At 37.9% G+C, this 144179-nt stretch overlaps 1 protein-coding gene across 1 annotated transcript; it reads left to right on the top strand.

The window, feature by feature from the left end:
- The first annotated feature begins 49626 nt into the window (after positions 1–49626).
- On the top strand, positions 49627–51545 carry LOC133801357 (monolignol oxidoreductase AtBBE-like 15). Its single transcript, XM_062239546.1, has one exon. It carries the CDS (start codon positions 49809–49811, stop codon positions 51408–51410), a length of 1602 nt encoding a protein of 533 aa, XP_062095530.1. The 5' UTR covers positions 49627–49808; the 3' UTR covers positions 51411–51545.
- The last annotated feature ends 92634 nt before the right edge of the window (positions 51546–144179 follow it).

Genomic DNA, 144179 nt, shown 5'->3' with positions numbered 1-144179 from the left:
GTACCAAATTCTTCACTAAATCTTGTTTTGTACGAGTTTTTTTTTTTGTAAAAGTGATATAGAATATTTATAAATTCTAGTCGCTTGGGGGGCATACACCCTTAGTTTAGTCATTGAAAAATTCTGCAACTTAGAATTTTGAAATTTTGTGGCTTTATAAAGCTCAAGTTTTCAAGAGAATTCTAGATATGAACTAAGTTAAGAAAATTCAAAGCAAAGGAAAAACTCTGAACTAGACTAGGTATGAGGCCAGAATACTAACAATGACATGCATCTGGGATATTAAAATCCTGGATATAACCAGGTCTATGACCTGAAGAACAATTGGCCAACTATCAAGCATATTCTTCAATCTAAAGTAGTCCATATAACTATGTTGGTGTATAAAAACTTAAGAGTTTTAAAAACACAATAACAATAAATAGAAGGGGAAATGCATAAAGATTGTGGTCAATTACATATAAAACGAGGATAAATAACCTCGAACAGAGCCCTAAGGAAAATTGTCTTGACCTATAAGGCCTAATTACAATGGATAAAAAATATCCCCAAGAAAAAGGAAAAACATATAAAGCATAAACGAACGAGGCCTTCAATTCTAAGCTCCAGAAACTTGCGCATGAGAAGAAATCCCATCCTTCCCTTCATTTCCTCCAACCCCCAATGTTGTGTCCACTGTCTCGGTTGGTTCTTTCGCCAGCTGATCCTAAAATTTGACGAGATATCGCCCTCACATTCCTGGTTAAAGCACCAGACTTTTTAGAACATTTGTTCCAGGGACTCTGCCAGCTCTGCATCAAATCCCTTAACCTTCAGTTGGAGCTCCTCTACTTATGCATCAGCTTTCTTGACCTTCAACTAGAGCTCCTTGATTTCCCTTGAAGCTGGTCGCGACTTTGGATCACTTCCATGGTCTGCAACTTGACGTTCTTCTCCTTGTTCCGGGAGGTTTCCAGATTCGCCTCAAGCTACTGAGTCTTTTTGCGAGCTTGCTCTAGTTCCTTAGAGGTTGCATCCTTGATTTTCTTGCACCTATCCTTGAACTAGTCTAACTCCTTCACAAATTGTTGTCGCAACAAGGGAGGAACAAATCATTTTTCCCGCCCTCATATGGGCAAGACATGACAGCATTGAAATATAAATGAAGAGTGAGACTATTTTAAATATGGGATAATTTTTTAGAAAGAAGCAATGAAACTCATGGTCAGACACATCCCCAGGATAGAGTTTAGAATGGATGGGGTGACCTCTCCCTCAATCGCTTCCATTTCCTTAACGGAGAGTTGATTGAGATGTGTGACCACTTCGCTGGTATGGCCATGGAATGGAGCTCGGAGATGGCTGGGAAACTTTCCCACCTTTCTAAGATAAGTTGGTATGGCAACAGGAGGAGTTGCCTGGATAATAAGTTACCCAGGGAGCTGGGGGAGAAGTATCCTTGATCGTTATTGTTGAAGCTTTAACCCCATAGGTGGCCTTCTTTGAGACCTGCTACCTCTTAACGACCAGATCAGAACATGTAAAGGCACTTTTGAGGTCCATGTCATCCTCTGTAAAATGATCAAAAGAGGGTTAGATAAATTCTAATTAAACAAAAAACTACAGGTAAAAGAAGAAGAGTCCTACCCTTCGAACTAGAGGAGGAAAGCATGATAATTAGTTCTGGATTGGGGGTCGAGCTAGCTACTTGGGAACCTCTAACTTCTGAATAATGGGAGGTGGAGGATATTCTAAGGAAACTACATCGAGCACCCGTTCTGACTCGAGCTCTTCATCCAAACTCGGTTCATACTCAGGCTGCCTGGTAACTGGGAAAAAGTTGCCTAAATCTAAAGAATACTCAGGTCGCAGGTTGGTTCCATACTGTTCAAAAAGATTGATGCCTAATATGTAACGTAGTATCTACAACTATAGTCATTTTGGGAAAGCTAAAGTCATGGCGAAGGACCAAGAGATCGACACATTGTTGCATAGTGACGTCCTTGTTTGGGTTCTCGTGATGCCTAGTCACAACCTTCCTTGGATCATAGGGAGCTAGCAAAAAGTTGGTAGAATCTCAGTTAATATCATTTTTATTGATACCTTGGCTAGAGGTGTCGGCTGCTGCCCCAAACTCCGTCCAACCTAGATTATTATCTTGGTTGCCTCGAGTACCCCATCTACGCACCAAGGGCATGACCTCTTCCTCGAACTCGTCTATGGTGGCTAGGGGCCTCTTCCTGGGAGGACAACAAGGTTTTAGAGCCAAAGATTGGCCCTTCTTTATCAGACCTCATGCCAACATGTTGGCATCTATTATCATTGCTCGGTATTCCTTATTAGCAGCGGGAGCAGAGGCAAAGGTCTTGAATTGGTTCAAACATACCTGGGAAGTTGCAGACCTCTTATAAATGGCTGCACAAGAAAGTAAAATGATCAGAATAAGAAAATATTGAAACAGAAACTTTAATAAGGCTAAGGCGAAAACACTTACGAGGTCATCTGAAATAACGGAAGTCGCAGGTCCGGAACCTGTTCGACATGAAGGACTAGTCCTTATAGTCGTTTGGATGGTTGAGGAGGTCGATGATGTTGTCTATTTTTTGAAATGTGGTAAGTTAGTAGAAACCATCACCACTGATTCTAGTGTTTGGATTGGCCTTAAGGAAAAATAAATATAATATATCTTCAAGAGTGGGGTCCTCCCACTCCTTCTTAAGAAATAAATACTTAAGCCCCACGAGGAGGCGATAAGTGTTGGGAGGAAGCTGAAACGGAGCTAGCTCCACAAAATTTAAGAACTCTTTAAAATACGAACGCAATGAGAGGAATGCGCCTGCCTTCAGGTGCTCATCGCTCCATGCCCCAAAGTCATCCTCCATGGGAGTACAGCTCTGCTCACCTTCAAGCGAAGGTTGCGCATAAAATTTAGAATCTATCTCGATCCTGTGGCTCCTCAATATTTTATTCACTTGGGGCATCGAAATTATTCGAGAGACTACCCTCTCGTCCTCATAAAAACTATTGCTATTAACCTTGATCTCTTTCTCTGTAGATTCCAATAGCTTTACTTAGCTAGTTAGATAGTAGTAGCAATAGTAATAATTGTAGTATTTTTATGACTGTGGATTTTGGTTCAGGCCGGGATTTAATTGGACACTCGTAGTATGTAATGCCCCAAATTTCCTAATAAGGTTTAGGACCTTGATTAGGAGGCCGGGAGGGCCATAATTGATTTATTATGATATTTAATGATCATATGCGTGTTAATGTGAATTATATTATTATATGATGATAGATGCATGCATATGGGTGTGTTTTTAATGATAAGGGCATTTTGGTAATTTGGCCTGCTGAGGGCATATTTGTAAATTGGGTGCATATTGTAATTTGTGAATGAGATTTAATTATTGTGGAGATATATTCGAGCTATTTTACATGAGACGGTCGTATATAATGGATTAGTGGTTTTATCATAACGGGGTCAATTTCGGGGTAATAGAAATGTCTATTTGGAGATAGATTGGGAGTATCTGAGATCAGGATGGAATTCTGGAAGTTTTGACTATAGTATCCCCAGGGGTGTTTTCGAGACCCCGAGCACTAGGTTTTATTTGAGGATACTTAAGCTTGAAGTAGCATGTCAGATAAGAACGTACGTTAGAAACCTCTCGTTCTCTCTCAAAACAGTCTGTTTTACCGTTTGAGCGTTTTCGAGGATCTCTTGAGTTCTGGGAGTCGGAATCAAGCGAGGGTCGAGGAATAGCGATCCTAGGAAAGAATAGAAGCTTCTTAACTGAAGGATTTGACGGAAAACAACCCAATAAAAGGTAATTGAAGTTTAAGTTTTGAGTTATTCCGAGTTTCTAAGCTTTGAATTGATTTTGTGAATCGTTGAGTTTTCGGTTTGTTTGAACCTTGGGTTTTGAGGGTTTTGAGGTATTGGGAAGCTTGGGAACTTTGTTTTGATGATTGGGGAATGTTTAGGTGTGTTTTTGGGGACTTTGAAGTGTTGAAAACACGTTGGAGAATGGTTCTGGGTTGGGCGCCGCGGCCCTAGCTCGAGTTAGCAGGTGGCCTTTCTGTTTCGTTGGGCGCCGCGGCCCTTGTGTGGGGCACCGCGGCGCTTGCCTCTGGAAATTCTGGGGGGCCTGGCCCAAGGTGTTAGGGTCGTAGCCCTTGCCCTGTTTTCACCCCGTTTGCTCATTTTGACCCCGGGAACTTAGCTATGGGCCTCGGGAGTGTCCCTACTACTTGGATTAGTTGGGATTGATCTCTTGGAGGTTAGATATTGGTTTGGAAACCTTTGGTTATCATGTTATTGATGGTGTTCCATTTTTGGTTATGATTAGGTGATCACTAAGGGCTTAAAGGTTGACCGTTCTCAAGGGTCGTTCTTATATTGGTTCTAACTCGGATTTGAGGTAAGAAAACTGCACCCTGTGTATATGAGACATGCATGGTTATTATGATGCATGTTGGTTGATTAATGGGTATGACACGCGTGGTTATTATTGATGCTTGACGGTTGATTATTATGTATGACATGCATGGCTATTCTTGATGCATGTTAGTTTATTATTAAACGTGACATGCATGGCTGTTATTGGGGCATGTTAGATTGCTGGATGTATTGCATATGATGCATGAGAAACAGGTGATTAGGACATGCTTTGTATACTGGGTATGATATTGTTCAGAGCTTGAGCCTCTGTGTTAATGCATAGTCCTAATTGTACTGGTATCTGTTAGTAAGCATGCTAAATACCTTGTTTATGGACATTGGACATGTGATATATGTTTGGTGGCATGGCTTACCTGTGTATGGTGCTGACTTATTAGTCAGAATCGACAATGGTGTCAGATCCGTCTGTGAAGCTGTGACTTATCAGTTAAGTTCACCACGGGCTGTGCACTGGTCGCGTTTTACCGACCGAAGGGTCAGAAGTGGCAGTGCGTTATGAACGCTGGACCGATTAAAGATTGGATCTAATCGAGGTCGGCATTGAATGACTCATATGGGGTATTAATGCTAGACCGACCGGAAGGTCAATGAGAATTATAAGCACTTGCCTGGTCTACGACCAGATGACTATAGCCAAGGTATATGACCCCGGTGACCGTTTGTCACATGGCTAAGGGACGTTGTCCATAGTTTCGACTCTAGAGTCGTGAGGAAGGTTATGTTCGTGACTAATCACCATGCACCTATCTTAACCAATCTTATGAAAGAAACACTTATTAGTTGAGCCATGGTGACCCTATCGTCACGTGGCTAGAGGGAGCGATGCTCATTATTGTGACTTTTGGCTATTGTCACCTATCTGGATGGACCATTGGTTCTAGTTGATATTATATCATGTTATATTATGTTTTCTTGCTGGGCTTCGGCTCACGGGTGCTACGTGGTGCAGGTAAAGGAAAGAGGAAGCTGGACCATCCTTGAGTTGGAGAGCTTAGGTGATGACGTGTACATATGTAGCTGCTCGTCCGCCACGGCCGAGGTTTAAAGTGGAACTAGGGTTGAACCCTGTTTTGCCGCTTAGAACGACCTGTTGTAAATATTTTCTTTAATAAACTCTGAAATTATATTTTCGGGATCCCAATGTATATATTAAACGTTCTAGTGAAACGTTACATCCTAACCAAAGTTTTTAATCCCTAAACCGCTAATCATACTTAGTTCACGATTTTGGCCAAATGCCTCGATTAGCGAGTTTAGCACTGTTTACAAGGCACATCGTAACGGTCCCAGGAGTTGGGGCGTTACAACTTGGTATCAGAGCGAGCCAAGGTTTATGGTATCAGAGCGAGCCAACTTAGTCAAGGTTGTTTACTCAATTCAAATTAGGCTGAAATATGCCATTTCGTGTTTAAATATTTAGCGTATGCCGATATATCACAGCTATAGGGGGCGATATATCGTAGTACGAGGATACGAAAAACACGTAACTTCGCACGACCAACTCGACGAGCCTTGGGCATATTAGCCCAGGCGATATATCGCCTACTAGGGGCGATATATCGGCTCCTTTGATGGATTTTTGAATGTATTTGAAATCGTTCTCATTTTAATCTTTAACCTCTTGATAAGTCCAGCATCTTTCTGACCGAGTCTTCAGCATCTGCTGAACGATAATTCAAATATTTTTCAATTAAAAAGCCATTATTTTATTCAAGTTAAATGAAGATCTTTTCATTCTTGAACTCTATAAATAAGTCCTAGTGCCCAGCCATTTATTCATTCATCAAGCTAAGTTTAGAGGCTGCAAGCTGCTAGGTTATTTTTGAGAGTATAAACACTTGGGTTGGGGATTATAAGCTTAATCATTATAAGCTTAACAAACACTTGGGAAGTAAGGTTTATAGCACATTTCGGTTCGAGGTTTAGATCGGTCATAGAAGCATTCAAGGTATTCCAAAACTCTAGTTCATTTTGGTATTGTTTTCCTTAAGTTCTTATAGTTTTCTACTCATCACCCTAACTTTATTCTTTATTTTTGGATAGGAAATCTAAGATCTTGAACATAAGGTTTTTGGTAAGTATATTCTTGATGGTATAGTTCATCCATTCTTTTCATTCCTTTTTCTTCAGTATACTCACCCTTTCATTGATGGTTTTTTAGGAGTGTTCCAAAGTCCCAAACATGTTCTCATATCCCGGTACTTTTGGTAAGGAAAATAGGATAGGATATTATATGTTATGCTATATGTTATCTTATGATTTATGTGTTATGTTAACTTATGATTTATGTGTTATGTTATGTATGTTGTAGACTTGGGCATATGACTTGTATAACTAACAAGCCCCAATAAATTTATGGGCATATGAGTTGCTTAGTCAGCAAGCCCCACAAATCTAATGGGCATATGACTTGTTTAGTTTACGAGTCCCAAGTAATAATGGCCATTATAGTATGTGTGACATATGTTTATGATATGTTTTATTATATGTTGCGTTATGAATTTTATGTATATGGTTTACGTGTTAGGTTTTCCTTGCTGGGCATTAGGCTCACTCCTTTATGTTTATATGTACAGGAAAATAGCTTTGGTGGCAGGAAAGGTTCTTGGAAGCTTGGGAATGTGTATTGAGGCGGGATGGAATCGATGGACTGAGAGTTTGATTCGAGGATGAAGTCTCTTTAATTATGGTTTTCTATGTATTTTTCCGCAATTGGTTGTAATAAGTTTTAATTAAGTTTTCATTATGTCAAAGTTATGTTTTGTTTCAAACAATGGGATCCCAATGTCCTACTTATGAATTTTATATAGTTTTGAACATTTACCTTACAGTTCTGAAATAAAGATATGTTATTTCAAATGTATGTAATAGTAAGATTAGTATAGAAGTTAGTAATGGTCCAAAGTCTAGAGTAGTTTGGTCATTACAGTTAGTATCAGAGCAACGGTTCATTCGCATGAAGTTCTCCTCGATACACACACTCAAATCTCTGAATCTGACCGCCAAGTAAGTATTTAAGTTATAGTTATTATGCTTATATGTATAGCTAACAATTTTAGAATTTATGTTTTCCGTTAAGTATGAACGGAGCATTAACCTATGAGGATATCCGAGCCATTAAGGCCTTAAAGAGAATAAGAGAACCGAGAAAGACCATAGGAACACTAGAGAGAATCACTCGGAGACTGCTTTTGTTCCACAGAGAAATAGGTCACCTTCAAGAGTCTAAGAAAATCATGATGAGAGCAACGGAACAATACGTTTTAGTAATTAGACTATTTAGAGATTTTCATCCCGTAATTGCAGCCTTAGAGGAAATATGGGAAACAATGGATGATGAAGATGAACTGCCAGCAACAATGCGATATTACTTTCTTTTAATTAGGTTCACTTCAAAATCAGAATTTCAGTTTACAAATGAGCAAAAGCATAGGATTTTTACGAACCTTCCTCGAGGACATTTTGAGGCACATGATAATGAAGATTATGAAGAGCTAGATGATGATATGCTAGATGAAGGATCGAATGTAGAAGATCCTGATTTTTAGAATAGTTAGTTTCATTGTTTGTTTTATTTATTGTTTGTTTTATGGTTGTAATAAGTGAAAACTCTTTTCCAAATTAATATCATGTTATTTTGTTATCATGTATGAGTTTGATTTTTATTTTCGCAATCATAATGAATAATAAATAAAATAAATAATGACTAAGTTCGGTGAGGGTGGATACAAATCTATGAACCAAGTTTCTATATTGAGAGTTAGGGGGCCATAGTAGTGGGAACGATTTTACTAATCCCAGCCCTCCCTCAATATGGTTAACTTTGGAACAAATATGAGTTTTGAGCCTGAGAATTAAGTCATATAGGATGATAGAAATAGACTTAGAAAATAAAGATGGCTTGTTTTTCTAAGTATAGAAACCCACTTTAATAATAAAGAAAACTTATATAATTTTTCATAAGAAGTCATAATCAATAGGTCTGAGATATGTTTGTTTTAGAATAAGTTTTGCCTTAGAGCCTATTAGGTAAAGTTCTAACATGTTTCTTTCAACTGTTAGAACTCTGCTACGATGTCGCTCCGAAGATCTGCATGCACCAACGGAAATGCCTCCAACGTTGTTCCAGTGAACAATGAAGCCCCTCCAGTTCGCAGAAAAGGAGTGCGTGCTACTGCCAGCCGCAACGCGCCGGCACTGCCAGCTGACAACATTGCGGAGATCGCCAGACTGCGACAACAAGTCGATGAACTTTTGCAGCAACAACAGAAACAAGCTCATCCCCAGACTTAGCCTCAGCCTCCACCGCAGCCGCAGCCACAGCAAATGGCCTCAGTACCCCAACAAGTTGGCCCATATGGGGGATGGCCAGTGGCGAATTACGTGTCGTATCCAGTACAGCACATGGAGCCAGTTTATGAGAGGTTTCGCAAGCAGCACGCTCCAAACTTCGAAGGGACTACAGACCTCTTTGAGGCAGAAGAGTGGCTAAGGAATGTGGAGCCAATTCTGATGCACATGAATCTCAGTAATGCAAATCGTATATCCTGTGTCTCATCATTGCTCAAGAAGAATGCCAGGATATGGTGGGACTTGGTCCAGCAATCGCATGATGTTGCTACCATGACTTGGACTCGATTTGTGGAGCTGTTCCACAAGAAGTATTATAATTCGGATGTACTCGCTTCGAGAGTTGAGGAGTTCGCCAACTTGAAGCAAGGTAGTTTATTAGTGGCAGAGTATGCTCGTCAGTTCGACCGCCTAGCTAAGTTCGCATCTGAGATGGTTCCAACCGATTTTCTGAGGGTGAACAAATTCGTTAGAGGACTTCGACCAAATATCAAGCTGGGGGTTAAGCTAGCAAGCCCAGGAAATACTACGTATGCCGACGTTCTAGAGACGGAAATAGAAGTAGAGAGGTTGTAGGCTAATGTAAGTAAAGAGGAAGCCAGTAAGTCTGAGCCTAGACAGCAGGGTCAACCTCAGATCAGTCAGAACAATAACCATAATAGCAACAATCAGTCCGGCAACAACAGTAACGGTCATAAGAGAAGGCATCCTGATAACAAGCAATATGACAGCGATAAGAGGGCACGGACAAATAATGGGGGAAATAGGCTGGGTTATGTGGAATACCCACCATGTGCTAAGTGTCAGAAGAAACATCCTGGAGAATGCTGCACAAACACCAAGGAATGTTTTAACTATGGTCAGGAAGGACACCGGAAAAGAGATTGTCCTCAGCGCAAGCCAGAAGGGAAGAAGGACGACAAGATGGTTCCTGCTAGGGTTTTTGCCTTAACCCAAGGAGAGGCTGATGCTAGCAATAAGGTAGTAACAGGTTAGGTTTCTATCCTCTATAGCATATGCTCTGTATTATTTGATTCGGGAGCCACTCATTCGTATATCTCGTTAGGAATGATAGAAAAACTAGACAAACCCTGTGAAAGATTTAGAACTAGGTTTGTAACCGACTTTCCTTCGAGCAAAGTAGTTCTTTCATCGTGGATATTACGAGGCGTAACGATCAAGATTGAGGACACAGAACTAGAAGGAGACCTGATAGAATTGGTGATCAAGGACTTTGACATAATACTAGGGATGGACTGGCTAGCAATGGGATGGCGCAACCATCGATTGTAAACGCAAGAAGGTGATGTTCGAGACTCCTGACGACCAGAAACTATGCTTCATGGGACATGCTTTAGGATTACACACTCTGTTAGTATCATCTCTCAAAGCTCAAAGAATGATGGAAAAAGGATGTCAAGCGTTCTTAGCCAGCATCACAGATGTGGTAAAGGAGACACCACTTAAGGTTGGAGATGTCCATATTGTAAGAGAATTCCCAAAGGTATTTCCCAATGACTTGCCAGGATTGCCGCCGACTCGGGAAATTGACTTCACGATAGAATTAGTATCGGGCATCGAGCCTATCTCCAAGGCACCGTATCAGATGGCACCTATAGAACTCAAGGAGTTAAAGACGTAACTACAAGAACTCCTAGACTTGGGTTTTATTAGGTCGAGCCATTCGCCATGGGGAGCGCCGGTGCTATTCTTGAAGAAAAAGGACGGAAGCATGCGGATGTGTATAGACTATCATGAGCTGAACAAGGTAACGATTAAGAATAAGTACCCGCTACCCCGGATCGACGATTTGTTTGATCAACTCCGAGGTGCGACTGTATTTTCAAAGATTGATTTACGGTCCGGGTATCATCAGCTCAAAGTAAAGGGAGAAGATATTCCTAAAACAACCTTTAGAACTCGTTATGGACATTACGAGTTCTTAGTGATGTCTTTTTGTCTTACCAACGCACCAGCCGCGTTTATGGACTTGATGAATAGAGTCTTCAAGGATTACTTAGATAAATTCGTCGTAGTGTTCATTGACGACATCTTAGTATACTCTAAGGATGAAGTAGAGCACGGGGAATATTTAAAGTTGATTTTGTCACGACTGAAGGAGCATCAACTCTACGCCAAGTTCAAGAAATGCAAGTTTTGGCTTTCGCAAGTGGCGTTCCTTGGGCACATTATATCAAAGGACGGAGTAGCAGTAGACCCATCAAAGGTAGAGGCTATGAAGGATTGGCCAAGACCAAAGAACGCATCTGAAGTAAGGAGCTTTCTAGGGTTAGCAGATTATTATAGAAGGTTCGTAGAGGGATTTTCTAAGATAGCCACTCCGCTCACCAACCTGACCCGGAAACAACAAAGATTCAACTGGAATGATAAATGTGAAGAAAGCTTCCAGTTGCTTAAAGATAAGCTTTGCTTAGCACCAGTACTCTGTGTACCGACACCCAGCGATAAGTTCATAGTCTACTGCGATGCGTCAAAGCAAGGGTTGGGTTGCGTGCTGATGCAAAATGATACGGTGATAGCCTACGACTCACGACAGTTGAAGGAATACGAGCAGTGCTATCCAACTCATGATATGGAGTTGGCAGCGGTGGTCTTTGCGTTGAAAATCTGGCACCATTATCTTTATGGAGAACGGTGCGAGATTTATATGGACCACAAAAGTTTAAAGTACTTCTTTACTCAGAAAGAGCTCAACATGAGGCAGCGCAAGTGGTTAGAATTAGTGAAGGATTACGATTGCAAAATCCTATACCACTCGGGGAAAGCAAACGTAGTTGCCGATGCGCTTAGTAGAAAAAGTTATGGAAGTTTAGCATCTTTAGCCGGAATAGAAAAGCCGCTACAGCAGGAGCTGATTAGTGCCGGAATAGAAGTAGTTGTCGGAAAACTAGCTAATTTGTCTATCAAGTCAAATCTGTTAGAAGATATACGGATTAGTCAGGGACATGAAGACACACTAGCAGCACATATGGATGCAGTCAGAAAAGGAAAGCTTAGTCTCTGATTTATAGGTCCTTTTGAGATATTGGACAAAGTGGGAGCAGTTGCGTATAGACTAGCCCTACCGCCAGCACTAGCAGATAGTCACAATGTGTTCCACATCTCGATGCTATGCAAGTATGTGTCAGACCCATCTCACGTCCTCAAGTACAATACGATAGCACTCCAGAAAGACTTGAGTTATGAGGAATGACTGGTTAGCATCCTGGATAGGGGGTGAAGCAGTTATGGTCCAAGAGCATTCCTATAGTCAAAGTCCTATGGAGTAATAATTCTGAACGAGAGGCAACATGGGAGTTGGAGGAGTACATGCAAGGCCAGTATCTGGAGTTATTTGGTAAATAAACTTCGAGGACGAAATTCTTTTTAGTAGGGGAGAATTGTAGAGTCCAAGAACTTTACTTAGCTAGTTAGATAGTAGTAGCAATAGTAATAATTGTAGTTTTTTATGACTGTGGATTTTGGTTCAGACCGGGATTTAATTGGACACTCATAGTAACACTTGTAGATTTTCTAAGTTTAACCTATAGTTTAAGAATATTAATTCTAACCTAAGGTTTGATTAATATGACTGATATTGATGGTGATATTTATTATATTATAAGGTTTATATAGACCCAATAATATAGTAACACTTGTCATGTGTAGGTTTAATGATAATTAAGTATTTTTGAAGAATAAGTTTATTAAAATCAATATTTGAATATCCTAGGGTCTGTCAACAGCCTTGAAATCGTTAAAGGACTTAGTCAAGGCTGTTTACTCAATTCAAATTAGGCTGAAAATATGCAATTTCGTGTTTAAATATTCAACGTATGTCGATATATCGCAGCTATAGGGGGTGATATATTGCAGTACGGGGATACAAAAAACACGTAACTTCGCACGACCAACTAGACGAGCCTCGAGCATATTAGCCCAGGCGATATCTCGCCTACTAGGGGCGATATATCGGCTCCTTTGATGGATTTTTGAATGTTTTTGAAATCGTTCTCATTTTAATCTTTAACCTCTTGATAAGTCCAGCATCTTTCTGACCGAGTTTTCAGCCTTTGCTGAACGATAATTCAAATATTTTTCAATTAAAAAGCCATTATTTTATTCAAGTTAAATGAAGATCTTTTCATTCTTGAACTCTATAAATAAGACCTAGTACCCAGCTATTTATTCATTCATCAAGCTAAGTTCAAAGGCTGCAAGCTGCTAGGTTATTTTTGAGAGTGTAAACACTTGGGTTGAGGATTATAAGCTTACCAAACACTTGGGAAGTAAGGTTTATAGCACATTTCAGTTCGAGGTTTAGATCGGTCATAGAAGCATTCAAGGTATTCCAAAACTCTAGTTCATTTTGGTATTGTTTTCCTTAAGTTCTTATAGTTTTCTACTCAGCACCCTAACTTTATTCTTTATTTTTGGATAGGAAATCTAAGATCTTGAACATAAGGTTTTTGGTAAGTATATTCTTGATGGTATAGTTCGTCCATTCTTTTCATTCCTTTTTCTTCAGTATACTCACCCTTTCATTGATGGTTTTTTAGGAGTGTTCCAAAGTCCCAAACCTGTTCTCATATCCCGATACTTTTGGTAAGGAAAATAGGATAGGATATTATATGTTATGCTATATGTTATCTTATGATTTATGTGTTATGTTATGTATGTTGTAGACTTGGGCATATGACTTGTATAACTAACAAGCCCCAATAAATTTATGGGCATATGAGTTGCTTAGTCAGCAAGCCCCACAAATCTAATGGGCATATGACTTGTTTAGTTTACGAGTCCCAAGTAATAATGGCCATTATAGTATGTGTGACATATGTTTATGATATGTTTTATTATATGTTGCGTTATGAATTTTATGTATATGGTTTACGTGTTAGGTTTTCCTTGCTGGGCATTAGGCTCACTCCTTTATGTTTATATGTACAGGAAAATAGCTTTGGTGGCAGGAAAGGTTCTTGGAAGCTTGGGAATGTGTATTGAGGCGGGATGGAATCGATGGACTGAGAGTTTGATTCGAGGATGAAGTCTCTTTAATTATGGTTTTCTATGTATTTTTCCGCAATTGGTTGTAATAAGTTTTAATTAAGTTTTCATTATGTCAAAGTTATGTTTTGTTTCAAACAATGGGATCCCAATGTCCTACTTATGAATTTTATATAGTTTTGAACCTTTACCTTACAGTTCTAAAATAAAGATATGTTATTTCAAATGTATGTTTTTGTAAGATTAGTATAGAAGTTAGTAATGGTCCAAAGTCTAGAGTAGTTGGGTCATTACATTCTCCACCACTGGTCCGAAATGGGGGTTGGGGGTTTCAGTGACCTGATGGCCTTGGGAGAAGGAGCGTGCTATACCTTTGCCTTTTTGCTTATTTTGTTGGTATTAAAAGAGCAAATCCAAAATACGCAGCGGGGATTGGGCCCATTTTAATAATTATTAGTACCAGCCAAGATTATACACACACACACACACACACATATATATATATTAAATCACATACAATCAAATTAGAGATTACCTCGTGTATCCTATCAAGTGTCTTCAAATCTTTTTGTATAAAATCAATGATCTTCCTATCCAAGTTCTGAAAGCTCACACCTTGATCTTCCAGACCAATCCTCAAACACACAAGGACGTGTGTGGACACGTAGGATTCAAAAGGTTGATTTATGACTCTCTAGATGTACTCAACACATAAGATCTAGAGCAGTTTGATTGAGAGAAGAAGAACTGAATAGTTTTTCGATTTAGGAAAACTATCGCTTTTGGCTCAGAGAGAGTCTATTTTTAATCACAATGAAAACATTATTTTTTTAAATATCGCTCTATGAATTTTTATAAAGATAATTAATCTAATTATTAATTCATCTTTATTTTATTAAGATAGAATTTAAATTAAAACTGAGCTGTTATTATTATTTAATTATTTAATTTAATTCATATTCAAAAAAGGAATAATCAAATAACTCATTAAACAAATAATTTAAAATTCAAAATTCAAATCCTAGGGATTGGAGAATCTCTGTGTGTGGCGCCACAATCACTTCACAGTGAGTGTATTGCCCTACTTATTAGGGTTTTTCCTAATTTTCTCATTTGTTTGTTTAATCAACTTTTAACACAATATATTTATCCCAACATAAATATTACTTAATTTAAAATTAATTTTATCTTAAAATAGTAGTTTTAAATAAATAAATATGTTATTCTAAATAAGATAATTATTAATCTCTCTTTATATATTAATCCAAACAAGATTAATATTTATTTTAACTTATAGTTTTTCAAAATAAAAAATATAGTTAAATATTTAATTAATTCATAATTTATCAATTGTCTTAATGATCACATAATTATTTCCTTGCATTGAAAAATTAATTCTTTTGCAATTAAGTTCACTACTACAAAACTGTACTTAGGCAACACACGAGAGACAACAATTTTTGTAGAACTGTTGTCTGGTGTCAAAAATAGACATGGCACAACAGTAGCTCTTGAATTGTCATGCCATGCAAATTAAAACTTACATGAGACAACAGTTCTAGTAACACTATCGTAACATGTTTACTTTTAACACGAGACGACATTTCTACGAAAACTGATGTCTCATCCAATACAATTTTTATTAATCAAGTAGGGATAAAATTTTATTTTGTATTATAATTTAATATATTATATAAATATATTCATAAAAAAATTATAAATTAATAATATGCAACATATAATAACTATTAGTTAAAAAATGAGTTTTTTTTTTAAATAATTATTCAAATAATTGTATAATTTTATAATAATTTGTAATATTAATTGTTAATTCAATTAGTTAATATATATTAAATAAAATAAGCTTTTTTAAATAAAAACTCACAAATGCTACTTATTGTGATGTTATATAACTAGTTTTCTTTTTCTCCTTTTAAACTAATAACAACTATTTAAAAAAATGAACAGAAAAATTAATTAATATTGAAATAAAATTTGTCAAAGTAGTAACTAATAATTTGTAATACTATTTTTTTTTAGTTAAAATAGGTTATATAAATTCATTTATCCAAATTTTTAATGTTTTTTTTAAATAAATTAGTTTAATTAAATTTGTATCTTCTTATATAATTTAATAAATATAAGTGTTAGTTGAAAATGAGTTATTTAAATCATTAAAAAAATTAATATTAATTAGTTGTTAAATTTTTATAATATTATACTTTTAATAAATTATATATATTATATTAATAATATTTATTAAGATAAAAAGTTAACTAAAAATCATAATCTGTTGACAAAGACTTTCTCTCTCTTTGATTCCTCTCAGGGGTCTTCGCTGGACTATGGCAAAGGGGCAAAAGAAGCAGGGGAAAGCCAGGAAGAAGGTGGAGATTTCGCCGGCGGTGAAGGCGACGAGAAAACGAGGACCAACCTCTTCGGACATGGTTCTCAAAACTAAATCGGTGGATGCAATTTTGGGAGTCAATGCCCTCAATGTCTCAACTGATGAAGAAGAAGAACGAGATAATAATGTTTCTTTATTTTCAATGGAGAATAATGGTGAGTTTCGACGACAAAAGATTTGAATGCGACTCGACCATCGTCGATGGGGGCTCTAACTTTCAATGGGGTCGGCGAAGTTGGGTTCGTGCAACGAAATGATGGGTAAGTCACTTTTTGTTTTGTTTTTGGGATCAATCAAAGTGTGTAGAAGGGTTTGAAGGGTATGAGCTGCATATAAGGGGTTCAAGATTGAGTTTCTTTTTGGTATTTTTGTTTCTGGTTGAACAAAACCTATGTTACCTATATCTCTGTGATATTAATTCTGGATCATCTTTGTTGAGGAAATATCATTTCTAATTATAAGTTAGATCATATATAAGCTTTGAGATACTCAAGTGTATATTGTACCATTTCCTATTGTCTCACACTCTTTTCTCTTGTAGAGATATCACTATGATGATTTCATTATATATTTATATATATTATTATTGTACTTCTTATACGTTCCCGATTGGGAGTACCAGATTCTAACCAACAAGACAACTCTCTATTTGCACTAAAACGTTCTTGGTGAGCTCTCGCATATTCTTTCCTATTATTTTATATAAAAATTAAGTTCAAATGGTAGAATGAGTTAAATTTATGTTTGTACTCATTTGGAAGGTTAAATATGGTGTAAGATACCCAATCATTGGGCATATATATGCAAGACCAATCTATGCACAAACAAAGTTCTTTTTTTTTTAAGAATTTTTTTGTTTTATTATAGAAATCGGTGCCGAAAACGGTGATCCTTGTGACTATGGCGTCGATTTGAATCTTACCAACTTTGATTCTGTCTTTAAGGATACCCCGGCTACCTATGCCATCATTGAATATTTTGCTCACTCGTGAGCTATTCTTTTTTCTATATTGAATGTTTTCCTCTTCAATTGTCCATTGTTTATGCCAAACTTTGTACGTGTTTTTACTTATGTGGGTATGTGTTTCAACGAATAACAATATGATTTACCTTGCATTATGGATCTATATTGAGGAACTCAATAATTTATATATTTGATGTTTGAATTTATGACCATGAGCTAGCTAACCCTGTTTAAAGTGGTCCCTTTTTAATGAGTTGTAATTTGGATTTGTTTAGACTTGTACTTAAGGCCTTAATTGCATATTGTCTCTTTTAAAGGTTCCATCTTTCATGCCGTATGCAAATGAAATTCTTATTCAATTACTGGTTCTAGTGGTAGACTGGTATTGAATTCAATGAGATTGATTCATGTTGGCACTTTTGTTTCTTGTGTAAATTTAAGTTCAGTATTATGATTTTGTGCACAAGATGGTCAATTTTAAGATCAAAGTATATTGGACTAGAAAGTAACTTGAACTGGTGAACGATTTCAAGAGATGATTGATACACTTTCAGTAGTTGCCTAGTTGGTATGTGATTTGTTGTGTGTAGAAAGCATTTTCTTGAATTTGCAATCATAAATTCTAGAAATACAATAGACCCAACATCATTCACTTAATTATTGTTATTATTATTAATTTTATTTCAGTTTGGTTTTAAATTGAATTTGTTTTAAGTTCAATGAAAGAAAGCACTTTTCTTGCATGACGTTTTTTATGGATAAACCAACATGTTACTCTCTCTCGATCATCATTTGAAACTAGTTTGCAATTATAAAGGTGTGCGTTATGTGAAGTTTAATCTTCTGTTTTCTTGCTAGCTTGGCAAGTGTCCTGCTTGCAAAAATTATAAGGTATACATCCATAAATCTTTTTAAATATTGTTGATGCATCACTGTCTTGATTATTGGTTGCTGACTAAAATTAAATTTGCAGCCCCATTATGAAAAAGTAGCAAAGCTTTTTAATGGGCCAGATGCGATTCATCTAGGGATGGTATTGATGACTAGGGTAAATTGTGCATCTAATGTATTTATAATGTTTTTTTTTCCCTTATACTATTAAACATGTCACTTGACATGCATTTTTCTAAAACTCCCAGAACATTTGTCCATTATTTCCATGTGTGAATAGCTGCCTGATTATAATGTCTAGTTGAGGCAAAACTCTTAAAATGTTTTCTCAACAGTTTTGAGAACTAGCAAAACTCAAATTAATTAAGACAACCTTTCTTAACACAAGTTTTAGTGGCACGGTTCTTTGCTTCATTTGGTTCAATTTAATGTCTTTGTTTTCTCATTACAATAAAATTCAAGTGATTGGTAGATATAGTTATTTTGGAAAAAGGCTACTTTGCAATGTATCCTTTATAATATTATATTTTTCTTTGGTCACCGATTTTGTATTTATCTATTGTTGCCCCCCGTATTTCTGGAGTTTTTCTGTTTCCTTTCTTGATTGTTAATGTTTGTTATGTATATTTTGTATTCTATCTATTAAAAGTATGTATTAATAATTAGAACATTCGTTTGCTTATTTGGCAGCACAGATAAATACTAAACTCTGTGATAGAATCTCTGTGAGTCATTATCCTATGCTCTTCTGGGAACCTCCTTCTAAATTTGTTGGTGGTAGTTAGGAACCTAAGAAGGAGAAAAGTGAAATACTTGTAATTGATGATGGGTGTACAGTTGATCGGTTACTTAATTGGATCAATAAGCAATTGGGTAGGTATGAGGTATCTATGTTTTTCACTTTTTTAAATTAAGTTTTTTTGAAAACCCCCCCTTGCTTTCATTATTTCTCTAATGTGTACTCTTTTATATAAAGTTTTTAGAAAATCCCCCCTTGCTTTCATTATTACTCTAACGTGTATTCAGAATTGGTGACTGTCCTTTGTCTTATTTTGTTATTTTTCTTCTTTAAGATGTGATGGGAGAGAAGTCTTGGTTCTCTTGAAATGTTATGCTTACTCGTGTCACTGAGAAAGAAATATTAAAATCAATTATTGGAAGTTTTGATTGATAAACAAGGGCATTTGTCTTCCTTAATGTTGTATTTAGTTCATTACTTATGAAAATTCACTTGAGTTTGATTTTGTTTCTATATGACAATTAAGATTATGGTGTTTGATGGAAAGTATCATGGTAGAATGTGTGTTGATATTCTTACGATCTTGCTGCAATATGGGTTTTTTGTTTGAGATCAATGGAAATGTCTCTCCTTGTTAAGGTGAGTAAAAGTTTTATTTTTAATTTCCATTAGTTTCATCTTGGCTGCGAGCAAAGCTAAAATGTATATAAATAAACTTAATAGGTTTGTGTAGGATGTGTATGTGTGCTCTGTTTTCAATTCAAATCCACTTGGTTTCACTTAAGTAATGTGTTCATTGTAATCAATAATTCACAAAAGATGTTCAAGAAAATTCCTCAAAGAAACACAATTGTTTTAATGGTTCTTTTTGCTGAATGAATTTTGGGATGTTGTTGATGTTTTGGGTTTTGGCTGGACCATGATGTCTTTTTTCTCTTCTCATTTTTTTTAGCTTTTACTTGGATCTTTAGTGGTTTTTGTTTTGTTTTAATATTTGTGTTGGTGTGTACGTGTGAATTTTGCTATGTTTGGCTATATGGAGACCTTTCAAGGACGTTATTGGCTCCCAGAGTTGGAAAATGATAGACAATCATGACCTAGCAATTACATAGTAAAATATTTATATATAGAGAGACAGGGAGACATGGAGAAAGATATTTAGTAAAATATGTTTAGTAAAATAGTTAATTTCCCTCGTCAAACATCGTCATTAAAGTGCGGCATTTATATTATAAGGATGATGAATGGCTATTGATTGAATAAGACACTCATGTGATGGCTAAATAGTAATTTAAGTGTATTTATAATTATTGAACTACAATTCTATTGAATTTAATTTCTGACTTAGTTTTTTATTTTGTGTTTTGTAGTGTGGTGGGAAGAATACATATACACTTGGCGAAATTAATAAAACTCGAAATGAATGGGCGGCCAAGCTTCTTGAGCGGATGAGTCATAGCTAGAGTAACTTTTGAAATCATAATTAAAAAGTATACTAATTGTAGTTTTTAGTTTGCACTTGCATAGTTATTGCAAATATATATTTTGATATTGTAATTTTTAGATTTGGAACATACTGAGTTCTATTGATTTTGTCTGCCTGTTGATTTTGCTATGTTGTAATTACACAAGAAATTATGAATGAATATAGTGGTTGAAAATAGAGAAATGAAAAAAAAATTCATATTCTACATGGGATGTCGGTCTCCAAAAAATCGTCATCTTATGCATTGCAGGGACGATGCTTGTACATAAATTGTCATCTCATGTACTGCAGGAGGACGACGCTTGGGTAGGAACTATCATCTCATTTACTACAATGGATGACGCTTGCACAGAAACTGTTATCTCATGTGTCACAAGAGACAACATTTGTATAGGAACCACCGTCTCATGTACAACAGGAGATGACGCTTTTAATTAAACCGTCGTTTCATGTTTTACATGGCATGACATTGCATGGGACGACGGTATTAGAACCGACGTACGAGAGTCCATACGACGGTTTAAAACCATCGTCCCATGCCAATTTTGTAGTAGTAGCATTCTCTACAAATCTTTCTTTTTGACATCCTTATCCTTGATAGTGTAGGACAAAGGTGATCTGTGGACCATGAACCTATAACACGAAGCTCCAACAAACCATATTATTAATTAAACTCTTTAATCCAATAATCGTATTTATTAATTCCATGATTGCTCCATTATAAATATGGAATTGCACTCTAAGTATTTATAGAATTAAATTTACATAGTTTTCTCTTGCAGTCCATTGATATAACCAATAAATGTAGTTTTGTCCTCCATTTATTGGTTCGCTAATTAAAGCTGGTCAAGATTACTGTTTTACCCTTCTAATTACCTCTTAATCCTTAAGTACCATTAATTCACTAGCGAATAATTAATCTATAATTAGATTATAGATTTGAACTCAATAACTATTCAATTCCAAAATTAACCCTTAAGGGAACTAATATTCGATCTAATAGGAAAATATGTATTCCATTATTGTAATTTATGTTCCCAGCCATTCATGATATTGAATCTCCAAAACAAAAGTCCTTAGCGTCATTATACTAAGAAACATTAATGAGTGAATCAAAAGATCCAATAAACACAAATAGAAGTTCATGAATACTCAGGACTTAGAGTGATCTACAAATGATCATAAATTATGATAAAAATCGAATCTTTATGTCAAATAGAAAATTTATAAAGATAATTAATTATTATCGATCCTATCATATATAGATATCTATTCACATCAGTAATCTGAATCTAGATCACTTGCATCATGTATGCTTAGTAAACCGCACTAGCAACCATTCATTAACAATTATGTACTCTAATATGTTACTGACTAGTTTCTTCATTATATATGATCTTATTTCTCTCGTACTAATACAAGATCATATGATCATGAATGAATAAGGAATTTTCTTGGTATTATCATATAATTAATTCAAAAAATAATTATAATATTCAAATATAATAAAAAAATTCTTTTATTTAATTAAATAAAATGTCTTTACATGCTTTTAGGGCATTAATCCTAACACATTTTACAATGGTTAAGTTTGCATGGGTACAAAACAGGGCTAACTATTAGAGGTGACCTAGGGATGTAACCTAGGACAAGGATCATGGGAGAACTCGATATAAAGACTGAAAGTAACATTCCTCAATTTAAAGCTTCTACGGGCTAAAGCGTGATTAAGGCCCTTTTACGTGTATCCATGTGTGCCCCTAAATCACACGTGTTAGAACCCTAGTTTTATGAGGTGGTTTTAATAAAAAAACCATCCAGGAAATGTGACTCTTAAGCTACCCAATTTCAAGACCAGAATCCTGCATTTTTTCCTACATTCTTATCCGAACAACCCTTAAACCCCATAAAATGCCTAAAAAGCCTACTTATTTTTGCCACTCTTTCAAACATTTGAGTTCTATAAAAGGGATCCTATCTATTTTGGTACACAAACACAACTAGAGCCACTTACTGAATCATAAGAAAAAAAGAAACTTCACAAATACTTATAGAAACGTGTAAAAGAAGTTTAAGAAAGAGAAAATAGGAACTTAGATTTTTCGATCGAAGGAATCTAGGAAGATTGTGCAGGTTGAAAATGCGAGGGAGAAATCTAGAGAAAAAAATCGCCAAAGAGAAGTTTGAGGGTTTTAGAAAAAAGAAGAAGAAGAAAAAGAAGAGAAACTTTGAAATGCAAAGGTAGTGAAAATAAGTTTCTGTACCCCTATATATACGCAATACTCAAGAAAGAATCAGAGCCACACAATCAAGGCAGTTCAAGATCGAAAGGCTATGAATAAATGAACCAAACAACAGCAAAAAGTTGACTAGACAATTGTCACTGTACTTGAAACCCGAACAGACGCTTGTAAAAAAAAACAGACACGTGTCCCACGCTTGAGTAAGTAGGTGGGCATGTTCTGCATAAACAAAAGTAGAAAAGTCCCTACTATGCGTGGGACTTGGGGGAAAATGTTGTACCTTAAAAATATGAGCTCAATCGTCTCGTTCGAGGTACCACTAGCAAGCAATAAATAAAGATTACTAAGCCTTGGGGATGTTATACTAGCTCCAGGATGAATAGATCGAGTATATGTCAACCGAGGTTATCAAGAGGCTCCCCAGATCGCACTAGATAGGTGTAAGGGAGGTCAAATGGAATTATTCCCATATATCCCTCATCGGGCTACAAGCATCTTTCACGTCAAATCACTGTAACGTACACTTCCAGTTCGAGAAATGCATTCAGATCGCGGTAGTCTCATAAAGCACACAAGCTTGAAAGCCAATTGACTCGGAGACTTTATATACGTAATTAATGTATTGCAATACTTACCTGATAAATGTGCAGTGTCAGACGATCCATGTATTTAATGAATTTATTTATGATTGGGAAGTTACCCATTCTTGTAAGTTGACAAATATTGAACGAGTACCCAAAATTTTCCATCGAATCCAAATTAAAAAAAGGGGGAATGGACAGTAAAAAGGAGAGGAATTTTTTATGCAAAAACTCTGTGGAAATTGTCTTAAAAAATTTCTCCAGGGAGCCTAAACAGAATAACATAGCCTCGTGGACAATGTAAATTTAATCACTGAACCACGTAAAACTTCTTGTGTTCTTTATTTATGGTTTCATAAAAGCCTAATTATCTATTTTTAGATTTCTTAATCTACTGTTGGCGAAAAATTGTGTCAACAAAACTCTTTAAATAATATAAGAACCCTCTTTATACTCAACCAATGAGATTAGAGCATTTTAATTTGAATTTTATAGCGAAAAATATGTCATTGTACGGTCTCGTATGGATCGTCCAGGAAACGTGCCGCAAGCACTTAGGCGATGTGTCGCCTATGTAGTTCATTCAAAGGACCAGCGACATGTCACCTTTTAGAGGTGACGCAACGTTGATTCCTCTACTTGGCGTTCCAAAACTTGTCTCAAAACATCCCCAAATGCTCTCAAATTTTTTGAGAATTCTTATATATTCCAAAGAAATACTTTGGACCAAAAAATATGATTTATAAATGTCTATACCGAAAGTCAACTCTCACATGTTGACTTTAGTGAAACCGTTATGGTTTTTGCTCCACTCTGTGCCAAACTAATTTCACCATATATTTAACCAATCATAACAGGGAAAAATACTTATTGTATTATGAGCAATCAGGACTCTCTAATCTAGATTAAATAGGAGTGAGTATTGAATCTTGACCACAATTCTACATTCCACATAGTTCATCTCAATCTTAATTACCTTGTCGCAAGTAAAGTTCTTTGGTCACAAAAGTTGTCTGACAGTCCCAATAGTTCCTCATGTCGCATAATGCTAATTCGTGTGATGTGGAAAAAAAATTCTAGTTCTCTTAAAATTATTCGAGTCCGCTGGATGCAATCCCAACTTGCAGTATAATGAAGGAGCGCAGACAGATCCCTTGGGATTCGGGATTTACTTTTCCAAAAAGGAAAGATATGATTTCATGTATCAAATGTAATCAATTAGCTATTAAGAGATTATATGGTAAATATGGGTAGTTACCCAAATTTATGTGTTGCCCAAACCCCGTTTACCTCGCAATATAAATAGAGAGGGAATGAGCAGGGAAAGTGATGACTAACTTTTACATACCAAAACTCTGGAGAAATTGTCTCAGATAATTTTCTAAAGAGCATTCCGAAATAATATTGACTTGTGGACTAGGTTGATTTAACCACTGAACCATGTAAAATTTGTAGTGTGTTTTCTTGTATTCGATTACAGTTTATCCAAGGTTGAAACACCTTTCCTTTCATTTATATTTCTCAATTGAAGAAAAACTGCATCAACAAACTCAAATTTATAATATGATTATAAATTAATTGTTCACTAGTGAATTTATGGTACTTACAGTACAAAAGGTAATTAGAAGGGTAAAACGGTAATTTTGATCAGCTCTAATTAACGAACCAATAATTAGATGATAGAACTACATGAATTGATTTTATCAATAAATTGTACAAGATAATTATGTAAATATAATTCTATAATTCCTAAGAGTGCAATTATATATCCATAGTGAAGTAATAATGGAACTAATAAAACAGATTAATTAGTAAAATTAATAATTTGATTCATTGCAGCTTAGTATTATAGATTCATGGTCCCAAGTCACCTTAATACAACATTGTATAGGGTGTGAATGTTATTGATAAGATAAATAAAGAAAGGACTAAATTAGAAGGGAATTAATTTTTCTTGATAAGATAATGATATTAACTTATTATATGATAACAATTTTTAATAGGTTTTATAAGATAAAATTAATTTTAAATAAATTATATTTATGTTATTTTAAATAGGGAATTTACCCCAAATACGTTAGTATTCAGTTTTTTTTTTTTTTTTTGCAAATTTACTCTCTTAATTATTTCATTTGATTTATTTATTGTGTATTATTTCATTATTACGATTTTTTTTTATTTTAAATTTTAGTTTTACGATTTAGTTTATTATGTACTGATTTTCTTTCATTTCTCAGTGTGTGTGCACTGCAGGTGGAGACAAAAATTTGTTATCAGGTATCTCATTTCCTTTAGTCTTTCGTTTCTTTTAATAAATATATATTTATACACACACCTATACAACAATAATTTGTGATATATTACTATTTGGTTCTACTTCTTCAAACAAAGATGAATATATAGATCCACTCATGGTTTTATAGAGTTTAAAGGAGTAAAAAGTTGTTTAGATTGTTTTTAGCTCAGTTGAGTCCTTTGCTTGTTGTTGGCTAGCTCTTGTATGCTTTCTTTCTTGTTTTGTCTTTAGCCTAATGATAGTTTCTTTATTTTAAAAAAATAATAATAAAGTAATGGAAAGAGGAGTGATAGCATAGACTACAATCTCTGGTGAGCATGCATTGGTTTGGGAGTAAGGCTCCCAACAATTTATTTGCACATGTCTAACGAGTGTGAAATACCTTGATTAAGGGAAGTTAATCATGAACAAGTTGTCAACTCAAACTAATAAGCATGAGTCATTATTTCATTCCTTCAGCACAAAACAAGTATGTAACAATGAGATTTTGACATTATTATCCTTTTATGAATCATTATAGCTATCATCATATAATAATAAAGCTATTTTGATAAATCAATCATTTTATGGAAATATGTTAATATTTTTTTATATAATTTTTCAATAATTTAATGTCTTTCTTTGATCATTTCTAAATTAAAATGTAAAAACAACTTATAAATCCAATTTAAACAGCCAAGTCAATTTGAAAAAGCAACCAAATCAATCTTAAAACCCATAAACAACCCATAAATTAACCTAATAAGCAATCCATAAATTTCATAAGCAACACATAAAACAACATGTTAAACAATTCAATCTATATAGTAACTTGTGCAACCCCTTAAACTCCTTAAGCAACTCATAAGGAAACATGTTAAGTAAAGTAAGTCTTTAAACTCCAAAACAACCCATAAAAGCACCATGTTATGCAACCTTTGAAATTCCAAAACAACTCATAAAACAACTTGTTAAGAAACCATTGAAACTCCTTAAACAACCTATAAAGAACCTTAATAAACAACTCATAAAATAGCATGTTAAGGAATCCTTGAAACTCCAAAGCAATCCATAATCCTCATAAGCAACAAATAAACCAACTTGTGAAGCAATCTTTGAAACTTCTAAGCATCCCATAAACAAACATGTTAAACAACACTTGAAACTCTAAATCAACCCATGTAGCAACTTATTAAGCAACATACATAGTCCTCATAAGCAATATGTTAAGAAACTCATAGAACATGTTAAGCAACTCATAATCCTTACAGATAACCCTTCAAACTCCTGTAAAGCAACCTATTAAGGAATTCTTCAAAGTTCTTAAGCAATCCATAAAGCAACTTGATAAACAACCCATAAAGCAACTTGTTATGCAATAGTTGAAACTCTTAAGCAACCTATAATCCTCATAACCAACCTATAAAGCAACATGTTAAGCAAAACTATATAGCAACCTCTTAATCAACGCATAATCCTCATAAACAACATATAAAACACCATTTCAAACTCTTTAAGCAACCTATTACGAAACCCTTCAAACTTCTTAAGCAATCCATAAAGCAACTTGATAAACAACCTATAAAGCAACTTGTTATACTACCCATAGAACTCTTAAGCAACTCATAATCCTCATAAGCAACATATAAAGCAACTTGTTAAGCAACCATTGAAATTTTTAAGCAACTTTATATAGCAACATCTTAAGTAACTCATTACCCTCATAACCCTACAAACTCTTTAAACAACTCGTAAATCAACCCTTGAAATTTCTAAGCAACCCATAGAACAATTTGTTATGCAACCCTTGAAACTCTTAAGCAACCTATAATCCTCATAAGCAATATATAAAACAACATGTCAAGAAACCCTTGAAATTTCTAACTCATAAAGCAACTTGTTATGCAACCCTTGGAACTCTTAAGCAACATATAATCCTTATAAGCAACATATAAAGCAACATGTGTAAGCAACCATTGAAATTTATAAGAAACTTTATATAGAAATATTTTAAGCAACTCATATTCCTCATAAGAAACACAAAAACAACTCTTCAAACTCTTTAATCAATGCTTAAAGCAACCTATTAAGCAACCCACAAAAATTTTAAGCAACACATAAAACAACATGTTATGCAATCATTGAAACTCTTAAGCAACCTATAATCCTCATAAGCAACATACAAAGCGACATGGTAAGCAATTTTTGAAATTTCTAAGCAAATGTATATAGCAACCTCTTAAGCAACCCATAATTTTCATAAACAACATATAGAACAACCCATCAAACTCTTTAAGCAACCTATTAAGAAACTCTTCAAACTTCTTAAGCAATCCACAAAGCAACTTGATAAATGTAACAACCTAAATTTTGACTATAATTGTAGAAATAAAGATGTTGAAAAATAAAAGTAATAATTCGTAAAAAAGTGTTGCCTTCTTTATTGATAATTTAAAATAAACATAACCCGGGTTTAAGAAAAAAAATAATAGTCTTTACAATAAAATAAAAATTAAAACTAGGCAACATTTAATCATAAAGTTCATAATTTTCCAAGAAAAATAACACGCGGCTATACGGCCCCCACATATTCACACCAATCTTGCTATTGGGAATCCGCTCACCACCGGTCATCTAAGGTTTCCTTAATCTACAAAAATAAAATAAAAGAATGAGCTTCTAAGCCCAGTAAGGAAAATACACAATAAATCATACATAAATAAATTATAATCTCATAACAAATACGCAATTCTAGAATCATAATAGAATTTAAAATCACAATCTATCTTATATCACAGTCATACCAAAAATCACACACAGATGTAGGTCATAAATTATATCTTGTAATCATAACATTAGTCATAAACACACATATAACAAATCAAGACATTCAAAGAAACAAATAAGAGCTATAAAGGTTGGACATCTCCACAGTCCATTATACCACAATGCGTCCATGGCCTAAAACAGAGCGCTAGTGCTCCACCCTTACCGTTTCCATGTACCTGAAATGTTAGCCATATAAAATAATAGATCTAACATCTACACTACCTAATTTTCCTTACCTTGAGTGTGGTGCATAGAAACTATACTTGAGTCTATATGCTAATCCCTCTTAAAACCTCATTTCATAAACATAATAATATTATTAAAACATAAACTAATAAATCTAAAAGTCAAACACAATCAAAACTTAACTTATACCTTAACCTTGATCTTGAAGAAAAACCTAGATCCTTAAATGCTTGCTTGTAGGGTTTTGACAATAAGAAAGATAACCTTAGTCACGGAGAGAGAGCATGAGGGTCTCAAGAGGAGAATGAGTGAATGAAAAAAAATGAGAAGGAATAAGCTCTATTTATAGGATCTCAAAAGAAAATCCTAATTCAATTCTAACTATAATCCAAATTTAAATTTAAATAAAATAGAATCCTAACTTCTATAGAAAATATTTCACATTATCTTATTAATATTTTTATTAAATAATTGAGGAATAATCTAACATTAAACTACCTACGAAAAAAAATATCTCAACCTCTAACTTCCTAAATCTCGTAACTCTAAACTCACCTATAGTAAAATCAACATAACTAGAGCTGTAGGGGTCCGATTTAGATAATCTTTATACCGTTAGAAAGATAATTCAATTATCTACAACTTTCTAGAAATACTATTTGTCCAAAATTATAATATAACTGGGTCAAAAATGGGTCAGAAGTTATAGTATCCTAAAGTTACGAAAACTCTATTTAATTATCTAAATAACAACATAATCCACAAATATCTTGACTAACCATAAAATAACAAACTCCAATTCTCTAGCCTGATTTCGAATTTAGTAAGCCCAAAATCTTATTGGGCTTTAGGGCTTTATGTAGACTCGATCCATAACACTTTTTAATAATATCATAATTAATTTATTCTTATGCAATCACCCACTTTCCACAAACAATGCTACTAATATCATAAAACTATACTATACTATAATAATCATAACTACTAAATATTTAAGAAAAAATTAAACCTTATTCTATAACCATAACTCAGGCTAAATCTATTCTATAAAAATAAGACAACCTATAGTCACAAAAATAAAGAGGTCTAAGAGAAAGGTAACCTCATATACTACAATAAACAACCCATAAAACAACTTGTTATGCAACTCTTCAAACTCTTAAGCAACCCATAATCATCATAAGAAACATATAAAATAATTTGTTAAGTAATTCTTGAAATTTCTAAGCAACTTTAGATAGCAACCTCTTAAGCAACTCATAATGCTCATAAGCAACATATTAAATAACTTTTGAAACTTCTACGCAGGCCATAAAGCAACTTGTTAAGCATTGAGTTTAAGTTAAGTTGCATTAAGTTGTTGTAGGCTGCTTGAGTTACTGTAAATTAGATCTCATTTACCTATCAATTGCATGATTTGTATGAATTAACTGTCATTGTCAATATATTCTTATTTTTATGTTAGTTTTTTAGGAGTATTATCTTAATTAATTGTGTTATTATTATCATAGCATTATAATCAAATTATTTAATAGAGAAACTCTTCTTAGTACATGTGTGATATAGCTAGGTTTTTTGTAGGTTAATTAAAGACTTTGCAATAGCATCATCTAACATCTAATGAGTTATTTTTCCAAACCCAATCACATTATCTTCTTCCTTCGGCTAGACATAAATATGTTTGATAAAAAGAAGAAAAAAAACAAGACATAAATGTGCACTTGTTCTTCTTACATAATATATTGGAAAATAAAACGGAAAAAAGAAAAATATAAGAGTTGGTTTTAAAATTCAATTTATTAGTTTCCTTACCCCTTAAGGTGATCATTATCATCATCGTCGTCATTAGATCTAACAGATCACAAGGCTATCTCTTAATTCCTCACGTGAAAATGATAAGAAAGAATCTTAGTAAGTCATATTTCTATCTATTTATATATATTTATATACCATACTATATATAAATATTAATATATGAGCTTTTAACATGTAAATATCTTTTTCTTTAATGGTCACACACACGATTTTGGAATTTCCAAACTAAATTTCCTTAAAATGTGGATAAGGAACCTGGTTTCGCTAGTATAAAACATATTTTTGTAAGAAACACTTTTGTATTATATATAAATGAAAGAATTGTTTAAAGAACTTAAAAACGATTTAAAAGGTTTTTATAAATGTATTAATAAAAAAAAACCCTTTTAAATATATAAATATTGTCTAATTTAGTTGAATAATAATTTTTTTTTTAAAATAGAGAGTGCTACAAGCCATTGAGTTAGTGTGACTCGCGCAAGTCATGCTTTCAAATCTCAAATATAAATCATTAAAATGTTTACTTATAAGTTTGAGTTATTTTTCATTTATTTATTAAATAATTTTAAAATTATTTTGATTTATTACAATATTTTCTTAAATAAAAGATAATATATAGAAAACATATTTTGAAATTTTCGAGATTATGAAGAAAAAAACACAAAGAAGCTTGAAAAAATAATCAACATACTTTATGACTGGTATTTTTTTCAGCTGCAGTCCTCATTCTTTATACTTTATAATACTTGAGTCCCGAAAGTTGATTTTGTATCAATTAGGTCCCCAACATTTTCAAATCGTATTTTTTAGTCCCATAAATACTATTTTTATTTCTTTTTTCTTTCAAAATATATAAATAAAATATAAAAAAAAATGGTGAATCAATCTTGCAAAAATTGGACCACTTAATTTAAAAAAATACAAACATGACATTGAAAAAATATATTTTCATGGAATTTTAAAAAATATCTAATGGTATTATAAAGTAAATTAATTTTTCATTAAAAAAATATCTTACCTATAAATTTTTAATATTAATAACTGAACTATCACGAGATTATCAATGTTTATAATGTACATATTTATTTTGTAAAATTTTTCTATAATGTAACTTATAACTAATCATATAAATATATATATGTATGCACATAAATAATTTTATATACATTATTATTAAATTTTTTAAAAAATGTATAAAATACAAAGGCATAAACATAATAAAAATTGATAATATCAAGATAATCGAAATAATATGTTATTAATATTAATTATAAAACAACAATGTAGGTAAGAATATTTTTTTTAATACAACATTAATTTGATTTATAAAACTATTAAATATTTTTAAAAATAACATGAAAATATTTTTTTCTCATGTCATGTTTGTTATTGCAATAAATTAAATTTCCAAATATTTTAAGAATAATTCACCATCTATTTTGTATTTTTATTTATGTATTTTCATAGAAAAAAAAAGAAACGAAAATAGCATTTAGGGACCTAAATGATACGATTTGAAAAGGTTGGGGACCTAACTGATACAAAATCAACTTTTGGGACCTAAGAGTTAGAAAGTGTAAAGAATGGGGAACGCAACTGAAAAAACCCTTTATTATTTCTATAATGCCCCAAAATCCCTAATGAGGTATAATGGTTGAATTAGTAGGTCGGGAGGGCCATAATTGATTTATTATGTCATTAAATGATTATGTGCATGTTTATGTGAATTATATTATTATATGATGATAAATGCATGTATGTGGGTCCACATTTCATTATAAGAGCATTTTGGTAATTTGGCACGTTGATAGCATAATTGTATATTTTCATGCATGTTGGTGAATTATTGATAAGGTCACATTATAATGTGGATTTGTTCGAGCTATTCGGTATGAGACGATCTTTTAATGCAAGTTAGTGGTTTGGTCATAACGGGGTTGATTTTGGGGCTCGGGGTGAGTCTCGGGGTAATTTGATGGTTAGAACATTACCGAAAATAAAAGGGTAATGGGATGATTTATTAGCATTTGAGAATATTGGAAATAATGGGAATTGGAGAGCGTTAATTATAATTAGCGAGATAGGCGGGAAATGACGAATTTGCCCTTTGTGGCTGTTAAGGGTTTTATTTAAGCCTAGGGATATTTTTGTCTTTTGACCTAAGGATTATATCAGCCATAGAAAGCTGTAGAAACTTCCAAAAAGAGTGCATAGTTTCCTTCTTCTCCCGACCAGTTTTTCTTCTTCTTTTTCTTTGGAATTTTTTAGCTCTATTTGAGGAATCAAGCTAGGGTGTTAAGCTTTGATGGTCTAGGGTTGTGTTCCACCAGTGAAGACGGTTCCATACTGAGCTTGAGGTAAGTTTTTAACCATTGAAACTCTGGTTCTTGCTCTGTTTTCTTTTTGGTTTTCAGTTGGGATTTTGAGTTGGATAGTGAGAATTGATGGGAGTTTTTGGCAAAGGTTGATTGGGTTATGATGCCTAGGACTTGTAGGTTTGGTTTTTGGGTTCTTTTGTGAGTTTGGTTGAGGTTTGTGATCAATTCTTGAAGGTTGAAAGTGGAGAAATTGAAGGAGGGAAAAACCAAGGCAGCTCAGCCTGGTTCTAGCGCTACAGCGCCCGGGGGAGGGTGCTACAGCGCTAGCCAGGGCAAAGCTTCCCTACTTGTAGCGCTATGGCGCTAGGGGGGCAACGCTACCTTGTTCTTCCTGGTTCCTAATTTGGGAACTTTAGAGGGTTTTTGGCTCGGGGTTTCAATTCCTAAGGCTTAGGATCGAATCTACTAACCGTTTGGGTATGATTCGAGGTCTTGGGAGTGAGGTTTAGGTCAAGAACCTTTTATTGTTGATTTTCATTGATGGAAGTTATATTGGGTTATGACTAGGTGACTGCTAAGGAATCCAAGGATCGATCATTCTCAAGGGTCGCTCTTTTAACTTGTTTCATGCTCGGACCAAAGGTAAGAAAACTGCACCCAATATGTGACACGCATGGTTATTAATGAGGCATATTGAGTGTTACATATGTGGACATTGATTTCATATTAAATGCTTAAAAATCTTGCTTATCTGTGAATGGCACTGACATATGAGTCAGGAATTGGCAATGGTGTCAATATTGACTGTGAAGTTGTGACATACTAGTCAAGTTCGGCAGTAGTACTGAGCACTGGTCGTATAGTATTGGCTTATGAGTCAAGAACAGTATTAGCGTGTATAACGCAAGCCAAAAAGATTAGATCTAATCGACATAAGCATTATCGTCATAAGCATGAAATGCTTGACCAACCTTAAGTTCGATGAAAACAAAAGCGCTTGTCTAGTCTAATGACTAGTTACTTAGAGTGAGGGCCACAAGGCCCAGGTGACTGCATAAGGGTGCGAAGCCCAAGTTGGTGACTCACTCATCAGTCACTCATCTGGTTTAAGTTAGTGACTTACTCATCAGTCACTCATCTGATTTAAGTTAGTGACTTACTCATCAGTCACTCATTTGATTTAAGTTAGTGACTCACTCATATGATTAAGGCTATACGCCCCAGCATGATTATTAGAATCTCGATACCATCTGATTAGGGCTAAGAGCCCCAACATGATTATTATAATCTCGATATTATCTGATTAGGGCTACAAGCCCCAGCATTGTTACTAGAATCTTGAAGTAATATTCACTTATCTGTTTAGGGCCATAAGCTCTGTATGATTATCATGATCATCATTTGATATTGTATACATGCAGTAATGAGTTTTCTTGCTGAGCCTTGGCTCATGGGTGCTATGTGGTGCAGGTAAAGGGAAAGAAAATCTCACCCAACCTTGATTGGAGAGCTTAGGTGGCGATGTGTACATATGCGACAGCTTGACCACAACGGCCAAGGTGTTTCTCAGAGGAACTAGGGGTTAACCCTATATTTTGTCGCTTCGGTCGGCGGGTTGTAATTTTACACTGTAATGACCGTTTTGGATTGTAAATAACTTGTAAACAGTATCGAAAATAATGTTAAAAAATGTTATTTTTCACTCGCATAAAAAAAAAGTCACACGTGCAACAAACTATTTGAACATTGTTTTCGTCACTGTAAATTATTTAGAATTTTCTGAAAAATTTGCAGGATGTTCTAAATAAATACAATATACATAATTATAAAAAATAAATTCACAGAAAATACTTTACGAGTCAAAAACACAAAGGAGTGCACTGGTGTGATTACCTGTCATGTTTATTTGTCTATTTATATATATATAATCCATATAATTACATGTCATGTTTTTATTACATGTCACTAGTCTACACTGTAACTAAGGAGTTCCTTGATCAATGGTCAATGGTCAACAAATTACCCCCACCCGTGAGGACAAATTCCCTTCCCTCCGAGTAGAAGTGCCCTCTATATTTATATATATATATATATAAAAGCAGAATGACTTCGGCTCCTTCAATTTATTATATGCCAATTGTTTTATTGTAAAAGTGTTGGGAAGGTGATATCTTCAAGTACACTTATGTGTACTATTCTGACAATTGATTTATAGGGTGAAGACCTACTTTTTATTTTAATATACAATTTTTACTCATGACAACTAGTTTTGGTTGCCGTTTGGATTTTTTTATAATAAAAAATTAGTTAAATAGAGATATAAATGTTTTTCTATACCATGTATATCTTTCCATATAAAAATAGCTATTTGCACATTATTTACAAATGTTAGCACAGAGATTTAATAAAAGGTACACAGCTGATGTTATAGGATGAACATTTATATTATAATTTTTTTTTGTTGATAGAACTCATGGCCTTCAATATTTATATTAATTTTTTTAACTTGAAAGATGATTATCTACTATTTATTTATCTTTTATAATTTTTGGAAATACATGGTTAAATTATTTTCTTAATAATGAGATTTTGATTGTAAACTTATTATTTTAAGTTTTAAAATTCTAGATATTTAAAACTCAATGTTCCAAATCATATAGGAATTGGGGTTATTTTTAAAAAAATAAAATTTAGTTTATATTGTATGCAATATATTTATATTAAATTTGACAATGTATCATATTAAATAATTGAGTAAGTAACACAACATTCAACATGTTAGTGAATATAATTTTTCTTAGTTATATTTATTGCAATTCAATATAAAATGTTATAACATTGAATTACCTTATTTTGCTTGTAGTTAAATAATCGACATGTTCCGTCATCATATGTTAGCATAGCTTAGTTTGGCCTTGATCTTAAAATTGTTGCATAAGTTGCATGTGTACTGCCAAAGTACTACCGATCATAGGTCTGCCTTTCATGACGGTTGGTATTTGGATCTAGACCACCTCGAAGGGAGAAGTCTTCATTATAACCTATATGCTGGATGCACCGACTGCAACGCAACTCATTACGGGTGATCGAGGAACTCGTTGGGGTGATTACCCAAGATCTGGACTCGTTTCGATTCACCGAGACAGGGGTTCGGGTCAGGAGTGCCAAGCTGGACTCGCTCAGATTTTCTCACGCATTAGTGTGACTAACATCGTCTCAGTGCTCTTTTGGATGCACTGACAGCCATGAAACTCAATACGAGTGACCGAGGGACTCGTTGGGGTGATTACCCAAGATCTGGACTCGTTTCGATTCACCGAGACAAGGGTTCGAGTCAGGAGTGCTGAGCTAGACTCGCTCGGATGCACTCACACATCAATGTGACTAACACAGTCTCTGTGCTCTTTCGGATGCACCGACTTCCACGCAGCTCATTACAAGTGACTGAGGGACTCGTTGGGGTGATTATCCAAGATTTGGACTCGTTTCGATTCACCGAGACAGGGGTTCGGTCAGGAGTGTCGAGCTGGACTCGCTCGGATTGTCTCACGCATTAGTGTGACTAACATTATCTCGGTGCTTTTTCGGATGCACCGACTACAACGCAACTCATTATGGGTGACCTAGGGACTCTTTGGGGTGATTACCCAAGATCTGGACTAGTTTCAATTCATTGAGATAAGGGTTCGGGTCAGGAGTGCCGAGCTGGACTCGCTCGGATTGTCTCACGCATTAGTGTGACTAACATCATCTCGGTGCTCTTTTGGATGCACCGACAACCACGAAACTCAATACAGGTGACCGAGGGACTTGTTGGGGTGATTACCCAAGATCTGGACTCGTTTCGATTCACCGAGACAAGGGTTCGGGTCAGGAGTGCCGAGCTAGACTCGCTCGGATGCACTCACACATCAATGTGACTAACACAGTCTCTGTGCTCTTTCGGATGCACCGGATTCCACGCAGCTCATTACAAGTGACTGAGGGACTCGTTGGGGTGATTACCCAAGATCTGGACTCGTTTCGATTCACCGAGACAAGGGTTCGGTTAGGAGTGTCGAGCTGGACTCGCTCGGATGATCTCACGCATTAGTGTGACTAATATCATCTCGGTGCTCTTTTGGATGCACCGACAGCCACGAAACTCAATACAGGTGACCAAGGGAATCGTTGGGGTGATTACCCAAGATCTGGACTTGTTTCGATTCACCGAGACAGGGGTTCAAGTCAGGAGTGCCGAGCTAGACTCGCTCGGATGCACTCACGCATCAGTGTGACTAACACAGTCTCTGTGCTCTTTCGGATTCACCGGCTGCCATGGAGCTCATTACGGGAGACTGAGAGACTAGTTAGGGTGATTACCCAAGATCTGGACTCGTTTTGATTCACCGAGATAGGGGTTCGATCAGGACTGCCGAGCTGGACTCGCTCGGATTGTCTAACGCATTAGTGTGACTAACATCGTCTCGGTGCTCTTTTGGATGCACCGACAGCCACGAAACTCAATACGGGTGACCGAGGGACTCGTTGGGGTGATTACCCAAGATCTGGACTCGTTCCGATTCACCGAGATAGGGGTTCAGGTCAGGAGTGCCGAGCTAGACTCGCTCGGATGCACTCACGCATCAGTGTGACTAACATAATCTCTGTGCTCTTTCGGATGCACCGGCTGCCACACAACTCATTACAGGTGACTGAGGCACTCGTTGGGGTGATTACCCAAGATCTAGACTCATTTCGATTCACCGAGATAGGGTTTTGGTCAGGAGTGCCGAGTTGGACTCGCTCGGATTGTCTCACGCATTAGTGTGACTAACATCATCTCGGTGCTCTTTCGGATGCACCGACTGCAATGCAACTCATTATGGGGGACCAAGGGACTCGTTGGGGTGATTACCCAAGATCTGGACTCATTTCGATTCCCCAAGATAGGGGTTCAGGTCAGGAGTGCCGAGCTGGACTCGCTCGGATTGTCTCACGCATTAGTGTGACTAACATCGTCCCGGTGCTCTTTTGGATGCACCGACAGCCACGAAACTCAATACGGGTGACCGAGGGACTCGTTGGGGTGATTACCCAAGATCTGGACTCGTTTTGATTCACCGAGACAGGGGTTCGGGTCAGGAGTGCCGAGCTAGACTTGCTCGGATGCACTCACGCATCAGTGTGACTAGTCATCATGCACCTATCCTATTTAAGCTAGTGAAAGGATCACTTATCTATAAGCCCAGTGACCCTATCGTCACGTGGCTGTTGGGAACGAAACCCACCTTAGTGACTGTATCACTGTCACTCTTCTATATTGGGCTAAAAGCCCTGGATGATTATTATGATCATTGGTTGATGTGTTATACTCAACATTACGTGAACTCATTTGCCTGCTTGAATATGGCTATATCTGCTAGGGGTGTGCCTTATGATTTGATGACATGTTATAACTGTTCATGAGCATATTAAGTTTTCTTGCTGGGCTTCGGCTCATGGGTGCTATGTGGTGCAGGTAAAGGCAAAAGAAAGCTGGACCATCCTTGAGTTGGAGAGATTAGGCTATGATGTGTACATATGCAGCTGCTCGATCACCACAGCCGAGGTTTGAAGAAGAACTAGGGTTAAACCCTGTTTTTCCGCCTAGATCGGCTGGTTGTAAATATTTTCTTGTAATAGACCTTTAAATTATATTTTTATGATCCCAATGTATATAATAAACGTTCTAATGATACGTTACATCTTGACCAAAAATTTTAATCTCTAAACCGCTAATCATACTTAGTTACACGATTTTGGCCAAATGACTCGATTAGCGAGTTTAGCACTGTTTACAAGGCACACTGTAACGGTCCCTGGAGTTTAGGGCGTTACAACCGACTTCCATGCAAATCATTACGGGTGACCGAGGCACTCGTTAGGGTGATTACACAAGATCTAGACTATTTTAGATTCACCGAGACACACGTTCGGGTCAGGAGTACCGAGCTAGACTCGTTCGGATGCACCTAGTCCCGCATTAGTGTGATTAACACTGTCTCAATGCTTTTTTGGATGCACCGACTTCCATGAAAATCATTACGGGTGATCGAGGCACTCGTTAGGGTGATTACACATGATTTGGACTCGTTTCGATTCACCGAGACACGGGTTCGGGTCAAAAGTCTGGCGCTGGATTCGCTCGGATGCACCGAGTTGCGCATTAGTGTGATTAACACCGTCTCGGGGCTATTTCGGGTGCACCGACTTCCATGCAAATCATTACGAGTGACCAAGGAACTAGTTAGGGTGATTATGTAACGACCCGGATTTTCAAGACTCGATAATGCGGAAATATAAATGTTTTCATTTAACAAAATGTCTCAAAAACCCATAGAAAAAAAAACTTTTTAAAAAGTCGTATGGCCATACTTAACATTTAGTTACAAACATGTTTTACAAAGATTAGAGTGAGCCTAGTTTAGGAAAATTACACAACATTTCCAAAAATAAAAAGGCTTCCCAAAAGGTCGGTCCACATGTACATTTGCAAGGAAGACTCCAGCGCTCACTGCTCTGCCCTGCCCTTGCCCTTACCTACAACATGAAACAACTAGGTAAGCGAAAACGCTTAGTAAGATCAACTTTCAAACAAAGCAGATAGAGAAATAGGGATCCGGACCCATCCGGACCCTACACAATCAATTTCAAGAATGCTAAAGCATCCTGGCAAACTTATGGTCATGCCTGATAACCAAGGATAGATTAATTCCTATCTAGATAAAAATCCTGCACTCAGAAAATCCCAGAACAAGCAGATATATTATATCACAACTATATCTTACCAACAATTATATCCCTACACTCAGAAAATCCCAGAGCAAGCAGATATATTATATCACAACTATATCTTATCAACAAATATATCCCTGCACTCAGAAAATCCCAGAGCAAGCAGATATATTATATCACATCATAATTCGAGACCAACGCTCGACAATTTCCAACAATTCATGCGTAACGCGCCCTCCAACATAATTGCTAATCTGTAAAAGAGAACCGAGTCCCCACACTAAGATCTAGCCAATAAATATTCTCATCAAGGGTAACTATCGTGTTACCTAGGGCATCGCTACTTATTCAAGAGTGTAATCCAATTTACACGGTTTTACGGAGACTTCTATGTTAATCAGTGGTGCTGGTGAGCAGTTGCCCCTAGGGTGTTCAGCCTCACTCAATCTTGGCAACCCCTAGTGTCTCTAGGCACTCTCACTGAATGGCCAATATTCACGGCTGCTATCCGGGAATAACTTATCAGAGCACTTGCTCGGATTCTAACCGTCCAATGATTAAGTAAGCATGAGGGCCCCTAGGTCCCATTTATCTTGGCGCCCCTAGGTTTAACCAGCTTATCCTCATCTCATGGCCACTCGTCGCGGTAATGAACCGGACATAAATAAAATCAAGCAGTGTGATGGGGATCAACCGTCTAGGATATGACGGACTTCTACCGTTCATATTTTCTAAATCAGCACTCACTAGACTAACGTCTCTAAGCAACTTTCTATGACAGCCTATATATATGCATGTATCCCTATACTAACATACCAGACAATAATCATTTCATGTTGCAGCCATACAATATAAGTTGACTTACTTGGAGTCCTTAGCGTTCAGCAGGTTTTCACCCTCCAACGTTCAGTCCAGTTACGCTTAGCCAATACTGTAGTTATCCATACAGTATACTCGGATTAATTATGGCACTAATAATTCATTATTATTATTTTGGGCAGTTTAGTCATTTTAATAAAAGTCATTTGTAAGGATTTATAATCCTTATTTGGTTTTAAACCTATTAAGGAAAGTCATACAAAATATTTGAGACTAAACCCTAAGTCTCGGGGAGACCTATCCTAAGGTCTCGATACCTAGGCTCCGGTATCACAATGGTATTTCCCCACAACCCGCTAAAAATCTTATTCTTTCAAGGTATCACTATTAACCTGCACTTTCGACTAGTCGGTTAAAATATGTAAGATTTTAGCCGGTATTATATCCAGAAAATACAAATAAATTCCTTAATCATTTTTAAAGAAAATAAACTCTTTAAATTTTCCTTTTATTTTTCTTAAGGTTTTAATATCTAAAAACCGTTTTAAGAAAATTGCCTAATTTGTCTTAATTAGGAAAACCGTTATAAATTTCTCATCTTGACTAATTAATTTTCCAAAAGCAATTAATCAATTTTTACTTACTAGAAAAATAATTCATTTAATTATTTTCTCAAAATATAGGGTTTTAAACCCTCTTTTAATTTATTAACTATTAATAAATTAAATCTCTTATTTTTAGAAAGAATAAAAACTCCTTAATAAAAATAATTCATTTAAACTCAAAGGGTAAATTTTAGTGAAAATATGATTTCAAGACTTACCATTTTATATCTTGAAATAAACAAAATTTTACTTTTTACCTTATGTTCCAAAATCTCATTTTTACATTAAGTGTGAAAAACCTATTTTTCACATTTTTAACTACATACTTCGTTAGTTCATAACTTCAAATTTACTTACCCAATTATTACCAAAATTTCCCAATTCCATTTTTGTTATGCCATTTAGGTCTTTGAAAAATCTTAAGTCAAAATGAGCATTTTTGATTGGTGAAATCATTTTCCAACAATGAGGTAAAAATGACCTTATTTTCAAGTCCTTATTTTTCCCAAACTTTGACAGTTAATAACTTTCAAACCGTTCAATATTTTCTTACCAAATTTTACAGTGGAATAATAGGTTATTCCAGTAATATGTCCACAAAATTTTAGAAAAAACTGGGTTCATTTTCCCTATACAGTGGCTGTCCAAACTTGGTTCCTAAAATAAGAATACGGAAAAACAGTTTTTTACCTAAACTTTGAAATAGCATAACTTACTCATTTCTAAACATTATTTTGTGTTTCAAAAGCTCAATTTTATGTACTCAATCTCAACAACATCACAGTACAATTAAATTTTACAAAACCAATATACAGTGGCTGCTTGACCCCTTGGAAGTCACAGCTCAAAACATGTTTTGTTTTAGGGTATCCTACAAAACCCTTGTGGGTTTTGGTTCCCATTTTCAAAAATCAATACATATGCATCATAAAAATTATTAAACAACTACCATAACCTTATTACATCACCAACAAGAAACTTTAAGCATTAGATATACAAAATAATGCTTAAAACTAAAAACCCTACAACAAAATCATCAAAAGTAAATTGTTACCTCTTTGGTGTTCTTGCTTACGGTTTGGACCTTCCTATTAGCTTTGTCTCCTCCAAAACCTTTCAAAAACCCTAACCAACTTCCCCCAACAACATAGTTAATTAGCTATTTGAAACTCTAAGCTTAAAACTTTACAAAAGCCTAGATTAGTGAAGGTTTACCTTAGGGAAAATACTTCCTAGGCCAAGACTTAGCCTCCAAGTTTTCCTTGGTGTTCTTGAGGTTGAATATTGAGAGAACACATTGAATGGTCTTAAAAAAATCAGATGAGTGAATGAGAGAGGGTGGTGTGGTCGGTTGGGGAGGGATGGAAGAGTTATATACTATCTAATTTATCTCAAAAACACTCAAGTGTTTTCCTCCCACTTGCCCACTTGACTTCTTAATTAAATGGGATTTAAATTTTATAAAAATTTGGGTTCACACCACTCTAAAACACCACATGGCCGGCCACCCTATGCCATATATGATCATTTCATTTTTTTTTATAAAGGTTTCATAAGAAGAAAAGTCCAAATTGGCTTTTGACACCTTTTTTCACTCTTATTAAGTTTTAATCACCAAATTTAACCTAAGGTCCATTCATGGAATAAAATTCCCCATTTCGATAAAATTAGGCATTTAACACAAAATGCCCTAACATTTCCATTTTCTTTTAGGTTTATTATTTTTGACCAAACTTTAACTTTTATGAATGTATTTTATGCCCAAAATATAATTGCTATGATTTTTCATTTTATTTTCCTAGATTTTTACCCGATCAGGGTTTTTGTGTCGGTCCAGGACCGAAAGTCTCATCTTGACTTTTAAAATCACAAAATTCATATTTTGGCTAGCAATAACTCATGGAATACTTACAAACAAAATATAATATTATTTAAAATAATATTCTTAACCCGGGGGAAAAATCCCAACCCGAGTCGTTTAAAGGTACCCAAAAACGTAGGACGTTACAGATTACACAAGAATTGTACTCGTTTCGATTCACCGAGACACGCGTTCGGGTCAGAAGTCTGGCGCTGGAATCGTTCGGATTCACCGAGTCATGCATTAGTGTGATTAACACCCTTTCAGCGCTCTTTCGGGTTCACTGACTTCCATGCAAATCGTTACGGGTGACCGATGCACTCGTTAGGGTGATTACACAAGATATGGACTCGTTTCGATTCACCGAGACACGCGTTCGAGTCAGGAGTACCGAGCTAGACTCGTTCGGATGCACCGAGTCACGCATTAGTGTGATTTACACCCTTTCGACGCTCTTTCGGGTGCACCAACTTCCATGCAAATCATTACGAGAGACTAAGGCACTCGTTAGGGTGATTACTCAAGATATGGACTCGTCTCGATTCACTGAGACACGGGTTCGGGTCAGGAGTCTCGTGCTGGACTTGCTCGAATGCACCGAGTCACGCATTAGTGTGATTAACACTGTCTCGATGCTCTTTCGGATGCACGTCTTCCATGCAAATCATTACGGGTGACCGAGGCACTCGTTAGGGTGATTACGCAAGATATGGACTCATTTTGATTCACTGAGACACACGTTCGGGTCAGGACTACCAAGCTAGACTCGTTCGGATGCATCGAGTCATGATATGAGAAGGGGAAAATACTATTTTGGCCCTTGTATTTTTCCCGAATACGCGATCGACCCCTGTGTTTTGTTAAATGACAATTCGAATCATGTGTTTTATAAAATTGATCAAAATAGTACCATAGACCCGATTTTGGTCAAAATATTTTCAATTATACGATCAATTCTCGGGTCTTTAGTGATGTGATGAGTTCAAAGAAGCGGAGAAAGTGGTCGAAGAGCTGAGAATGAAATATTGTATTTGAATTTTTTTACTAAAATTGGGTATAAGGTGCTATTTTGATCAATTTTATAAAACATAAAGTCTGAATTGTCATTTAAAAAAACACAGAGGCCGATCGCGTATTTGGGAAAAACACAATGGCCAAACTTGTATTTTCCCTATGAAAAATAATTAATACTTGTTATTTATAAAAAAAAATTGGAACTATTAAAAAAAATATATTGTAATGGGTAATGTGAAAATGCGGTAAATTGAAAATTTGGAAAACAAAAGGGCGGGCCTTATAAAATTTCAACTCACACTAAAAAATGTAAAACTTCTCCCTAAATATCAATTTTCTCATTCATTTTTTATATCACCTGAAACATTCTCTATTCATAGCTCCTCCCTCCTCCCTCTCTTGATCTCTCCTCTTCTCCATAACTGCTGTAACGCCCTAATTACCCCAAAACAGTTACGGTGAACCAGAAATTTGACTCAATGCCTGAGTCCTTTGGTTAAAAATGTGATCTAAGTGTTATTAACATGTTAAGGTGAAAACCAGTAAAAAGGAAATGATATGTTTTATTGATACATAAAACTGTTCATGGGCCCACAAGAACATTTACAAGTTATTTACAACTCAAAAAGGTCATTACTGCCCCCAGGACGACCCATTGTAATACCACGGGACCTCCTGTCAGGACCTGGAACTGGGAAGGTATCAGGAACCTTCCTCTTCTGCTCACTAGGGCCAACACCCCTACCAGAACCCACAAATGGAGGAACTGTCCTCCTGAAATCCTTTCTGGCTGCACTGTCACGCCAGATCTTGGTCTCTGCACTCTCAGCTGTGAGTGCCTTCTCAACCACCTGTGCATAGGTAGTAACCCCTGCCACAGTGGTGATACGTACATCACGGGCTAATCTGGGCTGTAGCCCCTGAAGGAATCTCTCTCTCCTGGTCCCATCAGTGGGCACCAGTTCCTTGGCAAACTTTGCCAAACGGTCAAACTTTAAGGCATACTCAGTAACTGATAGACTCCCCTGAAGTAGCCTAATAAATTCCTTAGCTTTAGCTGCCCTGATAGCATCATTGTAATACTTTTCATTAAACAAGGTCTGAAACTCCTCCCAACTCAGGGCATTAATATTCTTGGTCTGGGTAATCACTTCCCACCAAATCCGGGCATCATCCCGAAACATATAGGTAGCATAGGCCACCCTCTCATTACCAGCTACCCTCATAAAGTCAAGGATAGTGGTAATCATACTCATCCATTGTTCTGCCTTGGCAGGATCTGCACTGCCCTAAAAAACAGGAGGTTGTTGCTTCCTGAACCTTTCATAAAGAGGTTCCCATTTGTTTCCAACCTCAGGCAGCTGCCCAACTACTGGCACTGACACAGAAGGTGCCTCTGAAACACTAACCACTACAGGCACTTGTTGCTGTCTCAGGAGACGAAGCTCCTCTCCTTGTTTCAACATTGTTTCCTGCAACTCATTAAACAACTGCTGCCAGTTTGCAGGAGCTGGCTGTGGAATCTGAGACTGGTCATTTTCCTGACCCTGACTGTTATTGTTATTCTGGCCCTGATCACTTTAGCCAGCTATAGTATCTGTCTGTTCTGGATTCATTCTTATCTAATACCTTGCTGAAACATTGATCAATACGACCAGTCAGGTAGTAATAACTAAACCTCTTGCCGCCTCACGGTCCAAGAACAAGCAGACAATTATCATATTCCACATTCATTCAACATTCACAAGCAGATACATGTTTATGGCATTCAACACTCAGCATGTATCACATAACAATTCATAATATTTCAGGGGCACAGGTTCAACACAGTGTCTCATGCACAGAGGTAAAGCATATGCACCACATTTCGGCAGTTATACACATAACTACATAAATAGTTACCAAACCATGAGTCGAGCTTGATTTCAGTGATGTGTGTACATGCCCAGCTAGTCTACAGGAACCTTAACCTTGGCATTACTCTGATACCAAGTTGTAATGCCCTGGTTACCCCAGAACAGTTACGGTGAACGGTGAACCGGAAATTTGACTCATTGCCTGAGTCATTTGGTTAAAAACTTGATCTAAGTGTTATTAACAGGTTAAGGTGAAAACCAGTAAACAGGAAATGATATGTTTTATTGATACATAAAACTGTTCATGGGCCCACAAGAACATTTACAAGTTATTTACAACTCAAAAAGGTCATTACTGTTCCAAAATTTCAAACCCCGCCGACCTAAGCGGCAAAAATAGGGTAAACCCCCTAGTTCCTCTGAGAACTCCTTGGCCGTGGTGGTCAAGCGGCCGCATATGTACACATCACCACCTAAGCTCTCCACTCAAGGCTAGGTGAGCTTTTCTTTTCCTTTACCTGCACCACATAGCACCCATGAGCCAAAGCCCAACAAGAAAACACAACATTGTATATAAACAATATCAAATGATTATCATTATAATCACACAGAGCTCATAGCTTTCAAACATGTGAGTGAATATCACTTGAGGTTCTAATAAACCATACTAAGTGTCAGACAAGCAAGTCACTAATTCAAATGGAAGAGTGGCTGCTAGGTAAGCCACTAGCCTTCAACAGGTTCTGGTAAACCATACTGAGTGACCGACAAGCAAGTCACTAATTCAAATGGAAGAGTGATTGCTAGGTAAGCCACTAGCCTTCAAGCGCTTATAATATTCATCGAACTTGAGGTCGGTCCGGCATTAATGCTCTTTGAGTCATTCAATGCAGAAAGTCAATTAGATCTAATCTTTATTGGCTTGCGTTGAACACGCTAAGGCCGTCCTGACTAATGAGTCAGCACAACGTGACCAGTGCCTAGTACCACTGCCGAACCTGTCTAATAAGTCACAACTTCACAGTTGATACTAGCACCTTTGCCAAATCTGACTAATGAGTCAGTACCATGCATAAGTGAGAAACATTTGCTAAGCATTCCACAATCAATTCATGTCCACATTTATACAACCAACATGCCTCATGAATAACCATGCATGTCACATCTGGGGTGCATTTTTCTTGCCTCTGATTCGAGCTAGAATGTACAAAAGAACGACCCTTGAGAACGGTTTAGCTTTTAGTCCTTTAGCGGTTACCTAATCATAAAACATTATAGGATACCATCAATAACATGATAATCAAGGGTTCTCAAACCAATATCTAGTCTCCAAGAGATCAATCCAAACTAATCCAAGTAGTAAGGACACTCCCAAGGCCTAAAACTAGGTTCCCGGGGTCAAAACGAGCAAACGGGGCGAAAACTGGGCAAGGGCTGCGGCCCTAGCACCTTGGGCCGCGGCCCCCAGAGTTCCCTGAGGCAAGGGCCGCGGCACCCTCCATCAAGGGCCGCGGCGCCCAACAGGCACAAAAACCCCACTTGCTTCTTCAAGGCAGGGACGCGATACCCCAAGAACAGGGCCGCGACCCTCAACTCTGGGCCATTCCAAAACACGTTTTTAACACTCCAAAGCCTCCAAAATCATACCTAAACATTCCCCAATCATCAAACACAAAGTTCCCAAGCTTCCCAATGCATCAAAGCCCTCAAAACCCAAGGTTCAAACGAATCGAAAACTCAACAATTCACAAAGTCCAATTCAAAGCTTAGAAACTTTAAAAACTCAAAACTTTAAACTTAGATTACTTTCGATTAAGTTGTTTTCTGTCAAATCCTTCGGTCAAGAAGCTTCTAATCTTTCCTAGGTTCGCTAGGCCTCGATCCTCGCTCGATTCTGACTCCTAGAACTCAAGATTTCTTCAAATATGCTTCGGGTGACAAAAATGAACTAACGAAGGAGAACGAGAGGTTTTCTTATCGTACGTTCTATCTGACAGCTACTTCAAGCTTAAGTAACCTCAAATAAAACCTAATGCTCGGGGTCTCGAAAATACCCCCGGGGACATTATAGTCAAAACTTCCAGAATTTCACCCTGATCTCAAATATTCCTAATTTATCATCAAATAAATATTTCTATTACCCCAAAATTGACCCCGTTATGAAAAAACTGCTAATCCACTAAAAATGACCGTCTCATGCCGAATAGCTCGAATATATCTCCATAATAATGGAATCTCATTCACAAATCACATCATGCACCCAATACACAAATTTACCCTCAATGGGCCAAATTATCAAAACAGCATCATATATCAAATGTGGACCCACATGCATGCATATATCATCATATTATAATATAATTCACATAAACATGCATAAATTTATTTAATGGCGTAATTAAACAATTACGGCCCTCCCGGCCTACTAAACCGCCACTAAACCTCATCGGAGAATTCGGGGCATTACAACTGCATCTTCTCTATCCAGCTCTCCTCTCTCTCTTGAAGGACGAAGAACACATCGCTCTCTCAGGCTCTTCCCTTTGCTGCTTAATTCTCTCTCACGTATCTGCTTCTCTTTGCTACTCACTCTCACTGCTGCTTCGGTTTGTTGGCCATACGCCTAGACCCACAGGAGGTGGTTTTTTTTCCTCTATTTTATATTCAAAATAGATATGATTTTTGGTTAGGGATATCGGATTTGTTATCAAATTGATGCTTAAACATTTAGTTTGGTTGTGTGTTCTCTTTAGTTTCGTTTGGATTAGTTCTGTTTTTTTCCCTCCATTTCAGTTTTAAAATAGATATGATCTTAGGCCATTGTTCCTGTTTTTCTTTGAGTCTATTTTAAGCCCCATTTGCTTTTGGAAAATCCAGTTGAGGCGCAAAGAAGAGAAGACTCTAGAGAAGAAATGCAACAACTTCAAGACAACATGCAGCCAACAAAAAAAATTATCATCTGTTTGTTTGTTTTCTTCGTGGGAACACCATTATTCCACAATAGCCAATTACACTACATCCAATTATTTAATTATATTTTAAATAAAATATAAAAACTTTCTAACTAAAGCAAATATTATATTCGTTGTTACATAATTAGAATGGAACTGCAATTCTCTCTTTAATGGTGATATATTTTCTCAAATAAAACTCTCTCTTTTCCTTTATACACCGAAAACTTGTCCCCATAATAGAGCTTGACAAAAAGAAAAAAGAAAAACAGCTGTCAAAACAAAACAATAAACAGAGACTCCCAAAGAATGCCTTCTACATCTTATAAACAATAAAAAAGTACACACAAAAAAAAATGATAGATTAATACCGAAAGGAAGTAACTGGAACACGACCACCCAAACCAAGTTGCACCCCATTACATCAATTCAACATCATCACTGAACACCTCCTTGTCCCAAGAAAACAAAATCCCAAGAAAGGTAAAAGAGCAAACCCCAAAACCCAGGGACTAAGATGAGAGAAGAGAGAGTATTCCTTGCTTTTTAAGTGGTGATCTGCTTGTGACTGAAGAGAAAGAGAGTATTCCTTACCCTTAAAAATAGATAAAAAAAAATCAGTACTTACCTCGGTAAATCAATATTGCTTATCCAACCACCAAAAAAAGTGGATATGATGTTTAAGACCAACCTATTTACTTCTAAACCACACAACAAAAACAGAAATTTTAAAAATTCACTTCATCCATAAGAACCTAAACTAATGAAGAAAAACACAACTTGCCGTAAACTTAAAGGGCCTTCCTTTTTCCATCCTCAGTATCCAAACCTTGAATTTCACTTACCCAACACTAAGAATCACAGGCCAAAAAGATACTGAACTGAAGAAAAAAAAACTAACTAGGAGAAGGAGAAGAACTGAAGTCGGCGAAGAACAACAGTCGAAATGCTTGATGTGTATAACTGGTTAGTGTGTGTTTGAGAAAATAGTATTTTTCTGAGGAAAACCCGGCTGGATGATTTAAGCCTGGGTAATATAAAAAAAAAAAAAGCAATGGTCATTTAGGCTACCCCTACTTTTAGCCTGGTGATTGTCATATGAGTATCAGTTTGGATTGCTCTTCCAAGACAAATCCTCACCCGTTCAATCTATTATTTAAAACCCATGGATATATGAACGGCCACGATGATGAAACGATACCCATCCCGCTTCCGTACCGGGCGGGACATAATCGGGGTCATATATATATATAATCCATATAATTACAGGTCACGTTTTATTTGGTGCGATAGAAATAAGACATAATACTTTGGACAGACATAATGCGTGAGCCTTGCCTATGTAGAAATCGAACTAGAGCTAAATATAAAGGAGTGCCAAGTCGAACTCTACATAGAAATATATGTAAATATGCTTTCAAAATTATCGTCCATAGTGGTACTACTATTTTTTCTTCCTTCATGGGCAACTTCATCAGCAAATTCAACATCTGAAAGCTTTATACTATGTGTCTCAATCAATTCTCAGCTTTCAGTTCCAGTCGTCACAACCCTTTTCACACCAAACAGTTCTTCATTCACTTCTGTTCTCGGATCTACAGTTAGTAATCTCAGGTTCTTAGAGCCCTCAGTTCCGAAACCCCTGTTCATTTTTACTCCCATCCATGATTCCCATGTCCAAGCAGCTGTGATTTGCTCAAAACAGCTAGGCCTTCATCTTAGAGTTCGTAGTGGAGGCCACGACTATGAAGGAGTTTCCTTCGTCTCCCAGATCGAAACTCCATTCATTGTCATAGATCTGATCAACCTTCGACTCGTCGATGTTGATGTTGAAGATAGCTCTGCATGGGTTCAAGCTGGCGCCACCATTGGAGAACTTTACTACAGAATTTCTCAGAAAAGCAAAGTCCATGGCTTCCCGGCCGGGATTTGTCCGAGTGTGGGAATCGGCGGGCACATAACTGGTGGAGCTTATGGTGCTATGATGAGAAAATATGGCCTGGCAGCAGATAATGTTATTGACGCTAGAATCGTGGATGGTAACGGTCAAATTCTTGATAGAGAAAAAATGGGAGAAGACTTGTTCTGGGCAATTAGTGGTGGTGGTGGAGGAAGCTTTGGAATCATTCTATGGTGGAAGATTAGGCTTGTACCGGTGCCTGAAACAGTGACACATTTTAAGATTGGAAAGACATTGGAACAAGGCGCCACGAAGCTCGTCTATAGGTGGCAGCAAGTTATGGATAAGCTTGATGAAGATCTCTTCATGAACGTTATTTTTAAGGTAACTAATTCAGGCAACAGTACTAATCAGAGAACACTCAGGATTAGTTACAATGCACTATTTCTTGGGGACTGTGATAGACTCCTTAAAGTTCTTGAAAAAGGTTTCCCTGAATTGGGTTTGGAGCGAGAGAATTGCATGGAAATGAGCTGGGTTGAATCAGTTTCTTACGAATACGCAGAAGGAAAGCCGGTCGAGAGCCTTCTCGAGGTGAAAACTACACCAAGAACACACTTCAAAGCCAAATCAGACTTTGTAACAGTTCCCATACCTGTAAAAGCCCTCGAGGGACTGTGGACAAGGATGTTGAAAGAAGGGAATCAAACTATGGTTTGGACTCCGTTTGGAGGAATGATGAGTAAGATTTCGGAATCGAAAATTCCATATCCTCATAGAAAGGGGGTCCTTTTCATGAGTCAGTATGTAATTAGCTGGGGAGATGGAGAAAAAGATCCAGAAAAGCACATTGATTGGATTAGGGAGTTGTATGAGTACATGACTCCTTATGTTTCCAACTCTCCAAGACAAGCTTATGTCAATTACAGAGATCTTGATTTGGGGATTAATAAGAAGAAGAACACCAACTTATTAACTTGGGCAAGTAGTGATCATTGGGGTGTAAAGTATTTCAAAAAGGATAACTTTAAGAGATTGGTGCAAGTAAAGAGCGAAGTTGACCCTGATAACTTTTTCAGACATGAACAGAGTATTCCACCTTTAAATTACTAGTGAAGTTGAGAAGATAATTATGAATTTTTCTCACTTGTATTTGATTACGCAACGTGTGTTGTGATTGCCTTGTTAATCATCATTGTTTTTATGTTAATTTTCTCACAAGCAGTGAATTTTTCCTTTTCTTTCTTATTCTATTCAACTTGTATATAAATAAAGAACTCATCAAATCTTCTATTTGTAAGATATCAAGATTTTATTTTATTTTAAATAAATATTTTTTAATAAAAACTCCTAACCAATATCATGACTCACCTTCAAGTATGCATTAGTTTCAAATATAATATTCTATCATTATATGTATCTATTTTAAATAATTCATCTCTTCTTCTATATAAAAAATGTGTAAGATTATAAAATTTCTTCGCTTTAGCATTTTGTTTTTTTAACTTTAATGAAATATTCTAAATATTTAATGAAATATTTTTTTAAAACTTACAATAAATATTTATTAATTATATCAATATAAATTAAAATATTATTATTATAGTTATACTAGACTAAATAGTTATTAAGTATATTAATACAAATTCAAATGTAAAATATCATTATTATAATAATATCTAATACAAAATCAAATTTTTAATAATTATATAAATATAAATTCAAATGTTATAAAATATTATTATTATAATAATATATAACATTTAGTATATAATCCTATTTTTTAAAAAAATTTGCTAGAAGAAATATTTAGTAATTATATTAATATAAATTCAAATATTTTAAAATATTATTATAATAATATTTAATACAAAACTTGATATTTAATAATTATATTAATATAAATTTACATGTTATAAAATATTATAATTATTGTTGACTCTTGTTTTGATCAACTGACACGGAGTCAAATGCTTGATGTGATAGAATGTACTGAAATAGATCTAATGGAAAGAATAGTAAACGACACAACAAATTATAGTGGTTCGGCCCCACGAATTGGTAATGACCTACGTCCACTTAAGCTATTATTGATATTGATTCTCAAAGGAGTGATCAAAGAACTAGGGTTCTCCAAGTTTCACAAGCCTTAGAGGGATGAATAATACAATCGAAAGATAATAGCTATAATTCTCTTGTAAAGCATAAACTCAGAATTAGCCAAAAGTCCATTCCATGAGCTATTTCTTCTCTATTTATAGGCTCAAGGAGGATTACATAAATTTGTTACAGATATTCTTTCCTAAATAATCGGATACTCAGGAATTATGGGAGATAATCTCGGATATGATTACAATTGCATAAGATCTTCTCAAAATATACGGAGTATATGACCAAGCTGGTCGTATATAAAATCCAAATGTTATGCCAGGGGAATCTCCCTGGTCGATGGTCGAACAGGACCTCTGCCAGGTGTCAACCACATGTTAAAAATGTTTGCCACAACATCCACGCCTGCTCTTTGGATAACATTTTCCCCCAAGTTTATTTATTGCGACCAGCAATAAGTAAACTTAAGAAAACAACCTTTCATATCCCCCACGAAATCTATCAGAGCCCTAGTGCGTTTTTTAAAACCGTGACTTAATCACATCTAATCAAGCCTTTTCAGTTTTCAAGAAACCACTCTGACGGCTGTTACACTCCCCCATCCTTCGAAAAAGGGAATTCATGATTACTCCTTTTTGTCACACCTCGGTTTCTATAAGTAACCCTCTCATTCACCTATTAACCTTTTACTCGCCATTTCCTGCCAAGAATTCTCAAGAACTCCATCCCAAAGCTCAGAACTTTGAAGGTCTCCCGTCATTTTGCTTAAGGGTTCTTTGTTTGCAAGCCCAAAGTCGTCCCGTTTCAGAATCTCCAACCTTCAGCCAGGTAAATTTCTTCGTCTTTTAAACTCTTTGAGATGCCATGCATACTGCTTTTGAGTTCTTAAACTTTTTGTGTTCTTGGGTAGATGTTTGTGAAGATTTTGCATATATCGTTTGATGCCTGATAGGGTAGTGTACTTTTGCTCTATATAAGTTAGGAATCAGTTTGATAGTCAGGATCATAGGTTTAGGGCGTAAAATCGACGTAAAAATTTGATTTTTAGGCTAGTTGAAAAACTGGGTTTTTCCTGCCCTTTTGGAGTTGAAAATGCTTCTTTTCATAAAACTTTTTACTTTCACTTTTTGATCTGTTTTTCAAACTGCTAGCGTAAAACTTAGTGTTTCGGTTAGAATGCTGCTGGTCGATAGACGCGAGCAACGTTATTCCAACTTTCAACATAAGCTCCCAGACTGTGCGTCTTATCTCCTCCTTTGTCTGTTTGCAGTTCATATGCAAGACCCGCGGGGAGGAGAAATACCCATCAACGACGATCTCTTAGTTCAACTGCTTGAAGATGAAGAACAACCTTCGACATTGATATCAGATATTCCTTTTTCTCGCTTTAACCTAAACATTTCCCCAGTTTTGACTCAAAATATGGCTCGTACCAAAACCAAAGCTCGAAAAAGAAAAACTTCGAACACTTCTCATCAGCCTACTGCTGATGCTCCCTCGACCAGTGGTCGAGACGAAAATGCCCCTGATCCAAATGTGCGAAGGCATGCCCGCCCTCGACACGCTACTCAGCCGGACGTCCAGTGGCATGTAGTTTCTGAAAGTAGGGTGACGATCAGAGTGATCGCCAACTACTTAAACAAATACAATCTGACAGGGGTGACCCTAGTCAAACCTAACCCAGACCAAAGGGCTAATTTTCCTGGAGGTGCCTACAGCGCCTGGTCGCGGTTTCATATTGAGGCAGGAGCCACTTTGCCTCTTCATGTATTCTTTCAGGGGGTGGCCAACTATTTTGGAGTTGCCCCCTTCCAAATTACCCCAAACAGATATAGAATGTTTGCTGCACTCTATATCCTGTATAGCCAGAAAAAATAGCCCGTGCCGTCGCCACATGAGGTCAACTACCTATTCGACCTCAAGTCTAACCCCAACCAAGAAGGCACGGGGTTCTTCCATCTGTGTCATCAGGAAACTGGGCGCACTTTCCTGACTGACACGACCCACATCTCAAACGTGGGGAGGTACCACCAGGAGTACTTTCTTACGCCTGACCTGGTCGCAGACAACTTGGCTATCGCTCGTGGAGGTAAAAATTTCTTATCACTAGCTGAATTCTTCTCTTGGTGTTTTCCTCCGCAAGATCTTAAACTCTTGATGTATTCCAGGCCCGTGGCTGCGACCAAACCCAACTCCGGGAATGGTGTCGAGGGCAGCACTCTTAGCTGGCATGACAGATGCTGAAAAGTGTGTCAAGGCTCTGGTTACTGAGGCTAACCTTAGATTGGCCAGCCTTCGGGCTCCCCAATCAGAGATGAGGGGGCCTTTGACAGGGAGTGCTCGCGCCGAAGGGGAACCCGAGCAGCAACCTCAGGCGTCTCCTAAGGCCCCTAGCAGCCAAACCTTGCGCACTCTGCCCGAAGGCTCCCTGCCCAGTCTTATGGTCAGCTCTGCCAGGGAGAGAATATACAAGCTATCCAAGTATAAACGCAGTCAGGCCGGCATTACTGAAACTACCTCTATGGAGGCTGATCAAGTTCTCAATAGAGGACTGAACGAGATAGTTAGCGTAAGTCAACTCCTGATGATGTAACATTTATTTTCGATTCCCTGCCTTTACCTTATCTTTTTCTATCTGACTTCAGGGACTACTGACCATAACTGCTGGCTGGCGCCATGTTGGGGTGTTGGTGTCTCGGGGCAGGAACTTTGATACCAGGCTCGCCGAGGCTAAGAAAGCACTCGAAGCTAAAAATAACGAGCTTACTAAATAGAATGGCGAGTTGCTTGTGGAGAAAACAGAGCTGTCTAAGCAGAAAGAAGAACTGCTCGAGCAAAAAGCTACTTTGACCGAGGAGCTGCTGCAAACCTGGAACGCCCTGAAGAAATCCAACGAAGCCAGGGAAAAATTCAGGGAAAGCTCCACACTCAACTATCAACAAGCTGTACAGCTCAAGCTTGATCTGATCGCAAACAGGCAGGAGGCAGAGGAACTCGGAAAACGAGTGAAAGAACTTGAGGAAGCTGGAGCTAAGAACTTGGAGAAATACAAGGAAGCCACTCATCTTTGCTTCTACGAGTTCTGGAAGCACAACCGGGAGGCTAACTTCAACTATCTGTCAGAATGCTTGAGGAGGACTTTAATGTCGCAGTGTGCCATTCACCTGGAAGAAGAAGAGAGGGCTGAAGTGCCTGCTTCCCCAGAGATTTCCCTGGTAGCAGGGATAGATGGTGCAGACACTGAAGCTAGCACAGTCGTCGACCAAGACATTCCTCAAGACCCTCCATCTCCTTAATCTCTTTTTTTTCCTGCTATCTCAACTACACGACCCACGGGTCATGATATAAAGACAATATTTTTTATTGCTGCAAAGGCAACTATTTTACTTTTACTTGAACAGTTACATCTGAGAAGTACTGCTCGCGGTGTAAAAGGATTCCTTTGACATTATAATATTTATTCTTTATTATAATATCTGTTCGCATGACCGAACCTAGCATAGTACTTTGGCTTGATTTAACAAAATATAAATTTTGAAAAATACTCTAAATACCGTAGTATGCTTTCACTTATTTTGTTCATGTGTTCACATACCTCTTGGTATGCTTTGCTTACTTGTACCTTATATGCCCACCAAGTGACTGAGGAGCTTTAGGTCCTTGGTCACTTGCCTTGACCACAACCTGTACGAACATTACTGCTCGGTATAAAATGTAAAACTTATAATACAGCAAAACAACACACGTAATGAACAAATACTTGTAAAAATTTACAAAGTTTTGCAAGAATGACTGGCTGCGCACAGTCCCTTATAATTCTCGTATTTAAATGGACTAAACATGTCTTTACGAGTGATCTTTTAAAGATCTTACACTTATAAGCGATTAGCCATATAACATGACTAACCCTTTTCCCAAACTTGTAAAAAGTAATAGTCAATACAAGCCAGTCCTTTAAGAAGGACTGTTTATTGATAATACTTGCGCAGGTGTTCTCCATTCCAATAACGCAAAACGAGATCTCCATTTAAGCGTGCAAGTTTATAGGTGCCTGGATGAAGGACTTCTTCAATCTGGTAAGGTCCTTCCCAGTTTGGTCCGAGTACTCCAGCAGCTGGGTCGCGGGTGTTTAAGAAAACTCTTCGAATCACTAAGTCTCCGACGTTGAATTTTCTTTCTTTTACTTTGGAGTTAAAATACCAAGCGACTTTTTTCTGGTACGCAGCTACTCGGAGTTGGGCTTTTTCTCGTTTCTCCTCGATCAGGTCTAGGGACTCCATCAACAGTTGCCTATTTTGGTCTTGGTCGTACATGATTCTGCAATGCGAGGGCAGATCTAAATCGACAGGCAACATAGCTTCATACCCATATGCCAAGGAAAATGGGGTATGACATGTTGCTGTTCTGTGAGAAGTTCTATACGACCAGAGTACTTCAGGCAGCTATTCTGGCCACGCCCTTTTAGCTTCTTCAAGCCTTTTCTTTAGGGTATCCTTCAATGTCTTATTTACTACTTCGACTTGCCCATTTTCTTGTGGATGAGCAACTGAAGAAAAGCTCTTGATGATGCCATGTCTTTCGCAGAAGTCTGTGAACATATCACTATCAAACTGGGTGCCATTGTCCGAGACAATCTTTCTTGGCAATCCATATCGACAAACAATGTTCTTGATGACAAAATCAAGTACTTTCTTTGTCGTTATGGTTGCGAGTGGCTCGGCCTCGACCCATTTGGTGAAGTAGTCGACCGCCACAACTGCGTATTTCACCCCACCTTTTCCTGTCGGCAAGGACTCGATTAAATCAATACCCCATACTCTGAAGGGCCATGGACTTTGCATTTGCTTTAACTCATTAGGAGGTGCCCGTGGGATCTTGGAAAATCTCTGACACTTATCACATTTTCGCACAAACTCCATCGAGTCTTCGTTCATTGTTGGCTAGAAATAACCTTGCCTTAGAATCTTCTTTGATAAGCTCTGCCCCCCAGCGTGGTCTCCACAGAAGCCTTCATGTACTTCCTTCATTAGTTCTTCAGCCTTTTCTGGTGTAACACACCTGAGCAGTGGCATTGAGTATCCCCTTCGGTATAGAATACCATCGACCAGTATATACCTAGCAGCCTGTCTATGAAGGGTCCTGGCTTTGTTTCTATTTGCTGGTAGTATACTGCTCGTGAGATGCTCCAAGTATGGTGCCGTCCAGGTATCTGCTAACCGGACCTCCATATTGGTTTCGTCTGCTCGTATGCTTGGCTCACGCAGCCGTTCAAATGGCACTATATTTAAAGTGTCAGCATCCTTTGCACTCGCGAGTTTGGCTAAGGCATCTGCATTTGAATTATGATCTTGAGGTATTTGCTGGAGGGTATATTGCTCAAATTGCACCAACATGTCTTTTGTTTTGTTCAGATAGGCCACCATTTTTATGCCTCGTGCTTGATACTCCCCTAAGTCCTGATTCACTACCAGCTGTGAATCACTGTAAATATCCAGCACTTTTATGCTCATGTCTTTGGCCAACCTTAACCCAGCGAGTAGGGCTTCATACTCAGCTTCGTTGTTCGAAGCAGTGAAATCAAACCTAATTGCGCAGTGACATCGATGCCTTTCCGGCATTATCAATATCACGATTCGTTGGATGATCCGTCTATGAATAGCTTCCACGAAGGAGCTTCAACTTGAGGCTCAGGCGCACTAGGCTTTTCACCCTGCTCGCTGTCTGGGAGTTTAGTGAATTCAGCAATGAAATTAGCCAAGACTTGTCCTTTTATTGCTGCCCGCGGTGAGTATGTTATATCGAACTGCCCGAATTCGACTGCCCATTTCAACAAACGACCAGCAGCCTCTGGCTTTTGCAAAACTTGCCGAAGGGGCTGATCAGTCAAGACTATGATAGGATGGGCTTGGAAGTAAGGACGTAACTTCCGTGAGGCCAATATTAGGAAATAGGCTAATCTTTCAATGGGAGGATATCTCAATTCAGCCCCGATTAACCTCTTGCTCACATAATACACCGCCTTTTGTACGCCTTCTTCTTCCCTTCCTAACACCGCACTAGCAGCATATTCGATGATCGCCAGGTATATGAACAACGTTTCCCCATCTATAGGCTTTGATAAGACGGGAGGCTGCGCCATGTGGGCTTTTAAGGCTTGGAAAGCCTGTTCACGGTCTTTAGTCCACTCGAACTTCTTGTTGTCCCTAAGTAGATTAAAGAAGGGGACGCACATATCTGTCGATTTTGAAATAAATCTACTGAGCGCGACAATTCTTCCAGTCAAACTTTGCACATCTTTAATCTTTACCGGCAATTTCATATCGATCAGGGCCTTGATCTTTTCGGGATTAGCTTCGATTCCTCTCGAATTGACAATGAACCCCAAGAACTTCCCTGATCCGACTCCGAAGGAACACTTGAGAGGATTTAGCTTCATTTGATATTTATTCAGAACGTTGAAACACTCTTGTAAATCCTTCACATGTCCTTCTGCCTTTTTTGACTTTACCAGCATGTCATCAACGTACACCTCCATGTTTACTCCGATTAACTCCTTAAACATGTGGTTAATTGTCGCTGGTAAGTCACACTAGCATTTTTCAGTCCAAAGGGCATTACTTTGTAACAGTATAGCCATGTATTGGTTCGAAAGCTAGTGTGATCCTCGTCAGGGGGATGCATACTAATCTGATTGTATCTTGAGTATGCATCCATGAAAGAGAAGATCTCATGGCCTGCAGTTGCATCGACCAGCTGGTCGATCCTTGGGAGTGGGAAGCAATCTTTAGGGCAGGCTTTATTAAGGTCTGTGAAATCCACACAGGTTCGCCATTTGCCATTCGGCTTGGGAACCAGTACTGGATTAGAGACCCATGATGGATAAAACGCCACCCTAATGAACCCATTCTCCTTTAGTTTTTCAACTTCCTCCTTCAAGGCCTTTGATCTGTCCTATCGAGCAGCCTTCTTTTTTGATGCACGGGTGGAAAAAAAAATTCGACGTTCAGGACATGGCTGATGACTGCAGGATCTATCCCAGCCATGTCTTTATGTGACCAGGCAAACACTTCCTGGTTCTTCCTCAAAAATTCCACCAGTGCGTATTTTGTTGTTGCTTCTAAATTTTTGCCGACCTTTACAACTCTGGTCGGAAAATCTTCGTCAAGCTGGACCTCCTCAAGGTCCTCAACAGGTCCTACATCTTCTTCAAAATCCCCAAAGCGAGGATCTAAGTCCCTATACTCACTTTGGGCAACACCCTATTTGGTGACTTCATCACCTGATTAGGCTTGTACATCAATGGCCATCTGCAACTTTTCTTGGGGAGCGCTCCTCAGCATACCCTTCTTGGCCTTAGTGATTGAGGCATTGTAGCACTCCCTTGCTTCCCTCTGGTTTCCCAATACGCGTCCTACCCCTGCGTCTGTTGGGAATTTCATGGCCATGTGCCATATAGAGGTGACGGCCCGAAGGTCGACCAGTATTGGCCTTCCAATTATAGCATTGTAGGCCGAAGGACAATCAACTACTATAAAAGTAGTGAGTAATGTCCTGGTAGCGGGTGCTGTACCTACTGTTACTGGAAGCCTGATTGACCCTGTTGGAGCGAGTCCATCACCAGAGAAACCATAAATTGTTTGGTTGCAGGGCTCCAAGTCCTTGACGGACAACTTCATTCGTTCCAACGAAGATTTATACAGAATGTTAACTGAACTTCTTATATCGACCAGTACTCTTTTTACCATCATGTTGGCAATCTGGACATCCATGACCAGCGGATCGGAATGTGAGAACCGGACATGCTGGGCATCACAATCAGAGAAGGTTATTTCACCGTCCTCTGTCTAAGCCTTCTTTGATGCCTGATCCTCCACAGTCATCATCTCGATGTCCTGGTCGTGGCGTAGGGTCCGAGCATATCATTCCCTTGTCTTTCTGCTGTTTCCCGCAAGATGCGGGCCTCCGCAGATGGTGAGTAAGGTGCCAACCACGGGGTCAAGCTGTAAAGGTGGCGAGCATTGGCGTGCATGCGCCTGCTCGTTGCCACCTGGAGCCTCTCGTTGGGAAGCTCCCGAGGCCCGCACGTATCTCCTCAAGTGTCCTTGTCTAATAAGGAACTCGATTTCATCCTTCAGCTGGTTACACTCGTTCGTATCGTGTCTGTAGTCGTTGTGAAAATGACAGAACTTGGTGGTATCCCTTTTCGAAATATCCTTTCGAATGGCAGCAGGTCTTTTGTAAGGCACACTGGAACTTGTGGCCTGATACACCTCTGCTCGAGACTCGACAAGGGCAGTGTAGTTGGTGAACATTGGCTCATAACGATTTCCCTTAGCGCGCTTACTCTCAGAGGTAGAGGGTTCGTTATGGGGCCTCTTCCCCCCATTCTTGCCGTTTCCATTCCCATTGCCATTGTCGTTGCCATTGGGCTTTGACCCATTGGCGGCTGTGGCGGGGTCTTCAGTCCCCTTATCTTTATTTGGGGTCTTTCCCTCGCTGGCAATTGCATCCTCGAGCTTGATGTATCGATCAGCTCGATCCAAAAATTCTTGGGTAGTTTTAACCACATGCTTCCTGAGGCTACTCCAAAGAGGCGTACGGCACCTAACTCCTGCAGTTAGGGCCATCATTTTGCCTTCATCTCCCACTGTTTTCGCTCCAACTGCTGCTCGCATAAAACGCTGGATGTAGTCTTTTAGTGGTTCTCCTTCTTGTTGGCGTATCTCGACCAGCTGGTTTGCCTCCGTTGGGTGCACACGACCCGCATAGAATTGTCCGTAATACTCCTTTATGAACATCTCCCAAGATACAATACTTGTAGGAGGGAACTTAAAGAACCACTCCCGTGCAACATCAGAAAGTGTTGCAGGAAAGATCCTGGACCGAGCGTCTTCGGACACCTTCTAAATGTCCATTTGTATCTCAAATTTGTTGACATGAGATACCGGGTCACCATACCCGTCAAAGTTCGGAAGTGTGGGAATTTTAAACTTACTGGGAGTCTCTACCATAGCAATCCTCTGGACGAAAGGAGTGCCCCTTCTCTTGTCTTACTCGATGTGAGACGTTCTTCCCCCGACCAGTTGTTGAACTGCTTGGTTCAGGGCATCTATTTGGGCCTGAACGGCTTCAGGAATTGTCGGGGCCTCTGGTGTCGGGGGAATGTACTTGTCGTGCCGTTCTCGGTGGTCATTGAGTACATCCCTTAGATCGTTGTCTCTTCGCTGTTTTTCATTGGCTCCGAGCAGGCTAAAGACGTGGTTTTGTCTGGGCTGCCCCCCAGCATTACGTCTCATTTGTTGGTCTTCTCTTGGTGGTGTGCTTCTGCCTCCACCTCTCTCCTCGTTCCTCCGACCAGCATTCCCTCTGCCTGAGTCGGCCACATTGTAGCCATGGCCATCTCTGAACCTCGATTGCCTATGGTGGGACCGACTGTCTCCTCGGTTGCCTCCTCGGGCTAGAACATCCCGAGCGTTAGGGGGAGGCCTGCGCTGGTCGGTAGGTCCCCGTGCATTATCATGTCGTGGGGGGCCCCTGACCACAGAGCCTGTCTCTGACTTCCTTCTATTACCAGAAGGACATTATCCCCTGCTCGGTGTGTGCAACTCTTCACCCCCCCCGGCGTCTAGGGCTGCGGGGCTGCTACCCGGCCCTATTCTGCCTTGGCTGTGGGAGATTGCCTCGACCAGCCTAGGATGGAGGCTGTGTCTCAGGGTCCCTAGGTGGGACATCATCCTGAGGCATTGGCGGGTGCTCCGGCCTTTGAGGGCTTGTTAGCTGGATTCGAGGGCTAGGATTGGGACCTCTTAGAGGTGGCCCATTTGAGGGTTGATCAGGCTACAAGGAAGGTGCAGCCTGATTCCTAGGCAATTGCAGGGCTGCTTCGAGGGCTGCCATGGCATCCCTCTGTCGACAGTCCATCTCCGCCTGTCTTTCACTCAGTTCTTGGCATTGACGCTCTATTTCTTGCTGCTGCCGCGCCATAGTCTCCGCAACACTTTCTTGACTGACCCTCAGATTGGCCAATTCATCTTGCAATACTCCCAGTGTATTTCTCAGCGTTTCAAAGTCCAGTTCCTCCTCATCAAACTCCAAGTGTGACTTATTCTCAGCCATATTCGGAGGAGGAGGTTGAGATGGTGCAGCGCCATCCGCCTGCCCAGTCTTCCTTGTTGTCTTTGCCATTAGTGCTTCAACAACCTCGTCTCAAGCTCTCAATGAAAGTACCAGAATGTTGACCCTTGTTTTGGTCAACTGACACGGAGTCAAATGCTTGATGTGATAGAAGGTGTTGAAATAGATCTAATGGAAAGAACAGTAAACGACACAACAAATTATAGTGGTTCAGCCCCACGAATTGGTAATGACCTACGTCTACTTAAGCTATTATTGATATTGATTCTCAAAGGAGTGATCAAAGAACTAGGGTTCTCCAAGTTTCACAAGCCTTAGAGGGATGAATAATACAATCGAAAGACAATAGCTATAATTCTCTTGTAAAGCATAAACTCAAAATTAGCCAAAAGTCCCTTCCTTGAGCTATTTCTTCTCTACTTATAGGCTCAAGGAGGATTACATATATTTGTTACAGATATTCTTTCCTAAATAATCGGATACTCAGGAATTATGGGAGATAATCTCGGATATGATTACAATTGCATAAGATCTTCTCATAATATACGGAGTATACGACCAAACTGGTCGTATATAAAATCCAAATGTTATGCCAGGGGAATCTCCCTGGTCGATGGTCGAACAGAACCTCTGTCAGATGTCAACCACGTGTTAAAAATGTTTGCTACGTCATCCACACCTGCTCTTTGGATAACAATTACAATAATAGATAATACATAATAAATACATTATATATAAATGTCGTGTGTGCACAAATAATGTGACTGTGTAACTAAATAAAAAATTATAATAACATTTATCTTCTATTGATTTATGATTTGAATAATATCGTGAATGTTTTATATTTTAAATAAGATAGTTTGTGATTTAAAAGACTATTGTATTATTTAAAATATATATAAGCAATGTTTTAGTTTAATTTTTTTTTAATATGTTTATGTAATTCTTTTATAAATATTATATATATAAAATTTATATGATATTCATAAAATTTTAATAAAAAAAAAATTAATAAATTTTCTAAATAAAAATAAATCTTGTATATAGTATATATAAAATAATTATAGATGATATAACTTCAAATTAGGTGATTCAGACATATTAAATCTTTTTACTGTGTAAAAAAATTTAACAAACTATTATATTTCTGATAACTAAACAGCCCTAATTAATGCAAAATATTATAAATAACAAAAGTGACAGATTGATTAATTTAAGTTGTGAAATGATGAATATAGAAATTGGTATTTGTCTTAGTTGGATGGGAGAATGATTGGTCGTCAGCATAAGATAAAATATGGTGAGTGCGTGGCCCTCCGCCGTGATAAACAAATGTGAGAAAACAAAAAGAAAAGGAGACGTGGCAACTTTTTATTAGAGAGATGTGGATGCATACTGAAGGGACATCTTTTCCTGGGTCTTGCAAAGTTAGAATAATGGGAGCACACAAAATGAGGCACATGGATAGTGGGAATATATACGCATGAAATATGTTTTAAAATATTATAAAGCAGACTCTTTGTTTGTATCCGACCCATATTTTTCTACAGTTAAGTCCTTATTATTAGTTGAGATTTGAAAATGGAGGGAAAAACTCTCATTAAGCTATTGATATATATATATATATATATTACAATGGAATAAAGAAACAGATTAAAGAAGCTGAAGAATACAGTTAGAGACTAATAACAAATCTGTTGCAAAATGTAACAGACTGAACAAACCATAACAAGACTCCTAACTGACTAACCAATTGGAGATTCTGAATTATGCATAACAGCCCCCCTCAAGCTGTATTTAGAATAAGCTAAATGCAGCTTGTTATAGAGAAATTCAAAGTGAGGAGATGAGATTGGTTTGGTGAATAAGTCTGCAGGTTGTTCTTCAGAAGGAATATAGCGGATTTCTAACTTCTTCTCAGCCAGGAGAGAGCGAACATAATGAACATCAACTTCGATGTGTTTGGTTCGAAAATGAAACACTGGATTGAGAGCTAAAGCCTGTGCACCCTGATTGTCACACCACAAAACAGGAACTTGGGTGGAGACAGAGATTCCAATTTCCTTGAGTAGAGCATGTAACCAGACCAACTCAGTAGTAGTGGAGGCAAGAGAACGATATTCAGACTTAGTTGTTGATCTAGACACCGCCTGTTGCTTTCGAGAGGCCCAGCTGACTAAGTTACCACCCAGAAATAAACAAAAGCCACTGGTGGATTTACGGTCATCTAAGCTGGAAGCCCAATCAGCATCAGAATAAGCTTCTAAAGTTAACACTTTTGCTGGTTTGAAATGAAGTCCAAGCATGAGTGTCCCTTTGATGTAGCGCAATACTCTTTTGTAGGCATTCCAATGGTTCTGAATTGGAGCTTTGAGAAATTGACTCAACTTGTTCACTGTGAAAGAAATGTCTGGGCTAGTAAGTGTGAGGTACTGTAAAGCTCCAATGACACTTCTATAGATTTCTGGTTTGTCAAATGGTGGACTATCATCATGACAAAGTTTATTGCCAAGAACCATTGGAGTTGGGACTGGTTTGGAATCTTGGAGGCTGGACTTAGTGGCATAGCGAGTTTGGGTGAGATAAAGACCAGTAGTGGTACGAATGGCTTCAAAACCCAAAAAATAATTGATTGTGCCAAGAGATTTTAAGGAAAATTGAGAATTTAGATCATGAATCAGTTGAGCAATTAATCCTGAATTGGCTCCTGTAATTAGGATGTCATCAACATACACTAAAAGGAGTAGAGAACAACCCTGCTTTGTGATGTAAAACAGTGAGGAATCTGAAGTGGAACACTTGAAACCCCAATGAAGAAGTGTAGATTTCAGTTGTTAAAACCAACTCTAGGGGCTTGCTTGAGTCCATAGATTGCTTTGTGAAGAAGACACATGATTAGGACGACTTTGATCAGTAAAACCAGCTGGCTGCTTCATGTACACTCTTTCATGAAGTTGTCCATTTAGAAAGGCATTGTTGATGTCGATTTGTTGAATATCCCAACCATAAGTAATTGCAAGGGAGAATACCACTCGGATTGTCGATGCTTTGACAACTGGACTAAAGGTATCTGTGAAGTCAAGGCCAGGTGTTTGTTGAAACCCTTTGGCAACCAAGCGTGCTTTGAATTTATCTAAGGTGCCATTAGCCTTGTACTTAGTTATAAAAATCCACTTGCAATTAACAATGTTGACATTATCTAGGGCTGGTACCAAACTCCATGTATTGTTCCTTAAGAGGGCATCATATTCAATTGTCATAGCATCTTTCCAAGCAGGAATAGTCAAAGCTTCTTTGACTGAAGTTGGTTCAGCAAAAAGAACCTGAGTTGTGGTGGCAACCGTGTACACCTTTGGCTTGTAAATACCAGATTCTGACCTTGTTTGCGTTGAATGACCACGAGGCAGTAATGGTGGAGCAGGAGGAACAAACTTAGGTGCATGACAAGCAAGAGAATCTGTATTAACATAAACTGTATCAGGAGAGGTAACACTTACCTCTGTAGTGTGTGGAACAATACTACGAACATGTTCTACTTCAGTAGATATTGGGGTACCAGCCGTGGTAGTGGTTGAGGTAGGAGAAACATGAGGAGATCTTGAAGATTCGTGTGAGTGAGAGTGTTGAAAAGGTGAAGTTGGTATGGTGGAAGAGGAAGTACTAGTTGGATTAGAGTTTAAAGGAGGAGGAGATGGTATAACAAAAGCAGGTTATGAATGATGTTGTTTGAAATATGACGGATAATTGATTTTATGAAAGAGTTCAGAGTAAGGGAAATCAGTTTCATTGAAGGTTACACTTCGAGCAAAGTATATGCGACCTATGGGGTGAAGACATCGATATCCTTTATGATTAAGAGTATAGCCTAGGAAGACACACTTGGAGGTTTTGAACTGAAATTTATGTGAGTTGTAAGGACGAAGAAATGGAAAACATGCACAACCAAATACCTTTAAGAGTGTGTAATCAGGAGGATAGTGATATAAAGACTCAAAAGGTGATTGATATTGAGAGACAATGGTGGGAAGTCTGTTAATGAGATAGACAGCGGAAACAAATGCATCCCACCAAAATATTAAGGGAAGTTTGGCTTGAGCTAACAAGGTAAGGCCAACCTTGGTAACATGGCGATGTTTGCGTTCTACTCTACCTTGTTGTTGATGTGTGTGTGGACAAGGATGCCTAAACACAATTCCTAGTTGCTGAAGTGGTTTTTGGAAAGGTCGAAATTCACCACCCCAGTCTGTTTGGAGAGCCTTAATAGAGGAGTCAAATTGTTTTTCGACTAAAGTTTTGAAAAGGAGAAGTGTATTAAAAGCTTCAGATTTTTGATGTAATGGATATATCCAATAATATTTTGTAAAATCATGTACAAACAAGATGTAGTATCGATATCCTTCAGGTGACAAGTTAGGTGAGGGACCCCATAAGTCTGAGTGAATTAATTTAAGTGGTTTGGTTGTTTTAAGAGTGGAACTAGAAAAATGCATTAAATGGGTTTTGACATATTGACAAGCATCACAGAAATGCACATCAGATGTAGAACAATCAATATGTATTTTATTTAAAACTTTTCTCAAAACAACTTTGGAAGGGTGTCCAAGCCTATTGTTCCATAATGCAGTGAGTTTAGTGGACTGAGTACATTGAGTATTATAAGAAGGATGACAATTTTTATTGCTAGTAGTAGGAGAGGAAGAGGAAACAGAGGTGACGTAGGCTGATGTTGAGTGAGTCGAAGATGGAGGGGACTTAGGAAGCACCAGCTGGTAGAGCCCTTCACAGAGTGTGCCCTGAAGTAGAAACTGTTTCGTGATAAGGTCCTAAACAAAACAGAAGTTAGGTGTGAACTCTATGGATACATTATTATCAAGAGTAAATTTGGAGATGCTAATTAAATTTTTCTTAATTTCAGGAAAATGTAAAACATGTTTCAGATGTAATGATCGAGAGGCATCTATGGAAGAATGTCCAATATAAAGAATAGGAAGAGAGGAACCATTACCTGCAACCAATTTCTCTTTTCCTTTGTAGGTGGTTGGTGCAGTAAGATTGGTTGTGGCTGCTGAAACATGGTGAGAGGCTCCACTATCCATATACCAATTTGCATCAGCAACTGTGTTTGGAGAAGCAATGAGAGCTTGAGGTGCTGGAGTAGAATCACCCTCCTGAACAGGTTGAGAGGATTCGCCTTGGTAGCTGAGATCAAAGCGATGGTAACACTTGAGTGCAATATGTCCAGGTTTGCCACAAACCTGACAGATAGGTCTATTAGGATTCGGATTGGCGCGACCTCCATTGAAACGGCCACGACCTCGACCATAGAAACGATGGTCACGATTGTCTGGAGTGGCATTGAGAGTGCCAGACTTTTTGTGAGTAGAAGCGTAATTCGCAGTTGGATTTTGAAGATCCACTGTAGCAACAACATTTTGTTGTTCAAGCCTCATTTCATGACTTTGAAGTGAGAACTGTAAGTCTAAAAGGGATACATTCTCACGAGAAGTAAGATTGACAACTACAGAGTCATATTCAGGGCCTAATCCTCCTAGAATGTACAGCACAAGTTCATCATCCGTAATAACTTGTCCTGCAGACATGAGAGCATCAGCTATGCACCTCATCTTAAGCACATATTCATCAATGGGAGTGGCGCCTTTTTTTGTCATCTGTAGATGAGTGCGTAGTTGAAGAATGCGAGCCTTGGATGTATTGGAGAAGAGATGAGCTAGCTCAGACCAGATCTCAGCAGAGGATTGGCATCGAGCGACATGACCAAGCATGATTTCAGACATGGAGTTGAGGAGCCATCTCATTAAGAACTGATCCAGACATAGCCAATAATGAAATTCTAGATCTGGAAGCTGCCTAGTCGCATCAGATGGATCGGGAAGAAATTGAGGTGGTCGGAGTCGATCGCCAGTGAGAAAGCCTTCCAGATCATGAGCTCGAACAGAGGGAAGGACTTGAGATCGCCAATACGGATAGTTGGTGCGAGTGAGACGAAGATTCAAGTCCACCATGTTTGCAGGGAAGACAAAGGCAGCTGCTGGAGGTACTGGTGGAGCGGAAGGAGGAGTAGCCACAGGTGCAGTATGTTCTGGAGGATCGACAATAGGGGAGGGAGTCATAGAGGTAGACGCCATGAGAGAAGCTTTAGGCGAAATGAGGGTTAATTTGGGAGTGGTGGTGAGGGAAAAAAGAACCTAGGGCACTGATACCAGTTGAGATTTGAAAATGGAGGGAAAAACTCACGCATTGTTCATTGAGCTATTGATATATATATATGTTACAATGGAACAAAGAAGAAGATTAAAGAAGCTAAAGAATACAGTTAGAGACTAATAACAAATGTGTTGCAAAATGTAACAGACTGAACCAACCATAACAAGACTCCTAACTGACTCCTAACTGACTAACCAATTGGAGATTCTGAATTATGCATAACATTATTTAATCAAATAAACACACATAAAAGAAATCTGCATATTTAAATGCTATATGAAAACTTTTTATACATTAGGTAAACATTAAGGATTTTTACCGGAAAAACTCTTAACTAAAATATAGAAGTGTTTATCCAATCCAATCGGCAGTATTTAGGTCATAATCAATTTAATATGCACTAAGTGCAGATTTTATATTTTTGATCCAATATGATCCAAATACAATCCAACACAATCTACAATAGGGTAGATTTAATCAATTATTTTATATCGATTATTTAAAAAATATATATTTAATCATGTTCATTAAATTTTATATTTTTTTTTCTTCACCAAATAAAAAATCACCTAAATATTGAAATTAAACATCCCTTTTAAATTTAAAATAACAAAAACTCAAATCATAAACATAAATAATAACAACAATAATAAGCTCCAATACGACATAAATAATCCAATCACAAGCTTCTATGTCTCCAACAACAAGTATAATAATAATAATAAAGCTTTAAGTCTCCAAAATTATTACGAATAGGATGGTCCAATGACTTAGAAACAACAATTATAAAAATAATAATTAGACATATATATTAAAAGTTATTATGATTTAAAAATCTTATTTGTTAAAGATATTAATTATTAGTTTCATTTTTAAATAATAAATTTTAAAATATCTATAAATAATTGCATATTAGATTGAATTGGTTAATTTTACAAGTAAGAGTACTTCCAATCCATAAAAGTGTGAATTTTAGATTTTTCATTTTACACAAGTGCGGATGTTCATACTTTGCAGATTTTATTTAATTGGATCGAATTATTTATTTTCTGAACACTCCTGCTAAAATGTAATATAATTTTTCAAATATATATATAAAAATTATAAATTGTAACATTTATACCGTTGTTAAAATTTTATTAAAAAAAAATATATATAAAAAAATCTAATTACAATTCTTTAGTAACACAAAGAAAGAATCTCATTAGGACTCACTAGCAAACTTCATGGTTTAGCAATGAAGTTCCTTCAAATCAACTCATACTAATTGTAATATCCCAAATTACCTAATAAGACTTAGAGCCTTGATTAGGGGGTCAGGATGTCAATCTTTGAAATTATATGCGTATATGAGATGTATTAATTCATGTCTAATTATATGATTATGTGAGTTATATGATAATATGACTATAAATGCATGTTTAGTGATATTAAATAAGAATATGGGCCCCTTCTTATTAGAATGGCAATTTTCGTAATTTGGCCCATTATGGGTATAATTGTATATGTGCATATATGTGATATATGTGTGAGACCACATTATTATGTGGATTTATGTGGGTTACTCGGCACGAGACGATCCTAGGGAGCAAGTTAGCGTGAAAATCACAACGAGACCTAGTACCCGACTCAGGGTAAGTCAATGGGTATTTTGGGTATCTAGCACGTTATCGGGTAATGAGAATGAATAATTGATGATATTTTTGGAGTTAGTGAGATTAGGTGGGAATACCGGGGATTTTGACTATTTTTCCCTCGGGGACGTTTTTGTTACCCTGAGCCTCGGGATTAGCTTAAGTGACTTAAGCCTTAAGGAAACAAACACAAAACGCTCAACACTCAACAACACCAACCGATTCTCTCTCTCTCTCTCAATGTCTCTCTTTCTCTAAGGGAGTTAATTGAAGAAAGCTAAGGAATTGCTGGCTGAAGCTTGGGAGATTGGAGGCTTAGCTCTAAAATCAGATTAGCTACAGATAGAGAGGAGTTGAATCACAGCTGATGTAAAGTTTTAACCTCTAATTCAATTGAATTATGTTTAAGTTTCAGTGTTCTTGAGCTTGTGGCTCAAGGTTTTGAATTTGAATTTTGGGGTGGAGGTTTGAATGTGTTGAGCTAGGGTTTTGTTGTTGGGAAGATGTTAAATCTGTTATGGGGATTGAATTGAGATTCGAGGTTTGATTTGGGGTGATTTTGATTGAGTTTGGCTGAAGAAAAACCAGAGAATTCTGGGTTCGTAGGGTCGGGTCGCGGCCCTCTTGAAACCAGGGGCTAAGGAAGAGTTCTAACATGAGGGCGCGGCTCGGTGCGTGTTCAATGAAAAAGGAGGCTAAGGCTACGTCGCTTAAGGGGTTTCAAGCCCTGAGAGGGTTTTGAGTGTGGGAACTGAACCCTAAGGGCTCAGGATCGATCCTACTGCCCAGTTTAGTAGAATTCGACGTCTCGAAGGCTGGGATTCGGTCCGGAAGTCTTTATTTACTCGTTTTGATGGGATTCTCTACTTGGTTGTGACTAGGTTATCGCTAGGGGCTCAGAACCAAGATCGTGCATGAGGATCGTTCTTAATATACTTTGCACTCGGATCTGAGGTAAGAAAACTAGACCTGGTCTGTGTTTAGGGATCGACCCGATTATTGTACAGAATTAATGTTATGTTGAGAAAGTTTTATTAAACATATTGAATTTGTTGTGTTTACCTATGTTATGTAATAATTGTTGATCTGTATATTTGATTGGGGAAAACTCAGCTTATAAGCTAGAGGTTTATCTATGTTATCTGATGAATGGCTTGGCTTAATAGTCAAGGGTATAGTCATTTTAAAGGACTCAACTTATGAGTCGATGGTTGGAAGACACGACTTATCAATTTTAGATTATAGACTCGAATTATTAGTCGAAGACTATAGACTCGACTTATCAGTCGAAGGTTAAAGGACTCGACTTATTAGTCGAAGATCACAGATTCGACTTATCAGTCGAAGGTTACGAACTCCACTTATCAATCGAAGGTTACGAACTCCACTTATCAGTCTAAGACCAAAGACTTGACTTATCAGTCGAAGGTTAAAAGACTCGACTTATTAGTTGAAGGTTATGAACTCGAATTATTAGTCAAAGACCACAGATTTGACTTACTAGTTGAAGGTCAAGAACTCGACTTATTAGTCAGAGTTAAAAGACTCGGCTTATTATTTGAACTTTATTGGACTCGACTTATCAGTCGAAGGTTAATGGACTCGGCTTATAAGTCGAGGGTTTCAAGGCTCGAATCAGGAGTCAAGGGTAGCAGTAACATGTTAAACATTGGCCGATAGGGTTAAGCCAACCCAGAAGCGAGATATACGCTTGAATGCCCCTAGGGTCATTTGAAATGCTCAGCATCAATCCTCTTGGCCAGCTCTAAGGCCGCTTGTATGAAACATGGGCAATAGGTCCTAGTGTGACTCTATACCCACTCATATAGGTTAATTGCATGCATGAGTAGGGTTATTACTACTAGGCATGTTAATTATGAATCTGTGATATGATAATGTACTGCTTATAAGCATGATTAAGTTTTCTTGCTGAGCCTCGGCTCATGGGTGCTAAATGGTGCAGGTAAAGGAAAGGAAAGGTTGGACCAGCCTTGAGTTGGAGAGCTTCAGGAGCGGAGTGTACATATGCGGCCTACTCGTCCTCCACGGCCGAGGGTATCAGTTGGAACTAGGGTTGGACCCTGATCTTGTCACCTAGATCAACTTTTGTATTAACTTTTGGGGGTTTCGTAACCATTTTAAACTACGACGGGATCCCATGTATAGTAGTCAAACTTTATAATAAAATGGTTGACTTTGACTAAAATTTTTAGTACTTGAACTTATGGTTAATTTTAATTACACGATTTAAAATCAAATGACTCGTTTAGCGAGTAAGTACTATTTAAACTACACCGTGTAACGGTCCTGGATTAGGAGGACGTTACACTAATTGTGAAATAAAAAATGAAAGTCCTAGAAATTAGTGATATCAATGGTGAAGTCTTGTGGAGTCAAATAAAAAAAAAATTGTACCTGTTTTTTTATAATTGAACATAATCTTTCAACTTATTTTATCATTTTTTTAGAGTAATGATATGTACACTAAAAATATGCACCAATTAAAATTATACACACATTAATGTGACATTGTTTTATAAAATAGTGGGTCTCATATGATATAAATATAATTAGTTTGACGAAACGGTCATGTCATTGTGTGTAATATTTTGAGTGAATATATCATCACTCATTTTTTTAACATGAGTTCGATATGATCCAAAAAAAATTCATTGCAATAGATTTCAAAAAGTGAATCATGAATTTTTTTGGCATATGTTCTAATAGTTGATTAAGACATTTTAAATTGATTTTGTATTGTGAGATTTTAAAAATAGGTAATATTTTTTTTCCAGAAAATAGTGTATTTTTTGTAAAATATAAAGAAAGCGATATATATAAATATATATATTTATGATACATAAATAATATTTATGTTTGGTCTATTTCCTTTATTTAAGAAGGAATAAGTTTTTTCAAACATGCTTATATCAATAATGAGTTACTCAGCATTTTCATTATCATTTAAAGACTACACAATTCAAGTTGATGTCCATATTTCAAACATATACGTCCATCCAAAAGACACCTCTAGAGTTATGGAATAAGCTCTAAACCTAGTTTATATGCTATTTTAGCATATAGGTGTCTAACACACATGTTGAAAGGAAAAACCGAGAAGCTAGAACCACATTCTGAGGTATGCATTTTTGTTGATGCCCTAAGAAAACTAGAGGAGGTCTAATCTGTAGTCCTACTGAAAATAAAGTACTTATTTTGACAATGAGACTTTTTTAAATCATGACTATATAAATTACTATAAACCTTATAGTAAGGTTGCACTGGAGGAAATCCTCACTAATTAGATCAATAGATCATCAACAACCAATGATGTACAACAACATCAGGAAACCACCATTTCTAGTTAAGATATTTTGGTACCTCATTGTAGTGGGAGGATTATTAGACTGCCAAATCGCTATGAGCATGAAGCTCAATTTCTTGTATCCAACACAAATTAGGATAATCCATTGACATTTAAATTTTGACAAGAAAAAATGGCAAGGAGCAATGAAACCAATAAATGGAATCTATGTATTCCAATTTCTTCTGGGAACTTGTAGATCCACTTGAAAATGTTATGCTATTTTATGCAAATTGATATTTAAGAAGAAACAAAAATGGGGTGTGTACGAGAAAGTAGAGACTTTCATAGTCAAACTTGTAGCTAAAGGCTATACTCAAAGGGGTGTAGTCGGTTATGAAGACACTTTCTCTTCTATAGCCATGCTCAAGTTTGGTACGCATTCTTTTATCCATTGTTGCTAGTATGGTCTAGATTTGACAAATGGATGTGAACGAGATAATTTTTCTGAATGACTACTTTTATGAGACTTATATGGTCCAACCGAAAGGGTCCGAGGAAAAATTCCAAGAACAAAAGGTGTGTAAATTGTTGAGTTCCATTTATGGACTCAAGTAAGCTTCTAGGTCATGAAATCTTATATTTGATGAAAAGATGAAACATCACGGTTTTGAATAGAACACCTATGAATTGTCTGTTTATACATATATCAAATATAATAAAGTGGCTTTGTTAGTTCTTTACATTAATGGTATTTTGCTCACTGGGAATGATGTAAAAACTTTATATAAAGTAAAGAAATAGATAGCTGAGAAATTCCAAATGGAAGATTTGGAAAAGGCAAGCTATATTTTGGGCATTCAGATCCTTAGGGATCATCAAAATAAAGTTTTGGCTCTCTCTCTCTCTCAAGCATATTATTGATAAGATACTCGAACATTTTAAAATCCAAAATTCAAAGAAGGGTGATTTTTCAACCCATCATGGAAGTTTCCTTTCCAAGGAACTATGTTCTAAGACACCTCAAGATGAAGAGGATATGAGATAGATTCCCTATGCCTTAGTTGTAGGCAATCTCATGTATTTCATATTGTGTATGAGACTTGAAATTTGTTATGTAGTATGGATGGTCAGTCATTATCAATCAAATCATGGATGGCGCAGTAAAGAATATTATCAAGTATCTTAGTTGAAAAAAAAATTATATGCTGGTATATTCAGGTGGAGACTTGGACCACACTCGATATACACTGATTCTAGAATTCAGTCGGACGGAGATGGTGAAAACTCATCTTTTGGGTTTATGTTCCCACTATGCGGAGAAGTATCAAATAATCTAATATTACAAATTCTACCATGGAAATCGAATACATAGTGACTTGTTAAATAATGAAGGAGGTAGTATGGCTAAAAAAGTTCTATTCTGATTGGAAGTAGTTCCTGATTTGGATAAGTCGCTAATTCTAATTTGTGATAACAATGGGGCAGTAGTTGATCCAGAGGAACCACGAGTCAACAAACAATGAAAACATCACACAAAAAAAAAAGGATTCCACAACATTAGTAAATACTTGTCATCCTTGCTGCTAACGGTGCCAGTGCACACACAAGCCCCATTAACATTACACATTAGTGGATGTTATATACTGAAGCACTGACGCCATTAAGATTACACATTAGCATCAATTATATATTGATGCTAGTTTGTGTGTGTGGGAGGGTGGGGGGGGGGGGGGGGGGGTGATTAGCTTAGAAGAAATTATTCTCCCCTGTGTGTGTGATTAGCTTAGAAGCAATTAGCCTCCCCCTCTATCTCTTTTCTCTCAACCGTTGTCACTCTCCCTCATCTGAAAAAATTCATTCTCTCACATTTCACTCTCACTTTCGCTCTCTCTCAACCACTGTGTGTGTGTGTGTGTTTGTGATTAGCTTAGAAGAAATTATTCTCCCTCTCTGTCTCTTCTCTCTCAATCGTTAACACTCTCCCTCATCTTAAAAAATCCATTCTTTCACTTTTGCTTTATCTCAACCGTTGTGTGTGTGTGTGTGATTAGCTTAGAAGCAATTATTCTCCTCCTCTATCTCTGCTCTCTCAACTGTTAGTACACTCCCTCGTCTTAAAAAATTCATTCTCTCACATTTCACTCTCCAACCAATGGTCTCTCACTCCCTCTCTTGAAGGTCTCACTTTTTCTCCCTCTCAGCTGCAATCACTCTTCCTCAACCCCTACGATTTCCTATCCCTCTCACTTGTTTGTGCTTGTGGTGACCCCAACGGTTTCACTCTCCTCGTTCCTACTTGGTGGCACCTCTGATAGTCTCGTTTATTGTTGAAGATGACATCGGCAGTCTCTTTCATGGTTAACAATGACCTTGATAGTCTTGTCATGCTTGGTGGTGATGGGAATGCATGTTGGACTCCATAATTGATTTGAAGATTTTCTCAAGGTTTGTTAGTCTTTCTTTGTTGTTATTTTTTATGATATAAAACAAATATCTATGATTCATCCAAATCTAAATTTTTGCTTCTTTAATAATTAAATCCTCTATTTACTCTACCCTTTCTTCCAATAAGATTTTGTTGTCTCCAGGGTGAATATGGGACAAATTGGTGTCAAGACTTGTTTATAGAAGATATTAGGAAATTTTAGTAACTTCAACGAATGATATATATATATAATAACATATATGTATGTAGCATTCAAACCAATGAGGTTTTTGTATCTCTTTATTATATTATTATGTACATAGTTGTATGTACCATTTGAAACAACAAATCTGCTCAAAGAAAAGATTTGGTATCTATGTCTATTTTGGGTTTGAAAAATTATATTCTTGCTAATCTTTTGTTTTATGTTAATTTGGAATGAAATGTAAATTCTGGAAATATAATTTGTACAACATAGGTTATTTAGATTTTCGTTGATTTGTAAGTCAAGTTTGGATTATTTCATTTTTTCTAATTATATAGTATAAGATGCTAGTATTGAAAGAACACATCAGAGTGGTAAGTATAACGTCCCAGATTTTCAAGACTCGATAATGTGAAAATATAAACGTTTTCATGTAACAAAATGTCTCAAAAACCCGTATAAAAAAAAACTTTTTAAAAGTCGTACGACCATACTTAATATTTAATACAAACAGAGTTTATGAAGAGTAAACTGAGCCTAGTTTATGAAAATAAAACAACATTTCCTAAAACTAAACAGCTTCCTAAAAGGTCAATTCACATGTACATCCACAAAGTAGACTACAGCGCTCACTGCTCTGCTTTTCCCTTGTTCTTACCTACATTAGGAAACAACTAGGTAAGCGAAAACGCATAGTAAGTTCAACTTTAAAACAAAAGCATATAGAGAAGACAAGTGGTCACTGACCACTCGTAACAATATCCCAACAGAATTAGGGTTCCAAATCCATCTGGACCCTAAACAATCAATTTCAAGAACACAAAAGTGTTCTTGCAAACTTATGGTCATGCCTGAGAACCAATGGCAAACTATTTCAGATAAACAGATAAATCCTTACACTCAGAAAATCCTAGAGCAAGCAGATATAATATATCACAATATATTTTGAGACCAACGCTCGAAAATTTCCAATAATTCGGGCGTATCACGCCCTCCAACAATTTTTCTAATCAGTAAAGGAGAACCGAGTCTCAACACTAAGATCTAGCCAATAAATATCCCAATCAAGGGTAACTATCGAGGTACCTAAGGCATCGCTACTTATCCAAGAGTAAATCCCTCACAAGGTTAACCATCAAGTTACCTAGGGCATCGCTACTTATCCAAGAGTAAATCCCTCACAAGGGTAACCATCAAGTCACCTAAGGCATTGCTACTATTCAAGAGTAAATCCTTCACAAGGGTAACCATCAAGCCACCTAAGGCATTACTACTATTCAAGGGTGTAATCGAAGTTACACGGGTTTACAAAGACTTCTATGTTAATCAATGGTGCTGGTGAGCAGTTGCCCCTAGGGTGTTCAGCCTCACTCAAACTTGGCAACCTCTAGTATCTCTAGGCACTCTCACTGAATGACCAATATTCATGGCTACTATCTGGGAATAACTTATCAGAGCACTTGCTCAGGTTTTAATCATTCAATAATTAAGTAAGCATGAGGGCCCCTTGGTTCCTGTAACGCCCTACTTCCTTAGAGTTGTTACTAAGAGAGTTTAAAACGTGCATTCAACTCGCTAATCGAGGTTTTAGGTCAAATAGTGTAATTAAGCCATAAACAGGGAAAAACTTTAGAAATAAATTCATTTCATTGAAAATCATAAAAGTTTAACATCTGGGATCCCAAAATATGGTTTAGAAATATTTACAACATATAAATAGAACCAAGTCGACTAAACGACAAAATCTAGGTTTAATTACAAACATCTCCCAAAATCCACTGGCTGTGGCAGCCAGGCTGGCCAAACATGTACATGCCGCTTCATGCCTGCTACACTCATGGTTGGTTGGCTTTCTCCTTACCCTTACCTGCACCACAGAGCATTCGTGAGCCAAAGCCCAGCAAGAAAACCCACAAACAGATAACATACGCAAAACATACACCAAGTATATAAACTGGCCATCAAAAGGGTAAACACATACGGCCTAGCCATCCCAGGCGCTTTACCAGGCCCTGGGTTCGCGGTCTACACTGTGAGGATATCCCAGGTATCCTTGTAGGGACTCGCCCTGACAACTCGCACTCCACGTGCTCAACGCTGCTCCCGGCCCCTTGCCGTACTCGGCCTTGCCCTCAACGTGCCTAACGCCGTTCCCAACCCTTTGTCGTTCCCGGCCCCTGTCGACCTCGGCCTACACCGTTCCCGGCTCTTGCCGATCATTCACATAATTGCACTCATAGCATAACAAACAAGTACAGAATAATAACAAATACAATCAAAAGGCTACGCCCTGTAATTCAACACATTGGGCTCATCCCTGCATACAAGCTCTATGGGAACAAGGGTTTTCTTACCTGAGTCCCGAGCTCACCGAGCACCGATTTTCTGAGCATAGTCCTCTAACTTGAGCCTCGCCGAAACCCTAGTCACAACACAATAACCATATCCATCCATCAAGTTCTAATCCATTAAATAACTTCGAGCCATAACTCTAACCTCCGGGACCTTGAATTCTATCAATCCGGGTGATAAAATCCATCCCGAGCCTTAACCATTGAGTTCCCAAGCCTAAACACCCTTAAAAACACAAATTGGCACTAAGAGCCGCGACCCTGCCCACAAGCGCCGCGGCTAGCCTCAAAACAGAGGCTAGCACCTCAGTGACACCCACACGGGCCGCAGCTCACATCACCAAGCGCCACAACACGCATGAAACTTCTCGGCCTCCCATGGCCGCGCGCGCACGGGCCGCGGCGCGCCCATCCTAGGGTCGCGGCCCTCACCTCCAAACCCAGATTTCTCACCCTTTTTCCTGCGTTTTCTTCAAACCAATCCTCCCCAAAACCAAACTAACAATCCCAGTTTATCACCATAATAATATCTAGCATAGAATTAGCTTCAAAACCCAACAGAGACTAGCTCCAAATTCAGCCAAACCACCAAGAACAAACTACAACCTCAGCCAATATGCAAACTCAGATATTCAACCTTAAACCAGCTAATAAATTGATACAATTCAACATGATAAAAACTTACCTTTGCTGGATAATACTTCTGAGCCAATCCCCTAGATTCCAAGCTACAATTCTCCAATTTTTCCCAGCTTGAAACTCTGAATTTCCCTGGCTTTTCCTCAAGAGTTTTCCCCTTAGTTTTACTTGAGTTTGTCTTAGAGAGTGAAAGAGAGAGGAAGATGAAAGCTATCTTCAGCTGAGAGGGAATGTGTATGTAGGTTTCTCCAAGTTTCCCAACTATTCCTCTACTTTATTTTATTTAACTTAATCTATGTGGTTACCTCAAGGCCTGGGGTACCCAAACGTCCCCGAGGGCAAAAATGGTAAATTTCCCCGATATTCCCTCCTATACATTCTATCCTCGAATATATCTCCAAATATTTATTTTCATAACTCGATAACCCCAAAACACATCTAATACCCAAACTACCCCTCGACTCGCCCCGAGTCGGATTCTCAACGCCGTTGTGACTTTCTGGCTAACCGCTCCCCAGGACTGTCTCGAATCGTGCTGCACAGACATATCACATGTATATAGCATTTGTCACATTTATACTCCTAAAATCCAGACGGGGCCCACATGCATCATTATCATATATTCACATAAATCCACATATTAACATATTAAATCATTTATTGCCCTCCAGGCACACTAATCAAGGCCGTAAGCCCTATTAGCAAATTCGGGTCGTTACAGTCCCATTCAATTTTGAGCCCCTAGATTTAAACTAGCAATCCTCACCTATTGGCCACTCGTCGTGGTAGTGAACCGGACATAATAAAAGCAAACAAGCAGTGTGACGAGGATCAGCCGTCTCAGATATGAAAAATATCTACCGTTCATATTTTCTGAATCAGCACCTACTATACTAATATCTCTATGCAAACTTTCTACGACAATGTATATATGTGCATGTGTCTCTATACTAGCATACAATACACTAGTCATTTCATGTTGTAGCCACACAATAGAAGTTGACTTACTTGGAGTCCTTAGCTCTCAGCAGGATTTCACCCTCCAACGTACAGTCCATTTATGCTTAGCCAATACTGTAATTATCCATTCAGTATACTCGGATTAATTATGGCACTCATAATTCATTATTATTATTTTGGTTAGTTTGATCATTTTCAAAATCATTTGTAAGGATTAAAGATCCTTATTTGGTTTTAAACCCATTCAACAAATTCATACTCAAAAATTTGAGACTAAACCCTAAGTCTCGAGGAGACCTATCCCATGGTCTCGATACCTAAGCTCGAGTATCGCAATAGTATTTTCCCATAATCCGCTAAAAATCATATTCTTTAAAAGTTTCGCTATTAATCCGTACTTTCAACAAGTCGGTTAAATATATATAAAAGATTTTAGCCGGTATTATATCCAGAAAATATTAATTAAATTCCTCAATTATTTTTCAAGAAAATAATCTCTAAATTTTTATTTTATTTTTCTTAAGGTTTTAATCTCTAAAAAAGATTTTATGAAAATACTCTCATTCTAACTTAATTAGGAAAAAATGTTAATAATTGCTTTTAAGACTTACCAAGTCTTTATCTTGCAATATGCACAAAAATGTATTTTTTTTCTTAAGTTCCAAAATGTCGTTTTTGCACTAAGTTTGAAAACCTCATATTTTTCATTTTTAACTACATCTTAGGTCAAAATGAGCATTTTTTATTGGTGAAAATATTTTCCAAACATTGAGGTAAAAATGACCTTATTTTCAAGTCCTTATTTTTTTCCAAACTTTGACACTTAATAACTATCAGACTGTTCATTATTTTGTTACAAAATTTTACAGTACAATACTAGGTTAAGCCAGGAACATGTCCACCAAATTTTAGCAAAAAATAGATTCATTTGCCCTATACAGTGGCTGTCTAAACTTAGTCTCGAATTTAAGAATACGAAAAAAATAGTTTTTTACATAAACTTTGAAATAGCATATCTCACTCATTTCTAAACATTTTTTTAGTGTTTCAAAAGCTAAAATTCATGTACTCCATCTCAAAAACATAACAGTATAATTTATTTTTATAAAATCAGTATACAGTGGATGCTTGACCCCTTGGAAATCACGGCCCAAAACTTGTATATTTGTTTTAGGGTTTCCAACAAAACCCTTAAGGATTTTGGGTCACTATTTTCAAAAATCAACATAGAAGCATCATAAAAATTTTCAAGCAACTACCATAGCCTTATTACGCCACCAACAAGAAATTTTATGCATTAAATACACAAAAAAATGCTTAAATAAATATCATACAAAAGTAACCATAAAAAGTAAACTTTTTACCAGTTGTTGTTCTTGCTTTAGGTTTAGATGTTTCTACTAGCTTTAGATCCTTCAAGACTATTTGAAAACCTTAAGCCAACTCCTCCAACAACATATATAGTTAGTTATTGAATGATATATGATTAAAAACTCTATAAAAGTCAAGTTTTTGAAACTTTTACCTTAGGGAAAAACTCTTCCAAGACCAAAGCTTACGTTTCCAAGCTTTCTTAGTGTTAGTTGAAAATGATGAGAAAACTTGAGAGAGAATTTTTGAACAAGATGAGAGTGATATGAGAGAAGGGGGGGGGGGGGGGGGTCAGTTTTGGGGTGGTTGGGGGAACATAGACAACTCTAAAATATCTAAAACACTTAAGTGTTTTTACCTTTATCACTTTGTGTCATTAACCCTAATTTAAATGTGATTTAAAACTTAATTACTTTTGTCCACACAATTAATATCCTCACATGGCCGGCCACCTCTTTCTATTTATGCATTTATATATTTTTTTTTTGTATATATAAAGGTTAATAAACATTTCCTAAGAATGTCTTTTTTCCAAAAACCCAAAAATGACTTTCTATAACCTTTTTAACTCTTATAATTTTTTTTAAATATAAAACTTAACACATAATAATTAAATTAAATGTGTCTCACATTTAATTTAATAAATCATACAATACAATTTAAACTAAGGTCAATTTATGGAATAAAATTCCGCAATTTGGTAAAATTGAGCATCTAACACAAAATGCCCAAAATTTTTTATTTCCTCTTAGGTTTCTTATTTTTGATCCAAATTGAATTTTTATTTTCCAATAGTTTTTCATTTTATTTTCCAAAACTTTTATCCGATTAGGGTTTTTGTGTCAGACTAAGACCGAAAATCTTATCATGACTTTTAATCACAAACTTTATAATTTAGCTATCAATAACTCATGGAAATAAATTCCAAACAATTATAATATTATTTAAAATAATATTCCTAACTCGGAGAAAAAAATCCCGACCCAAGTCATTTAATGGTACCCGAAACGCAGGGCGTTACAGTAACGCCCCGCGTTTTAGACACCTACTAGTAACCAGTTTGGACCAGTTAAAACTTATATGCATGTTATTTTTATTAATAATATAGGCTTGAAAAGCCAAAATCATGTTGTTCATGATAGCCATTAAGTTTGATGTGTGATTGTTGCCAAATTATAAATTTCAGTCTCCAACTGACATGAAAACCTCAACCGGGTAAAATCTTGGAAAAAATTATGTTGAATAATTATGAAAAATATAATATTGGAATAAAATTTATTGGAATTTTATATTAAGGTCAAAATTTTTGATTTTTTATGAAAAATATCTCTAGAAATGTATTTTTGTGAAAAGTACACTTTTCAGCCAAAAATAGTGTTGACGCGGTTTATCGCCAACAATGGATTAAGAAATCCGAAAACAGAGATATTAGTGGTTTCTTTATAAACCGTATTTAGTCAAATAAACAATATCTCAAACACTCACACTTTAATGTGGTTCAGTGGTTAAAATACACCTAGTTCACGAGACAATCTTATAAATCTCTTTTAGGCTCTAGATGAAATTGTTTCTTACAATTTTAGCAAAGTTTCTATATATCAAGAAGCAGCCCCTTTTTCTATCCATTCCCCTGATATTTGTAGAGTGTTTTCCTGGGCAGCTTTGGGTAACTGATAAGGTCATTTTTGTATTAATATTTGATAAGTTTTTCTATGCTTGGATAGTGTTATGATAGCATTTTAGTAGTTTTAACTTAGTTTCGTGACTCTACAACATATTTTCTACATTGCATTTTATGATGATAAATCTGACATTTTGATGGCAAGTGTAGTTTTTTAATCATAGGTTGAAAAAAGATTCACTGAGATGAGGTTAAAATGAAGTTTTATGAGCATTCAAGGCTTTCGGGATTGAAATGTTTAAGTGGCGGCAGCGTACAAGATATCTAAGGTCGAGAATTGAAGAAATCAAAGATAGGCCGCGACACTTTAATTAGAATTGCCGTTTCAGATTTTATGTTCCAGACGGGCCGCTGGCCATATTTTTTAGGTCGCTGCCTGTTGTGTAGAAAAGTGAAGTTGGGCCGCTGCCTAGTTTTTTCAGGCAGCAGCCTGCATGGCTAATTTTGCTCATATTCTGTTTTATATCGCAGCACGCAAAAATTCAGGCCGCAGTCTGTGACGCTGTTTTCATATTTTTAATTACATTAAATATAATATCAAGAGGACTATAAAAGATTGTTAGGGTTGATTGGAAATTAAATTTTTATTACGGTTTATGAGAGAAAAAGACTCAGAAAGGGCTTGAGATAAGACTACAAAACTACAACACTATTGTTCATCAATCTAGTTCCTTTTCTTCCTTTAATCTATTTAATTTTAATTATAATTATGTTTGTGATTTTGATTAACATTATGGAGTAGGTTCTTTTTAGATTAAGGGTTAATTCAAAACCCAAGACATAAATTCTTGATTGTTGATAATGAGTATTATTCTTTAATTTCTCCCAATATTAATTTGTTTATATTTTTCCAATTGAATGTTATGAATTTTGTGATTTCTTGTTAGGTGGCCAACTATTAAGGTTTTACATTCTTCAATTGTCATCTTAGAATTACTACTCACCAAATAGTTTAGGATTCTATGTGTATGTGATAAATTGCAATTGATAGTAATGTCAAAAGAATTGTTGATTGTGATGAAAAATAGAACCTAGGTTAAATGAATTATATGCTTCATTAATTTATTGCCTAGATTAACTTGTCTCCATAGGACTTGATGCTTTACCTAAGTTAAATAGATTGTATGCTTCATAGATTTATTGCTTGGCTAAAATAGTTAATTATTCAGCGCTTCGCCTTGATTACTTGAAATAGGGAGACTGGGATAATTGTCTTCTTTAGCGTTATCTGCGGGGTTAATAGTTTACTTGAGAAATTGGAATAACATTTATTATTAGTGATTGAGAATGATTGTTGAGGGTGGAGATTAACCTTTAACTGTTTCTTAATATCGTAATATCAATCTTTATTTGCTTTCTAGTTTATGTTTATTACTTTTGAGTTCAAAATCTAAACCCCCTTTTTAATTCTTAGTGCTAATTAATGAATAATAAAGTGAACGATAGTCCTCGTGGGTTCGACATGTGCTTCCTATTGTACTAAAGTAATTGGAAGTATTGAAAGAAAAATAATTGTTAAATTTGTTGTGGTATACGACACGCATCAAATTTTTGGCACCGTTGCCGGTGTGGGGACACTAGTTGATAAGACTCCTGCTGCAGCCAAGAGCTTGATTTCTAATATGGCTGCTAACTCAAAATAGTTTGGCATTCGCCAAGATCCTAATCCACCACCCAAATTAGCTAATGAAGTGAACACTTCTAATGCTAATCAACTTGGTCACCAATTGGCCCAAGTAACTGCAGTGGTATTGGAAGACAACCTGAGAGGACCATTCAGGTATTGGAAGACATGTTTGAGCATGTGTGTTGGACTTTGAGGGGTCTTGGAGTAATTATCTCATGTTGATTGAGTTTTCATATAACAATAGTTATCAATAAACAATTGTAGTGGCTTCATATGAAATGTTATATGGAAGAAGGTGTAGATCGCCCATTCATTGGGATGAGATGGGTGAGAGGAAGTATTTGGGACTAGTGTTGGTTCAGAAGACTAATGAATCTATTGAGAAGATCCGAGCTTGAATGCAAACTTCGCAGAGCAGACAGAAAAGCTACGCTGATCCTAAGCGTAGGGACATGGAGTTCAAGCAGGGGACCATGTGTTTCTGCGAGTGTCACCACTGCGAGGGGTGAAAAGGTTTGGTAAAAAAAGCAAGTTGAGCCCTAGATTTATAGGACCTTTTGAGATCCTAGAGAGGATCGGACTAATGGCCTACAGGTTTGCACTGCCACCATCGTTATCAGGGGTTCACAACGTATTCCACATTTCTATCCTTCGGAAGTACGCTCGAATACGACTCATGTGTTGAGATATGAGGATTTGGAGTTAAAGATAGATTTTTCATACGAGGAGTGACTAATTCAGGTCCTCGACAGGAAAGATAAGGTTCTACGGAACAAGAAGATTCCTCTAGTCAAAGTGCTATGGAGGAATAGCAAGGTCAAAGAAGCAACTTGGGAACTTGAGTCAGCTATGCGGGATTAGTATCCCAAGTTATTCAGGTAAATTTCGAGGATGAAATTCTCAGTAGGAGGGGATAGTTGTAATGACCCAAAATTGCTAATAGGGTTCAACACCTTGATTAGCGTGTCGGGGGGGGGGGGCATAATGGTTTTATATATATGTTTAATTGGTTAAATGTGTGACCATGTGGCAAGCATGATTAATATGATTATGTGAGTATATTATATGCATGTTTATGATTATTAAATATGCATGTGGGCCCTCTATTGTTCACAAGGGCATACTTGTAATTTTGGTCCATTAAGGGCATAAATGCGATTATATGTGATAAATGGTTGAGACCACATTATTATCTGGATATATTTGTAGTACATGGCTTGAGGCGATCCTAGTGAGCAGATTACGAAATAGTCACAGCGGGGTTTAATACCCGGCTCGGGGTGAGCCTAGGGGTATGTAGAGTCCAAGAACTTTACTTAGCTAATTGTTTAGTAGTATTATAGTATGTATAGTATTATCTTTTTTACTGTGGATTTTTGGTTCAGACCGGGAATTATTTGGACACTCATAGTAATACTTATAGATTTTCTAAGTTTAATCTATAGTTTAAGAATATTAAGTATAACCTAAGGTTTGATTAATGTAACTGATAGTAAGGATTATATTTATTATACTATAAGGTTTAGATATCAACCAATAGGATTTTAAGCACATGTTATGAATGGTGATTAAGGATTAAGTATTTTTGAGGATTAAATTTAATAAGGAGTAAAGTTTGAATGTTATAGGGTCAGTCAGCAGCTTTGAATACATTGAAGGCTTAGTCAAGGCTGTTTACTCCATTCAAACTAATCTAAAAATATGTAATTTCGTGTTTAAATATTCAGCGTGTGCCGATATATCGCAGCTATAGGGGGCGATATATCGCAGCACGTAGATACGGAAAACACGAGACGATGCACGGTCGCCTCGGGCATACTGGCCCAGGCGATATATCGCCTACAGGGGGTGATATATCGCCTCCTCCAGCATAAATTCAAATACTTTTGAATTCTTTTCCTTTCAGCCATTCAAACTCCTCCATAAGTCCAGCATCTTTTGAACGAGTCTTCAGCCTCTGCTGAACGATTATTCAAATGATTTTCACCTAAAAAGCCATTATTTTTATTCAAGTAAAATCAAGATACTTTCTTTCCCAAACTCTATAAATAGGACCTAGTACCCAGCCATTACTCACCTTTTGCTCTAAGTTCTGAAGCTGCTAGTGTTAAGTGAGTGTGAGAGTGTAAACACCTGGTTTGGGAAAATCATAAGCTTAAACATCATAAGCTTATCAAACACTTTGGGAAGTGAGGTTCTATAGTATTTCGGTTGAGGTGTAGATTGGTCTTTCAAGTCTTTGAGGTAACCAAAACTCTAGTTCATTTCTGCATTATGTTATTTTCTTTCTCATAGTCTTCTACTCAATCTCTAACCTTAATCTTCATTTTGGTTAGGGAATCTAAGTTCTTGAGCACATAAGTTTCGGTAAGCATGATTCTCAAATGGTTTAGTCTTCCCATTTTCCTTTTCATCTCTTTTCTTCTTTCAACTCACTCTTGTTCATTATGGTTATTAGGAGTGTTCCAAAAGTCCCAACTCAGTCCACATATCCCGGTAACTTTGGTAAGGAAAATAGGCTAGAATCAATATGTTATACGCTTATGTTATCTTATGTTTTATGTTATTAAATGTGTTATGATATGTATGCATGTATGTTTGTAGGCTTGGGCATATGACCCATATGACTAACAAGACCCCAAATGGGTTATGGGCATATGACCTACTTAGCTAGTAGGACCCCATTAATCCCATGGGCATATGCTTGTTTAGTCTATGGGACCCCAAGTAATAATGGCCATTATAATAAGTGTATGTTATATGTATTATGTTAAGTCCTTATGTTTCTTATGAAGTTATGTTTATGACTATGTGTTAGATTTTCCTTGCTGGGCATTAGGCTCATTCCTTTTTGTTTTATGTGCAGGAAAATAAGCTTTTGAGGCGGTAAGATTCGTGACGCTTAGAGGATGTGTATCGATGGTGAATGGAGTCAAGGGGCCGAGCGTTATTCGATTCGAGGATGTAGTTTCTGTTTTATGTCTTTTTACATGTATTTTCCGCACCATTTATGTAATGTCTTTTATTTTAAATCATGTTTTGTTTTTAAAGACAATGGGATCCCATATCCTTCTTAGTATTCTATTTATTTGAAAGTAACTCTTATTTTACAAGTTACTCAATAAAATTATGGTATTTTCGTAAAAATGTAAGTTTTATGTATAGTTTCGTTGATGGTCCAAATAGTCTAGATTAGTGGGTCATTACAGGGTATTTTGGGAACTTGGAGAATTTTTTGGGGTTTATTGAGTAATGAGAAAGTATTTGGTAATTAATTAGATGCCATGGGGTTAATTGGTTAACATTAGGAACACTTGAGGTGTCAGCGGGAATTTGGGAAAAGACTATTCTACCCTTAGAAATCATTAGAAGGTTGAATTAACTTAAGGGAAAAAAGGTGTTTTTAAGGGTTAAGAGATATACTTAGAGGTGTAGGAAGTAATCAGAAACTATAGGAAAACTTCTCAAACTCACCCTTTCTCTCCCACTCACATTCTCACTCTCACTCTCCCTTGAGAACCCAAGTGAGCTTGAAGACATAGAAGGAGACAAGCTGAGAATTTTGCTGAGCTTCAGCTGGAAAGCTTTGGAATTGAAGGTTTGAAGCTGACGGTTGAGCAGCCATTGAGTTAAGATTTTTTTTGGATTTCTGCTAAAAATATGGGTGTTATGATTAATTGGTTTGGGTCCTTTAGTGGTGAATTGTTGTTGACTGAATTGGTGGTTTCAGTAGAGTATTCTTGGATATATTATGCTTAAGATATTTGGCTAAGGGTCCTAGACTCATTGCTAGGTTTGGTCTGGGTATGGGAATGTGTTTGGCGTTGAATTAGTAGGAGTTAGCTGGGAAAAAATGATGAGGAAAGTTGGTTTTTCTGGGTTTAGGGTCTCGGGTCGCGACCCTGTTCTTCAAGCGCCGCGACCCGCGTGAGTTTTGAGGCTGGGAGCCTCTGTTTGCTAGGCGTGCGTCGTAACTCGGGGAAGGCAGGTCACGGCCCGTGTCCCCCAGCAGGGGGGATTGTGTCTCTGTTTGAGGGGCGGGCCACGACCCTCAAGGGAAAGTCGGAGACCTAATTAGGGAATTAAGGGGAAATGAAGTTTAAGGCTTGGGGAGGCTCGGGAATTCAAACTTGAGCGCTAGGGACAATTTCTACTACCTGGTTTAGTAGAAATCGAGGTCCCAGAGGCTAACTATTGTTTCCTAAGTATTTATTTGGATTAGAAATTGATGGTTACCCATTGATATTGTGACTGGGTTTATCGCTAAGGCTCAAGACTGAGGATCGTGCTCGGGACTGTTTTGTATCCTCTGCTCGGGATTTAAGGTAAGAATACTGGACCCCTGTGTGGTTGTGAACGGGACTGAGGTTCCCAATTATTGAATGCTTGTACGTTGTGTTTGTAAGATTGATGTGATGTACGAAAATTTATGGCCTAAGAGATTCGAGGCTGATGATAAGCGTACTGAACGCATCTCAGCCTAAGCGAGCCGGGGTAACCAAGATCAACAGGCAACTCGACTTAAGTGTGCCAACCCTGAATAGTTTTGAACTTGAGATTATGTGTTTATTATTGATTAGTTGAATATTCGTACTCTGTTTATGATTGAATTGAATGAGTTAAGCTTGATCAAATACCATTATTGCTACATGTATCTGCTGTTTTCATTGGTTTTCTTGCTGGGCCTTGGCTCACGGGTGCTACATGGTGCAGGTAAAGGTAAATGGAAGTTGGAACAACCATGAGTTGGAGAGTTCTGGGGGCGAGGTGTACAATGTCAGCTGCTCATCCTCCACGGTCGAGAGAAAGCGCAGGGACAGACCCTTAAAATTTGTATTTTTCCATTTGAGTGGCTTTTGGTTGTATAAAACTTTTTGAGAGTTGTAAATTGTCTCTTAAACCCTATTTTTGGGATCCCATGTACCAAACATCTATCTTAATGGAAATTAACCGTTTGTGATCAAAATCTTTTAACCTCGACCTCATAGTTGACTTTAGAAACACATTATTGTTCAAACGACTCGATTAGCGAGTCTTGCACTATTTTAAAATACACAGTGTAACGGTCTTGGTTACCCAGGGCATTACAAACCAACTATGCCAACCTATGTCCCTCATCCACCTTTTCCAAGCAGATTGAAAAAGTTTAAGAACGAGGAAGCTGACAAGGAAATTCTTGAGAATTTTTGCAAAGTTGAGGTAAACATTCCATTACTTGATGTTATTAAAAAAAGTTCCACACTATGCTAAATTTTTGAAGGATTTGTGCAGGAATAAGAAGAAATTGAAGGGTGATGAAAAGATAAGTGTGGGGGGAACGTCTTTGCTGTTCTCCAAAAGAAGTTGCCACAAAAATTCAAGGATCCTGGAACCTTTACCATTCCTTGTATGATAGATTTAGGAACATCGATTAATGTCATGTCGTATTCATCATATGCTTCTTTAAATCTTGGGCTACTAAAGGAGACATGAGTTATTGTTCAGCTGGCCGATCGCACTAATGCTTATCCTTTAGGGGTAGTTGAATATGTATTGGTAAAGGTTGATGGACTTGTCTTTCTAGCAGATTTCTATATACCTAAAATGGGGGATGCATCAATACCCAATCCGACATCTGTTTTATTTGGGAGGCTATGCTTGATGACAACAAATACAAAGTTGGATGTTAGAGCAGGAACACTGACAATGGAATTTGATGGTAAAGTTATCAAATTCAATGTGTTTGATTCTCCTGGTAAGATCAAAGGGAAGGAGAATTCATTGAAATACCCAACATAAAGATCTTGAGAGTAGCATTCAGTCGAGCAAACGACGTTAAACAAAGCGTACTTGATGGAGTTTTCTTCTCCTTATCTTTCATTTTATTTTCATTGAGGACAATGTACTGTTTAAGTGTGGGGGAAGTCAACAATTTCATTTTGTTTGTTGTTCCTCTTTTTAGTCTATTTTTTTTTTATTTTTTTGTGTGTTTTCTTGTGTAGGTCTTGTTGAAAGCATTGGTTGATGATGAAACTTTGAATTGTACTTAAAGTGATATTAGACGATGATGAATTCTATATGATTTGTGTGCTTGACTCCTAAGTGAATTGCTGTTTTGATTTATGTTGTTTTTCACTCTATGTACGATTGAATTCACCACTTAAATGTATTGGACGAGATTTATGCATGTTTGAGAAAAAATAAATATATTTTTGAAGTCCCAACAACTCTAGAAATTATTGATTAATTGTTTGAGGTAAAATCATAAGTACACATGATTAGGAAGATGATTAAGGCAGTTCTTTGGATTGTTTTGAGTCGTTCAAGCCAATCTATTATATGATAATCCCTAGTTTCCCATGTCTGAGCCATGATGACTGTTACTTTTCTTCTATGAACCAAATTTTTAACCCCATACCTCATTGAAAAAAATATATTTCTATAATGTAACCCATTGCACCATGGTTATATATATGATTTTTGATTTTGTGGGATGGTTTGTAAAAAAAGAAATACTTATGGGTTATTTATTTGATTGTAATTTGTGTATGATCTCTATTTCTCTCCTTGGAATATTAAAAAAAAGAAAGAAAAAAAATTGATTTGCAATGATGAAAAAAAATGCTATATGCAAATTTCGCAAAAGTATAAGTGTGGGGGAAATAGTAAGATCATTATGGAAAGAAGAGTAAGAAAAAATAGGTATTTCTTGAATTGTATGGAAAATTTGGGGAAAAGTTCAAAGAATGGAATTGATGTATGCCATGGTGTGATTTGAAATTAAATGTACCTTTCTCAACTACCCTTATCCTTAGCCTTACATTACAAGCCTATAAAGACCTTTTGATTTTTTTATCATTGTGTGTTTATATTAGTGGAGAATGATTGGTTAATGTCTATGGAGTGGATATTTTTCATTGAAAAATATTTTGGTATATAGGGACTGATTTAAAAGAAAATGATTTGGCAAGTATGGATTAAATTTGATCCATTTGAGTTGGTGTTGTGATTAAGTGCTTATTAAATTATTTTTGAAAATCAAATGGTGAATTACATATGGAGTTGAAATTCTAAAGAGTATAAAAATCTGATTTATTTTGGCATTACTTATTTGTATGATTCTCAGAGACATTCAAGCTTTTGACAGGACCTTTGTCTAGTGAGTCCAGATTAGTTTGTATTATTTTTATTTTTAGTTGTGTTATTTTAGTGTTTTGCTAAGGTCATTTTTGTATTAATATTTGATAAGTTTTTCTATGCCTGGATGGTCTTATGATAGATTTTTTTTTTTTTTTGTAATTTTAACTTAGTTTCGTGACTGTACAACATATTTTCTACATTGCATTTTATGATGATAAATCTGACATTTTGATGGCAAGTGTAGTTTATGAATCATAGGTTGAAAAAAGATTTGTTGGGATGAGGTTAAAATGAAGTTTTAGGAGTATTCCAGGCTTTCAGGATTGAAATGTTGAAGTGGCGGCAACATACAAGCTATTTATGGTCGAAAATTGATGAAATTGAAGATAAGCCGCGACCCATAAAATTCAGGCTGCGAAACTTTAATTGGAATTGATGTTTCAGATTTTATGTTCCAGATGGGCCTCTACCTGTTGTGTAGAAAATTGAAGTTGGACTGCTGCCTAGTTTGTTTAGGTCGCGGCCTACGTGGCCAGTTTTGCTCATATTCTGTTTTAGGTCGCGGCACGCAGAAATTCAGGCCGCAGCCTGCGACGCTGTTTTCAAATTTTTAATTACATTAAATATAATTTAAAGAGGACTATAAAATATTGTTAGGGTTAATTGGAACTTAAGTTTTTATTACGGTCTATGAGAGAAAAAGACTCAAGAAGGGCTGGAGATAAGACTACAAAACTACAACACTATTGTTTCTCAATCTAGTTCCTTTTCTTCCTTTAATCTCTTTAATTTCAGTTATAATTATGTTTGTGATTATGATTACTATTATGTTATTTTTAGGTTAAGGGTTAATTCAAAACCCAAGACATGAATTCTTTATTGTTGATAATGAGTGTTATTCTTTAATTTCTCTCAATATTATATTTTTTCAATTGAATGTCATGAATTTTGTGATTTCTTGTTAGGTGGCCAACTAATTAAGGTTTTACATTGTTCAATTGTCATCTTAGAATTACTACTCACCTAACAGTTTAGGATTCTAAGTGTATGTGATAAATTGCAATTGATAGTAATGTCAAAAGAATTGTTGACTGTGATGAAAAATAAAACCTAGGTTAAATGAATTATATGCTTCATTAATTTTTTGCCTAGATTAACTTGTCTCCATAGGACTTATTTCTTTACCTAAGTTAAATAGATTGTATGCTTCATAGATTTATTGCTTGGCTAAAATAGTTAATTATTCAGCGCTTCGCCTTGATTACTTGAAATAGGGAGACTGGGATAATTGTCTTCTTTAGCGTTATCTGCGGGGTTAATAGTTTACTTGAGAAATTGGAATAACATTTATTATTAGTGATTGGGAACGATTGTTGAGGGTGGAGATTAACGTTTAATTGTTTCTTAAGACCGTAATATCAATCTTTATTTGCTTTCTAGTTTATGTTATTTAAATTTTTAGTTCAAAATCTAAATCCCCTTTTTAATTCTTAGTGATAATTAGTGAATAATAATGTGAACGATAGTCCTTGTGGGTTCAACCTGTGCTTGCTATTATACTAAATTAATTGGATGTATTGAAAGAAAAATAATTGTTAAATTTGTTGTGGTATATGACACGCATTAGTAACTGTGTACATAATTATGGTAAATAATAAATCTGAATAATCTCCAATTCACATAGGGATATGATTGTTTATGGATTTTACATCTGTTATCTCAGAAAATAAATGTGTAATAAAATATGGGAATTAATGAGCTTATAAGGGATCTCCTAGCCTTTTGGGACCCTTCATTGAGCGTCATGATCAGGCTTCCGCGAGCTGAACACTTCCCTCGATCTGGATGTCGAAGAGCTAGCAGAACTTGACACGGGCCAAGTTCAGAGTATCTAGAAGTTGATCTAGTCATCATGCATCTCGAACTAGGTTATTGGTGCAAGAGGCGATCTGTAGATTATCTGGTTGTCATACTGTCAAGTTTAACTCGAACTGCTCGCACCAGAGTTAGCTAGATGTTCTACCAGTTCGCTTTCTCCCTGCTCTTATTTGCCAGCTTTACCCCATGCTAAGTGATTTAGTTCGTGTTTATTTTGGGGTACAATAAATAGGATTTTGGTTAATTAAATTATTTTGAATAATAAATATTTGAGTGTGACATTTTAAATTAAATAGCAATGTCTATTTAATTTTATTACCCTAGGTTAAAATTTCAATTAGGAAAAAGTAAGAAAAATTACCACAATAGTAATTTTTTTGAAAAAAATACCACCAGCCTAAGTTTGATCAACTTAAGCTATATTAATTAGGAATCAATCCAAGGGTAATTGGAAATTAGTGGGTCGACAACTAGGTGTGGTAATTGTGTAATTTTTAGTCCAATTTTACTAAGTCTTCATTTGTTACAAGAATTTCTTCTCTCTAAAAGCTCTCATCATTCTCTGTAAGTGGTCAAACATCCCATGTAATTTTCTTTGATTTTATCTCATCAATTCGCACATGAACACTCATATATCATCTCTTCCTTCTATACACAGTGTTTGGGCACTTGAGTTTGACGTAAGAGAAAAGCTATACAATCAAAGGTAAAAATCTTAACAATACTTTGTCAAAGTTTGAGTTTTTTATCTTTGCAGAGTTTGCATGTGAGTATAAACTGATTTGTGGTATTATGGGGTTACATGAATGTAGAGGGAAAGCTAAGCAAGGGTTTGAAGAGCTATAAGTCACCTAGAACACAACCAACGTCATCAAGATGTATATTGTCACCTCCCATGAGTTTTTATTCAAAATTTTGTTAAATCTGCTATGATTTGTTAAGAGATGATTTAAAATTAGATTTAAAATTAGAGAAGGGTTCAAATAATCTAATTTTAAGTTTATTTAACAACTAGGAAAGTGGGAAATCTTGTGAAAAGCCAACTTTCAAATAACTAGACTTGTTAAGAGAAGTTCTGTCAAAAGTTTTAAATGCCGCTTAGAATGAAAAACTAAGTAAGGGTGATAATACCCTTACTTAATAAACAGTAACGACTAAAATGGCCCGATGGTTTATTTATAACTTAATTTTCATAATTAATCCGAATACATTGTATAAATTACAATATTGGCTAAAATAAGTGTATAGCTTTAAGGATATACGCTCGTAGCAAAGGAATCCAAGTAAGTCAACATTTGACTTCTCTTGCTACAATATGAAACATACTAGCGTATTAATTGCTAGAAATATGATATTACACTAGTTGTTGGAAGGGGCTCAGTTAGAGACAATGAATAGGGGATGCTTAGACCCTTTCTGGGATTGTGCGGTAGGTACCCTGCCTATTTTAGCAAAGTGCAGACGGTTTATGCCTTTGACATCTTTTAGTCTACTTCAAGTTTGTGACAATTATTATCAGTTTGGTTCAGGTCCAAGATAATTACTATTAGGTCATGTTAAATTCTGTGACCCTCTATCCGGTTCAACTTTGTGACCTCCATTCGGATTCAAGTTCGTGACATCTAGCTATGGACTAAGCATACTAGTAAAACCTAGAAGCCTCTATGAGCTGGTGTAACTCTGGTTACGCTCTTGATAGTACTTATGCCCTAGGTAACACAAAGGTTACTCTGGTTGGGGACATAGGGAAGGGTTATTAGTATTGAGAGTTAGGTCTCTGCTATTGTTTGCTTTAAGAGGGCATCCAAACGCCCTGACTTAGTCTTTACAAGAGTGCAACGGAAAGTTTGTAAAATTTATATTTGATCAATACCAAGTCAAGATCTTATATTTACATATACAATAAATCATAGAATACAAAGATTAGATCAAATACCTCTTGAGGCCTATCAAGATTCATTGCTATCTTTTAATATTCATCTACAAATATCCAATCCACACAATATGACTTTAAGATCCACACCACAATCTATTAAGTCAAACTTCTTACACACTATGATGTGTGTGAGCACGTAGAAAGTAAATAACAATTTTGTATCTCCAAATGTACTCAACACATGAGAACTAGAGACTTGGATAATAACTTTTTAGTGAGTGATAAGAGAATAAAGAAAAAGAACTTGTGCCTTCTTTCTCTAAATTCAGATTATCTTTTTCTGCAACCTAAAACATTATTTATATATCATCTAGGTTATTTACTACTAGGGATAGATTTTCTTTATTTAATTAATATTTTCATCACATTAAAATAATTAAATAAGTAAAAGCTAAATAACGTAACTTGCAACTATTTACAAGTGACTCGCTGCATTGGGTTCATCCCATGTGTGCACTAGATACTGTGACCATGGCTATGTATATTGCCACATGGAATTTTTCACTTATTTAATTTATTCATTCATTCAACAAGATAAATATTTATGTATTTAAAATAATATATTATTTCAAATGTCGATAAATATCAGTTAATTCAAAATTAACTTAATCTTATTAAACTTTATTAAAATATTATTTTATAATAATAAATTAATTCATTCTCTCCCAATATTAATTAATTCAAAATCATTTAATATTCTCTTTAACTAACATTTACTTTTCAAATAAAACACATCAGTTAATTTTATTAATTAATTAATAACTTATAATTATCTAATAGTTATATCTTTATCCTGGAAAAATTAATTCATTTACAAATAAGCATTTTCAATTTGTCATAGACATTGACACTCAAGACTTTGTAGTACAAAGGTAACTTGGAGACCATGGATCTATAATTCTAAGCACCAACCAGATTATTAATTAAATAAACTTATTTATGAATTCAAATATTACTCCACTATAAATATGAAATTATACTCCTAGTAATAGAATTATGTTTATAAAATAATTTCATGTAATTCATTGATATAATCACTGCATGTAGGTTTCTCCTCCAATTATTGGTTTGTATATTCGACTTACTCGTAATTAACATTTTACCTTTCTAATTACTGCTTGATCCATAAATACCATTAATCCACTAGTGAATAGTTAATTTATAATCATATTTTACATTTGTGCTCAATAACCATCCAAATTAAAAATTAACACTTAAGTGAACTAATATTCGATCTATTGGGAAAGCTTGGATTCCAAATCTTGAAAGAACATGTTCCCAGCCATTCATGCAATTGAATCTCCAAAACAAAAGTCATTATACTAATCATCTTATTGATATGAATTAAATCTATATGGTAAATGAAATGTTTATAAATAAATATATTCATATCGGTCCAATCATATGTAATCTAATTATATAAAGTACCTTCACTAAGATGTCTGTCCACATCAGCAATCCAGATCTAGATCATATGCATTTTTTAAAATGCTTAGCGAACCATACTAGCAAAATTTCGTTAAAGATTCCACACTTTAATATGTTGCTGATTATTCTACTCATTATAAATGATCTTAATCCTCTTGTATTGATATAAGATCATACTCTCGTTAATAAATATGGAATTTTCTGATAATGATATATATAGATTATTCACTAGTAATTCAAATAATCAATTATAAAAAAAATGTACTTTTATTAAATTCCATGATAAATATCTTTACACATGTTTTTAAGGCATCAAGCCTAACATAAGCATCAATCATGCATTAACGCTAACGAAGGCTTTAGAATCGGTTCTACACTGATGCCTCTGGTCAATAGTGTTGGTTGAATACTAACATAAAATCCAAGCCTATTGATGCCATGGGCTTTAGCGTCACTTCTACCACTGACGCTAAAAACATTAGCTTTAGTTAACAACTAACATGAAACCCTATTTTCTTGTAGTGCATATAGAGAGAAAATATTGCTTTATTTGAGGGATTGCTCGTAAAGGTAAAATGAGCGTTATGAAGATAGCATTGGAATTGAATTTATGAAATTTCAAAGTACCTAAAATCTAAACCCTAATCCTTAAACCCCACAACCCTAAACCTAAACCCAACAACCTAAGCCCTAAAACCCTATATGATATATTCTAAACCCTAAAACATAAAATATTATAACTTGTCTAAAATTGGAACTTTTTAAATATTTTTTAAGCTTCACATCAAATTAGAACTTGTCAAAAATTGTACCCGTGATGTCGGTTACACAGTTGACGCAGTTACAAGTACAGGGCATGTTTGTTACAATACAAAATAATAACATATAATTTTACTTGGCAGATACTTTAACATTTCTATATTAAGTAAAAGCGTTGACGATTACTATAACCATGTAATAAATTGTACTCACGGTGTCGGTTATTAAATTTATGCTATTTCAAAGTACCTGACATGTTTGTTACAGTACAAAAGAATAAACCCTAAAATCTAAACCCTAATTAGGGTCAATGTCAACAATGTTAGTTTTGGGCAATTATTGTAGTATGTGCCTAAGAACAACAACATTTCTTCTATAGAAATGAGGAGAACGACTCCTCAAGAAAAGAAAAAAGAATCAGAACGAAGAATTGGATGACTACATGTAATAACGGTTACTATTATAATATAATAAATTGTACCGAAACTCAACTGACAACAAACTACATGTAATAAGCGGGAATAATGTGTGACGACAACTCCATTGACATCAAACTACACGTAATAAGCTGTGAATCCATTTTGCTCACATAGTCTTAGATCTTTTTGATATTGGATGGACAATGGAGTGTCTTTTAACATTGATTTTACCAATTCACCATAGTTTAAAAATAAAATTCCATTTATGGAGAAACAGTTTAATTTTTCATCCTCAAATTTTTTAACAATAATAAAATGGGCCTAAAAGTGGGCCGCCGCAACATGGACCCGACAAGGCACGACATGGGCTGTGCCTATAGGTCCGGTATGACAAAAATTTGAATATGGCACGACCCAACCCGAATTATTCAGAGGCATAAAAACTGGCCATGACAACATGTGGAGCCTCTTTTGCAAGTATATGGGTGAAGGTCGTTACATGTAAGCCCTTGAAAAAGTCCATTAGTGACGGAAAATGGAGACAATTAAGTAATACTTTTTTAACTGACAGCAAACTACAGGTAATAAGCCTTGGGGTATCCAAATCCACTTCCGCAACACATGAAACTCCCTTGATAGCAAACTACATGTAATAAGCCTTGAACAACAACACTTACCTTGTCTTAGTCTTCTTGATATGAAATGTCTTTTAACATGAATTTGACCAATTCACCGTAAGTTAGGAAATCAAAATTCATTTTTAGAAAAGTGGTTCAATTCTCCATCCTCACATTTGTTGACAATCCCTCATATTGATGGAAATTGGAAACAATTATGAGAAGGCAAACTGTCACACCATACTACCCTCGAATCGTTACCATATGATTTTAAAATGTGTCGTTAGCTCGATGATCAAGGTTTTAGACTAAAAAGTGTGATTAAATCAATATAAAACTCATTTAATAAAAATTAAGTGTAGAAGGTTGGATGTTCATTAAGATTGTAAAAGCGTTACAATGGGATCCCAAAATACTTTTTTGAAATATATTTACAATTCAAAAGTTAGGCTACAATCTACCTAAACAACAAAATCAAACGTTTATAACATGTCCCTCAAAACAACCCTAGTCGTGGTGGCAAGGTAGGCCAAACATGTATGCACCACTCCATGCCCTCCAACTCATGCTTGGTCGCCTTTCCCATGCCCTTACCTACACCATAGAGCACCTGTGAGCCAAGGCCCAGCAAGAAAACTCCACACCATAGCATATAACAATGCAATCCAGTAAATGCATAACCTTAAAACAAAAACACAGATTATTCACATAGCGGCCTATGCCGACCAAGGTGCTTTACTGAGCACCTGATTCATGGTCTTCACCGAATCGATGAGTACAACACCCTAGATGGCCATGCCACGACGGCCTGCACTCAACATGCTTGTTGCCATTCCCGGCCTTCGCCGACTCTGGCCTTGTCCGATCAGTCATAATCACACAAACATGGCATACCAATTATAAATACTCATACATAGCATTAAACATAAATAATTGGGTCATGCCCTGCTCTATGGGCACAAACAGTTTTCTTACCTGTGTCCTAAGCTGAGCGACTAGTGCGATCCCGAGCACGATTCTTTAAACTAGAGCCTTGGCAGTAAAACCTAGTCATAACGCAATAATGATAAACATCCATCAAAACCTAAACAAATTAAAAACTTCAGAATAATACTCTAGCCTCTAGGACCTCGAATTCTACTAAATCGGGTAGTAGAATCCTTCCTTAGCCCTTAAATTCGAGTTCCCAAGCTTAAAACCCTATTTTGGCCATTTTCATTAATTTGAGTTGGGGCCCAGCCCCCTAGGGCTGCGGCGCGCTACAAGTCAGAGAGCCCTAAGGCTCTCTCCTGGGGGACACGAGTCGTGGCGTGCCTCAGCCTACGCCGCGATGCCTAGACGATTTCAGAGGCTCCCATGCCTTTTGGGTTCATGTGGGCTGCAACACTTGAAGAACAAGGTCGTAGCTCGATCTCCAAAACTCAGAAATCCCCCTGCATTTTCTCGAGCCAAAGTCACCAATTCCCACCCAAATTAACACCTGAATCTAGAATTTAGTCTAGAATTCATTTTAAGGCAACCTAATCAGTATAAACACCCCAAAACCTATCCCATATTCTCACCAAAAACCCATAAACTAGCCTAAAGTTCAAACCCCATGAAAACCCTTAAATCACTGCAGACACTCAACAGAAGATCAAATTGAAACCCTTACCTTAATTGAGAATCTGACCCTGAGCAAAACCCAAACACTTCAAGCTTCAATTCCCTTTAATTCCATGCTTTCCTCCTTGAATTTCAACAAGAACCCCCTTAGCTAAAGAGAGAGGGTGAGAGTATCGAGAGAGAGAAAGAGGAAGGCTGAGAGAGTGTTGTGTTTTCTCATTAGTTCTAGAGTCCTAACCCAAGTCTAAGTCTGTCCCCAGCTTCAAAATGACAAAAATGTCCCTAGGTTAGCCCTTATCCATTCAATGCCTCCAAGGGCAATCCCGTCATTTGACACATTCTCGCTAATTCCTCGAGCAGTCCTATAAATCCCCAATTCATCCTGACATGCCCAAATAATCGCTAAATAACTACCCGTTACCTGGTAACCTCGAACACATACTATGTTCCCAAAATACCCCTAGGCTCACCCCGAGCTGGGTATTCGACCCCGTTGTGACTATTCCGCTAATTATCTTCCTAGGACCATCTCGGACCACACATCTCAGTTATTGTAGAGTCCAAGAACTTTACTCAGCTAATTATTTAGTAGTATTATAGTATGTATAGTATTATCTTTGTAACTGTGGATTTTTGGTTCAGACCGGGAATTATTTGGACACTCATAGTAGTACTTATAGATTTTCTAAGTTTAACCTATAGTTTAAGAATATTAATTTTAACCTAAGGTTTGATTATATGACTGATATTAAGGATAATATTTATTATACTATAAGGTTTAGATAAGAACCAATAGGATTTTAAGCACATGTTATGAAAGGATGACTAAGAATTAAGTATTTTGAGGATTTAATTTAATAAGGAGTAAAGTTTGAATGCTATAAGGTCAGTCAACAGATTTGAATATGTTGAGGGCTTAGTCAAGGCTGTTTACTCCATTCAAACTTAGCTAAAAATGTGTAATTTCGTGTTTAATTAATTAGCGTGTGCCGATATATCGCAGCTATAGGGGGCGATATATCGCAGCACGTAGATACGGAAAACACGAGACGATGCACGACTGCCTCGGGCATACTGGCCCAGGCGATATATCGCCTACAGGGGGCGATATATCGCCTCCTTCAGTGCATTTTCAAAAGTTTTTGAATTCTTTTCCTTTCAGCCATTCAACCTCTTGATAAGTCCAGCATCTTTTTGAACGAGTCTTCAGCCTTTGCTGAACGATTATTCAAATATTTTTCACCTAAAAAGCTATTATTTTTATTCAAGTAAAATCAAGATCCTTTCATTCCTAAACTCTATAAATAGGACCTAGTACCCAGCCATTATTCACCTTTTGCTCTAAGTTCAGAGGCTGCAAGTGCTAAGTGAGTGTGAGAGTGTAAACACCTGGTTTGGGGAAATCATAAGCTTAAACATCATAAGCTTATCAAACACTTTGGGAAGTAAGGTTCTATAGTATTTCGGTTGTGGTATAGATTGGTCTTAAAAGTCTTTGAGGTAAACCAAAACTCTAGTTCATTTGTTTTATGTTATTTTCTTTCTCATAGCCTTCTACTCAGTCTCCTAACCTCATTCTTATTTTGGTTAGGAAATCTAAGTTCTTGAGCACATAAGTTTTGGTAAGTGTGACTTTCAATGGTTTAGTCTTTCCATCCCTTTCATTTCATCTTTTTTTTTCTTCATTAGACTCACCCTGTTATATATGGTTTTAGGAGTGTTCCAAAAGTCCCAACGCTGTCCACATATCCCGGTAACTTTGGTAAGGAAAATAGGATAGAATCTATATGTTTTATGCTATCTTATGTGTTATGTTATGAAATATGTTATAAATATGTTATGAATATGTATGTTTGCAGGCTTGGGCATATGACCCATAAGACTAACAAGACCCCAAGTAGATTATGGGCATATGACCTACTTAGCTAGTAGGACCCCACTAATCTCATGGGCATATGACTTGTTTAGTCTATGGGACCCCAAGTAATAATGGTCATTATAATAAGTGTATGTAATAAGTGTTATGATATGTCTTTATGTTTATTATGAAATTATGTTTATGACTATGTGTTAGATTTTCCTTGCTGGGCATTAGGCTCATTCCTTTTTGTTTTATGTGCAGGAAAATAGCTTTAGAGGCGGTAAGATTCGTGGACGCTTAGAGAATGTGTATCGATGGTGAATGGAGTCAAGGAGTCGAGAGTTCGATTTCTCGAGGATGTAGTCTTGTTTTACTTTTTATGGTTTTACATGTATTTTCCGCACTTCTTATGTAATTCCTTTCATTTTAAATCATGTTTTGTTTTTAAAGACAATGGGATCCCATATCCTTCTTGGTATTTATGTAAGTAACTCTTATTTTTTACAAGTTACTTAATAAAATTATGGTATTTTCGCAAATGTAAGTTCTATTAAAGTTTTGTATGTATAGTTTCGTTAATGGTCCAAAAGTCTAGAGTAGTGGGTCATTACAGTTATACCTCCACAATATTGTGGTCTCAAGCACAACACACACACACAATCACATTTATGCTCTCAGCGGGCCAAAATTACAAATATACTCTTAACAACATGAACGGGCCCACATGCATATTTGATTCACCTAAACATGCATATCTAGTCATATAATCATTTAATTCAAATAATCACACACTGATACACATATATGACAATTAATCATGTAGCAATACAATTAAATCAATTATTTCCCTTCTGGCACACTAATCAAGACACTAAACCTTATTAACAAATTTGGGACATTACAAACTACATGTAAGAAGCGTTGAAAAAGAAAGCTACACGTAATTAGTTGTCAAATTGATCCATTTTGAAAGCCTTTTCTTAGCCTTCTTGATTTAGGATAATGGAGTGTCTCTCAACTGACAGCAAACTACAGGTAATAAGCCTTGAAACAAGAAATCCACATGTAGTTGGCCGTCAAACTTAAATAAATTTTGCTAACCTTTTAACATGGATTTGACCAATTCGCCGTAAGTTAGTAATCAAAATATATTTTCAGAAAAGTGGTTCAATTCTCAATCTTCACAAAATTTTGACAATCCTTCATATTGATGGTGTTGACTACCTTTTCCGCCATCAACCTAAATATGAGAGATTAAAGAAAGGAATAAATAAGAACACAACAATTTTACGTGGTTCAGACTATAAAAAATCCTTAGTCCACGTCTCTTTGGTATTAAGGAGATTGGAAGCCTATTAGGGCAAGCACTAATGGAGTTTTCTCAGGCAGCATTTATATTGCACTTAGTACAAGGCTCTCTCTCTCTCTCTCTCTAAAAATCCTACCACCTACAAGGAAATACCTCAGCCCTATTCATCGAGGCTGGGTCATTAATGCTAATCATCTCCCATTAATATTAGGGTATTAATGTTAGCTTAATACACAAAGGGTTTTGTTACAATAAAGGTTATGGCCCATGCAGATTTTGTGGGGCCCATTGCAGAAATCCACACACCAACTTTATGGGGAACATATCTGCATCCATCATGGTGGGACGCACGTTTCCCCGTGTCAGGCGGCGTTGTGGGAAATGTCAATTGTTAAGTGTACGAATTTGACACCACTAATCTAGGATCACCAAAAGGTTTCAAACGATACTCTCGAGACCCACACCTGCAATAGATGGATACCTAGCAATACTCCTGGGCTTGAGGACTGGAATCCTAACCTAGAGAAAGGCCAAGTTAGAAGGGCCCCTCGGGGCGTAACATTACTTGGAGACATCTCCTCCTCGAGGAAAGACCTCGGGTCATAACTCGGCTTGCAGTTATCCACACCTCATAGGTCGGCTTGGAACGTGGTCTCAATGGGAGACACTCTCGCCTGAGAGAGGACCTCAGGACGTAACCTAGCCTGGAGGCACTCTCATCTCAACTGAATTTGAAATACATCAATGAACTCGCATCCCGAGGAATCGATGGCCTGTTGCTAATTACCCTTAATTTCCACGTGTCTGATGGTCAAAACAAGGGCAACATTTGCCCCCCAAGTATTCATTTGTCCTCGGACAGTGGAGACTTAAATTAAGGAGTAATTCCACAAGGTTTTCAGGAGGTGATGTTTGGGCTACTTCTGACTTCTCTAAAAATTTTGTGCCATGTGTTGACTCCCAGTTGCTGGTCCCATCAATCCATGCAATTAATGAGAAGTCAATTTCACTACTCAAAACGTCCACTCCATACTCTAGGCATCTTTTCGCTCCATACCCAAGACGTTGTTTCCCAAGGCCAATGATCACAATCCATGCCATTTTGAATCTGGTCGTTGGATTGTTCTTGAGTTCTTATGTCGAAGGTAATCCGACGGTCGGGGTGTAGCTGCTTCCTTTCCAAGTCTTGAGTATAAAATTCGATAACCACCTCCGCAAACATACTTTCCATTCGAAATTTGAAAACCCCCACACTCTCTCTTCTTCCTTAACTCCCCAGCCCCTCAAATGTTCTAGAATCCCTTCTTCAAGTATGGACGACTGGCGAGAGTCGTTGTACTTCTGGGTGAATGGGAGGAAATTCTTTAGAGTCAGGACTCGCTTTAGCACTTACCATCGCTTTATCTCGGGTAAGCATTTTCTATTTTTGTGTTTTTGCTGGGTTTAATTTTGGAAGTTTTAGATGCATGCTTAGGAGGGGGAAGCTTGTGATACCTTGGGGGAAGTTTTGACCCCTTACCAGTCTTTTTAGGTGCATTTTGGCATTAGGATTGGCCAAAATGGCCTATGGCACGTCTTGGGTAATATTTTCCTTTCTGGGCACTCGATCGGAATCTTGAAAATTCCCAGATTCTGGCAGGTTTCATAAGTTTCGGTGGTGTTCTTCGTTGTTGAATTTTCAGCCTTGAGGACATCCCAAGCCTTTTGAGATTTATTCTTCTCCTTCCAAGGTAGTAGTCTTAGGGATTCTTGCTTTGACCCATCTTTATTCTGGAAAAGGCTGCTTGGTTTGTTGTTTCAAATGTTTGAGGAGCTTCACCAATTACACCAACAGGGATTTTACGCTTTCGACGCCGAGATCCTCCAGATGGCTCAAGAAGCGGGGCAGCACCCTCAGAAGGGGAAACAAGTGGCTGGTAGCAGCCAGGCCCTTATGGTACGAGAGAGCTCTGACCCAATGGCGATGAGACCTCTTAGAGTTTGCCTCTTGGAGGAAGAGGCCAATGCAGGATCTACACCGTCAGACACCCCTACCCTACCATAGGGTTCGAGGTAGAAGACATACCAAGCAGACTACGACACCGAGGCGCCTTGCAGAAGATCCTCGAAAATCACGGGGTGAATGATAGCAAGATATTAGTGTGACTGTCTCAGGAGAACGAGATGGCACACGAGAGCGTTCACGGGCTTGGGCCCTGGAGCACCTCTCATCTCCAAGCTGGTGCAACCCTGCCATTGCACTAGTACTATGTCGACTTCCTCAAATTCATCGGCATAGCTCCCTTCTTGTTGTCCCCAAATGGAAATCAGGTATTGGTAGGGTTCTACATCTTGTACAAGAGGCAAAACTGGCCCATCCCGTCCCCCACTGAAATATTGTACATCTATAATTTTCGGCAATGCTCAAAGAAGGGGGGAAATGAGGGATATTATAACATCCTAGGGAGAGACTACAAAGCCCTAAGCAACAACGAGAATCACGTTCGGGCCTACAAGGACCATTTCTTTTTGGCGGATGGGTTCCCGACGAGGACCAATCCTACCCTACTCCTAGACTTCACTACAGTTGGTAAGCACTTTTGTCCTCGCATAATTTAGTATGAAAGTATTTAGCTCGCAACTTATCCCCGTTCATGTCGTCTTAATCAGGTCTGTATCACCGCATCCCTTCGTTGACTCCTTTGATGAAAGGCTTCGAACGATGAACTCCATTCGTGACTAAGAGTTAGAACCCCCCTTCCTAGTCACTGATGCTCGTCTCCGACAGTATGGACTATTGCGAGCGGGATAGACCATAAATCCAGTGGTCCTAACCAAATTTCAGGACTTGAAGCAATCTCATAATGTGGTGAGGTTCAACACGGAGTATATGGCAGCCAAGGTGAAAATTCAATACACACAGTACCTCCGCGAGGAGCACGCGAAGAGCATCCTCACTATCAAGGTAGCTGCGAAGGCAAAGGAAGGCAAAGAGCTTGAGGCAGAGCTCGAGGCGGGGATTGAGTCATCTTCCATCCCTCAAGGTAAATCTTCAATCATTCTTCATTATGCTAGGCATGTAAGGGAGGGAACTAGTCACGACCATACATCTTTTTCTCCCTCCCTTCTTGAATGCGGCCAGATCTCGGGGCGTCATTGGTCCAAGGAGGAATATCAAGACTACCAAGACCTCATCGACGTGTTCCTCCGGAATTTGAGGAGGAATAGGCATCCTCAAGGCTTCGTGCCTCTTGACGAGATGATGGCCATGCACACCTCTTGGTTTTGTCAATACGAAACTAATCTAACACGGGAAATGGGTTGACTCATACGCAAATTCGCCCATTATGTCCTCCATTCCGAGGAGCCTGAACGCGGTGGGGCTTCCGAGGAGTTCTATACTTGGTCTTACATTTTTATCTGTTTTGGTTTCTCTTTCTATTCAAGATACTAACTAGTTTGTTTCCTTTGTGCAGAAAGCATGGGCCTCTTTGATCTAGTTCGATTGAAGCATCAGAGGGTATCGGGGCCTTCTGAGAAAGGCGCCTTGATAGCTCCAGCTGTAGTGCCCACATCCACATCTGTGGTAGCATTTAACACAGTTGCCCAAGCATCCTCTGTGGCTACTCCACCGGTCCCTGCCCTGAGCATGACGGCTGCCGATGAGGTCATTGACCTCGAGGCCTCCTCCCACCAGGATAAGAGATTCTTTGAGAAGGGTAAGGAAATCCCTTCGAACTCACCACAAATCAAGGTGCCTCGGTTAGGGATCTTCTTGGAACACTATGAAAGGGAGGACTTAGAGGTGCATAGGGAGATCATCGAGTACTACAATGCCCGCATCAAGGAAGGCAATGAGGACTCTGAACTCATAGCTAAATTTATGCGTGAGGACTGGCCAAAGGACTCCGTCATCCCTCCTCACCGTGAAGAGCTGGAACCTCTCCTCCTATGCAGAATAGGAGATATGGCCATACCATTTGCTGCGGAGCTCATGTAGAGACTAGCGGTGTCCCCATACGAGATGCCTGCCAGCATCTTCGCCCACTGTAGTAGCGACAACGAAGTTGGTCTTGTGGCGACCAGCCGTCACTCTTCCTTGAGGGTAAGTCTCCTAATTTCTGCCTAAGTTCAGTGTTTATTTCTCTACCTTTCCGGATAATTTGACAGATTACGACCCTTAATCAACGGCTCAGGGACCTTGTACTGATGCGGTCCCTTGAGGTGAGGAAAACTCAGGAGGTGTTGGCCCGGGCCCAAGTAGAACTGGCTCAGCTCCAGGAGACCGCAGTCCCCTTGGCGGAACAATCTCGGCTCCAGAAAGAAGAGGAGGATACAAGAGTCTGTGTCCTCAAGGTGGAGGCCTTACAAGCCACTGAGGGGTCGAGGTTGTCCACCCTAGAGGAAACATCCTCTAAGTTGTAGGAAGATGTTGCAGGCTACACCCGGACAGTGGTGGAGGAGCTGGCCAAAGTCTACAAAGAGCTTCGGTTGGGTCGGGCAGAGTCCCTAGCCCGTGCCGATGAGCTGGAGAAAACCAGGAGAGTTGCCGAAGAACTGGCAAAAGACCTCGATGTGATGGCCGAGGATATGCTCTTTGTTGCGTGGCAAAGCAACAGAAAAATGGATCTCTCATTCACAAAGGATCCAGACATGAGGACAAAGCTCGAGGCACGTCTTAAGGCAGAAACTATCTGTGCAGTTCAGGAGAAAGAGGCCTCGGCGGTGGGCCACATTCCCAAAGGCGATCCTATGATCGAGGTGGTGGCAGAGGTTCCCTAGGCCTAGGGCCTCAGGAATCTAGTCCCGTAAATTTTTTTTTCAAACTAAATAGGCCCGCGTGCCATAGTTTATTAGGGTATCATCAAAAAGTGCTCGAGCCCCCAAGTACAGTTGTAACTATTTTCCATTTAAAACTATGCAGCTTACACTACTTGCCATGATTACCTCATTATTGCCGAATTAAGTTTTTATCAACTTATTTGTGTACTTCGGCAATTTCTATGTGTTTAATCTTTCCCTGTAGGCTCGTAGTCCTCGAGAGTAACATTAACACTATTGAGGGGTCACTCGACGCGGCCCTATGTCCTCGTGTTCCAATGACTCGGGACGAGGCCTGCATGTTAGTATTCAGATGTGTGCATCTAGTGTTTCATCTTAGGCTCGAGCCCATAAAAGTAAATTTGATGCAAACTTTAACACTGTCGAGGGGTCACTCGATGCGGCCCTATGTCCTTGAGTTTCAACGACTCAAAACAAGGCCTGCCTGTCAGTGTTTAGACGTCCGCATCTAGTGTTGCTTTCCAGACACAATTTCCTTGAAATTAACTATAATGTCATCTCGTCTCCCCGAGTCATGTTGACTCAGGGCCTTAGGGGATCGTCCACACTATATCGTGACACCTCGAGTTTGAGTGATCAAGGTCTGACCTCGAGTTCCAACGACTCGAGCTTCCGTTTGCGTTTCAAGATCATAGAACTGAGCGATGCTCCTTTGGTGGGTTGTCCTCAAGAGGTAACTCCAGTCCATACTCACACAGAGTATTCTGCTCAAGTCTTAAGGTGACTTATGCTAGTGCCTGAGTACTGGTGACTCGGGATTCTATTCACATCTCGAGGGTTGGGATTTGTTCACTGCCCCCAGGCACGTGCTGTCCTAAAGAGAGTATTAAATTCGATCTCGCGTTACTTGTATCTTTTTGGCACTACTTTTCTATAAGGCCTTTTAGCTATGGGATCTCGCTACACAAGGGGTGCTTCACTTGTCGACTAGCCAAGCTCTTTATGTCATGGACTTCCTGACGCTATATTACTTTAGGCATACAGAGGACTTGGGCATAACTCCTTGGGTGCAATATCCATAGGAGGTGTCCCAAGTTTGCCCTAGGATCAATTACGGAGTACTTGGTACTCTGTTCGCATCTCGAGACCAAAGGACTTGATCAAAGCTCCTCGGGCGCAATGTCCACAGGAGGTGACGTAGGTCCATTCTCGCACAACTAAGATTCTGTCTAGTTTCTAGGTACTAATCCCTATTCTTCTTGGAATAACCTTAGTCTCCTAAGCCAGACTCGACTAGTTTCCTAGGTTTTTCTGTTCTCGGGGTAGCGACACTAGGGTTACTCCGCTTGACAAGCTTAGTTTCCTAGGTTGTCCTTCCTATTGGGGTTTTATACCCTAATTAAAACCCAAATTCTTTGAAATCTCATTTATTACCAATAAAATTATAGAAATCATTTTCTAACTTGGTCAATCACTTTGCTCACATGTTTTGTTTTCATGATTATTTGTTTAATATAAACTTCTATTAAATCTCGAGCATATAGCTAATCGTATTTATAGTGATGTAATCACAGTGGAATATAAACATGATTATATGTTCAAAATAAGTTAGTCCTAAGATAAGTTAGTGCACAGGATTTACACTGACTTGCCAATCTACGATATGATCTACTTACACATTTTGGTGTTATGTTCTTTCCAGAACATTAGCAAAGTAGATAAGATTGGATGTATTTGTTACATCAGAGAGGACCGATATTGACAATTGATAAGATAAGTAAACATACTGTTATTATCTATTCTAGTCATATCATATAGTTGACCATAGGTCAATTCAATCTTAATTCTGAGTGGTTAGTATTCTAACTGATTGTATTATTTGAGTTTTTTGACTTGTTCGTTACCAGCTTACCCTATGGACTAGCCCATACTTACATCTTAGAACTCGGTAGTATAATTGAGTGGGAGTGTTAATCATAGATATGAACATCTATAACTTCTGGTGAAGAAGTGAAACGATGGTTTCCTTTTAGTCTGGTTCAAGGTGTTAAATGATAGAGATCTCATTTCAGTAATTAAATTAGTTTACTGAAATGTCATTTACAAGGAACTAAGTGTTTTAAGGATAAAATACAATGAGGGGTAAAACGGTAATTTAGTCCCATCACATTGTAGACCATCTATAGAGGATTGAGTGACAATTGTGGTTGTTACAATGGATTGGGTAACATAAAATTAATAAGTAAAATGTGATATGGTATGTGATCCCATTGTTTATAAAACATAAAACATAACTTTAAATACTAGTTGCAGAATTACATAAAAAAAATAATGTAAAAGACTAAAAACAAATAACGTCGTCCTCGATTGACACGCAGTCCACTCAGTCTATTCATCCTTAACACACAAGCCAAGCTACCAGGAATCCTTCCACCCTCCATAATCATCTTCCTGCATCAGACTAAAAGTATAGGAGTGAGCCTAACGCCAGCAAAGAAAATCTACATAAATCATAAACATAAGACTACATCATACACTATAAAACATATGACTATAAACATATGTCACATAAGACTACAATTGGCCAACATAAATTCTTGAGGCTTGTTAGCTAAGCAAGTCATATGCCCATAAAGTATTGGGGCTTGCTAGATAAGCAAGTCATATGCCCAAAGACTATAAAACATATTATTGGGGCTTGTTATCTAAACAAGTCATATGCCCAAGGACTATAAGACATACTAAACATGTACATATCATAACATAAATGTATTATAACATAAACATATCATAACATAAAAGCACATAAGGTCTATCCTATTTTCCTTACCAAAAGCCGAGATGTTTTGGAACAAGAACGGGATTAGAACTCCTATAAACCAACAGTAAAATGGTGAGAATCTAAAGAAGAAGATGAATATGAGTACTAAACCATCAAGAAGAAACTTACCAGGAAGGACATTAAGTTTCAAGAACTTAAATACCTAATCAAAAATTAATAACAAGAGTTAGGATCTGAATAAAAGAAAACTTAAGAACCATATAGAACTGAACTTAGGAATAAAGATACTTTGAATGACCTTATGTATTGGTCTAAACCTCAATACCAAAATCACACTATTTCTCACTTCCCAAGTGTTTATAAAAGCTTAAAATGATAAAGCTTTAACCCAAAACCCAAGTGTATCTCTCTATAGTAACACTAGCACCTTGGAGGCTCTAATCAAATGCTTGAAGAATGAAGAAAATAGCTGAGTACTAGGTCCTATTTATAGAGTTCAAGGAGTGAAACTAACCCCTTTTAATTTGAATAAATAAATGATTATAAAATGAAAATGATTTGAATTTACGTTCAACTGACGCCCAGAACTCGGTAAAAATCATTCAAAGGCAGGTCTAACTGGTTAAGGCTATTTTTAAAATTGAAAAACCAAACTTTCAAAAATACACTCATGGAGCTGATATATTGCCCCCATAGGCGATATATCGCCTCCCCCTGTATTGTTGAGCCTCTTCGATCATTCGTGCAAGGTCGACGTGTTTTCCATATCTTCCATTAGCTATATATCGGCCCCTATAGTTGCGATATATCGACATACGTTGATATATCAAACACGTAATTGCACTTTTTCAGCATAATTTGAATTGGATAAACAGCTTTGACTGAGTCATAATACGATCCTAAAGCTACTGGAAGGTTCTAGAGCTTCTAGATCTTTCTTTTATTAAACTATTCATCAAAATACTTAATTCCTTAATAATCATGATTATGACAAGTGTCATGCTCTTAATGGTTCTATCTAAACCTTAGGTTATAATCAATAATATATCTAGGACCAACAATATTAATCAAACCTTATGTTATAATTAATATTCTTAAACTATAGGTTAAACTTATAAAATCCATAAATGTTGATATGAGTTTCCAACTAAGTCCCGACTTTGAACCAAAATCCACGGTAACTAACATACTATAAACTAATACTAACTACTACTACTACTACTACTACTACTACTACTACTACTACTACTACTACTACTACTACTACTATCTAGCTTGCTAAGTAAATATTCCGGGACTCTACAAAACATGTTCTAGGTTATCTCATATTAATTTGTTTAGTATTAGATCTACATGAAAATAAATAACGATCATGTATAAGTTCTTACAACAGTTCCCTGCAAGGCATGACGCTGCCCTAACTCCATGCCTCCCAATTTATCGGAGACTAGTCTGTGCTCACTTGTTCAGGCCAGCGAGCGGGTGCTCCTATACATAGCATTAACAGAATAAAGGAAACTAAAAAATATAAGCAGACAATAAATTTCTTTCTTACCATGTTTTATATGCACGGTTTCCATTAAATGTGCATGAAGGTTACAAGGGATACTATAGAAATTAACAAGGTTCCCTGCTCATACTATTGGTAGTATCAACAAAGATGCTCAGCATTCCAGGCATGGGGGATCAACTACCCACTTAGTCGGGCCAATTTGTATGTCCTCGGACATACAACGCTCTCGACTTGGTATGGGCCTTCCTAGTTAGGTCTCAGAACTCCTACATCGGGGTCTTAGGTGGCTAAGAAAACTCTTCGTAACACCAGATCCCCGACCCCAATCTTTATATCCTTCACTTTAGAGTTGAAATACCTTGCTATCTTCTGTTGGTAGGATGCTACTCGAAGCTGGGAAGCTTCACGGAGTTCCTCCACGAGGTCCGGGGTTTATCACAGTAAAGCATGGTTCGTGGTCGAGTCATACGTATCTCATCGGTACGTGGAGATTGCTGCCTCAACTGAGAGCATCGCTTCATATCTGTAGGCCATCGAGAATGGTGAATCGCTGATGGAGGTCTTGGCAGTGGTGCGGTAACTCTACAATGCCCTAGGCAGCTCCTCGGGCTAGGCGCCTTTCGCCCACTCAAGCCTTTTCTTTAAGGTGGCCTTGAGCGTCTTGTTGACTGCTTCCACCTGGCCGTTTGCCTGAGGGTAGGCGACGGAAAAAAAAGCTTTTCATGACTCCGTTTCACCGACAGAAGTCCGTGAACACTTCACTATCGAACTGCACACCGTTGTAAGAGATTATCTTCCTGGGGAGCCCATAGCGGCAAAAAATGTTCTCAATGACAAAGTCCAGTTGCTAGGTTCATTTTAGATTTTTTTTTAGAGATTGTTTTATGTTATGTTTTTAGTTATTTAGGATTGTTTTGTGCACATTTATGCTTTTTTTCTTCTAGTTTCAGGTTTTAATTGTCAAGTACATAATATGGAGTGAAATGAGAAGAAACATGTTAAATATGATGAATAAGATAGATTTAATGTTGAGTGTGGAGTTTCAAGACATTATGTGTGAAAAATACCACATTGAAGATACTCAACCCACGTCGTTTATGCTATGTTACGCAAGTCTGAAACTTTAAGCCACATTTTAACCGTGATTTCTTCACTTTTTGAAAACACTTCTAGAAATAGAAGTTGTAGACATTTCTCTTATCTTTCCATAGATTTTTGAATCATTTGATTCAGAGTTATATCGATGGAGTTATGATTAAAATATGATGAGCTAACACTCTAGGCTATTCGAAACGAGTTTCAGTTTTATTCTGTACAATTAGCGCCCCAACACTAATATATAGTGCCCCTGTGCTATCGAAGTTAGAGAGAGCACTTCCAGGAAGTGTGAAATAGCGCCCATGCGCTATAAAGTTGCGCCCCTGCGGTTCGATCTGTATGATTTTTGTAAAAAGCAAGCAAAGGGCATTTTTATGGGGGCAAGAAGGTCTTTTCACATAGAATCGGTAGGGTTACTATAAAAGCTTAATTTTGAGCAAATTAAATGAATTTTTAGCCGTTGGACATCAAGAGGAACTTGGAGATCAAGATTGGAAATTTCTTCAAGAGTTTTTCTTTTCTTCTTCTTTAAATTCTTTTTCTTATGTTCTTTTCTGAATCAATGAATGTTATGAATCTAGTTATGAACTAATTTTATTTTTTAGGGTGTTAATGGATTCTCCTCAATCTTTATTTTAAATTAATGCAAGTTTTATGATTTCAATTTTATCTTGTGATTTATTCAATTTGAATCTAATGCTTGTGAATGATTGATCACCATTGACATGAAATATATGATTTTGATTCAAAGTCTGAGAAGTGAGAATTGAATATGTTGTAATTGAAAGAACATAGATATCATATTAGGACGAGAGTACCTGTGTGGTCTGTGTAGTTTTAGGGTTGTTAATCTTAATGCCTATCTTATGTTTATTTATCACAGAGATCTAGAAAATTTGCATAGGATTGAGACTTATATATCCTAGTACGAATATAAGTTATCATTATTGACCTGCTATCACAAGAGAAAATTGAATAGTAAGATTTGTGTTAATGAGAATTGAAAAGGATGGTTGATGAAATTGATTGCCCTAGTTCTTAATCCATTGAATTTTCTTAATGTTGTTTATTTTCAGTTCTTGAAGTTAATTTCAGTTTTTGTTTTAGATTTTTAGTTAATTATTGTGACTCGATTATCGTTAGCCAAATAGAAATAGGAGTTAATTCTTGGCACTTAATATACAGTCCTCATGGTAACGATCTCCCTTAATCTTTATTACTTGTTACAATTACACGCACTTGCATATCAATTTTACACAACACCAGCACCTTCTTGGAAGTGATAGTAGCGAGTGTCTCGGCCTCGACCTACTTCGTGAAGTAGTCGACCGCCACTATTGCATACCTCACTCCTCCTTTTCCCGTAGGCAGGGACCCGATAAGGTCGATGCCCTAGCCGACGAAGGGCCAAGGGCTCTTCATCTGATAGAGCTCATTTGAAGGATCTTGAGCTATGTTGGTGAAACGCTAGCACTTGTCACACTTCTTGACGTAGTCCATCACATCTTTGTTCATGGTGGGCCAGAAGTATCCCTATCTCAAGATTTTCTTGGCAAGGCTCTGCCCCCTAACATGATCCCTGCAAAAGCCCTCATGTACCTCCAAGAGTATTAGACTGGCTTCTTGCTGGGACACACATCGGAGCAAAGGCATAGAATAACCTCGTTGATATAGCTTACTGTCCATGATTACATACCAAGGTACTTGATAGAGCATCTTCCGAGCTACCTTCTTATCTTGCCGCAGCTCCCCGGAGACAAGATAATTTTACTATTGGCTCCATCCGTCCATCTTGTGGTTGTACAGCTTCCACCTCATTAGATGCTAAGAAGATCAGAGTAGCCAAGTAGTCAATGGGGACCACATTTATCAATTTAGCATCTTTTGTGGTAGCTAACATAGCCAGGGCATCAACATTGGAATTCTGCTCTCACGGCACCTGCTGAATAGTGAATCTTTTGAAGTTATACAACATTTCTTGAGCCTTCACCAGATACGTTGCCATTTTTGTTCCCCTACCCTAGTACTCTCCGAGTACTTGGTTTACCACGAGTTGAGAATCGCTAAAAATCTCAAGGCCCTCGGCCTTGATCTCAAGTGCCACTTAGAACCCGGTGATTAAGGCTTCGTATTCAGCTTAATTGTTAGAGGCGTTGAATCCAAAACGTAGTGCGTTGTGCATCATGTGCCCCTCAAGGGAAACCAAAATAAGTATAGCTCCGACACAATTTTCGTTTGAAGACTTGTCTAAATACAACTTCCAAGGTCGTTTGACCACTGGGACACCTTCAGGCTTCTCATGATTTCCCATGCACTCGTCGATGAAATTGGCCAATGCCTGACTTTTATAGCAGTGCTCAAATGATAGGTGATGTCGAACTCTCTGAACTCCACTGACCATTTCAAGACTCTTCCCGATGACTCTGGCTTTTGAAGGACTTGCCTGAGGGGGTGGACAAAATTGAGCAGGAGGGGTTCTCCATCTACAGGCTTGGACCAAATCGGAGGATTTTCCATGTGTGCCTTAAGCTACTGGAATGCTTGTACGCACTCTTCCGACCACTTGAATCTCTGACTTCCTCGGAGCACATTAAAGAAAGGAATGCACTTATCTATCGCCTTTGAGACAAAATGACTCAAAGCTGCGATCCTTCCTATCAGGCTCTAAACGTCTATATGCTTCCAAGGAGATGGCATTTTAATTAGCGCCTTGATCTTCTCGAGGTTGCCTCAATTCCTCGAGCACTGATGATGAAACCTAGGAACTTTCTGGAGGCAACCCCATATGTGCACTTTTGGGGATTTAATTTCATTCCGAACCAACAAAGCACCGAGAAAACCTCTGCCAAGACATCCACATGGTTGGGAACTATCCTAGATTTGACCAGCATGTCGTCCACGTAAACTTCCATGTTTCACGCCAGCTGGTTCTTGAACATCTAATTTACCAATATTTGGTAGGTGGCACTAGCATTCTTCAGTCTGAAAGGCATCACGATGTAACAGTAGACACCCTTATCAATCCAAAAACTAGTATGCTCCTGGTCCGCAACATACATGGATATCTAGTTATAGCCAGAGTATGCGTCCATTAACGGCAACAGATTGTAGCCAGAGGTGGCATTGACCATATGATCTATCTTGGGGAGTGGGAAGCAATCTTTCGGACAAGCCTTGTTGAGATTCGTGAAATCGATGCACATCCTCCAAGTGATATTTGGCTTTGGCACGAGAACAGGATTAGATAGCCACCTAGGGTACTGGGCTTTTCGAATAAATTCGTTGGTGGTGAGCTTGTCTACCTCGGCCTTGAGAGCCTTTTTTCGAGTTTGATCAAATTTCCTTTGCCTTTGCTGGAGAGGAGGAAAGTTTGGATCAATGTTTAAGGCGTGACAGATGATGTTCGGATCAATGCCAATCATGTCGGAATGCGACCATGCAAATGCGTCTTGGTTTTCTTGAAGGAAGTCCACTAATGCTTCTCGGACTCCCGTCTTCAAGCTTCCCCCGAATTATATTAACCTTTCAGGGTTGGTGGTATCAAGAAATACCTCCTCCACCTCCTCTATTGGTTCAACGCCCCTCTCCACCTGAACCCTCAGATCCAATTCATCGGGCCCGTTCTCCTGGACTGCCTGTACTTCCAATACCTCAGACTGCTCGGGGACTGCTGCCTCCACCACCATCACAGGTGTCTTGAGAGACACATTGTAACACTATCTCGCCTCTTTCTGGTCTCCACGAACATTACCAATTGTAGCGTCCCAGAATTTTACTTAGTAGTAGTAGTAGTTAGAAACTGGTAGAAATAGTTATGGATTTTATAAGTTTAACCTGTGGTTTAGAAATATTAATTTTAACATAAGGTTTGATTAATATAGTTGGTCCTAAGAATATTATTTATTTTAACCTAAGGTTTATATAGAATAATTAAGAGCGTGACACTTGTCACAAGCATGTTTATTAAGGATTTAAGTACTTTTGATGAATAGTTTAATTAAAAGAATGATCTAGAAGCTCTAGAACCTTCCATCATCTGTTAGGATCATGTTTTACTCAGTCAAAGTAGTTTTTAATCAATTTCAAATTATCTTGAAATGTGCAAAAACGTGTTTGAAATTTCAATGTATGCCGATATATCGCAGCTATAGGGGCCGATATGTCGCCTATGATTGATACGGAAAACACGTCGACTTCGCACGAACGAAACCACAGACCCTCGGGATCATGGTAGGGGTGATATATCGCCTACCCTAGGCGATATATCGGCTCCAGTGGACAATTTTTTAATTTTCATAGAATTCTGAACTAGAAACAGCCCTCAACAACCTTGACTCGTTCTTGAACGTTTTTGACCGAGTTTTGGGCATCTGTTGAACAGATAATTCAAATTTATTCAATTTTTAATCATTTTTTTATTCATTGAAATGGGAGTTAGTTTCACTCCTTGAACTCTATAAATAGGACCTAGTACTCAGCCATTCTTTTCATCATTCAAGCACAGTCTAGAGCCTCCAAGCTGCTAAGATTATTCTAGAGAGAAACACTAGGGTTTTGGGGTTAAATCTTTCAAATCTAAAGCTTTTATAAACACTTGGGAAGTAAGTTTTTGTGTGATTTTGGTGTTCGAGGTATAGACCAAGGTTCTAAGCTATCCAAGGTATTCATTATCTTCAAGTTTAGTTCACAATACTTTCTATTATTCTTTTATTTTCACCAAATCCTAACTTGTGATAGTGACTTTTGGTTACGTGTTCATTTCCTTTGAAACATAAGATTTATGGTAAGTTCTTATCTTGATGGTTTAGATCTTTTCTTCAACTTCATTTATTTAGAAACTTATGGTTTCTTATGTTTGATCACAGGAGTTTCAATCCCACTCTTGTCTCCAATATTCCAGTTTTTAGTAAGGAAAATTGGGTAGTTTAGTATTATGACTTAGTATTATGTAATTTATGATATAGTTAATGTTTGTATGACCAAAATTTCAGGTACAATAAAGGGGTAAGTGTGCCTGGACCTAAGGTGTTCAATGATGTATGACGGACTATGTTTGGTTAGCTCGGTTTCCAAAACTTTATGACGGACCTAAGTGATGTCCGGAGTATGACAGACTTTTGTCTGGGGCTTAATTGCCACCCTTGTATAAACACTTATCTTTTTATTATATCTGACTTGTTATTATGACCTATAGTTATGATTATGATTTATGACCTATGACCTATAGTTATGATTATGGATATGACTTATGACCTACGATTTATGATCTATGACTCATGACTTATGACCTATGACTTATAACTTAGAGTATGATTTAAGATTTATGACTTAGATTATGATTTAGAATTATGACTTAAGCTATAATATGACCTAGAGTTTTGTGTTTGTATGGCTCTTGTGAATTTATGTTATGTTTGATTATATAACTAACTTTTGTATGTATTTTTCCTTACTAGGCTTAGAAGCTCACTCCTTATGATGTTGTTATTTCAGGCAATTAAGGATAGAAAGACCGATGGCGAGTGGGGACCTATGATCTTCGTGATGTACTCGTGGGGACCATATAGTCGAGGAAGATCAAGCGGGCCTATTTTTATAAAAGCATGTTATTTTACAGTTTTATTTAAATGTTGCTCATTATTTTTATGTTAAAGACAATTATTTTATTTTTGTAAAATCATGGATCCATGTAATTATTTTAAAGCTTTTATTCAATAAAAGAGAAATGTTTACAATTATGACCCAACGCTGTGTTCTCAGTAATCTGTGAGAAATTAGGGAATTACACCAATCTCCGCCTCCGTGGGGAACTTCATGCACAGGTGACGGATGGAAGTGACGGCTCGAAATTCTACTAGGGCTGGTCATCCCAGGATTGCGTTATACGCCGATGAGCAGTCTACCACCACAAAGGTGCAGTATTTGAAGGCCTGGCGAGGCACTTCTTCTAGAGTTACAGGGAGCTTTATTTGCCCCATCATGATAAGGGCTTTGTAACGCCCTACTTCCTTAGAGCCGTTACTAAGTGAGTTTAAAAATGTGCATTCAACTCGCTAATCGAGGTTTTAGGTCAAATAGTGTAATTAAGCCATAAACAGAGGAAAAACTTTAGAAATACTTCCATTTCATTGAAAATCATAAAAGTTTAAAACTTGGGATCCCAAAATACAGTTTAGAAATATTCACAACATATAAACTAAACCAAGTCGACTAAACGACAAAATCTAGGTTTATTTACAAACATCTCCCAAAATCCACTGGCTGTGGCAGCCAGGTTGGCCAAACATGTACACGCCGCTTCATGCCTGCTACACTCATGGTTGGTTGGCTTTCTCCTTGCCCTTACCTGCACCACAGAGCATCTGTGAGCCGAAGCCCAGCAAGAAAACCCACAAACAGATAACTTATGCAAAACATACACCAAGTATATATACTGGCCATCAATAGGCTAAACACATACGGCCTAGCCGTCCCAGGCACTTACCAGGCCCTGGGTTCGCGGTCCACACCGTGAGGATATCCCAGGTGTCCTTATAGGGATCCGCCCTGGCAACTCGCACTCCACGTGCTCAACGCTGCTCCCAGCCCCTTGCTGTACTCGGCCTTGCACTCAACGTGCCTATCGCCGTTCCTGGCCCTTTGTCGTTCCCAGCCCCGGCCGACCTCGGCCTACACCGTTCCCGGCTCTTGCCGACCATTAACATAATCGCACTCATAGCATATTAAACAATTACAGAAAACTAGCAAATACAATCAAAGGGCTACGCCTTGCAATTCAAACACATTGGGCTCAGCCCTGCATACAAGCTCTATGGGAACAAGGATTTTCTTACCTGAGTCCCTAGCTCTCCGAGCACCGATGTCCCGAGCACAGTCCTCTAACTTGAGCCTCGCCGAAACCCTAGTCACAACACATTAACAATATCCATCCATCAAGTTATAATCCAATAAATAACTTTGAGCCATAACCCTAACCTCCGGGACCTTGAATTCTATCAATCTGGGTGATAAAATCCATCACGAGCCTTAACCATTGAGTTCCCAAGCCTAAACACCCTTAAAAACACAAGCTGGCACTAAGAGTCGCGACCCTACCCCCAAGCATCGCGGCTAGCCTCAAACAGAGGCTAGCATCTCCTTGGAGTACACACAGGTCGCGGCGCGCATCACCAAGCGCCGCGACGCGCCTCAAGTATTTCGGCCTCCCATGGCCGCGCACGCACACGGGCCGCGGCGCGCCCCTCCTAGGGCATCGACCCTCACCTCCAAACCCAGATTTCTCACCCTTTTTCCTGCATTTTCTTCAAACCAATTCTCCCCAAAACTAAACTAACAATCCCAGTTCATCACCATAATAATTCCTAACACAGAATCAGCTTCAAAACCCCACAAAATCTGCTCCAAAACTCAACTAAAACACTCAAGAGCATATCAAACTTAACTAACATGCAAACTCTAACAAACCAGCAACAATTCTAAACATAACCATTATAATTAAAGCTTACCCTTGCTGGATAAAGCCTCAGAACCAATTCCCTATGCTCCAAGCTTAATCTATGTGGTTACCTCAAGGCTCGGGGTACCCAAACGTCCCCGAGGGCAAAAATGGTAAATTTCCCCAATATTCCCTCCTAGACACTCTATCCTCAAATATATCTCCAAATATTTATTTTCATAACCCGATAACCCCATATAATAACTAATGCCCAAATTACCCCTCGACTCGCCCCGAGTCGGATTCTCAACCCCGTTGTGACTTTCTGGCTATCCGCTCCCCAGGACTATCTCGAATCGTGCTGCACAGACATATCACATATATATATATCATTTATCACATTTATACCCCTTATATCCAAACGGGGCCCACATGCACATTTAACTCAACTAAACATGCATTATTATCATATATTCACATAAATCCATATATTAACATATTAAATCATTTATTGCCCTCCAGGCACACTAATCAAAGCCCTAAGCCCTATTAGCAAATTCGGGTCGTTACAGGCTTCCCCCAAAAAACCGTAAAGTGTCGAGGTGAATGAGGACAAATCTGTAGTGGTCAGCCCTATCTTCTCGAAGGCTGACTTAAACAAGATGTTTATCGAACTTTCATTATCCACCAGAATCTGTGCTAATATTTTGTTGGAGATTTGGGTCTCAATAACCAATGGGTCGTGGTGAGGGAAGTGGACTCTCCGAGCATCTTCTTCAGAGAATGTAATGACTTGGTCAGCCATTCAAATCATTTGGGTAGGAAACTAAGCCAAAGCCATCACCTCATCATCATGATTTAAAGCTCGCGCATACCGTTTCTGTGAGCCTCGGAAGGTGCCCCCCTGAAATGGCTTCTACTCACTCGTTCACCGGGGGAGGTCACCACTGAATACAACCTTTTCTTATTCTTCTTGATATAGGATAATGGAGTCTCTCTCAACTGACAACAAACTACATGTAATAAGCCTTGAACAAGAAAGCTACATGTAGTTAGCCTTCAAACTTGAATAAATTTTGTTAACCTTGTCTTAGCGTTCTAGATATGCAATGTCTTTTAATATGGATTTGACCAACTCTTCGTAAGTTAGGAAATCAAAATCCATTTTTGGAAAAGTAGTTCGATTCTCCATCCTCACATTTGTTGACAATGCCTCAAATTGATGGAAATTGGAAACAATTAAGAGCTAACAGAAAACTACATGTAAGAAGCGTGGAAAAGGAAAGCTACATGTAGTTAGCCATCAAATTGATCTATTTTGGTAGCCTCTTCTTAGCCTTCTTGATATAGGATAATGGAGTGTCTCTCGATTGACCGCAATCTACATGTAGTTAACCGTCAAACTTTAATGCAACCTTGTCTTAGTCTTCTTACTATAGGGTGGAGAATGCAGTGTCCTTTAACATGGATTTGACCAATTTTCCATAGTTTAGTGAATCAAAATCCATTTTTGAAAAAGCGGTTCAACTCTCCATGCTCACATTTGTTGACCCGAATACGGGCTTAAAAGTGGGCCGGCCCAATATGGGCCCCGCATGGCACGACATGGGCGGTTCTTATAGGTTCGGCACGACAAAAATTTGAATAAGGGCCATGCCCATCCCGAATTATTCAGAGGCATAAGAATATGGGTCGTGATAGGCTAGATCGGCCCACATTTACAGCTCTACTCATGTGTGATGAAAACATGTGGAGCCTCCTTTTGCAATCATATGGATAAAGGCAAGTTGTAGCACAAGCTTTGAGGTCACGATTTGTTAAACCCATTTTCTCCAGGGTTGACTTATGGAGAATGTTGACTGAGCTCCCATTATCAATCAGGACTCAACAAACTCTCTTATAAGCAAGCTGGAGAGTTATGACCATGGGATCATTATGAGGAATTGGACGTGTGAGGTGCTGTAGAGTCCAAGGACTTTACTTAGCTAGTTAGATAGTAGTAGCAATAGTAATAGTTGTAGTATTTTTATGACTGTGAATTTTGGTTCAGACCGGGATTTAGTTGGACACTCGTAGTAACACTTGTAGATTTTCTAAGTTTAACATATAGTTTAAGAATATTAATTTTAACCTAAGGTTTGATTAATATGACTGATATTGATGGTAATATATATTATATTATAAGGTTTAGATAGACCCAATAAGATAGTAATACTTGTCTTGTGTATGTTTAATGATAATTAAGTATTTTTTAGGAATAAGTTTATTAAGAGTAATATTTGAATATCCTAGGGTCTGTCAGCAGCTTTGAAATTGTTAACGAACTTAGTCAAGGCTGTTTACTCAATTTAAATTAGGCTGAAAAAGTGTAAATACGTGTTTAATATTTCAGTGTATGCCGATATATCACAGCTATAGAGGGTGATATATCGCCATACGGGGATACGAAAAACACATAACTTCGAACGACCACCTCGACGAGCCTCGGGCATATTAGCCCAGGCGATATATCGCCTACTAGGGGTGATATATCGACTCATGTACTAAATTTTTGAATGTTTTTAAAACTGAGCTCATTTTAATCTTTAACCTCTTGATAAGTCCAGCATCTTTCTGACAGAGTCTTCAGCCTCTGCTGAACGATAATTCAAATATTTTTCACTTAAAAAGCCATTATTTTATTCAAGTTAAATGAAGATCTTTTCATTATTGAACTCTATAAATAGGACCTAGTACCCAGCCATTTATTCATTCATCAAGCTAAGTTCAGAGTCTGCAAGCTGCTAGGTTATTTTTGAGTGCTTAAATACTTGGGTTGGGAATATAAGCTTTAACTTTATAAGCTTAATAAACACTCAGGAAGTAAGGTTCATAGTATTTTTTGGTTCGAGGTGTAGTTCGGTAATAGAAGCATTCGAGGTATTCATTATTCTAGTTCATTTCTGTGTTATTCTTATAGTTTTCTACTCAAAATCCTAACTCTTCTTTATTCTTGGTTAGGAAATCTAAAATCTTGAACGTAAGATTTTTGGTAAGTATATTCTCGATGGTATAGTTCATCCATTCTTTTCATCCCTTTTTCTTTAGTATACTCACCTTTCTTTGATGGTTTTTAGGAGTGTTCCAAAGTCCCAATCCTGTTCTCATATCCGGGTATATTTGGTAAGGAAAATAGGATAGGATTTTATATGTTATGTTATATGTTATCTTATGATTTATGTGTTATGTTATATGTTATATTATGTATGTTTTTAGACTTGGGCATATGACTTGTATAACTAACAAGCCCCAATAAATTTATGGGCATATGACTTGCTTAGCTAGCAAGCCCCACAAATCTAATGGGCATATGACTTGTTTAGTTTATGAGCCCCATGTAGTAATGGCCATTATAGTATATGTGACATATGTTTATGACATGTTTTAGTATATGTTGCGATATGAATTTTATGTATATGATTTATGTGTTAGATTTTCCTTGTTGGGCATTAGGCTCATTCCTTTATGTTTATATGTGCTGGAAAATAGCTATGGTGGCGGTAAGGTTCTTGGCAGCTTGGGGGTTATGTATTGAGGTAGGATGGAATCGGTGGATTGAGCGTTCGGTTCGAGGATGAAGTTGCTTCTTAGCCTTTTAAAAATTATGCTTTATATGTATTTTTCGCACTTTATTTTGTAATCCATTTATTTAAAGTTATGTTATGTTTTTATTTTAAAAACAATGGGATCCCATATCCTACTTTAAATTTTATGTAGTTTAACTTTTGTCTTACAAGTTTTAATGAAGTTATGATTATTTCACTAGTGAGTTTTACTAAAGATTAGTGTCTATGTGTAGTAGTCATTAATGGTCCAAAGTCTAGAGTAGTTGGGTAATTACAGGCGTCTTCCTCCGTGAAAGTTATCGGCTGAGACTCGACTCTTTGGTGTTTTGGAGCTCGAGGCTCAGGTACGTAGGGAGACCCATCTCCTATTTTGAGCTCTTGTACGTTCCTTTTCTGAGCATTCCTGCTCGAGCCTGCAATGTACGGGCCTCCTGTTATGATAATGATGTTAGGAATAGTTCCTAGTGTGCAGCGGAAATTGCGGTAATGGTAGTATCTTATACAACAACAAAAAATTCATATAAACAACTTTATATGAGGATCCTTTAATATGCAATATGTTAATCAATATAATATGTATATGTAAAAATAATATGAAATGAATTACGTCTTGTAGCCTATCAAGAATCCTTGAATATTTTCGTATATATTTCGATATTCCTATCCTCGCTAAAGTACTCACACCAAGATCTTCCAAGACGTTCTCTACACCTCAAGATGTGGGTGAGCACATAGAGAATAAGAATCAATATTAGTGAATCAAAAGTATTCTCAACACATGAGACTCTTGATTATAGGCTAGAGAGAAAGGTTTATCTTTTTTTTTTTTGATGAAAAGGAAAATATATTGAGAGCCAACCAAACAATTACAAACACTCCAGACAACTCACAAAAACAAAACCTTACATCTGAACAACTTTATCAAAGAAAGCTAGATCATTTTTCCTAAGATTCTTCTTAGTATGACTAAGAAGCCTACCCCTCACGAAGTGTTTGATCAAATTAGTAACAAAGCACACAGAAAAGGAGCTAAACTTAAAAATACAATTGTTTCTATTTCTCCAAACCATGTAAACCGAAGTAGCTAAGGCAGCAGACATAACTACTTGCTTCAGCCCCTTCGGCTTACCAGCCATCCAAGAACACCACCCATCAAGATGACTCGGCCAAATACCACTACCCAGCCAGCTCTCTACCTGGGATCTAACCTGCCAAGAAAAAGGGCACTCAAAAAACAGATGAGATTTAGACTCTTGCTCCTCTTCACACACCGGACATAGCACAGAAGGTAGATCCAAATGACAAAGACTGAGCTTATCTCGAGTCAACAGATGGCCCAAGGTAGCCTGCTATAAAATGAATCTGTGCTTAGGCACAGTCAAAGAGTTCCAAACCACATTCGCAAAGATGACTCTGTCCTTGTTAAGTAACCTATGATACAGAATTTTCAAACAAAGTTTGCTATGATGGACTGCCTCATCAAGTCTAAAAGCAGGGAAGTCATCCCTAAGCTTAGACAATCTTCTCCAATACCAGCTCACGTCCTGAGGAACTCTGTAAAGCCAGAAATCCTGACCCTTTAATTAGATAGAATCCACCCACTTAACCCACGGAATATCATGCTTAGAAGAAACAGCCCAAATATACTTGGCAAGAAGCACTTTATTCCAAGTATAACTATCCTTGAAGCCAAGACCACCCATGCACTTAGGCAGGCAAACCTGATCCCAGGCAGTAAAGTGCATCTTACTTCGCTCAATATTCCCATCCTTAATGCCCCAAAGGAAGTTTCTGCAAAGCCGATCCACCTCCTTGATGACACTCTTAGGGAGTATGAAAATACTCATCCAAAAAGATCTAATACCCAGAAGCACCGAGTTGATTAATTGAGCCCTCCTCGCGAAAGATAGATGACGGCTCGCCCATGTATGTAATTTAGACTGGATCTTTTTGATAATGAGAGCACAGTCACCAGCCTTCCATCTTGTTGTTCGAAGAGGTACTCCCAAATATTTTAGGGGGAAATGACCTTCAGAGAATTGGAGCCCCTCAAGAAATTTTTGAGTCTCTTTTTCAGCCACACCACCAAAATAAATCCGAGACTTGTCCTTGTTGGCAGTCAAACCAGAAGCACAACAGAAAGCATTAAAGCTCTCCTTAATAATCTGAACCGAACTATTGACCCCCTTGCAAAAAATGACCAAGTCATCTACAAAACAGAGATTGACAATTTTAAGGTGCTTACAATTACGATGAAACCGGAACCCCTTGTCCATGGAAGCTTGCTGAAGTAATTGGGTACAATATTCCATAGCTAAAACAAACAACAATGGAGAAAGGTTTATCTTTTGCGTGAAAAAAATGAGCTGTTTTTCTCTTATTTCTACTGTAAAACTGTTATTCCCTATTTTCTATCATATAGAATATATAAACATTATTATCATAATAATAATAAAAAAATTGATCATCTAAATAATAATAAATAAATATAATTAAAGACAAAGTCTCACATTCCATTTTAAAACCCGTTTCAAAATGTTTTATTATTTAGTTAAATAAAATAAAAATCAATAACTAATCACCATCAGTAGTGGTACATGTATATGACAATCCAAGAAGCCCTATGCGTGTAGCAATTCCCTGAAAAATGGGATTTGATTTTTCATGCATTTTTATTTTAATTAATTAATAATTTTAAATTCAAATAAGGTATCATCTTTTTAAGGAAAAGATAACAACTTAAATTTCAAAATTCAAAATTTGAATTTTCATCATCATCATCTTATTATTAATTAAATAAATATAATAATCAAAACAAATTTTGACCATCCATATTTATCCTTTCACACTTATATAAATCAACTTCTTTTATTTCTACACAATTTCGAAAAATTGCACTAATGCAATAATAAATTGTTCAACTTCAATTATCACATACTTGCATATTTATCCCGAAAAATAAATATTCTCTCAAATAGCCCATTCACAGTTTGACCCTTGTATCAACTCTTACCTTGAATAGTGCTGATAGAGCCTCCCCAAGGACCTATAGACCAATAATTCCAAGCTCCAATAAATAAAAAATTATGAACCAAAACTCTTTGATTAAATAATCATATTTATTAATCTCATGATTACTCCACTACAACTATGAGACTGCACTCTTGAGAATTAAAGACATTTTTTACTGAGTACTTTATTGTAACCATAAAGTGTTCATTGATATAATCATTACATACAAATTAATCCTCTATTGATGATTCATAATCCTCTATTGGAGTTTTGGGTCAAATTGGAACTTGGGCACACTTGGGGAATGGTTTGGGCAAGTTTTGGCTCGGGGAAAAATGGTGGAAAACCCAGTTTTCTGGGTTCGTGTAGGAGCGTCGCAGCCCTGTTCTTTTGAGCCACGGTGCTATGATGATTTAGGACAGGGAACCCCTGATGGGGGCCGCGACGCTAGGCCATTTTCAGGGCCTTGAATTTTATGTTTTTAGGGCTTATGCCCAGGAGGCTCGGGGGACGATTTCACCACCTTGTATGGGGAACGGGAGGTCCCGAGAGCACGGGATTGGTTCCGGGGTTTAATTATAAAATCGGGTAGTAACGAGAACTTTACTTGTGGTATCTGACCAGGTTACCGCTGGGACTCAAGAGAGGATCGTTCTCAGAGGTCGTGATTGCTTGTCTGACTGTTAGCACCCAAATTAAAGGTAAGAAAACTATTGTACCGTAGAGCAAGGCATGGCCCTATGTGATTGAGTTGCAGGGCGTAGCCCTATTGTCTATATTTAGTATATGTTTAAATATATGTTGATTTTATGTTGTTTAATGCATATTTATGAATTAATAGCGAAGGCCAAGAACGACAAAGGCTGAGAACGGCAGGAAGTCGAATACGGAAAGGGGTCGGGAATGGCATAGAGCATGCGGAGTGTAGGCCGATAGGGTGAGACCCTCCTAGGATGCTAGAGACATCCTCTCAGTGAAGTCGCAAACCCAGGGCCTGGTAAGGCGCCTGGGACGGCATGGCTATTATGTGTTTAGCTTGTTGGCTATTTTGTTATATGCTATTGATGTATATGCATATGTTATTTATTTGTGTTGAGTTTTCTTGCTGGACTTCGGCTCACGGGTGCTCTATGGTGCAGGTAAGGGCAAAGGAAAGGTCGACCAACCATGAGTATGGAGAGCGTGGAGCGACAGGTACATGTTCGGCCTGCCTAGCCGCCACAGCTAGGGTTATTTTTGGGAAAATGTACTATAATAGTTTATTTGTTGCTTAGGTCGACCTTAAATGTATTTTGAGATGTACAGTATATCTAAACAGTATTTTGGGAACCCAAATGTATAACACTTTACGTTTTCAATGAATGACCAAATATTTTATATTCAATGTCATTAAACAGATTTTGTCTCAGTTTAGTCACACATTTAACCTAAAACCTCGATTATCGAGCTAAAGGCATTTTTTTAACTCACTTAGTAATGGCTCTAAGGAAGTAGGGCGTTATAGTAGGCCTCCTTCTGTTTACTGAGATGGACTAGGGAGAAGAGATGGGGATAATGCATACAGCAAGTCACGAACGCACATGTCGTAATACAGAGACTGCCATAAATACAATGAGGGGGAAAGGAACGGACAGCAAAACCCTCCTCCAATGGACAATCGACTAGCATGCCAGAATGCTGGGGGTAGCTCAGACAACCCAACATCTTTGACCGACTAGGTGCAAGTGAGCAAAGGCAGAGGGATGAGGACCTAAAGGACATACTTAATGGCCGAAGGGAAATACATAATGAGCACTTCCCACCTACAGTGCCCACTCATGTCCCTGCTATACCAGAGATGCCCTGAATTAGGTTGTACAACAGCTGGTCAGGAATAAAATGTCCCATATTGAGTATGACCAGAGAAAGGGCACCCTGTTCATCAATAGAATTGCTATGGCAGAAATCCCAAGCAAATTCAAAATGCCAGTACTACCCATCTTTACTGGAAGATAAGACCCGGTATCTCACATAAATAAATTTGAGATACAAATGGACATCCAAAAGGTGTCCAAAGATGCTCGATGCAGGATCTTTCCTGCTACTTTATCTGATTCTACCCAAGAATGGTACTTCAAATTTTCACCGGCCAGCATAATTTCATGGGAGATGTTCGTAAAAGAATTTTATGAACAATTCTATATTGGTCGGATACATCCGACAGAGGCCAATCAGCTGGTAGATATCTGACAAAAGGAAGGAGAGCCTCTCAAGGAATACATACAGAGGTTTATGCGAGCAGCTACTCGTGCCAAGACAGTTGGAGACGAGGGAAAGATGATGGCCATCACAGCTGGAGTACAACACCAATCTCCCCTTTGGAGCAGCCTAAAGAAAAATGGAGTCAAAAGTACACAAGAATTCTTGGATCGAGTAGACAATTATATCAAGCTAGAGGAGGCTATCGCAAATGAAGGAAAATTTCCAAAGGCAGACCAGGAAAAAAATAAGGAGTCGACCAAGGTTGCTAGTCGGTCTAGCAAACCCAACGGCAATAATGGCAAGAGTAATAATAAAAACAGAGGAAAAATGGCAAATACTGAGCAGACGACATCTGATAATAAGCGCCCTAAGTAGAACAGATACAAGCTGAGGTTCACTAACTACATGGCCTTGATAGAAAGCAACGCAAAAGTGTATCAGGCCACTCACACCTCAATCCCTTTCAGACGACCAGCCCCGATTAGAAAGGACATATCCAAGTCGAACACAACCAAGTGTTTTTATTTCCACAACAACTATGGCCATGATACCAATTAGTGTAACCAGTTGAAGGACGAGATTCAGTTCCTTATCCGACAGGGACATCTGAGAAGATATGTACGAGAAGGGGGAACTCTCAGCAAGGGGCTAATGGAGGCAACGAGCAGGAACATGTACGCCAACGCTCGCCTAACTGCAGCTAGCCCCGGTCGCTGGTACTTTACTATCTGTGGGGGACCGCATATATCTGGTGACAGTGGTAAGGCAAGGAAGATATATGCCAAAACCCTATGTCACGAACAGGACATAGAAATGTTAAACGTCGAGGAGAAAACTCCCAAAAAAGCTCAAACACATGAAGATAGCTTAACTTTCTCTAAGCAAGACGCACTGCATGTCCGATTCCCCCACTCAGATCCTTTGGTCATGGACATTCAGATTTCCAACATGATGGTGAAACGAGTGTTGGTAGATACCGGAAGCTTGGTAAACATTCTGTATAAATCTTCACTTAAATTAATGAAATTATCTATGCAAGATTTAGAACCATGCAACCAGACCATCTATGGTTTCTCTGGTGAGGGATTAGCACCAATAAGTTCAATCAGAGTTCCAGTCATGGCAGGAACGGCACCCACGAATAGAACATTACTCACTACTCTTATAGTAGTCGATTGTTTGTCCATGTATAATGTCGTGATTGGAAAACCCATCCTGGTAGATCAACGAGCAGTGACTTCAGTCTGGCATATGACCATGAAGTTTCCAACCAATGCAGGAGTTAGGTGCTTGTTGGGAAACTAGCAAGAGGCCAGAGAATGTTATAACTCCTCGATCACAAAAGGGAGAAAGTGCTGATCGGGGAGCGAAACAGAAAAAAGGTTGCTATTGGTAAACGAGCCACAAGCCCAATCAGGTGAACAAGTCACCAAATAGGGCATTGCCCAAAGTGAGGATAGGGACTTAGATCCTTACTTTGGGGATTTTGAGGAAAGAATTGGACTCGTGGAGGACCTCGAGGAGGTCCAACTAGAAGAAAAAGATCCGACCATAGTTGTGAAAGTTGGTAAAAACTTAGAGACAACAATCAAAGAAAAGTTGGTGGAGTTTTTGAGGAAGAACCAAAAGGTCTTTGCCTAGTCACATAAAGACAACAATCGACCCAGCAATTATCAGCCATGTCCTAAACATAGACAAAAACCACCCACTAATACAACAAAAAAGAAGGTTGCTCGAGAAAGACGGGTCTAAAGCCTTATAAGATGAGGTCGAGAAGCAAAAGGAAAATGGATTCATTAGGGTACCGTTTTATCCATCTTGGGTCTCTAATCCCATATTAATCCGTAAGCCGAATGGTAAATGGAGGACATGCATGGATTTCACAGACCTCAATAAAGCCTGCCTGAAAGATTGTTTCCCACTTCCAAGGATCGACCAGCTATTCGATGCTACATCAAGTCATGAAATTTTATCATCCATGGATGTGTACTCCAGCTACAATCAAATTAGTATGCATCCAACTGATGAGGAACACACCAGCTTTTGAATAGATACGAGGCTTTACTGTTACAAAGTAATGCCTTTTAGTTTGAAAAACGCTGGTGCGACTTACCAACAGCTAGCAAACCACCTGTTCAAAGACCAGATCAGCAATAACATGACAGTTTACGTTGATGATATGTTGGTTAAGTCAAAAAAAGTTGGTGAACACATCAAGGACTTATAGGAATGCTTCAGCATCTTTAATAAATATAAGATGAAGCTTAATCCCCTTAAGTGTTACTTTGGAGTCGAAACAGGAAAAATTTTGGGATTCATAGTAAACTTGCGAGGAATCGAAGCCAATCCCCAAAAAAATTTGAGCGTTGATCAAGATGCAGTCACCAACCAAACCTAAAGATGTACAAAGCCTAACAGGAAGAATTACGACTATGAGTAGATTTATATCTAGTCTATGGACAAATGCGTCACATTTGTTAATCTACTCAGAGGAAAAAAATGTTTGAATGGAAAGAAGAGTGCGAACAGGCTTTTCGAGCACTCAAGGAACATATGTCGCGACCACCCATTCTGTCCAAGTCGGTCAAAGGAGAAACTTTGTAAATCTACCTAGTGATAACAGAATAAGCTGCCAACGCTGTTTTGATCAGGGAAGAAGACAACATTCAGAAGGCAGTATACTATATAAGTAAAAGGCTGGTGGGAGCCGAATTACATTTTCTGGCTATAGAGAAATTGGCTTACTGCTTGATATCGGTATCAAGAAAACTGCAACCCTACTTTCAATCTCACCCATAGTAGTTTTTACCGATCTACCACTATGACAAGTCCTGGAAAAACTAGAAGTCACTGGTCGACTACTAAAATGGGCAGTTCAGCTAGGGCAGTTCGAAATTTCTTATGCACCATGAGAAATAATAAATGGACAAGCCTTAGCAGACTTTGTAGCTGAATTCACTGGGCTCCCAACCAACGAGCTGACAACAGAGCCTGAAGCCCAATACAAAGCTCCTGCTTGGAGGCTGTTCATGGATGAATCATCTAATAAGCATAACTCGGGGGCAGGATTGATTCTAATAACCCCCGAAGGGCATCGGTTTCACTGCACAATAACATTCAACTTTACTACCTCGAACAATGAATCCGAGTACGAAGCTTTACTCGCAGGTTTGAGAGTAGCCAAAGATATGAATGTAAAGTCACTAGAGATATACAACGACTCTCAACTAGTTGTTAATCAAATAATTGGTGAATATCAGGCCAGGGGTCTTAGGATGGTTGCATATCTAAACAAGGCAAAATACTTGCTAGCACAGCTCAAAAAGTATACTTTACAGCAAGTACCTCGCAACCAGAACTCCAACACCGATGCCTTAGCCAAACTAGCAAGCGCCAAAGACGCCGACACTTTGAGTATAGTACCTGTCGAACGTTTGTCAGCTCCTATCATTCAAGTAGAAGAATCCTCCCCGGTAATACAATTATTGGGCACTTGGATGACTCCCATCATTCAATATCTCGAACAAGGATGGTTACCAGTAGACGGAAAATAAGGTGAGAACACTACAAAGGCAATCGATTCGTTTTATTTTGTTCGATGGAATTCTGTATCGACGAGGATATTCTATGCCCTTGTTAAGATGTATTTCCAAGGAAAAATCTAAGGAAATGATGCGAGAAGTATATGAAGGGTTCTGTGGAGATCATGTTGGGGGCAAAGCTTATCAAAAAAGATTCTCCGACAAAGGTATTTTTAGCGTACTATGATCGAGGATTCTATGGAATATGTTAAGAAATGTGATAAATGCCAAAGATTCTCCAAGACACCTCGAGCTTCCCCAAATGAGCTTAAATAGATGCAAATCCCATGGTCATTCGCAGTTTAGGGAATATACTTGATTGGATCTTTGCCTACAGGAAAAGGAAATGTCAAGTACGTAGTAGTTGCTGTAGAATACTTCACGAAGTGGGCAGAAGCTGAGCCACTCACAAGATTCATGACAAAGAAAGTACTGAATTTCGTTGTCAAAAACATTGTATGCCGATATGGATTGCCAAAACATATCGTATTAGATAATGGCACAGAATTTGATAGCAACATGTTTACAGATTTCTACGAACGACATGACACAACGAAGAGTTTTTCATTAGTTGCTCATCCACAAGACAACGGATAGGTAAAAGCTATAAACAAAACTCTGAAGGACACACTGAAGAAAAGGCTTGAAGAGGCAAAGGGAGCATGGCCAGAACAATTACCTGAAGTACTCTGGTTGTATATAACAACACACCGAACAGTAATGAGCCATACACCATTTTCTTTAGCATATGGGTATGAGGACATGTTACCAGTTGAGTTAGATCCACCCTCGCATAGAAGGATAACATAAGACCAGAATACGAACAACCAATTATTAATGGAGTCTTTCGACTTAGTGAATGAAAGGCACGGACAAGCCCAACTACGATTTGCAACCTACCCGCAAAATGTCGCTCGATATTTTAACTCTAAAGTATGCGAACAGGCTGCTAGAGTGCTTGGACCAAACTGGGTGGGTCTGTATCAAATTGAATAAATTCTTCAACCAAGCACATACAAACTTGCTTGCTTAAATGGAGGTCTCGTTCCTCACTATTTGAATGGAGAATACCTGAGCAAGTATTATCAATGAACATTTCTTTTTACAAGATTTATCTTGTATAAATTTTACTTTTTACAAGTTTTTGAACAAGAGCTGGTCAGTTAAATGGCTGGTCAATTATAAGTGTAAGATTAATTTTTTATCACTTGTATAGACACGAATTTTTGTCCATTTTTTACGAGAAATAAAAGGAATTGTGCGCAGCCAGTTATTCTTGCAAATTATTGTATTTATTACAATTATTTGCTCATTACGTGTGCTTTTTTGCTAAATTATCATCGATTGTTTATACGCGAGCAGTAATGTTCGAACAGGCATTGGTCAATGGCAAGTGACCGAGAACCTTAGACTCCTCGATCACTTGGAGGGCATATAAGATACTAAGCTAGCAAAGCATATTATAAACATATGTAAAAACACGAGCAAAATAAGGGAAAGCATACTACGACACTTAGAGTATTTTTCAAAAAAATTGGCAGATTTTGTAAAATAATAGTGTTATGCTAGATTCAGTCATATGAACATATAGTATAATAAAAGTTACAATATCAAAATGAAATATCTTTACACCACGAGCATTTTCTTCTCGGGTGTAATTAAAAATATTAAAAGTAAATAAAATTTCCTTAGGCAGCAAATTTTCTTAACAACTCAAACAAATTGTTTGGGTGTTCTAGTTACATATAAATAAATATGCCTATTGTGCAGCTGCGGGGTGGGACGTCCTGCTGAGGTTACTGATTGACGGTGGTTCCAACTTCCTCTTCGTCTTCATCGACGCCTATCGCCAAAGAAAGTTCAGAAGACTCTGAGGAATTCTTCTCCTCCTCCAGGCGAGCAGCACACCTGGCAAGTTCAGCTTGTTTTACCTGCTCAAAAAGATAATCAAAGTTCACACCTAGATTGTTCTTCCAGAACATATGAAATCAATTGAAGGTGGCTCCTTGTAACTTCTCCAAGTCATTGGCATTTTCCTCTTCGAGCAACTTAACCCAATCCTCATGTTTGGTGTCCTCCTTCATGCTCGCGACCATATCTTCTTGCAGCTTGATTGCCTCTTTATAGTTGGTCTCTGAGGCTTCCTTGTATTTGTCCTTGGAAACAACAGCCTTAGCCAGATCTTCCTTTCTCTTCTTCAGCTCCTTCGTCAAAGCAGCAGCTTTGTCTGCTTCTTTGACTTTGGCCTCCAATGCTTTGACTTGGGCCTCCAATGCTTTTTACATTTGCCTCTCATGCTTTGATGTCCTCATCATAATTCTCCTCGACACAGCGTCAACTGTTATTCACGGTTAGAAGACCCTACGAAAAGTGTAGATATGAAGTTGTCAGAGTCAATAAAAGGAAATGTTGTTTGATTAAAAAAAAAATAAAGAAAAGAAACTTATGTCCATCACTACGTTGAACCCACTAGCAAGGACCTGCTCGGGTTTCAACAAAGGGATGTCCTCTTGGATGCAGCGATGCTTGGATACCTTCTGGACTTTATCAATTATTGAGCAAGAAGCGTTGCTCAAAAATTCTGCCGCCAAGGATCCTCCCACCTCTTCGGTGGAGGACTCAGTGCAAGGAGGAGGATGAGTGGTTGTCCTAGAAGGATTAGGAGCTGGAGGGTCTTCTGGTCGAGCCCTTTTTCTTAGAGGTTCCCCACTGGCATCTCCAACATCTTTCCTACTCGATTTCTTCAAGCCAGCAGATTTGCTCCCAGAGGCATAAATGTCAAACGCGGCGTTGGATTGCATGACTGCAAGAAAAACAAGAACGAGTAGATATGTAAAGAAATAGTTATACATAATGAGAAACAAATAAAAAAAAAATTCTAAGTGCTATACTCGAACTACAATTACTGGTCGCTATGTTATCTAAGGAACTACAACTACAATCACTATCTGCCTCGAAGAAGTCCGAGCTAAAACTACTTATCGAAAAATTAAAGTTATCGTCCTTATTGAATAGATAATAAGGGATGGGCAATGTATCTAAGAGTGAAAAATCCATATTGTTCTCGTTGGAGGATTCAAACGCACGACAAACGTATTCAGTCAATTTTTGTTTTCCCCTCCCATGTTGAGGAGGGATATCAGCTTGTCGGGCATGAGGGTTGGGCTTTTGAATGGTCACTCCCGTTGGACGATGCCTTAGGGGTTGTGGCACATCTTGTTGTTGTTCGGGGTTTTCATGTTCTTCAGTACCATCTCCAGTGGCACTCCCCGTGGTCGATTCCTTCACCTCTTGGTGAGGCTCTAAAAGGACGACCAGCCTCAAATTGTTTTCTGTGACCAACTCCTAGACACTTTTTTCTATATGCATCATGTTGGCCAAGGCTGCACCTCTTATCTCTATTTCTGGAGTGGTATCTGGTCGGTACCATGGACCTAGACATAATACAAACAAACTAAGGATAGGGAAAAAATAAAAAGTGACGAAGAGAATACTAAACAGAGACTGAAGAGTTTACCTCCTCGAGTGAAGGCCATGTTATCTGCGACCAGATCGGTTGTGAAGAAATAATCTTGGAAGCACTTCCCCGCATTGCATTTGTAGGTTATATCACTCATGAATGTGCGACCAAATTCTTGGTAATAAAAATGGAAGAACCCCGTGTTACTTTGGTTGGGGTTAGATTTGAGATCAAACAAATAATTAATCTCGTGATGGGAGGGCACAGGCCACTTTTTATGGTTATACAAAATATAGAGTGTTGAAAGTACTCTATATTCCTTGAGGATTATTTCAACTGGGGCGACCTCGAAATAATATGCTACCCCTCGAAAAAAGTCATGTAAGGGAAAAATTACCCCCACTTCTATATGGTACCTTAACCAGGTACTATAGGCGCCCCCTAGCACGTTTGCCCTCTGGTCGGGTGTCGACTTCTATAGGAAGCCCATACTTCTTGGGATACTTTGCCACCATCTTGGTCGATATGACATTTGGAGGGGAAATGTATCAAGGTACATCTGCTTGTGGGCCATCATGTGGATGGGCCTTAGGTTGGATCTTTGTTCGTGCAACCCTTAAGGGTTGAGGGTTGTTCGAAGGACCCTTGGTGTTTGCTGTTGGCAGGCTGGTAGGTGAGTCCATGGTTTTTCTTTTTCTCTGGGATGTATGTTTAACACGACCCATGTTTTGTTTTTCCTTCAGTGGTTTTCAAGGAAAGTTGGTTGTAGAAATTGGGGGGGGGGGGGGGGTGTGTGCCAAAGGCTCTGGAATGGGCAGAGATGGTTGTTCCTGATCCTTGAACAGCAGAGCAAGGAGATTGTTGTCTATTGGTCTCTCACCTCCCTAGGGATCATGCGTGAATATTTGAGAAGAGCAAAGGGGGAGTGAGAATATATGACCAATAGAGAAAGAAGAACAAAAAGGAAAGAAAAAAATGATAATGTTGCTCGTGGATAAAAGTAAAGCTTTTATCGGACCAGCAGCATCCAGGTAAAAACACAAAAACCCTATGACCAGGTTGGAAAAATGGATCAAAAATTCGGAAAAACTTTTCAACTTCGTAAACGAGCGGGAAAAAACCCAGTTTTTTCAAAATACCAAAAATCAAATTTTTACTTCGATTTGGTGCCCAAATTAGTGACAATATGCCTAAATACCTTTCCTAAACATCTTTATGTGGCATAAATTGCCTAAAATCGCTATTTTATCCCATAAAATCCTATGTGTCTTACCCAAAATCGATTACCCTCAAGAACATGTACGAAAACAGACAAATCACAGCCAAAATGCAGGAAAATCGCTAAACAAAGTTAGTAGGATGGGTTCAAATACTTACTTAGAGTCAAGATTGTTGAAGAAATCACAGATAAATTGCTCGAAGTTTCTCAGAGAAGTCTCAGATCGCACTAAAATGTCTGAAGTTCTTGAAGGATTTTTCTAGGTGTTCTTGAAGAGAGAGAATGGTGTTGGAAAAACAATCAGAGTGCGCAGGGGAATTGACGTGGTGAGTCCAGTTTACATAACACCAAAAAAAAATTTGTCTCTCATATAAACAATTTATATGGTCAAGAAAACATCTAGACAGAAACATTAACATACAATATTATTAATCATGAAACATATGTATAAATATACAATATATTTATATATATCATATAAACATATACATAAATATTCAAGAACATGAATATTTACCTCTTGAAGCCTAACAAGTGTCCTTGAGGCTTTTATATATATATATATATCGATCTTCCTATCCAACGCTTTGAGTACTCAAACCACGATCTTCCGGAGTGTTCTCTACACCTTAAGATGTGTGTGGGCACATAGAGAACATAGGTTTATAATTTAGGAATCATGAGTATTTTTGAACACATGTGAACTTGGATTATGGCCTGAGAAATGTTAAAATAAAAGAAGAAGAATATAATTTTTTTCTGACAAAAATTCTGAAACTTTTCTAAATTCTTACTGACTTGTGTATGGCTTCTCTTTCTTTTTCTTCTTATTATTATGTATCATATATATAGAGATTATTGTATTACCTTATTATTCCTAATAATAATAGTAATATAATAATAATATCATAATGATGATAGGAATTGATTTAGGTAAATATCTAACTTACCAAATTTGAAAATATATATTTTTAAATTATTAATTAATTAAATAAATAAAATAAAAACTATACAAATACAATATATGTACACTGTTACACGCATGGCTCAATCCCTGGACTGTGTCATGCGTGAATAACATGGTATTCTCTTTTCAGGGATATTTCATTTTTCTTTTATTTATTTATTTATCTAAAATCAATCCTTCCACAAAATAAAGTTCCTTATCTTTTTAAGGAAAAGATTTCAACCATATTTCAAAATTTAAATTTTGAATTCAAAAATTCAAATTGATGATCATCATTATCATCATCTTTTAAAATTCAATAAATCAAAATCTATTTTTGACTTCTTATCCCTCAAAAATCCAGAGATGACATGGCGAATGAGAAAGTGGCACATGTCATCACAAATCAGGGAAAAATGACGAAGTATTGAAAAAAGATCGATGAGCAAAAAAGATAGGTCCAAGACCTATAGGGAAGTCGACTAGGCCTAAACCCCTAGGGGTGGTCGGCTTGGCCCTAGCCTCCTAGGGGTGGTCGGCCTGACCCCTACCCCTAAGGGTGGTCGGCCTACCCTATCCTTCATAGGGTGGTCGGCCTACACTCCCAAAGACGCTTCACTAGATAAAACTCACACTCGTTCAAATTAAGATCAGCAGGCCTAGTGTGGCATGTTGCCCCTTCGGCACACCCACATAGGGCCATTTTGTAAGTGAGCATGCCTTGGTGCTTGATCATTAGTCAAGTCTTGCACCAAGCAAGCTCATGGGGTAGGGTAGTGGAAATTTTGTAATTATGCGTATGTCTCCCAGACAAAAATCATATATGTTACTGGGAAGACCTTGTATCCCTAGAAGGCTCCTAAGGGGGAGGTGACCTAGTGACTTAGGGAAGCACCATGGCCACCAGCAGATAGGGGCCAAAGCTGTGTACTCCCTTGCCCTATCAAGGCTATATATTAATAAAACGATGTTTATCCATACTTGCCCTTGTATTCTTCCTTGTTGCCTATATGTTTACTTATTTGTTATCTTCGTTGGGCCATCGCGTGCCATTTTCCTTGTTGTGTGCTTTGTGTTGTGTGGACATTCAAAGGAATGAATTGCTTTGTGCTTGCTCATACTTTGTTATTGCCTGTTGCATGTCCGAGATGTGTTTGTGGCTAACCACTAAGTTTATTTGCCCGCAGGTGTGTGTTGTAGGCTGACTTGCTAGCATGAAGTGTCTGCAAGTGCCGCACGTTCCATCTACTTGGAGTCCCCAAATAGCTAGCCCGCGATAGTTGGTATCAGAGCCAGGATAGAGAAAGCTTGGAAAAAACACACTAATGGTGAGCAACACTCAGAGGATCGAAGCACTTGAGAAGCGTGTGGGGGAATTAGATGGCCTGGATGAAAGGGTCAGGGATCTTTCCTCTGCAAGTCATAACTCTGGACCATCAGATGCAAGTAATCGCATAGCTGCGCTAGAGAAGGAAAATGATGTTCTACTACTCAAAATAATCACGTTGGAGCAAAGAAACACTCCAACAAGTACTTATGTTTCCCCTCGGTGGGAATAGCGCATTACGGCGGTGGAGCGCATGCTGAAGGAACAGCAAGTTTCCATAAATGACACTACAGAAAACTGCAGGGGGGCAGATGGCGTGCTTAGAGAATAAATGACCGAACTAACTGCAAAGGAAAACCTAACCATGTGAGCGGTTGGGAATGCACCTGCAATGAGGCCGATAGGTATGGAATATGGCCGAGTTAAAGTTCCTGAGCCGAGGCTTTATAACGAGGCTAGAGATGCAAAGCACTTGGAAAATTTTCTCTTCGACATGGAACACTATTTTAGAGTCGTGCGGGCTGATTCTGAAGAAGGAAAGGTTTCCATGGCTACCATGTACTTATCTGGGGATGCCAAGGTGTGGTGGAAGACAATGTATGACAACATCGAGAATGGTAGATGCACCATCACATCTTGCGGAGACTTGAAGACGCAATTTTTGCCAGAAAATGTCGCCTACATGGCTCGACGCCAGTTGAGAAAGCTTAAAAAAGTCGGGACAGTCCAAGAATATGTGAAGAAGTTTTCAGGACTAATTCTTGATATAAAGGACATGTTCGAAGTAGACAGGCTCTCTGCTTCCTCAATGGATTGAAACCGTGGACCAGGCAAGCACTTCAGACACAACGTGTGTCTGACCTAGCCACTACTCAAGCTGCTGTTGAACGCTTGACAGACTACACTCCAGAGAGCATCCTGCCGAAAAGGGCTACCCCTCCAACCAGCTCAAGTAGCGCTGGGTATAAGAAGTCTGGGAAGTCATGGCAGGGCAAGAGTGAGGGAGAGAAAAGGACAGCAGAGTCTAGTTCTTCCAGCGATATAGATGCTACTGCAGGGAGGAAGCCGCTAGCTTGTTGGCTCTGCAAAAGATCACATAAGTCGGCAGTTTGCCCTTACAGGGGCAAGTTGAATGCTCTCATTGGCCAAGAAGAACAGCACGAAGGAGAAGATGAGGATGAAGAGTACGCGCACATGGGCGATGTCCGCCTATTGAATGTCCTCAAGAAGCACGACGAAAAAGGGAAGAAGACCTTAGGGAAGGGGCTAATGTTCGTGGATGCCACCATCAACGACAAACCGGCCAATAGCGTGATGATTTATACTGGCGCCACCCACAACTTCATCTTAGAACTCGAAGCCAAGCGACTGGGACTAAAACTGGAGAAAGATGCAGGCCGCATGAAAGCGATCAACTCGAAGGCCTCGGCCACAACTAGAGTGGCTAAGGGCATAAAAGTTAAGATCGACACGTGGGAGGGGCAGATTGACTTAGTGGTGGTCCATATGGACAACTTTGATGTTGTTTTGGGAATGGACTTCCTAACCAAGAAAGGTGCCATCCCAATTCCTGCCACTGGGATTTTGCTCATAATGGAAGAGACTCCTTCAATGGTGCCTACAAAGGTGAAATCACCCCCTTGTGTGAAGCTTCTATCAACTTTACAGTTCAAGAAGGGTGTGAAGAAGCATGAGCCCACTTATGTAGCTGTACCCACCATGTTCGAAGAAATAGAGGAAGAGATTGTTTCACTAGAAATTACGAGGGTCTTGAAGATGTATAGGGACGTGATGCCAGATAAACTCCCCAAAGCCTTGCCACCAAGAAGGGGGATTGATCACTAGATAGAGCTCGTGCTGGGAGCGAAACCTCCAACAAAAGCTCCTTACAGAATGGCACCCCCTAAGCTAGAAGAGTTGAGGAAACAACTAAAGGAGTTTTTGGAGGTAGGCTTCATCAGACCATCGAAGGTGCCATTTGGCGCACCGGTGCTATTCCAGAAGAAACACGATGGGAGCTTGAGACTGTGCATTGATTACAGGGCTCTCAACAAGGTGACAGTTCGCAACACCTACCCCATCCCTCTGATCGCTGATTTGTTCGACCAGCTAAGTGGAGCCAAATATTTCACAAAGTTGGACCGGAGATTGGGCTATTATCAGGTGAGGATCGCAGATGGCGATGAACCAAAGACAACGTGCATTACTCGATATGGAGCATTTAAGTTTCGAGTAATGTCGTTTGGGTTGACAAATGCACCTGCCACTTTCTGCACACGGATGAACCAAGTATTCCACGAGTATCTAGATAAGTTCGTGGTGGTGTACTTGGATGATATCATGATTTATAGTGCCACGATTGAAGAGCATCAAGAACACTTGGCTCAAGTGTTTTAGAAGTTAAGAGAGAACCAGCTATATGTGAAGCGCGAGAAATGCTCATTTGCACAGTAAAGCGTCAAGTTCCTAGGCCACGTTGTGGAACGTACCCGAATTCGTATGGATCTGGAGAAGGTGAGGGAAATCCAAGAATGTAAAGCCCCCACAAACGTGAAAGAACTCCACTCTTTCTTGGGCCTAGCCAACTACTATATAGGCGATTTGTGGACGGTTACTCAAGAAGAGCGACACCCTTGACCGAGCTGCTGAAAAAGGGTGTGACTTGGGCTTGGACTGACAAGTGTGCTGAAGCATTAGGAGTTTGAAGGAAGCCATGATGAAGGATCCTATTCTTGCCTTGCCAGATGTTAGCAAGCCCTTCGAAGTACAGACAGATGCATCAGATTATGCTTTGGGAGGGGTGCTAGTACAAAAAGACCACCCAGTAGCATATGAGAGTCGCAAGCTGTCTGAAGCTGAGAGGAGGTATACTGCCCAGGAGAAGGAACTCCTTGCGGTTATCCATTGCTTGTGAGTGTGGAGACATTACTTGCTGGAGTCAAAGTTTGTGGTGAAGACAGATAATGCAGCGGTTAGTCATTTCCTTACACAGCTGAAACTGACCCCTAAGCAGGCTCGATGGCAGGAGTTTGTGGTGGAATTCGTCTTCCGTTTTGAGCCCAAGGCAGGACGCTTGAAACAGGTAGCTGATGCCTTGAGTCGCAAAGCACAATTGGCGACTCTAAAGATCTTGGCTAGTTATTCGGCTAGCATGGTTAACACTCCACTCAAGGAGTGCATCAAAGAAAACTTGGAGAAAGATCCAGTTGTGAGAACCATCCTGAAGTTCGTGAAAGAAGGCAAGACTCGCCAGTTCTGGGTGGAGAATGATCTTCTGTGGTCCAAAGAGGGCTGCTTGTATGT

Source organism: Humulus lupulus, chromosome 9 (genome assembly GCF_963169125.1).
Source record: "Humulus lupulus chromosome 9, drHumLupu1.1, whole genome shotgun sequence".
Lineage (NCBI taxonomy): Eukaryota > Viridiplantae > Streptophyta > Magnoliopsida > Rosales > Cannabaceae > Humulus > Humulus lupulus.
The sequence above is the reverse complement of the archived record's forward strand: the minus strand, read 5'-3'. Positions and strand labels throughout refer to the sequence as shown.

Excerpts from the sequence above, each read along its gene's own strand:
- LOC133801357 (XM_062239546.1), top strand. The coding sequence starts at position 49,809 with ATGCTTTCAAAATTATCGTCCATAGTGGTACTACTATTTTTTCTTCCT.